The following is a 144,179-nucleotide window of genomic DNA, read 5'->3' on the forward strand; positions in this document are numbered from 1 at the left end:
GCATATGATGGAGACCTTCACTTACACTGGGCATGCGTGTATCGGTGGCAAACTTCACAAAGGGACTGTGGGGTGAAACACTGAGAGCCCCGTGTGCCTTTTCAAAAGTACCAGTGCACACAGGACTCTGATAGCGTGTTCAGAGCAATAAAAAAATGAAAAATTCTTTTAAGGAGCCACAGTGCATTGTCCCCATGTCGTGTTATTGCATAGATTAGAGTTGAATGTAATAATCTTAAGAACTGGTGGTGGTCGACTTGTCATGAATTGAAAACAAATCTTTTGCTTTATTTACATTCATGAGAGGATAAGTGGTCCAAAGCAACCGGAAGACATCTTGTAGCAAACAGCGTTTGTACAACTAACTAAAGAAGCATACATGCATACCTATCTATATTACTAAACGACAGTTTAATTTATGCACGGATGGCGGACGCACCGAAGCGCATGCGCACTGCGCCGCAGTGCCCCAGAGTCAAACCCAGCGGCTTCCCAGAGTCAGTAGGTGGCGCCCAAACAACACAACCTGTAAACTAAACTTCCTCTAATCCACTGTGCCAGCAGTTGGTGTCAGCAGAGGCAAAGGAGTCACGGCTCCAAACGGGAAGAGAGCTCAACTAACGGAAATACAAAACAAGCCCGTATGGAGAAACACAATGAACGAAGGCGCCCACAACGCGCTTCTGACACAGCAGAGGCAAAGGAGTCACGGCTCCAAATGGAAGGAGCTCAACGATTAGTAATACAAACACGAGCCCGTATGGCTACGACCTGTAAACGAGCCCGTATGGATAAAAACAATGAACGAAGGCGCCCACACAAAGAAACCGCTTTAGTACAAATATGTTTATTTAATTAAATGAAACCTTTACCATGGCTACGACCTGTGAACTAAACCTGAGGTAAAGAGTGCACGCCAGGTTGTAAAGCCACCCGAACGCGACCGCCCACACCACCGCATATACCAACTTCGTTTAGTAATGTAGCCCTCCATGCCCGGATCCGCCGCCATGGCCACTTCAGCACACGAATCCGCTGCCGTCAGCAAACGACTTCTCCCTGACGACACAGCCATAGAAAAACAAAAAAGAGACAGCATGGATAAAAACAATAAACGAAGGCGCCTACAAAGCGCTTCTGAAACACCAGAACCAGATGAGTCACAGCTCCAAAAAGAAACCACTTTAGTACAAATATGTTTATTTAATTAAATTACATTTCCCAGGACGCACCCACCCTCCATGATATTTCATCTCTCCAAATATCAGAGGGAACAGAAAGTGATTGCCATTCTTGGATTTGCGATTCTTTCGAGAATTGCAGGGTTGCTGGTAGTACATAAATGAGTGCATTGAGCTTTCATGCCTCTCTCTGTCCTGTAATATTGTGACCTTGGCTGCATTCTGCATCCTCCTACTGTGTTAAGCACTGTGTGATTAACTTTGAACATTAGAACATTAGGACAATCTAGACAAGAACAAGCCATTCAGCTCAACAAAGCTCGCTGTTCTTATGCACTTAATTCGAGTTTTGAGTGTCCCTAAAGTCCTACTGTCTACCACACCTCTTGGTAACTTATTGTGTCTACGGTTCTCTGTGTGAAGAAAAACTTTCTAAAGTTTGTGCAAAATCTAGCCTCGTTCATTTTAAAACAACAGTCTCAATCCACTGTACTAATTCCCTTCAGAATTTTGAACACTTCATTCATGATTCCTCTTAATTTCCTTTTGCTTAAAAAAACTTTGTTACTGAATGTGTTTCTCCTTACTGAACTGATTAAGTTTAAGTAATAAATGTTGATTAGGGGCTGTCAACTGAGTTATTTACAATCTGATTTGCACAGGGCACTTCATTTCTCAGTGCAACGGTAAAGCCACCGGCCACAGGAAACTGCAGCGATGGGTAAATATTTACTTTTTTTGCATATATACAGCATTGAAACTGCACAAAATGCAATTTAGATGCATACAAGTAGGCAGCACAAAAAGCTCCATGGAAAGCAACTCTTCTGTGTTGAAAAGAAACTTTTCTTGTCTAACATGTTGCTTTGGTATAGCAACATATACACTAACAACAATAACAATAATAATATATGCTATCCTTCCATGTTGGAAAGCAACTCTTCTATGCTGTAAAATGTTGATCTTCTGTGAAGTGTGACCAGGTAGGGGTTCAGCCAATGGAGGGAATCCAGTAAGGGAAGGGCCAAGAAACAAGCAACAACCAATCAGATCAATATTAGAGTTTAGTTTTCAGAAAACTCAGTTTTCATTCATCCACACCACAACACTGATGCTGTGTTTACAAAAGTACCTGGCCCTGGAGAATGTTTGAAAAACTAAGTCTTTATTTTCAGGGATCAAAAATGATGGGGTAGCATGGATGAAAGGCAAACACGTAAACAAACATATGGATTTTTTAAATGAGAACATCGTAGTGTGGATGGGGTATTACTTAAAAAAGCAAATTGGTCTCCAATCATTATTCGATATGATAGTACACATAACATGATGGGACAATATAAGGACAACTAACCAAACTGCTGCACAGAGGCAAGGTTTACAAGGCCAGTGCTGGCAGCCATGTGAACGAGAAGCTGAAGAGAAGATGCCTGCTGGCCATTCTTGCTGTGTTTTCTGACACTTTGGTTCAAAGCTGACAAGTTACTTTTTAGCATTTCCTGTGTTGACTTTCTATTTCTGTCTTAAACCTTGCAGCCTTCTTTCTTTTCCAGCAAGGGAGCGTGAGTCGTCTCTGAAGTGTGGCTAGCATGTGCTTCCGTTCACAGAAATAACCCATCGCAATTGCTTCAGGCTGTCTGTCTAAGATGTGGGAAAGCTTCAAGAAATCTAAATAAATCAATAAAATGTAGATACTCAAGGGGTTTTTAAGGATGGTGTTCAGCCCTCTAGCTGTGTCTCCCAGAACATAAGGAACATATTTTTTAAATATTTAGAGCACTTCTAAAGAGGAAGTCTTTTTTTTTTCTTTCTTTCAGAGAAATAGCTGACAATTCCCAACAAACCCTAACGTGCATACTAGTGGGGGATGCCTAATTGTAATTTCTTTAATAGAGGAATGCAGAAGACGGCTGTTGACCTTGACCTCGACACCAGCGTGAGAGAGAGGATGCCAGCTGCACGAGTCACTTGGGACCACACTACGAGTCTTCATTTACAGTCGCTACAGTAGACGGGAAAGATGGAAACACATTCAAAGAGTTTGCACCTTGTATATAAAGGTTCACAAAAATATCCTTCAATCCACACATTTTATGCAAAAACAGCAGATTGTCGTAGCCTGATTTTAAATACCAAATTTGAGGAAAGACACCATTTGCACCCAAACAATAACTAAGCCCTCCATCAGAAGGTCTTATACATGTTTAATGGGACTTTTTATAATATGAAACAGAGCATCAAGCACCACAACAAAAAAGCCAAAGCCATGATCTTGGTATGTTATAGTAAACGTTGCAGCTGTTTGTAAGATGGCACCCCTGCCCAACTTAACATGAATCGATGGGAGTTTATAATCACTATTAATTCAAAAATGTGAATACACTGTAAACCACAAAGTGATTGAATTGTACACACTGTGATATATGGCCGGCAGTTTATCCCGGCCAATACCCCCACGCTGCTAGATGGAGTCCTCCCTGCAACATGAAGGTGCCCCAAATTCCAGCAGTGCATCATGGACAATGGAGTTTTACTGCACATCCCTGCTGGATATCGTGGGAGCCACCAGGGTCCGCTGCAGGGAGGCACAATAGTTTTTATTATAGCCCGGAAGTACTCCCTAATCACGGAGACGGAAGGAATGAAGTACTTCTGGGCTGAAGAAAAGAAGAAGTTTTCATTTGACCCGGAAGTGCTATGAAATCACATGGACTGAGGGACAGAAGCACTTCCGGGTCAAGGAATATAAAAGGATTATGGGAAACCCCAGCAGACTGAGCCGAGTTGGGAGGGTGTGGAACGGAGCTGCTTGGAGTGGAGGATTAATATTATTGACTGTATTGTGATTATTGATTTATTATTGAGTATTGTGGGAGTGGAGGTGCTTTGTGCACATTATTATTATAATAAATTTAATATTGGGACTTTTACCTGGTGTCAGAATGTGTTGTCTGAGGGTTCAGGGGTCGACAGGGACCCATATTCCCACACCATCGACTCTTCAACGCAATGCCCACAGTAAGTACTGAAAAACCTGCTCACACTACCATACAACATAAGTATGTTGGGATTTTATGTTGTGAAATACAGAATAAAATAAATGAAGCCACTCATTTTTCATCGAATCATTTTCTGAGCCTGCTCAGTGTAAGGATGTCGGGAGCGGGAGTCTATCCCAGTATCATTATCATTAAACCAAGCTAGAGTCGACATTCAACCTAATCTACATGTCTTTGGCATGGGGAATATTCCTGATTCTGTTTTTTTTATATTGATACGGTCCTACACCAAAACTAGAATCTGTAGGTATCAGAGGTAACCTGCAAAACTTGAGCTCAAGATAGGTTAAGTGGCTGGAGACAAAGAGTACAGATAAGAGAAGAATGGAGTGAGGTGATCAATGGAGTCCCACAGGGGTCTGTTACTTTTTCTGATTTACCGTATATACTCACGTATAAGTCGTGTCTTAAAAACCAAAAAAGTCTATCATAAAATCAGACCCCGACTTATACGCCCATTCAAAAACAAAAAACATTTAATTTTTTTTTGTATTTTACATCTTCTTGCTTCCTCCAATCTCACACCAGTTTCTCAGACACATCGAATTTTGTTGCAGCAGCACAGCTACCAATTTCTTTCGCCACTTCAGCGACTTTTAATTTAAAACCAGCTTCATATTTTCTTCTGATTGAATGCTCCATCGTAGATAAGGGATGCTCTTACGATAAAGGTGTATGAGGGTGTAAGACCAGTGCACAAACCCAACACAAAACACAAACCAGTGCAAACGTCGCTTTGGAATAGTTTGGGTATTACCGTGTGGTCACGTAGGCACAATACATATAAAAAAAAAGGCAGTGTGCTCCGTGGTTACTCTCTCAGGTGGGCGTTAGCATATTATAATCTCTTGGACTAATAGCACAAGTTTTCCGCATTCGACTTATACAACCGACATTATAAAATACCAGAAATTATACGGTAAAATCATGTGAGCAAAAGGAATGTCAATTATAAACACAAGATGGGAGACACGGTCCAACAGGAAGCAGCCTCTGAAAAGGATTCAAGGGTTTATGTTGATGCAACATTTTCATCATCTAAGCAATTAAAAAGGCAAATATCATGTAAGTTTATATTATAAAAACAGTTCAATATAAATCGAGCGATATCATGCTCAGACTATATAATGTCTTGGTGAGAATGCAGCTGGAGTATTGTGTGCAATTCTGGTCACCACGGTATAAGAAAAACATAGCAGCACTTAGACGCTGTGCAGAGGAGAACATCCAGGCGCATCCCAGGCCTTAAGGACACATCATACTGTGACAGACTATTAAACCTGTTCAGTCTCGAGCAGAGGAGACTGTGTGGGGACCTAATCCAGGTCCTCAGAATTCTCAAAGATTTTGATAAAGTAGATCCAGCAACATTCTTTCAGCTTAAGGGTGAATCACATACTCGAGGAAATCGATGGAATGTAAGCAGAACATTTAAAACAGAAGCCAGGAAGCACTTCGATAGATAGATAGATAGATAGATAGATAGATAGATAGATAGATAGATAGATAGATAGATAGATAGATAGATAGATACTTTATTAATCCCAAGGGGGAATTCACATACTCCAGCAGCACCTTACTGATACAAAAAACAATATTAAAGATTGATAATAATGCAGGTAAAAACAGACAATAACTTTATATAATGTCACCGTTTACCCCCCCCGGGTGGAATTGAAGAGTCGCATAGTTTGGGGGAGGAACGATCTCCTCAGTCTGTCAGTGGAGCAGGACAGTGACAGCAGTCTGTCGCTGAAACTGCTCCTCTGTCTAGAGATGACACTGTTTAGTGGATGCAGTAGATTTTCCATAATTGATAGAAGCCTGCTGAGCGCCCGTCGCTCTGCCACAGATGTCAAACTGTCCAGCTCCATGCCAACAATAGAGCCTGCCTTCCTCACCAGTTTGTCCAGGCGTGAGGTGTCTTTCTTCTTAATGCTGCCTCCCCAGCACACCACCGCGTAAAAAAGGGCGCTCGCCACAACCGTCTGATAGAACATCTGCAGCATCTTATTGCAGATGTTGAAGGACGCCAGCCTTCTAAGGAAGTATAACCGGCTCTGTCCTTTCTTACACAGAGCATCAGTATTGGCAGTCCAGTCTAATTTATCATCCAGCTGCACTCCCAGGTATTTATAGGTCTGCACCATCTGCACACAGTCACCTCTGATGATCACCGGGTCCATGAGGGGTCTGGGCCTCCTAAAATCCACCACCAGCTCCTTGGTTTTGCTGGTGTTCAGGTGTAGGTGGTTTGAGTCGCACCATTTAACAAAGTCATTGATTAGGTCCCTATACTCCTCCTCCTGCCCACTCCTGATGCAGCCCACGATAGCAGTGTCATCAGCGAACTTTTGCATGTGGCAGGACTCCGAGTTTTGTTGGAAGTCCGATGTATATAGGCTGAACAGGATCGGAGAAAGTACAGTCCCTTGTGGCGCTCCTGACCACAATGTCAGACGTGCAGTTCCCAAGACGCACATACTGAGGTCTGTCTTTAAGATAGTCCACGATCCATGCCACCAGGTATGAATCTACTCCCATCTCTGTCAGCTTGTCCCTGAGGAGCAGAGGTTGGATTGTGTTGAAGGTGCTAGAGAAGTCTAGAAACAATTCTTACAGCACCACTGCCTCTGTCCAAGTGAGAGAGGGATCGATGTAGCATATAGATGATGATTTACACAAAGAGTCATGGACTCTGGAACAAACTACCGAGACATGGAGTTGAAGAAAAAACCTTAACAACCTTTAAGAAGAATCAGGATGAGATATTGGGACAGCTTAGCTATCAGCTAAACAAACAGGCTTGATAGACTGAATGGTCTCCTTTCGTTTGTCAAATTTCTTATGTTCTTTTGTTAATGTATAACAAATATGGTGTATATTTGTTTTGAATTTTAAATATAACATGGACAAAATGATTTGCATATAGTGTCTTTTGAAATATATGACTTTTCTGCTGGGTGGGAAGAGTGTTTTACAAGGTGCTGGCTACACACTTAACCGATGTTCCTGACTCCATGCTCTTTTTCAACATTAAATTTTGATTGGGGACCACTGTCTTCCCACTCTTTTATTCAGCCATACACATACACAGAATAACTTCTCCTCCTTCTGTAGGTCTTCATTGGATTCATTCTTCTGCTTTTGTACATGACATAAGAAGGACCTTCCGACGAGTTAACATCTACAAGGCATCCAGTCAGGAATTTCAAGGCATGTTTTAAAAACCTGTAACTGCCACTTTGAGGTTAGAAGTCAAAGATTAGAGATTCTTTATTTGCGTTCTGTACAGATGCACACATGAAATCTCACTTGATCTGTCAAGTCAGGTATATGAAACATAGTACAGGTCACTCATACACAATACGATAAAACAAGAGCAATACGTTACAAACACAGAACAGAATGTTTACATTACCAGGCAGCATGATCTTGGACGTTGAATGTTTGCTCTTATGAAGTTTGTTTTTTTCTAATTATGGTGTACATTATTAAGACGACAGACTGCAAAGAGACATTAACCGATCTTGAGCTATTAGCTTTAACACTAGCATACCAAGCTGACTTGCCATGGTATCTGATTGCTCTTCTCCAATAAAGCTGCTGTACTGATTTATCTTAAGTTGATCTTGGTTGTTTGCCTTCACACCGTCAATTCAATCTTTCTAACTTGCATGTCCTGGGGCAAGTTGTTGGGCAGCAATCATAGGGCACGTGACAGGAACAACACCTGATGAAACTCTCCAGATTAATGTACTATGACAAAAAGTCTCAAAAGGAAAAAGGACCGAGCTAAATACATTTGGAAATTTCAGCATACCAATGGCCAGAGTTCAGTCTGGAAAACAGACTGTGGCCAGGAAGAGAAGGGTCACACAGAATTGCATTGGTCCGATTTCTGAAATGTTTGGGGCATATGGACTCTATTGTGGGAACAGCAGAGCAAGTGATACTCTGTGCCTGCTTCACCACCTTTTTTAGCGATCCTTTTTCAAGGGACTTGGTGTTTCCGTACCACACTGTGGTTCCTCCTGTTAGGACACACTCAGTAGTGCCACAGTAGAAGTTCACCAGTGTTTTATTCTGCTTACCAACACTTCAAGTATTTGAGGAATAAAGGTCCTGGTGTGCTTTTTTAATAATGCCAGAGGTGTTTTGTGACCAGTTCAGTTTCTCTGAAAGACAGAGAGGTTGGAAATGGACCACTCTCTCCACCACTGCCCCATCAATGCAAACATATGAGAGGTTTGCCAGTCTCCTCTTGAAATCCAGAATAATTTCTTTAGCTTTTTTTTTATGTTCAAGGTGATGATGTTGAGGTGACACTAGTTAGCAGTCTCATCGCTGTTCACAATGACTGTGGTATCGTCAGTAAATTTAATTATATGATTAGTGTCAGATTTGTCTGTATAACAATAAATGAAAGGTGAGTACGGCTTTGGGTTCAGGCAGCAGCCTTTTGAAACTCTAGTGTTCACCATCAGTGAGGAGGATGTTTTGCTGCCTACCCAACTCCATGAATTCTACCTGTTATAACATAAAACATCCAGTTACAGATGGAATTGAGCAGGCACGGTTCTCTGAATTTTACAACCAGTTTGTAAGGGATAATGGCATTAAAAGCTGAGCTGTGGCCAATAAACAGAAGCCTAACATATGTGTTCTGACTATCCAGGTGGTGAAGAGCAGAGTGGAGGGTCTCTGACACAGCATCATCATCCATAGACCTGTTTGACTGGTAAGCAAACTGCAAAGGGTCCATGGAGGCAGGAAGAACACTCCTGATGTATGGCAGCACTAACTTTTCTAGACACGTCATGGCCATGAACCTCCGGGACTTTTAGAACATTAGAACAATCTAGATGAGAACAGGTCATTCAGCCCAACTAAGCTTGACAGTCCTATCTACTTATTTCTTCTAAAAAAACATCAAGTCGTGTTTTGAAAGTCTCTAAAGTCTTACTGTCTACCACACTACTTGGTAGCTTGGTTCTTTGTGTAAAGAAAAACGTCCTAATGTTTGTGCGAAGTTTACCCATAACAAGTTTCCAACTGTGTCCACATGTTCTTGATGAACTCATTTTAAAATAACAGTCTCGATCCACTGGACTAATCCCCTTCATAATTTAAACACTTCAGTCATGTCACCTCTTAATCTTCTTTTTCTTAAACTGAAAAGGCTCAGCCCTTTTAATCTTTCCTCATAATTCAGTCCTGGAATCAGTCGCTCTTCTCTGGACTGTTTCTAGTGCTGCTATGTCCTTTTTTTTTAGGCACAGGAACAATGCTGGTCTTGTGGAGAAATTGTAGGATGGTTGCCTGTTTTACAGATGAGTTGAAGATTTAAATGAAAATTCCAGACAGCTCAGAAGCACAGATATTTAGCACCCATGGCTGTACTACATCTGCCCCTGCAGCTTTGTGAGGGTTAATCCTCTGGAATGTTTCACAACCTTCTTGCTCAGTTACTTAGAGAGGGAATTCACCTGGCTGACGTGGAGACCTGGAAGATTATTCCATGTTTTGGCTTTCAAAGTGAGCACAGAAAATATTGAGGTTGTCAGTGAGTGGGGCATCGGCAATCAGAGTTTCTATCATGGAGCTTTAATAATTTGTTAAAGGCTGCAAACCTTGGCATATGTGCCTTGGATCAGCACAGGTGTACTGCTGCTCAAATTTTGACATTATGGATTCTTAGTTTGTCTAATAGTCTTTTCCAGCACATACCTTGATAATGTGTCAACAGAGATAAAGGCCATTCTCCACACTCAGTCTGTCATGCTGATCTCCGCTGAACTATGGCTTTCAGGTGGGGAAACCCCATTATTAGTTTAGTTGCCAGTTATTTGTGCACAACATGATATAGTCTGTCCCAGCACTTACTAATGTTTATAGCTGCTTCCTCAAGCAAGTCTCATGTTGTAGTTTGAAAGCAGTCCCTCAACTGCTCCTTTAGCGCAGCCGACCACTGCTGAGCATTTTTTTTTTGTTTTTTAAAAACAGTGACTGGCTATGCGCCTTTCATCTCTGCTGATAAACTGGCCACAGCAGAACAGAAACCTGGTCAGACTTGCCCTGTATGCCTTAGCGGTAGTTGTACAGAACTGATCTAGTGTATTATTTCCTCGTGCAGTAAATGGTACATGCTGATGATATTTTGGGAGAGATGACTTCAGACAATTAGATGACAGAATCTGGAATCTGTGGTCCCTGCCTACTTCTAAAGGACAACAATTGTGTGTCTAAGAAAACAAAGAAGGACTGTCGGATGGACTATAGACCAGCAGTGCTCACTCTGATGGTAATGAAGTGCGTTGAGAGGTTGGTGCTGGGACACATTTCACTAAATATTTCAGATGTTCATTGATTACCTGCATTTTGCATACTGCTAGACTTCTGAACTCGTTTCAGACCCTCCCCAGTGTGACAACACGCAGAAGCACAACTGCTGTGTCTGTTGAGGGTTGCTTGTCAGTCACCAAAGCAACCACAGATTCACAGCACCACAGAAACAACAACAAAAAAGCAAAGAGCTGGTCGCCCGATGGGTGATGCAGAGAATATCATAACTTGGCCACTGACTGGGCCCCAACCTTACTGGTTTGCTGTTCATAGATCCTGCTACAAAAAATAACATTGCTGATCCCATGTCGAGTTGAATAAAGCTGGTTTTGCTAAAGTACTGAGACTCAGCCTTGTCTTTGGGGAGCAAGACACCGACTCACGTGCCACATGGTACCAGGAGTGGGGTCTTGCACTAATGGAACCACAAGAGGCACGTAACATTCCGATACTGGCGGAGCAAGATGGGGATCCTGTGCTACCCAGGAATGTGCTGGTGAAGATGGCTCCCTCAGACAACCCAGAGTGCTTCCTATTCTGCTTCAAATGCACAGCAACACTGATGTGCTGGGACAGAGGAGTATGGACAACTATTGTGGTCCCGTTTTTAACCAGGGGGGTCTTACAGGTCATGCAAAACCTCCATCCTGAAAGGCTCAATGATTACAACTTCCTGAAGCAACAGGTCCTGCTCCGCATGGCTATCAGCCCAGTGGTCAAGGGACACCAGTTTCGTCTGTGGTACATTGACCCAGATCGCCCTATATGAGAACAGATCAAGGACTTAAAGGCCCTGATTCAAAGCTGCATCAGTGGGGACACTTTGGAGCACATTGTGGAGAAGCTCACTACTGATATAGTCCTGTTGGGGATAGACGAGGGCCTTTGTGATGAAATGCTCTGGAACAACATCCACTACCATTAGACCTGACCCGCAGACTGGATGGCGCCAAAGCCACCTGGGCTTGACCCAGACTTTGATCCAACCAGCACTGGCTCCTTGGGTCGCCACCACCACAAGTGGAAGATGCCACCGTAGGAACACCATAGTGCACACTGAACGCAGCTGCTTTTGCTGTGATCAACTGGGACAACTGGCTCAGTAGTGCCACCTCGCACCTGCGCAAACCATGGCCGTCGGTATGGCCCAGGTATGCAGCTTGCAATTCTCCCCCAAGATGTTAAGAGAGGACAATTTTAAGGTCTCTGTTATGTTGGCTGGGTGTGAATTCCCAACGCTGTTGAACTCTGGTAGCGACCTCTGCATAGTCCTCCGTGACTCGATGCCCTTTTCCCATGGGTCTTGGCCACCTGCAGAGCGACTCCCTCTGCAGTGGATAGAGAGGGGCTTGCTGTTGACAATGTCAGTCAAGGACCTGGGTTTAAAATTGAAGCAAAGTTTTCCAGTGAGGTTGGGGACGAATCCTCAAGTGAGGACCCGGGGCAGCTGGAGAACCTTATCACGCCATCACTTGCACTAACAACCTCCCCTTACTGGACACCCGCTACGAACCTCTACGAAATAGTAGCGGGCGGTGAGCACAATGCTACATCAAGCACAGAGGAAGCAGACACTGACATTCAGACAAGAGTTTGCTCACCTGCTACGAGCCAATAGCAGCTTGGATTTTGCATTCAGACAAGCCCACATCACAAATTACTTTTACTATCTGGAGAGAGATGACCCGAACATTTAAAACACCACATTTTTTAATTAAGGATGGTTTCCTGTATCGGGTGATTTCTGATTGCTTGGGTGATGGGAGGATCGAGCAGTTGGTGGTGCTAAGTGAGCACAGAGAGACAGTTTTAAAAATTGCTCACAGTCATGTTTTGTGGGGGCAATCTTGGTGTGAAAAAGACAAGGGCATGCATTTCAAAACGCTTTTATTGGGTGAATATGGGCCGGGATATGGAGCAATTCTGTAAGGCCTGTCCCAACTGTCAAATAGTTTCCACTCACAAACCCGCTAGGGCACCCCTTGTACTGATGCCTATTTTAGATGTCCCCTTTGAGAGGGTAGGATTAGATATTTTTGGTCTGCTTCTCAAGAATAAAAATGGGTTTCAATATATGCTTGTGTTAGTCGATTACACTAGAAGATACCCAGAAGTGGCCATGCTGTGGCGGGTGGACACCCAGACTATTGCAAAAGCACTCTCAGAAACGTTCACGTGTATTGGTATCCCTCGCGAGATTTTGACTGATTAGGGCACACCCTTTATCTTTCATATCATGAAGCAACTATGCAAAAGTTTTGCAATTAAGCAGTTACACTCCAAGGTTTATCATCCGCAAACAAATGGTCTGACTAAACGATTTAATAAAACCCTAAAACAGATGGTTTGGTGGGTGGCCCATGATGACCCGACTTCCTGGGATATAGTAGTGTCCTTCCTCCTGTTTGTTGTCTGCTAGACCCCCCAAGCTTCTACCGGGTTGAGTCCTTTTGAACTACTATTTGGTCACCGACTGCAAAGGGTGTTAGACATTTTTCTAGAAGAGTGGATGGGGACTCGCGAGGCACCTCGTGGGGGGAGATTTGTTGACCGACTCATTTTGCTGTAGGAACAGGTTTTCCTCTATTGCAGTGGAACATCTGCAGCCCAAAGAAGAGGTGCAAAAACGTGATTATGACAAGACGAGTAAACTCCATGAGCTTAAGAAGGGGGGGATCATGTACTGGTGTTGATCCTGTCGGATCCACATAAATTTTGGGCTGATTGGTTAGGTCTGGCAGTAATTGAAGAGAGTATGTCCCGGAGGAAATTTTAAAGTCAAAATTCCCAGTCGACGGAAACCTATATACATTTTGCATATTAATCTTTTAAAGGAGTGGCACGACCCCTAGCAGGGGTTAAGTTAAGTGATACACAGACGGCAGAATTGCTATCACTGATCGAGAGGAACTCAGACATCTTTTTGGCCACACCTGACGAAACAGAAATTGCGTAACACAAGATTGTGACTGCGCCCTGTGTTACTGTACATGTGGCCCTGTTTCGCCTTCCGGAAACAACGAGGCAACTGGTGCCTATTTCATTTTGGTCAGTTGATACATAATCCCTCTCCTACCTACAGTATCTGTGGACTACTCAGGACAGACTTCTGGTGCTCAGTGATTTCAGTCACAAGATGGTATCGTAAAGCAAACTATGTAAAAATAAACTGAATGATATTTTTAAGAAAACAAACAGAGAGCAAATAAACTTGTATGAAAGAGCTCTTTTTAGACCAAAAGGTAAAACTTCTTTCAGGTAGATACAGAAACAATTGATCTGTGTGATCAATGTATTTAATGTCAAAGTTTTTTACAAAAAATGTTTAAAAAAAAAAAAAAAAAAAGACTTGACAACAACTGGTACACCATAAACTGTCACAAAAATAAAAATTACAGTCACCGTTATTGAAAGCATTGTTATTTCTGTACTAAAAGATAAAAGTATGTCTAATACAGTCTGAATTCTAATGGCAACACTGGAATTTGTACACACAATGGTTACACTAAAACCTATGTACTTTATGACTAACTGACAGACCCTGCCCAAATTTCTGCACTTGACGACAGTATAGTATCAACTACCATGTTTCACAGATGTAAGTTTTATGAAAACTGCTTCCAGCCTTAAACACAATTTTGAAACTGTGTGTCAATACCAAAGAAATCCTTAAAATAATTTTACTTTTCAGATTAGGTCTTTGGGGGAAAAAAATAAACCTTGGGAATACTAGCCCCTTTCCTCTTTACCAGTTGTGGGGAACACTCTGAACACCACCAACCAATCTATTTTTCCTACTTTAGTCAGTGGTAGTCCTGCGGTACCAAAAACGTGCACGAAAATCATCACTGCAGGTCATGAAGCCAGGGTTGGTTGGTGAGTGAACAATGCAGCGTACTATGTTATTATGTCCCAGAGACAGAAGATTCTTCCTTTCTGCTGAACGGGAGTCCCAGCAACAAAGGCTGATGGTTCTCTCATCAGGCAGTAGAACATAGTCCTCTGTATGGTTGAAAACTGCTTGTGTGCGATGCATTTGTCGTCCACTCAGTCCAGCACCTAAAGCAGGAATGTGAAAAAGCAGTATGTAAATTGTATCAAAACTGTGAATATGCATTTTTCAAGAAAATTCCAATGTAGAAAAATATAATATTTAATAAATGCTAAGTTTAAAATGGCAGCTTATGACCAATGTTTAGTAACTTATGAAAAAAGAGTATTTTTCAAGTCAAAGTTATTTCTTCACAGTCATGAATTAATTTACCAAGTTAAATTATGCCCTGAAGAGAATCTTTTTTAAATAAATTTAAAAATACCTAGTTTGTTCATGCATTTTAAAATTGAGCTGAGAAGCAGGAGTCCAAACTTGAAAATAAAATCCTTAAAATGAATACGTCCACTGCAAAGTGGCAAACATTCAGATTTAAGACATGTTTTCTGTGCTTCCGAAGCATGCTTTTGACAACAAAGGTAAACTGGAAGTAATACATTTTATCTCAGATTTCTGGCATTATTTGTTTTTTTGACATGTAAGAATAAATTTACTCTTTGCTGATTTGTTCTAAATCTTGGCGTAGCTTTAGACTGCATATGTTCTTCCTTTCATCTGTCCAGTTCTGTTTCATCAATGGTTATGTTATGCCATGGCTTGTAACAAATGCCACACTGCACAAACGTGTCTCTGATATAGTGGCAGAGCAAACCATTGCGACTCCATGTGAATCAAAACATTTGCCAGCCATTTGGGACAACTCAAATCATATTTTATATACAGATCTGGTGCACGTACCGAATCACATATAAGACACAAGTGATTTAATGGCAGATCCACAGTCAGATCATATGATTACTTTTCCTAAATGGCACCTTATATTGAAAAGCACCTTCCAATCTTGCTGGAACAATCTCAGATGCATGTCAGTATCAAGCAAAGAAAACCAACTATTTATTTTCACAAGCTTATATATCATTGGGTCTGCCATGACCATGTCTCCTTCCAGCACTGTTTTTTTTCCCAGACTGAATGCAGTACCTTAAAGAGGTTAACCAAATTTCTTTACTTGATTCATACTCCATTCCTTCCATACCACTAAACTTAAAAATTTGCAGATGAAAACAAACTTCTAGCTTCCCTCTGTTGCCATATTGAAAATTCGCTTCAAATCACAAGAAATATACTGCAACAGAGATGCAAAGTCCCTTCAATATAGCTGCTGTAAAAATGTCTGAACTGCAGTTCTGATAACTATTTCTAACATACAAATTGCTATATTCAGAATGTCTCTTCTTTAGTGTTTCCAATGGAGTGGAGAATTTCTGTTGTCAAGTTTAAAAATAAGCATTAACAGGATGGTGCAATCTCACACCTAGTCGGCAACGTGGACCAATTCAGACCACATTTGAAAGTCCGGATCACATATTTCAGCTCTAATTGCAATGTGCTTGCTATTTTAGTATACGTTATTAAGTCCAGACCAATATATATATATATATATATATATATATATATATATACATATATATATATATATATATATATACACACACACATACACTGCATCCGGAAAGTATTCACAGCGCATCACTTTTTCCACATTTTGTTATGTTACAGCCTTATTCCAAAATGGATTAAATTCATTTTTTTCCTCAGAATTCTACACACAACACTCCATAATGACAACGTGAAAAAGTTTGAGGTTTTTGCAAATTTATTAAAAATAAAAAAATTGAGAAAGCACATGTACATAAGTATTCACAGCCTTTGCCATGAAGCTCAAAATTGAGCTCAGGTGCATCCTGTTTCCCCTGATCATCCTTGAGATGTCTCTGCAGCTTAACTGGAGTCCACCTATGGTAAATTCAGTTGATTGGACATGATTTGGAAAGGCACACACCTGTCTATATAAGGTCCCACAGTTGACAGTTCATGTCAGAGCACAAACCAAGCATAAAGTCAAAGGAATTGTCTGTAGACCCCTGAGACAGGATTGTCTTGAGGCACAAATCTGGAGAAGGTTACAGAAAAATTTCTGCTGCTTTGACACAGTGGCCTCCATCATCCGTAAGTGGAAGAAGTTTGAAACCACCAGGACTCTTCCTAGAGCTGGCCGGCCATCTAAACTGAGCGATCGGGGGGAAAAGGGCCATAGTCAGGGAAGTGACCAAGAACCCGATGGTCACTCTGTCAGAGCTCCAGAGGTCCTCTGTGGTGAGAGGAGAACCTTCCAGAAGGACAACCATCTCTGCAGCAATCCACCAATCAGGCCTGTATGGTAGAGTGGCCAGACGGAAGCCACTCCTTAGTAAAAGGCACATGGCAGCCCGCCTGGAGTTTGCCAAAAGGCACCTGAAGGACTCAGACCATGAGAAGGAAAATTCTCTGGTCTGATGAGACAAAGATTGAACTTTTTGGTGTGAATGCCAGGCATCATGTTTGGAGGAAACCAGGCACCGCTCATCACTGGGCCAATACCATCCCTACAGTGAAGCATGGTGATAGCAGCATCATGCTGTGGGGATGTTTTTCAGTGGCAGGAACTGGGAGACTAGTCAGGATAAAGGGAAAGATGACTGCAGCAATGTACAGAGACATCCTGGATGAAAACCTGCTCCAGAGCGCTCTTGACCTCAGACTGGGGCGACGGTTCATCTTTCAGCAGGACAACGACCCTAAGCACACAGCCAAGATATCAAAGGAGTGGCTTCAGGACAACTCTGGCACTGGATGCCTTGACTGTGAAGAAAGGTATCATGAAATCTGAAGACTACCAAAAGATATTGGGGCGCAATGTAGGGCCCAGTGTCAAATCAGAAAACTGGGTCAGCATCAGAGGTCATGGGTATTCCAGCAGGAAATGACCCCAAACATACCTCTAAAAGCACCCAGAAATGGTTGAAGACAAAGTGCTAGAGAGTTCTGAAGTGGCCAGCAATGAGTTCATATCCAAATCCGACTGAACACTTATGGAGAGATCTCAAAATTGCTGTTGGGAGAAGGCGCCCTTTAAATCTGAGAGACCTTGAGCAGTTTGCAAAAGAAGAGTGGTCGGAAATTCCAGTTGAGAGGTGTAACAAGTTTGTTGATGGTTATAGGAAGCGCTTCATTTCAGTTATTTTTCCAAAGGGTGTGCAACCAAATATTAAGTTGAGGGTGCCAATAATTTTGTCCAGACCAGTTTTTGAGTTTTGTGTGAAATGATGTCAGATTTGGCTTTTTTTCTCTGTTTTTTGTGTTGTTCCAATGCACATAAAGGAAATAAACGTGTATACCAAAACATTTGTAATTGCAACAATTTTCTGGGAAAATTCCAGGGGTGCCAATAATTCCGGTCATGACTGTATGTATGTGTGTGTATATATATATATATATATATATATATATATATATATATATACAGTATATATACACTAGTCATGTAGCCCGTTACAATAATGGGCGCTAGAACAGTAGTGCATAAACATTAGTAGGAACAGTCTATATTAAATGGCAAGGGACTTTGACCTCATTCTTTTTGTTGGTCATATTTTTCTTTGTCTTTCAGCCTTTCTTTTGTTGATGTTTAGTTGCTGTGCTGACCGTTCTTCGTGGGCTGCCACCGTGTATTATCTTTAATTTTCTGTGACGGTAATACTGTCTTGTACGCCCGTAATATACCTTTAATTTTTTCTGGCGGTAATACAGGCGTGCGCGTCGGTAATATGCCTTTAATCTCTTCTGACAGTTATACTGGCTTGTATGTGGCTCTAATATGCGTCACTGTATTGTGTACCTTTAATTTCCTCTCGCAGTAATACTGGTTTGTATTTCCGTAAAACGCCTATAACTTTCTCTGACAGTAATATCGCGCATCACACCGCACCCCGCGCATGTGCACTTCACCAGAAGACACACACACACGGACACCTGGACGCACAAAGGGATTTTACTTAAGAGGATATATACACACACACACAATACTGTGCAAAAGTTTTAGGCAGGTATGAAAAAATGCTGTAAACAAAGAATGCTTTCAAAAATGGAAGTGTTAATCATTTATTTTCATCAATCAACAAAATGCAGTGAATGAACAAAAGAGAAATCTAAATAGATAGATAGATAGATAGATAGATAGATACTTTATTAATCCCAAGGGGAAATTCACATACTCTAGCAGCAGCATACCGATACAAAAAAAAAATTAAACAGTAATAAAAATGTAGGTAAAAGAAAGTGATAGGAGTGATCACTAAAAAATAATAAAGAGAAAAATAAAAGGTAGAAAAATGAAGTCGTACACGGAGCTGCTGAAAAGGCTGCCATCTAAATCAAATCAATATTTGGTGTGACCACCCATTGCATTCAAAACAGCATCAATTCTTCTAGTTACACTTGCACACAGTTTTTGAAGGAACTCGGCTGGTAGGTTGTTCCAAACATCTTGGAGAACTAACGACTGATCTTCTGTGGATGTAGGCTTTCTCACATCCTTCTGTCTCTTCATGTAATCCTAGACACACTTGATGATGTTGACATCAGGGCTCTGTGGGGGCCATACCATCACTTCCAGGACTTCTTGTTCTTCTTTACGCTGAAGATAGTTCTTAATGACTTTGGCTGTATGTTTGGGGTCGTTGTCCTGCTGCAGAAAAAAATTGGGGCCAATCATACTTATCCATCATGCAGTACCATCAGGGAGGCGTATCTGCCTGTATTTCTCAGCATTGAGAACACCATTAATCCTGACCAAATATCCAACTCCATTTGCAGAAATGCAGCCCCAAACGTTGAAGGTACCTCCACCATGCTTCACTGTTGCCTGCAGACACTCATTTTTGTACCGCTCTCCAGCCCTTCGACGAACAAACTGCCTTCTGCTACAGCCAAATATTTCAAATTTTGACTCATCAGTCCAGAGCACCTGCGGCCATTTTTCTGCACCCCAGTTCCTATGTTTTCGTGCATACTTGAGTCACTTGGCCTTGTTTCCACATCGGAGGTATGGCTTTTTGGCTGCAACTCTTCCATGAAGACCACTTCTAGCCAGACTTCTCCGGACAGTAGATGGGTGTACCTGGGTCCCACTGGTTTCTGCCAGTTCTGAGCTGATGGCACTGCTGGACATGTTCCGATTTCGAAGGGTAATAAGCTTGATGTGTCTTCATCTGCTGCACTAAGTTTCTTTGGCCGACCACTGCGTTTACGATCCTCAACGTTGCCCGTTTCTTTGTGCTTCTTCAAAAGAGCTTGAACAGCACATCTTGAAACCCCAGTCTGCTTTGAAATCTTTGTCTGGGAGAGACTTTGCTGATGCAGTATAACTACCTTGTGTCTTGTTGCTGTGCTCAATCTTGCCATGACATGAAACTGTCTTCCACAACCTCACCTTGGTAGCAGAGTTTGGCTGTTGCCGGTTTGAAGGCAAAAGGTAGTAACACCAAATATTGATTTGATTTAGATTTTTCTTTTGTTCACTCACTTTGCATTTTGTAAATTGATAACAATAAACAATCATTATTTATATTTCTGAAAGCATTCTTTGTATACAGCATTTTTTCACACCTGCCTAAAACTTTTTTATATATATTGTCACAGGAAGCTGGGGGTCAGACACAGCCAGGACACTTGGAAGGACCAGGAGGTGGCTTATACATCCACCAGGCCACGAGGGGGCAACCGCCCAGGATGTTGAGGGGACCACGGGAAAGGAGCAAAGAGGCTCAAGCCCATTGGGGCCCGTGGCCACCGCCGGGGGCGCTCTGAGCGTCATGGAGCCTGGGAAACATGCACTTCCGCCACACCTGGGAAGGTGGAGGAAGATCCTTCCAGCAACGCCCAGAGTGCTTCCGGGTGCAAGATCAGCACTTCCGCCACACCAGGAAGTGCTGCCGGAAGGACGTCATCAAACACCTGGAGCACATCTGGGTGGAGATAAAAGGGGCCGCCTCCTTGCAATCAGGGAGCTAGAGTCGGGTGTGGGAGCAGGATGAAGCTCCCATGAGGAGAGGAAAGGCGGCCCACAGACATCAGAGAAGGGGGGAGTGTTAAGGCTCGTGTTGGGAACACTGTGTGTGCGTGTGTAATTTGGACTTGTTGGACCAATCCTAATAAACAAGTGTGTTTTATGACCAGTTGGTGTCTGGGCTGAACCTCTCACAATAAATTATATATATATATACAGTGGTGTGAAAAACTATTTGCCCCCTTCCTGATTTCTTATTCTTTTGCATGTTTGTCACACAAAATGTTTCTGATCATCAAACACATTTAACCATTAGTCAAATATAACACAAGTAAACACAAAATGCAGTTTGTAAATGGTGGTTTTTATTATTTAGGGAGAAAAAAAATCCAAACCTACATGGCCCTGTGTGAAAAAGTAATTGCCCCCTGAACCTAATAACTGGTTGGGCCACCCTTAGCAGCAATAACTGCAATCAAGCGTTTGCGATAACTTGCAATGAGTCTTTTACAGCGCTCTGGAGGAATTTTGGCCCACTCATCTTTGCAAAATTGTTGTAATTCAGCTTTATTTGCGGGTTTTCTAGCATGAACCGCCTTTTTAAGGTCATGCCATAGCATCTCAATTGGATTCAGGTCAGGACTTTGACTAGGCCACTCCAAAGTCTTCATTTTGTTTTTCTTCAGCCATTCAGAGGTGGATTTGCTGGTGTGTTTTGGGTCATTGTCCTGTTGCAGCACCCAAGATCGCTTCAGCTTGAGTTGACGAACAGATGGCCGGACATTCTCCTTCAGGATTTTTTGGTAGACAGTAGAATTCATGGTTCCATCTATCACAGCAAGCCTTCCAGGTCCTGAAGCAGCAAAACAACCCAGACCATCACACTACCACCACCATATTTTACTGTTGGTATGATGTTCTTTTTCTGAAATGCTGTGTTCCTTTTACGCCAAATGTAACGGGACATTTGCCTTCCAAAAAGTTCAACTTTCTTTTGACTCATCAGTCCACAAGGTATTTTCCCCAAAAGTCTTGGCAATCATTGAGATGTTTCTTAGCAAAATTGAGACGAGCCCTAATGTTCTTTTTGCTTAACAGTGGTTTGCGTCTTGGAAATCTGCCATGCAGGCCGTTTTTGCCCAGTCTCTTTCTTATGGTGGAGTCGTGAACACTGACCTTAATTGAGGCAAGTGAGGCCTGCAGTTCTTTAGACGTTGTCCTGGGGTCTTTTGTGACCTCTCGGATGAGTCGTCTCTGCGCTCTTGGGTTTCTTTTGGTCTGCCGGCCGCTCCTGGGAAGGTTCACCACTGTTCCATGTTTTTGCCATTTGTGGATAATGGCTCTCACTGTGGTTCACTGGAGTCCCAAAGCTTTAGAAATGGCTTTATAACCTTTACCAGACTGATAGATCTCAATTACTTCTGTTCTCATTTGTTCCTGAATTTCTTTGGATCTTGGCATGATGTCTAGCTTTTGAGGTGCTTTTGGTCTACTTCTCTGTGTCAGGCAGCTCCTATTTATGTGATTTCTTGATTGAAACAGGTGTGGCAGTAATCAGGCCTGGGGGTGGCTATGGAAATTGAACTCAGGGGTGATACACCACAGTTAGGTTATTTTTTAACAAGGGGGCAATTACTTTTTCACACAGGGCCATGTAGGTTTGGATTTTTTTTCTCCCTAAATAATAAACACCATCATTTAAAAACTGCATTTTGTGTTTACTTGTGTTATATTTAACTAATGGTTAAATGTGTTTGATGATCAGAAACATTTTGTGTGACAAACATCCATCCATCCATCCATTTTCCAACCCGCTGAATCCGAACACAGGGTCACGGGGGTCTGCTGGAGCCAATCCCAGCCAACACAGGGCACAAGGCAGGGAACCAATCCCAGGCAGGGTGCCAACCCACCGCAGGACACACATAAACACACCCACACACCAAGCACACACTAGGGCCAATTTAGAATCGCCAATCCACCTAACCTGCATGTCTTTGGACTGTGGGAGGAAACCGGAGCGCCCGGAGGAAACCCACGCAGACACGGGGAGAACATGCAAACTCCACGCAGGGAGGACCCGGGAAGTGAACCCGGGTCCCCAGATCTCCCAATCGCGAGGCAGCAGCGCTACCCACTGCGCCACCGTGCCGCCCGTGTGACAAACATGCAAAAGAATAAGAAATCAGGAAGGGGGCAAATAGTTTTTCACACCACTGTATATATATATATATATATATATATATATATATATATACACACACACACACACAGACACACACACACATAAACTATCACAATGTAAAAGACCATAAACTTGTTCCAAATCATCAAAGCATACATAAGATAAGGAGTACTGAACTCTCATGATCATTCAAGTATCTTTTCAAGTTCAAAAGAGCTGGCCCATTATTCCATAAACTAATTTGGATTTTCTACGGATGCACGGATCAGGTTTCTTAAGAGCCAATATAGATCACCAATATCATGTTACAGGATCGGCTGATTCTGATTTTTTTTTTCCTTTTACCTCTTTAAATACCTTTTATATTAAGCTCCTGCATAACCCGACATGTTCACATTAATGTGTTAACTTTGGAATTTTATAATTAAACTATAGACCACAAGTGTTACCTTTCCATTTTTATTAACATAATTACATTCCAAATTTAACTTTCCAGCAACACATTTCTTTCACTATCTTCAAATTAGAAACTTTGTTAAACAGAACCTGACCAATTTTCCTCATCTCCCACCTTCGTCTATGCTGGAAAAAATATTGCTCAGTTTCAAGGACTCAGACAGCATTTCTGCATTATATTAAATTATTTTACAGTCCCTCCCTTTCAAAGATCCAAGAGGACAATGGGAAAAGGATATCTCACTCAACATATCAGAAAAGGAGTGGAAGGGAGCAATGCAGAGAATTCACTCGAGCTCCATATGCGCAATGCATACAATTATTCAACTCAAAATTATATATCGAGCACATCTGTCTTGCTTAAAACTGTCCAAAATGTTTCCAGGGCAAGATCCAACCTGCGAACACTGCAATCAAGTTCCAGCCTCACTGGGTCACATGTTTTGGGCCTGCACCAAATGAACATCATTCTGGACAAAAAATTTTAAATGCCTATCAGACAGCCTTGGTGTCACAATCCCTCCTAACCCATTAACAGCTGTGTTTGGTGTACTTCTAGAGGGGCTTAAAGTGGAGAAGGACAAACAAACTGTGATTGCCTTTACTACACTATTGGCACACAGACTTATTTTGCTAAGATGGAAGAATCCTAACTCTCCTCTTTTAAGTCCGTCGGTAACTGATGTTTTATACTATTTGAAATTGGAAAAAATCAAATTCTCACTTAGAGGATCTGTGCAGAACTTTTTCAAAACATGGCAGGATCTAATCAATAACATTTTAGAATAAGCTCTTAAAGCACTGAGGAAGTGGATTCTCTTCCCATTTCTTTTTCTTCTCCATTTATCTATATCCGCCTATTAAACTTATCAATTTATTTAATTTTTACTAGCTTTTTAAGTTTTATTCCACTGTCCATGCTCTCTTTCTCAGGAGTGAGCGTTGATTTGTTTTCAATCCTATTTTTTGTAAAAATTGATCTATTTATATGGAATGATGACAATAAAATAAAAAAATAAAATAAAAATGTAATTCAGCAGGCAAATTATTTAGAGATCATAATACTAAAATAAATAAAATTCCCTTAAAATACATATTTTAACTAATAAAATATGTGAGTATTTAACCATAATACATATTGTATTAAATAAAAAAAATGCTTCTCAGCTGTCATTATATTTAATTTCTTCTGTAATATACATATGTGAAACAAACATAAATTAAAAAAAGTATTTTTCACAATTTGCCTAACCAAAAAATAACATTTATTCTCACACATTGATTAAAACTGATATTTTCAGTTAAACTGTTTAAATGTAAGTATATATGCAATTATGGATTATAATCATTTTTATTCCTTAATTACTCTAGAGCTTTTCTGATGTTAAAATATATATTCACTATATTTATACACAATTTTTCCAGTGTACCAGCTAGACATTCCTAATTTTAAGGTGTAATTTTAAATATTGATTACCATTTTAATTATACAGTACTTGTTTCTTACAAAAATGTACACTGTATGACACCTCAAAAAATAATAAACACAATACAAACCTTTCAAAAAGCAACACATCTATCAAATGTTCATAAGACGTTTATCAAGAAGACACAAGGCTAATAAGCTTATTAAGTTTACAAATTAAACAAATTTTGCTGTTAAGCTCATACGCCAATTTCAAATTCTCCTTAATCTCTTCTTCTTTTTCTAATTGAAAATGTAAGCTGCTGTACTCGACACAGGCTTGCTGACCAAACAAACTCAGACAAGCAGTGTCTGTTTTAATTACAGGACAAAATAAAAAGGTCTAAATTCATTAAAGTAGCTTTTCTTGTTGTTCATCTAACTGCACAGGACAACTCCTCTGATTTCTTTTTCTCAGTTTATTATTCAATTTTCTTTAATATAAAGAGTCATACTCCTATCTCCTCTCTCTTTGGTAAAGTCTGCTTTACTGCCCTAGCAAAAGATGTGTACTCGCTTACAGGAGCACTGCAGCTAGCATGCCATAAAGCTCAGAGAAAAAGATATGAAATAAATTTAATGATCAATGATCAAGTCTTTTGTAGTGAAAAATCAACAGTTTTAGATTGTCAGCCAATTAACTGGAGTATCACTAGTATGCACCTATTTAATGTTTTGCTACATGCATCAATATCAGTGGTGTAATTTTATGTTAAAAACTATATTTTAGAAAAAAACAACTGCGTTTCATTAAACAAATTTTACAGAAAAAAATATTTAAAAGTACCATAATACTTCAAGCAACACTGTACACTCTCATTAAACTACAGTAATCCCTCACCTATCGCGGGGGTAACGTTCCAGAGCTCCCCGCGATAGGTGAAAATCCGCGAAGTAGAGACCTATATTTATTTTATTATTTATACATATTTTAAGGCTTTATAAACCCTTCCCACGCTCTTATAAACCTTTCTCACTCTCTTGTTAACCTTTCCCACGCTCTTATAAACACTTCCTATGCTCTTAAACACTTTCTACATTCTTAAACACCTCAGACCAACACTGCACACTGCACGCAGCGATCAGACGTCAATGTGTCTGCACTCGCTTTGTGAAGGGGGGCAGCTGAACTCAAGCTGAGCAGAAATGGACTTTGTGCTGCTTCTGCCAAAATGCCTGCTTGTTGCTCTGTGCGTTCGGAAGGAGGAGGAGGAGGAGGAGTGTGTGTGTGTGTGTGTGAGAGCTGAATGCACCTTCGCTCAAACCCCCCCTCCCCGGAAGCGCAGTACGCTCCTGCCACTTCGCATTGTCAAGGGGGTGGGGACCTGAATGAACGCTAAGAAGTGGACTTTGTGCTGGCTTTGTGCTGCTTGTCGCTCTGCGTGTCAATAATTTAAAAGCCTGTACATCACCAATTTTCCTGTCTCACTGTCTTGTCTTGCGTGAAGTTAAAATGTTTTATAATAGTGAGATGTTACTCATATCCTTAGCCCGACATCCACATATCATATGTGTTAACAAAGTGTGTTTTATAAGTTTACATGTGTTTAAAGCATGTGGGATGGGTATTTTAAGGCATAAACTATAAAAATGTTTATTTATATGGTCTTTCTATATCGCGGATTTTCTCCTGTTGCTGATGGGTCTGGAACATAACTTCCGCGATAGGCGGGCAATCACTTGTATTTAAAAACCCGCGAAGTCGTGAATCCGCGAAAAGTGAACCGCGAAGTAGCGAGGGATTACTGTATTTTAACAGAAAGAGAAAAGTCAAGCAACATGTGATGTACTCTTCATTATTCCCCTACTTTCAGCCCTTGAAAAACACAGAAAAACATAAAATTCCTTACCTGTGTATTTCACTAGAGTGCGCCCGGTGGATATCTCCCAAAGTTTGGCCACTGAATCCTTACCACTAGACAATATGTATTTGGAGTTCTTGGAAAAAATTGCAGAGCAGACCTCTGCTCCATCATGTGCCTTCTCAAATGTGGCAACACATCGATTGGAGACTCCATCCCAGAGCTTGATGCTGCCATCTTTGCTACATGTAACATAACTGTTGGCAGTGGGGTTGTAACTGACGCCACTGATTGTGTCTGTGTGCTGATCACGGGGATTTGAGGAAACATAGCACTGGAAAGTATTCACATCATATAACCGCAGTGTTGGGTGCTGAGTGCCCACCAGTAAAAAGTCACCTGAAGGATGGAAGGAGATTGATCGCAGCATTTCAGCTTCCTAGTTGGAAAGGCAGAGAAAAAAGCAATAAACAACCTAAGAATGACCAGTTTTCTAGTTATAATATTTTAATAAACATTCTACAATTAAAATCTTAAACAACACAGTGTTAGGCATTTAAATATGATGCAATGCTAACATGTGCAGTGCATCATCGTTTGGAATCCAAATGCATTTTGTTATGCAAATACAAATAAAATGTCTACCAAGTACTAAAAGTAAAGTTTTTCTTTTAAACAAACAGTCCACACCTTAAATAGATGAATACTGCTACAAAATGAGTCATATAACATTATACAAAATGTTTAGAAGATAAGAGTAATTTTTTATAGCAATTTATAGTGCTATGTGTCACTTATGGGCATATCTGCATTGTTTTTCACAATCCTTATCCTATGGAGGCACAGCATGCACTTTTTACTTTTCAAAGAAAGTTGCCATTTAATCTAATCGTTAAAAAAAAAAAAGCTAACTTAAATGAGTCACATAAAATAAAAACTAAGGTAAGTCACTAATAATAGGAAATAAATAGAAATGGTCAAAACTTCATGAAACTGAACTGAAAATGAACTGGAAAACAAAAATAGAACAGAAATAATAAAACAAAATGGAGCTATAATAACACTGGCTATTGGGACAGTTACTGTTTTGACTCTGCATGCTGCCCCTAGGAAATGGCTTCTAGTTAAGACTTTAAAATCATCCCTAAGCTTATTTCCTATGCAGGCTTAAACTCTACTTACTTATCTGATCTTATCAATACACACATTCTACAGCACATTATAATCTCAAAATTCCTATCTAATAAAGATTTCATTATTAATAAAATAACACTGTGGAATGGTCTGCCTGCTTCTGTAACAGATGCCATATTTGTCTCAGCAAATAAATTGAGGCTGAAGACTCACTCACTGTCCTTACTCAAGTATGTCATCCTTGGATTACAGCTAAAGGTGCGTTTAAACTAATTTGTGTGTCTGTGTATGTAAATGATATACAGTACTGTGCAAAAGTTTTAGGCAGGTGTGAAAAAATGCTGTAAACAAAGAATGCTTTCAAAAATGTAAGTGTTAATCATTTATTTTTATCAATCAACAAAATGCAGTGAATGAACAAAAGAGAAATCTAAATCAAATCAATATTTGGTGTGACCACCCTTTGCCTTCAAAACAACATCAATTCTTCTAGGTACACTTGCACACAGTTTTTGAAGGAACTCGGCTGGTACGTTGTTCCAAACATCTTAGAGAACTAACCACAGATCTTCTGTGGATGTAAGCTTCCTAACATCCTTCTGTCTCTTAATGTACAGTAATCCCTCCTCCATCGCGGGGGTTGCGTTCCAGAGGCACCCGCGAAATAAGAAAATCCGCGAAGTAGAAACCATATGTTTATATGGTTATTTTTATATTGTCATGCTTGGGTCACAGATTTGCGCAGAAACACAGGAGGTTGTAGAGAGACAGGAACGTTATTCAAACACTGCAAACAAACATTTGTCTCTTTTTCAAAAGTTTAAACTGTGCTCCATGACAAGACAGAGATGACAGTTCGGTGGCGCAGTGGTAGTGCTGCTGCTTTGCAGTAAGGAGACTGTGGAAGATTGTGGGTTCGCTTCCCGGTTCCTCCCTGTGTGGATAGCGCTTTGAGTACTGAGAAAAGCGCTATATAAATGGTAATGAATTATTATTATTACTATTATTATTAAAAGAATGCAAACATATCTTCCTCTTCAAAGGAGCAAACAAATCAATAGGGCTGTTTGCTTTTAAGTATGCGAAGCACCGCGGCACAAAGCTGTTGAAGGCGGCAGCTCACACCCCCTCCGTCATGAGCAGAGAGAGAGAGAGATAGAGAGTGAGAGATAGAGAGAGACAGATAAAAAAATCAATACGTGCCCTTCGTGCTTTTAAGTATGCGAAGCACTGTGCAGCATGTCCTTTCAGGAAGCAGCTGCACAAAAGATAGCAACGTGAAGATAATCTTTCAGCATTTTTAGACGAGCATCCGTATCGTCTAGGTGTGCGAACAGCCCCCCTGCTCAATCCTCCTACGTCAGGATCAGAGAAAGTCAGCGCAAGAGACAGAGAAAAGTAAGCTGGGTAGCTTCTCAGCCATCTGCCAATAGCGTCCCTTGTATGAAATCAACTGGGCAAACCAACTGAGGAAGCATGTACCAGAAATTAAAAGACCCATTGTCCGCAGAAACCCGCGAAGCAGCGAAAAATCCGCGATATATATTTAAATATGCCTACATATAAAATCCGCGATGGAGTGAAGCCGCGAAAGGCGAAGCGCGATATAGCGAGGGATTACTGTAATCCCAGACACACTCGATGATGTTGACATCAGGGCTCTGTGGGGGCCATACCATCACTTCCAGGACTTCTTGTTCTTCTTTACGCTGAAGATAGTTCTTAATGACTTTGGCTGTATGTTTGGGGTCGTTGTCCTGCTGCAGAATAAATTTGGGGCCAATCATACGCCTCCCTGATGGTATTGCATGATAGATAAGTATCTGCCTGTATTTCTCAGCATTGAGAACACCATTAATCCTGACCAAATCTCCAACTCCATTTGCAGAAATGCAGCCCCAAATGTTCAAGGAACCTCCACCATGCTTCACTGTTGCCTGCAGACACTTATTATTGTACCACTATCCAGCCCTTCGACGAACAAACTGCCTTCTGTTACAGCCAAATATTTCAAATTTTGACTCATCAGTTCAGAGCACCTGCTGCCATTTTTCTGCACCCCAGTTCCTATGTTTCCGTGCATACTTGAGTTACTTGGCCTTGTTTCCACGTCGGAGGTATGGCTTTTTGGCTGCAACTCTTCCATGAGGACCACTTCTGGCCAGACGTCTCCGGACAGTAGATGGGTGTACCTGGGTCCCACTGGTTTCTGCCAGTTCTGAGCTGATGGCACTGCTGGACATCTTCCGATTTCGAAGGGTAATAAGCTTGATGTGTCTTTCATCTGCTGCACTAAGTTTCTTTGGCCGACCACTGCGTTTACGATCCTCAACGTTGCCCATTTCTTTGTGCTTCTTCAAAAGAGCTTGAACAGCACATCTTGAAACCCCAGTCTGCTTTGAAATCTTTGTCTGGGAGAGACCTTCCTGATGCAGTATAACTACCTTGTGTCTTGTTGCTGTGCTCACTCTTGCCATGACATGAAACTGTCTTCCATAACCTCACCTTGGTAGCAGAGTTTGGCTGTTCCTCACCCAGTTTTAAACCTCCTACACAGCTGTTTCTGTTTCAGTTAATGACCTATGTGTGACATTGATGATCATTAGCACCTGTTTCGTATAATTGGTTGATCATACACCTGACTATAATCCTACAAAATCCCTGACTTTGTGCAAGTGTACCTGTAAGAATTGATGCTGGTTTGAAGGCAAAAGGTAGTAACACCAAATATTGATTTGATTTAGATTTTCTTTTGTTCACTCACTTTGCATTTTGTAAATTGATAACAATAAACAATTATTATTTATATTTCTGAAAGCATTCTTTGTTTACAGCATTTTTTCACACCTGCCTAAAACTTCTGCACAGTACTGTATATGGTTTAATATTTTCGGTCATTGCATTAGAGCTAGATTCTTGTGCAATCTTTATTCAGTAAAAAGTGCTACATATAAATAAAATGAACCCACTCTGTTGGATGCCTATCCATGAACACAATTGGAACTCACATAGGTATTTCCTGTAAAACAAGCAGCCAGGTGTTGTCAGGCATTGTTATACAAACAGAAGGGTCAACCAGCAATCATAAATGATATTGACCACATAATTACCCCGTCTACTGAAGTTCTTATGTTATGTGATTTGAGAATACAGTCTTGATCACTCTGTAGATCACATTACCTCTATCCTTAAATCCATGAAATGATCAACAGAAAGCAAAGTAAAAGTCTAGGCTGCTTGAACTAGACTTCAGTTCAGAAGCATTCAGAGATGGCAATTGTCAATGAAAGACATCTTTTAAAATATTTTGAATGATGTCCTGGACGTGTGAATTGTTGGCACAAAGTTTTAGGCATTGCTTATGATGAATGGAAAGCACAACATCTTAGCAAATGATAGAAAAGGATGACTCAGGCGGTTGTGATGCGCTGTCATTTGACATACCAGCCTTCACAAACCTACCTGATGGCCCAAGAGCATTTTTTTATAATTACCGTTGCCAGCACCTTTTAAATCTATGTCAATATCTCTGACAAATGACCTGACCTGAAACACACCACTGATCAAACAATCTCCTTTTCACTTGTACATATGACTGAAGAATTAGTCATCAAGAAATGTGTGGAGGGGATGCCGCCATTGTTGAAATTATCATATTCCAACCCAGTCTAGTTATTTATTTTGCCAAGGAGATGCTTGGCCTTCCTGTAGCAGTAGTGATGAAACAGATATGCAAAATTCACTACCTGTATATGCATATTTGGTCATGATGACCTCTTATTAGGGTTGGGAATCACTAGACATCTCATGATTCAATGAGATTAAAATTCAGGAAGCCATGATGTGATTATAAAGCGATTCATAGGGCATCTCAAGTTTTTTTAGATATATGATTTTTTTTTCTTACTGTATAACCTATTTTTGCTATTAAAACAAATATTAATCATCATGAAAAATGATTGGTTATTGTATTGTTTTAATAAAAAAAATTAAATCAAAGAAAGTGCTAACTGGCATTTTGCACCAAGTATAGGCACATTTTTCAGGATTGAATAGAGTCAACAAGACAAAGAAAGGTGTGACTACATTGTAGCACTGAATTTTTACATTAATGTGAAAAAGGCACCCCATTACTTTTGCATTTTACTGCATCTTCTTTACTGATTTTAAGTACTTGGGAAACATGGTTAATACAAACAATTAGATAGCGATACTTTGGCCCGGGATTATATCTGGGTATTAAATTAGTTGGGATACATAAACACAATAAACACACCTCCATTGTATGCATTGTGTCCGAAGAAATATCGTATCAAGAGGATGCCTTTACAGTGCTCTTGCACTGTAAAAGTAGTGTATTTGATCATTGGTAACAGGGCAGTGCAACTCATTTATCAGTTTCTCACCAACTCTGCATGTGGTTTTATCTTTTTTTTTCTTTTTTAATATGGTTAACTGCTATCTGATCACGAGAGAAAGAGAAGTTCTGAGCATGAGTTTGGTGCTAGGCTCAGAATGACTTTCTTATGCATGCTGTATTACTTGAAATGTGCTACATTTGTAAGTTTGAAAGGTACTTTGAATGTTGTGTTATTTCTGGCTACCTTTTTTTTTTTTTTTGATGTTTTCACCCCCCCGCCCCCCAAAATAAAAACAAAAATGATACATTTAATTTTTTTGTCTGTTGTTTTGTGGTCTGTCGCTCTGATTAATAGTTTGTTCACATCATATCTTTTATATCTGAAATGTTTTGAACTATGTATATCTAACAATTCATGCATGAGTCCATATAAATTTTGATCATGACATTTTTTTCCATTGACATGGAGTCTGTGAAAAGAGAATTGCTTTGCATTTAAGAAAATTTTCTGTCTCACCCCTACCTCTCATGCTAGTTTTCATATACAATGAACTACTGATCTTACTGTACTATAGACCACAATTTACATTGCCAAGTATCCACTTATGTTGTATTTAAAACTCTCTAAATCAGTGCTTCCCAAACTCGGTCCTGGGGGCCCACTGTGGCTACAGGTTTTTTGTTCCAACCAGATTCATAATCAGTGACAACACCTGATAATTAATTAGCTGGTATTTTTTTTCTCTTATTCTACATTCAGAAAAGCACAGCAGCATGATTTTTACATGTATAAGACATTTAGAAATATTTCTGCTTTTGCTATAGACTTAAATGCTTAACTCTCTTTTGTTGATTTCACTATATTTTTCCCTTTTTCTGTGCAGTTTTTCCCCTTCGTTGTATCTTATTAATGACAATTAAAAATGAGCAGAGCAGACACCTAGGCAAACAACACTGAATAATCAAAGGTTGCAACTACTTTAGCATTAGACCCACTAAATAGTAAATAATGGATTAATTAATCAATTAGAACACCTGGAAAGTAAAATGAAAATCAAGATGAAAACAATATTGTTAAAAAGAAAAAAAATACATTATTCCCATATAACTGCTTGGTACATTTTGATTTTTTTTTTAACCAAACTTAGTTTTCTAATTTCTAGATTGTTCCCAACACAGAATTTGGGAAATAACACATCACTTAATTAGCCCAGGAGTCCAATTAAAAACAGAAGCAGGTTGGAACAAAAACCTGCAGCTATGGTGGGTACCCAGGGCCGAGTTTGGGAAGCACTGCTCTAAACTGTCCCTCTATTAATAACTAATACAACCTTTTTAAAAAAAAATCTGTCTATTCTATAAGTATGTATAAGCAGAAGACTAGTGTTGTACCTGTATGTACTTAAAAGCTCTCTTTGCAGAAGGTTTGGAGTAGTCAAAGAGCTTGAGAGTGTAGTCACGAGAACCTGATGCCAGAATCTGCTCAGTGGGATGAAAAGCTAAGCAGGTCACCTCGTCCACGTGGTCATAAAGTGTGCGGATAACAGGGTGATTTTCCATGTTCTGTTGGGCTGTCTCATTCATCATTACCTGGAATAGTGAAATTAAAAAGTCAGAATAATTAAAAATATCAGAAATCAAAATAGCTGCTATTACTCATAAAACCATGTAACCAGTACCACTGTATTTAATAGTACAAGGCAGAAAACATAAAAAAGCACAATATGTAAGAAAACAAAATCCATAAAGAAAGCCAAAGTTCAAGAAGCATGGACAATTAAGATAGGCAAGATATATGGGACAAAATACTGAAAAAGAATCGAGATAGACAGACCATTCTTAACCAACTGCAAACAATGCCTTTATTACAAAGTTTGTACATTACAAATATTTAAAACTAGTGTTCCTCGCTGTTAGTGACTGCAGCTACATATTTCATCTATGTCAAAGCAGTTTGCATCTTTCAGAAGTTTAAAAAAAAAAATGTTACTGGATTAATAAGCCAAAAAAGGTGTATAGATCAGGGGTGCCCAATACGTCGATCGTGATCGACCGGTAGATCGGAAAGGTAGTGCAGGCAGATCATGTTGCATTAAAAAAAATTTTTTTTAAACGTTAGTCTATATATCCTCCCTATGGCAATTGCCACTTGATTGACATACAGGGCGGTCAGTGTGAGATCTCTTTTCTTCTAACACACTGGTCATCCACCACACACGATCAAATGCACGAACTACTGCAAAACTCCGGCTGTGATCTAGTTAGCCTTCCAATTTATATCAACTAAAGAAGGGATTTAAAAAAAAAAAAAATTGTTTGGGGAGGGTATGGGCTGGATGTGGAATTGGAAGAGGATTTTTTTTTACTCACAATGTCACAATCGAAGTGCGTTTGTCTGATCTGTCAATCTATCATTGCTATTCCAAAGAAGGAAAATGTGGAAAGACACTTTCGAACTGTTCATAAAAACTATGAAACTGACTTCCTTCCGAAATGCGATCTGAGAAATAGAAAGGAGAGGGAACTGAAATCGCAGTTAATCGGACAGCTGTCATTTTTCATTCGGCTGAATTCAAAAGCAAAGGCAGACACACCGAAGCATCGTTCTGGGTGAGTCACTCGATCATTAAGCATAAGAAGTCCTTCCAAGATGGAGAGATGATAAAAGAGGCCTTGGTTGAGATAGATGGCTAGGGAGAAATTCCTGCTGAGATTTCAAGACCCCTGGCCGGAGAAAAAGGAGTTTCTCCTTGCCATTAAACATGCAGAATACAGGCAACTTAATAACGATCAATGGCCGCTAGACTTGGCTTTTTTTTCCCGATCTGACCAACATGTTGAATGAGCTTAATTTACAGCTGCAAGGAAAAAAGAACTCCATGGTCAATATGATTAGCTCAGTTAATGCTTTCAAACGAAAAATGCAACATCTGTCCCCAAAGCTGCAGCGCCTTGATTTAGGGAAGATCGAAAACCTCGCATCAGAGCTGGAGACGCAATGGAAGGCGAGTGTGCAACTTGACAGCATACGCTACACAGAGCAGATTGAAAATTGTCAGACTTTGACAGACGGTTTCAAGACTCAGCTTTACTTGAGCCAATCGCTACATTTAAGTGCTATCCATTTAGGTGCTATCCATTTAGGGAAGATGTTGAGGGTGATTCACCCGCATCAAAAATTGTAACACTGTTTTACTTAAAATTCCTCTACAGTGGAGGATTGGGGCTCTTGAACAGTTTTGTAACTTACTCACAGAGGAAAAGTACCCAAACATGAGGAAGTGTGCTACCTCCTTGACTGCATTATTTGGCTCTACTTATTTATGCGAGTCAGCCTTTCCCACATGAAGATTATTAAATCCAAATACTGTAGTGACCATAAATGTATTGAATTGTTATTGTGTCATAAATGTTATTCAATTATGCAAGGTACGACAATATATTTTATGTATAAAATTATATATTATATACAATAATCCCTCCTCCATCGCGGGGGTTGCGTTCCAGAGCCACCCGCGAAATAGGAAAATCCGCGAAGTAGAAACCATATGTTTATATGGTTATTTTTAGAATGTCATGCTTGGGTCACAGATTTGTGCAGAAACACAGGAGGTTGTAGAGAGACAGGAACGTTATTCAAACACTGCAAACAAACATTTGTCTCTTTTTCAAAAGTTTAAACTGTGCTCCATGACAAGACAGAGATGACAGTTCTGTCTCACAATTAACAGAATGCAAACATACCGTATCTTCCTTTTCAAAGGAGTGCAAAGCAAGCAGTCAAAAAAAAAATCAATAAGGCTTTTTGGCTTTTAAGTATGCGAAGCACCGCCGCCGGTACAAAGCTGTTGAAGGCGGCAGCTCACACCCCCTCTGTCAGGAGCAGGAAGAGAGATAGAGAGAGATAGAGAGAGACAGATAAAAAAAATCAATACGTGCCCTTTGAGCTTTTAAGTATGCGAAGCTCCGTGCAGCATGTCCTTCAGGAAGCAGCTGCACACAGCCCCCCTGCTCACACCCCCCTACGTCAGCGCAAGAGAGAGAGAGAGAGAGAGAGAGAGAAAGTAAGCTGGATAGCTTCTCAGCCATCTGCCAATAGCGTCCCTTGTATGAAATCAACTGGGCAAACCAACTGAGGAAGCATGTACCAGAAATTAAAAGACCTATTGTCCGCAGAAACCCGCGAAGCAGCGAAAAATCCGCGATATATATTTAAATATGCTTACATATAAAATCCGCGATGGAGTGAAGCCGCGAAAGGCGAAGCGTGATATAGCGAGGGATCACTGTACACACACAGTGGAACCTCGGTTTGCGAGCATAATTCGTTCCGGAAATGTGCTCGTAGTCCAAAGCACTCGTATATTAAAGTGAATTTCCCCATAAGAAATAATGCAAACTCAGATTTGTTCCACAACCCAAAACTATTCATATAAAAATGATTAATACAAAATATAAAGTAAAAATACATAAAACTTTAAAATTAACCTGCACTTTATCTTTGAAAAGAATCATGGCTGGTGGGAGTGAGTTTCTAAACTCTTGTGGGATTGCACCCAATGGGACGACACACGGAAGAGCGTCCCAAAGCAATCGCAGTCTCCCAGCGCTGTAGCAGTTCGCCGTAAAAGCGAATCTGAAAAGATCGCGGACATGCTATAAGCGCCTGCCGTCGATGGGTGATACAAGGAACAAGGAACATTATAAATGCGCAGGGCCCAGCCTGACTGCTGTGTCTGTGTATAGGAGAGTGGTAGATCCCGCTACAATAAATAACCGCGCTGTTGCTGTTTCAAGCTGAATAAAGCTGGTGTTGCTAAAGTACTGAGACTCAGCTTCGTGTTTTAGATAGATAGATAGATAGATAGATACTTTATTAATCCCGATGGGAAATTCACATTCTTCAGCAGATACACGGAGCTGCTGAAAAGGCTGCCACTCACGGCGGCGCCGGATGTTCTAGTAGGGTGCAAGACGGGGACTCGCACGTCACAGCACACACACATACACACGCGAGCACGCACACACACACACAGTCACAATGCTAATGCTGCAGTAAACAGTATATACTCGTACGGATGTTGACTATATGAGTGAGGCACGCCGACTCAGACAGAGAGAGAGAGAGAAGAACCATCAGCTCAGTTGTGATCACATGACGCTCAGCAGACAAAGCGTATACATACTCGCTCGTTTATCAAGTCAAAATTTATTAAAAATTTTTGCTCGTCTTGCAAAACACTCGTAAACCAAGTTACTCACAAACCGACGTTCCACTGTGTATATATATATATATATATATATATATATACATAGTGGGTACGGAAAGTATTCAGACCCCCTTCAATTTTTCACTCTTTGTCATATTGCAGCCATTTGCTAAAATCATTTAAATTACTTTTTTCCCTCATTAATGTACACACAGCACCCCATATTGACAGACAAAAAAAAGAATTTTTGAAATTGTTATAGATTTATTAAAAAAGAAAAACTGAAATATCACATGGTCCTAAGTATTCAGACCCTTTGCTGTGACACTCATATATTTAACTCAGGTGCTTTCCATTTCTTCTGATCATCCTTAAGATCACCTTCATTTGAGTCCAGCTGTGTTTGATTATACTGATTGGACTTGATTAGGAAAGCCACACACCTGTCTATATAAGACCTTACAGCTCACAATGCATGTCAGAGTAAATGAGAATCATGAGGTCAAAGGAACTGCCTGAAGAGCTCAGAGACAGAATTGTGGCAAGGCACAGATCTGGCCAAGGTTACAAAAAAAATTCTGCTGCACTTAAGTTTCCCAAGAGCATAGTGGCCTCCACAATCCTTAAATGGAAGACGTTTGGGACGACCAGAACCCTTCCTAGAGCTGGCCGTCCGGCCAAGCTGAGCTACCGGGGGAGTAGAGCCTTGGTGAGAGAGGTAAAGAAGAACCCAAAGATCACTTTGGCTAAGCTCCAGAGATGCAGTCAGGAGATGGGAGAAAGTTGTAGAAAGTCAACCATCACTGCAGCCCTCCACCAGTCAGGCCTTTATGGCAGAGTGGCCTGTCGGAAGCCTCTCCTCAGTGCAAGACACATGACAGCCCGCATGGAGTTTGCTAAAAAAAGACACCTGAAGGACTCTGAGATGGTGAGAAATAAGATTCTCTGGTCTGATGAGACCAAGATAGAACTTTTTGGCCTTAATTCTAAGCGGCATGTGTGGAGACAACCAGGCACTGCTCATCACTTGTCCAATACAGTCCCCACAGTGAAGCATGGCGGTGGCAGCATCATGCTGTGGGGGTGTTTTTCAGCTGCAGGGACAGGACGACTGGTTGCAATTGAGGGAAAGATGAATGCGGCCAAGTACAGGGATATCCTGGACAAAAACCTTCTCCAGAGTGCTAAGGACCTCAGATTGGGCCGAAGGTTTACCTTCCAACAAGAGAATGACCCTAAGCACACAGCTAAAATAACGAAGGAGTGGCTTCACAACAACTCTGTGACTGTTCTTGAATGGCCCAGCCAGAGCCCTGACTTAAACCCAATTGAGCATCTCTGGAGAGACCTAAAAATGGCTGTCCACCAACGTTTACCATCCAACCTGACAGAACTGGAGAGGATCTGCAAGGAGGAATGGCAGAGGATCCCCAAATCCAGGTGTAAAAAACTTGTTGCATCTTTCCCAAGAAGACTCATGGCTGTATTAGCTCAAAAGGGTGCTTCTACTAAATACTGAGCAAAGGGTCTGAATACTTAGGACCATGTGATATTTCAGTTTTTCTTTTTTTAATAAATCTGCAACAATTTCAAAAAATCTTTTTTTTGTCTGTCAATACGGGGTGCTGTGTGTACATTAATGAGGGAAAAAATTAATTTAAATGATTTTAGCAAATGGCTGCAATATGACAAAGAGTGAAAAATTGAAGGGGGTCTAAATACTTTTCGTCCCCCCTCGTGTGTGTGTGTGTGTGTGTGTATGTATATATATATATATATATATATATATATATATACACACACACAGTTGTGCTTCAAAGTTTGTGAACCCTTTAGAATTTTTTATATTTCTGCATAAATATGACCTAAAACATCATCAGATTTTCACTCAAGTCCTAAAAGTTGATAAAGAGAAACCAGTTAAACAAATGAGACAAAAATATTATACTTGGTCATTTATTTATTAAGGAAAATGATCGTGAGTAGCAAAAGTATGTGAACCTTTGCTTTCAGTATCTGGTGTGACCCCCCTTTGCAGCAATATATTGCAACTATATTGTTAATAATTAAAGGACACGGTGTCGCTACACTAGCAAGGATCTGGCACTCGTTCCTGCCTTGCACTGTATGCTTCACTGGGACTGGCGTGAAGGATAGAATAATTAAACATGTACTACAAAGATATTTCTGTGTTCCTTAAAAGTTTTGAAGAATCGGCATTCTAAGCTTACAGATGGCTTAACGTCTACTACAGAGGTGATTGTGTGGCGATTGGGTATTTGGAGAAAGAAAGGTAAGGACAGGAATTGGGGGTTAGTACGTTTGAAAGAGACAGCACTGCTGCAATAAATTCATCGAAGGTCGCGCACAATCACTGCGCCACCGTGTTCCCATGTTTAATAACATGATTTAACTCCTATCATCATGAAAATTATATCAAATATACATCTCAGTATTTTACTTATTCAGAGAGCTGTAATATTAAGAATGTAATGGATTCTGTGTCCGGTAGGAGGAAGATAAAACCCGGAAGCACGTAGTGATTCACACACATAGAGAACATAGAAGATCAAATACAAAACAAAGCATTTAACGTGCTACTTTAGTTACGATGGGATTTGAGAAACTAGTAAATTAAACGATTTTAAGATTAAGTTTATGATGTTCTACTTTAATGACAAAATAAACTACGTGATTAAAGTGGAAATTTAGATTGAAGTTAACATTTTGTGCTTTTTTCCCCCAACTGTGTGCCTGTTTTTTTTTTCTGTACCCTAATAAGCTTTCATATGACACTCAAACGGTAGGCTACGACTCGGCTTTTCACGGCGACTTTGATATGTGACATCTTTTTTATTTCGGGCACTGTGCAACTTTGTGAACTTGAGCTTTCAAGTTTCTCCAACACTCTGTCACTCGATCAACTTCCTTTTCTTGTTTATACCACTGTTTAAACCAACAAATAGTACGTTTTTCCTTGCCTCCACTTGGTATTCGCTGAAATTCTAATATTTTCCCCCATGCTTTTTCCATTGTCTTTTCACAAAAGGCTGAGCTTAAGGGCTATTTATATTGATTTGCATATTCAAAGAGGCGTAATTCTGGGAGGAGTTGGGGCGGGACAGCAGGTGCGTACACGTGCGTTACTTTTTACGCTGATCTGGATTTATGTAGCGGAAGAATGTGGAAGTTTGCGTACGTACAGATTCCTGCATCTGGATTTTTCTGTGGGTACGCACATTCCCCCCTTTTGTGCTTACGCCATGTTATAGTGTGAGTTCTACGCATGGCGTTATACATGAGGCCCCAGGTCATTTTAAAAGTAGCTCGCAAGCCTAAAAAGTGTGGGCACCCCTGGTATAAATTCTAGCAGTTTTGTTGTGTCCCAAACTAACCTGTGCTCTATGAATGATAGAGCCTTCAGCTCTACCGCATTAAAAACTTTGGAATGACCACCCTAAATTGATATGATAAGCTTATCAATTCATTCTTTTAAAGAACAACTTAAAACCCATTTGTTCAGGAAGGCACTTAACATACCCTGACATTTGGTTCCTTCTATCAGTTTACCCTCTTTGTGCAGCTGGTCAGGATGATGTGTGTTTGGATCAGAAATTATTTGTTCATGGTTTTCTTGTAATATTGGTTCTTTGTACTTTATTCCATTTCAATGCTTTGCATGTCATGTATTTATTTTTATTTAGTGTTTTATGTGGATATTATTTGTACCCAATATTGTATATGCCCTGCTGTTCTTTCTGATTTTCTTTTAAGCACTTTGAGGTTTGAGGAAAGGTGCTATATAAATAAAATATATTATTATAAAAACTTGAGGCTGCCATAATCCTATATTTATGGTTTATGACTGTTTTTACATTAATCTCCATGGTGGTTTGAATACATATTTAAAGTTGCATACAAATTATGGTCTGCATTACTGTGCTTAAAAGACTCTTGGAGTCTTGTGTGAAAGAACTGTAAACGTTGTGACCATAACTCTTAATTTTTGTCTATCAATGCAAAATGTGACACTTTCAGGAAATGAGCAAACAAATCACAACTATTTTAGGACAAAATAAGGATGTTTATTTATCACCAAGAAATAGTACAAAGGGAAGCTTTGTGGTCTCTGGATATTCATTCGTAAAATTGCTACAATACTTTAGCTAACTGACTACATTTTCAAACCAGTTATAAAAATTAGATATGAACAGCCCAAACAATTCAGAAAAATAATATTATTACTAATTATTACTGTCATTTCATAAGTATAAAAAAGGTTGGATAACCTTGCTATTTCACATCTGCGACAATTTGTATTGTAACATTTCCATAACTCAAATGACAACCTAAAACAAGTCCCAGTAAATAAATTTTTTTTAAATCATGGAACCATATTTCCATTAATTTATTTCCATGCAAGGATTTGGTCTGATTTGTATTAGTGCATGCTGCAGGTATAACACAATCAAAGCCGTGCTTTTTAAGAGGAGGCAGATTCTGCTGCATTAATCTATACTTCTGCTGTGATATTCTTCGCCCCTTATGACAATTTTTCAGTATACAGGGTCATTACTGTCACATGCGTAGAGTAAATTCTTACTTTCATGCACCAATCAATGTGCAACATATCACCACTTTCTGGCACTACAATTAGTGAGTAGATAAATTCATTGCCACAAATTTAATCAAATTTATAAAAAAAATAAAAATATAAAAAAGAACAGATAAACCTTAGATGACCAACAACTTTCTCTCCTTCAGCATAAGTGAAATGCTGCTTTTTTTAACTTAGCTAATGAAAGACACATTAAATGAGTTTGACTACTTTGCTCATTAAGACAGTCAATAGCATTAAGACAATCAAAACAAACCATATAATCAGGTCATCTTGTCAACAAGTACATGACCAGTAAACAAAACCATAAGCATTTCCTTAATTTGTATGAGATATTTTATGAGAAAAAACACATTCTGTGAACACAATCTCAGAGGACAAGAGGGAAGCTTACATCACAAGATAAATAGCAGAACACAGTATCTAAAAAAAACATTGAAAATCATTCAATCAGAAACTCACTTACTGTTCAGTGAATCAGTTCCTTTTTTTTCGAATCATGCCTTGCAACAGCTTTGTGTTGGAAAATAATATGCACATATGGGTATATGTAAGAAAAGCAGGCTCTGTGGTGCTGAAAGCATTTAAGACTGAACTTTGTTTACTTGTTTCAGCTTTACTCTTCATCTCAACTTCAAACAGAACTCTAAACAGTATGAATCCTTCTTGAGCTAGCATGGAAAATATATATCTGGGGAGATGAGCTCTCTTCTTGTGCATAGAAAAGACTCATTTTATGAAGAAGAGTACCTGTTAAGAGTTTTATTTCTCAAATAAAACTGGGAAGGTTCAATAGTGGAAATGTCTTTTTATTCTAGTCATTTCATTTATCACAGTTACTATGTACTCCAGTTTAATATTAGTGTTAGTAAGTAGGTTATATTAGCTGGACCTGCATTGCTTGGACAGCTAGGGTGAACTGATGATAATGTGCTGCGCACTATTCAGTCTCTTCAAAATATTAAGGTGTGTAATCAATATTTTGCATACAATATGCATTTAAACTATTTTATACAAGATTTTGACAGCCTGCACTCCAACATCAAATTTTAACATTAACATTGTTGAACCTACTTAATTCAATTCAGGGTCACCAAAGCTTATGCTGGCAGAACTAAACACAAGGATGGAGCAGACATACTGTAACTACTAACTCTATGTTACCTTTATTTAACCTAATATGCCGAAAAAACCAGACAGGGAAAAAACAACACAACAGGCATGGGAAGAAAGTGCAGACTTTACACAGACAAGAACTTCACATAGGACTTAGGCCAAGGGTACTGGATTAATAAGGCAGAAACACTAACCACTATTATCAGGCAACACTCAGTTTGAAAATTTTTGGTTTTATAATTGTTAACATCTCTATCAATACTTCTCTAGTTGGGAAGCAAAACTCTTCTTTTAACAGCATTACTCATATTTAAAAGTGTCTATAAATGTGCAAAGACACTGTAAGGCAGTTGACTCTTACATAGAGAAGTACTAGTAGGACTACAAACTACACCTCTTTGGTTAATTTACATCCGGCGCCGCCGAGAGTGGCAGCCTTTTCAGCAGCTCCGTGTATGACTGTATATGTATGTGTATTTTTCTACTTTCATTTTTCTATTTTTATTTATTGATCACTCCTACCACTTTATTTTATGTGGATTCGTTCCCTGGACACACTTACTTTTACAACATGGGCATGGATTTTTACACGCCGAGACTCGCCTATTCAAGTACTCAACTTCGGGCGCTGAGAACAAATGCCAGTGCCGGTGTGGTTCCATATTTACCCGACGAGGTAAGAAGGCGGTATCGTGGCAGCAGAGCCGGCACTAAGCTAAAAATGAAGCAGCTTGTGAGAAAGTGGCGTTTTTAAGTCTTCGGTGCCTTCTGTTATTCTGGGGAATGTGAACTCAATCTCAAATAAGATCGACGAACTGGCTGCGCTGGTGAAAAATGTCAGAACCTACAGAGAATGCAGTTTGTTGTGTTTCTGCGAAACGTAGCTAAATAACACCATCCCAGATGCTAATGTGGAGCTACCCGGGTTTAGCACCGTTAGAGCGGACAGAGACGCAAGTACCTGTGGGAAGCACAAAGGAGGAGGACTCGCTCTCTAAGTTAATACACGGTGGTGTAACTCTGGACATGTTAAAGTCAAAATCTCCACTTGCTGCAGGGACATCGAACTGTTGGCCATAAGTCTGCGTCCCTATTACTTGCCCAGAGAGTTTGGACACGTCATTGTTGTCATCGTGTACATACCTCCTCGGGCGGACGTGGAGATAGCGAGTGACATCATCCATTCTGCTGTTGCTAAGTTACAAACGCAGCACCCCGAGGCACTTGTGCTAATCGCTGGAGACTTTAACCATGTGACGCTGGACAAAACATTACCTGCATTCTCCCAGTATGTGGACTGTAACACCCGGGGAAATAAGACTATTGATTTACTGTATGCAAACGTTAAAGACGCATACAGTGCCACCCCGCTGCCTGCGCTTGGGAAAGGAGATCATAACCTGGTTCTGCTTCAGCCTCACTACAAACCAAAAGTGAGAGTCCTACCTGTAACCAAACGATCATTCAGGAAGTGGACCCCGGAGGCTGAGAATACTCTGAGACAATGTTTTGGAACTACAGACTGGGATATCCTGCAGGGATCACATAGTGAGAACATTGAGGAGGTTGTTGACTGCACTACTGACTACATCAACTTCTGTATGGACACTTTAATTCCAGTAAGAACAGTACGCTGCTATGCTAACAACAAGCCATGGATTACAAGTGACATCAAGGGCCTTTTGAACCAGAAGAAAAAGGCCTTTAAAGACGGTGATCAGCATGAGCTCAAGCGCGTGCAGAAGGAACTCCGAGTCCAGCTCAGGGCGGCGAAGGAGCAGTACAGGAGAAAGCTGGAGTAGAAGTTGCAGAACAACAGCATGAAGGAAGTGTGGGATGGGATGAAGATCATCACTGGCTGCAGCTCGAAGCAGGGTGCCACCATCGAGTGAGACGTGAAGAGAGCAAACCAAATGAACATCTTCTTTAACAGGTTTGACCACCCTAACCCACTCTCACCTCGGATTACTGCACTCTCTACACATACTTCTGCTGATACCAACATAGGAGAGACATCCCCACCCACAATTACAGCAGCGCAAGTGAGCAGAGAGCTGAGGAAACTTCGTGCCAGCAAAGCAGCAGGTCCAGATGGAGTATCACTACGACTGCTGAAGGTCTGTGCATCAGAGCTGGGGGGTCCTCTACAGCGCATCTTCAACCTGAGCCTGTAACAGGGGAAAGTCCCGAGGCTTTGGAAAACATCTTGCATCACCCCAGTCCCAAAGGTATCACATCCTGGTGAGCTGAATGACTTCCGGCCTGTCGCTCTAACATTACATGTGATGAAGACCATGGAGCGGCTGCTGCTTCACCACCTGAGGCCACAGGTCCAACACGCCCTCGACCCTCTGCAGTTCGCATACCAGGAGAAGGTGGGAGCGGAAGATGCCATCATCTATATGCTACATCGATCCCTCTCCCACTTGGACAGAGGCAGTGGTGCTGTAAGAATTATGTTTCTAGACTTCTCTAGCGCCTTCAACACCATCCAACCTCTGCTCCTTAGGGACAAGCTGACAAGAGATGGGAGTAGATTCATACCTGGTGGCATGGATCGTGGACTATCTTACAAACAGACCTCAGTATGTGCGTCTCGGGAATTGCAGATCTGACATTGTGGTCAGCAACACAGGAGCGCCGCAGGGGACTGTACTTTCTCCGGTCCTATTCAGCCTATATACATCGGACTTCCAATATAACTTGGAGTCCTGCCACGTGCAAAAGTTTGCTGACGACACTGCTATCGTAGGCTGCATCAGGAGTGGGCAGGAGGAGGAGTATAGAAACCTCATCAAGGACTTTGTTAAATGGTGCGACTTAAACCACCTACAACTGAACACCAGCAAAACCAAGGAACTGGTGGTGGATTTTAGGAGACCCAGGCCCCTCATGGACCCCGTGATCATCAGAGGTGACTGTGTGCAGAGGGTGCAGACCTACAAATACCTGGGAGTGCAGCTGGATGATAAATTAGACTGGACTGCCAATACTGATTCTCTGTGCAAGAAAGGACAGAGCCGCCTGTACTTCCTTAGAAGACTGGCATCCTTCAACATCTGCAGTAAGATGCTGCAGATGTTCTATCAGATGGTTGTGGCGAGTGCCCTCTTCTACGCAGTGGTGTGCTGGGGAGGCAGCATGAAGAAGAAGGATGCCTCACGCCTGGACAAACTGGTGAGGAAGGCAGGCTCTATTGTTGGCATAGAGCTGGACGGTCTGACATCCGTAGCAGAGCAACGGGCACTCAGCAGGCTCCTATCAATTATGGAGAATCCACTACATCCATTAAACAGTGTCATCTCCAGACAGAGGAGCAGTTTCAGTGACAGACTGCTGTCACTGTCCTGCTCCATTGACAGACTGAGAAGATCATTCCTCCCCCAAACTATGCGACTCTTCAATTCCACCAGAGGGGGTAAACGTTGAACATTATTCAAGTTATTGTCTGTTTTTTTATCTGCATTTTTTATTACTCTTTAATTTAATATTTTTGCTGCTGGAATATGTGAATTTCCCCCTGGGATTAATAAAGTATCTATCTATCTATCTATCTATCTATCTATCTATCTATCTATCTATCTATCTATCTATCTATCTATCTATCTAATTTCACTTTGAGAATTAAGATGCACCTAGTAGAAACACATTTGTTTTCAAAAGGTCTTTAAATTATCACAAATTTATGACAAGTTATAGTTATGTTATGCATTTATATCCAAAGTTACCATAAAGTAATTAAATACAAAATAAAAATTCGCTAGCAATTTAAAGAAGTGAAACTAAAGAGGTTTCAAGCTGGGGATCTATGGATAAACAGTGCCCCACAGTGGAGAACAGTATTTTCTTTTCCTATGGAAAAAGGTTTCTTGCTTACCAGTTTATTTAATACCAAATGTCCGCACTTTGAGATACTCTTTTGTATGAAAATGTGCTACATAAATAAATGTTGTTGTTGCTTAGGGCCTCACACTGATTTTGATTGTTCTGGCAATGTCCAGTATTATTAGCTTTTTTATGTCATACATATCCTGCCAGTATCCCTCTGAACAGAAATTTGTACAACCTGGCAAACATATTTCAAGATTGACCGAGTATTTCTCTGGATTCCAGTCTTTTTTGTTTTTGTCACCACATTCTTCCTCGCCATCTGTAACCCCTCAATGCATGTTATGGAACTCTCTAGCCACTGCTTCTTACATGACTCACACTATTCACAAATGAAGAGAAACCATAAATTCATGAAAATAAATGGGTAACTGTACAGTGCAATTTATTGCACACAATTATGTGCAATGCCTAGCAACAAGTCTAAAAGCAGCTCTCATCCACTAACTGTTTCAGGAGGCAGTTAACCTGGATATATTTTGATTGGACGCCTCTAGTGCTAGAGGAAAAGTTCCCACAAGCTCTTCAAAAGCAGGTGTATGTCATTAAAAGGCACAGGATAACAAAAGCTAACAACATTTTAATGTGAGGAGGAACATTTACTTCATTTTTGCAATTATCCAGTAAGTTCCTGCACTCTTCCTCACAGTAACAGTAACTACCTAAGATAAAAAGAGCAACCCATTAGCTACACAAATGCTGTGTGTTTTTTCCTGCACACTTTTGTTGGCACACCATCAACTAATAATGATTAAGCTTTGGATATGTTTGCATTCAGCCATCACTTCACTAAAATAAGCTTATCCGAACTTCATAGAATGATTACTCAATTAAAACAGTCCACTTGTGAATTAGACCCCATTCCTACAAGTTTCTTCAAAAAAGTTCTGATCTATTTATCAACAACATTCTTGACATAGTAAACTGTTCATTAGATTCTTTCAAAACTGCTGTAATTAAACCTCTGTTCAAGAAAAATAATTTAGACAATTAATTATAGGTCAATCCCCAATTTTCCATTTCTCATAAAATTCTATAAAAAGTATAAGTGATTATTTGAATAAAAATTTTATTCTTGATAAGCATCAGTCAGGTTTTAGATCAAATCATAGTACTGAAACAGTTCTAGTGAAATGCAAATAAAATATCTGTACTTGAGCGCAGCATTTGATACTATAGATCATGATATTTTTATAAACTGGCTTAACCAGCGTGTAGGTCTTTCGGGTACTGCTTTAGGCTGATTTAAATCATATATAACTGGAAGGAAATTCCTTGACAGTTATGGGGATTGTGCATCAAAAATACATGATATTCTATATGGTGTACTGCAGTGATCAATTTTGACACCATTATTATTTTCACTCTGAATGCTTCCTTTAGGCCAGATAATTTCAAAATAAAATGTAAATTACCATAGTTATGCTGATGACACACAGCTCTATTGATTCATTGTGCCTGATGACCCAGAGACTCTAAACTCTTACTAATAACAGAATGGATGAATATGAATTTCCTTAAACTAAACAAGGAAAAAACAGAGTGTTTAGTTATTGACAGCAATAAACAAAGTGAGAATCTTAGAAACAGAATTAAGCTTGTCCAGTATGCAGCAACAAGAACTTTAAACAAAAGGATAAAAAAAAAAATGAGCATATATCCCCAATATCTTTACATTGGCTGAGTGTCCTTTAGAATCGATTTTAAAATAGTTCTACTTGTATACAAGGATTTTAGTAATCTTGCCCCTCAGAATGCTTGCTTCCTTAAGCACCAAATCACAATCTTAGATCTGCAAATTCTGGTTTGCTTGTTATTCCTAGATCTAAGCATAAAAGAACTGGGACCTCATGTATAACACCGTGCATAGAATTCACAATAAAACAAGGCACATGGAAAAAAACAGAAATGTACGTATGCACATAAAAATCCAGATGCATAAATCTGTGCATACGCCAACTTCCATGTTCTCCCACTACATAAATCCTGGTCAGCGTGAAATGTAATGCATGTGCACACTCCTGCAACCCAACCCCGTCTCCTCCTCCCAGAATGGTGCCTCTTTAAATATGCAAATCAATATAAACAGACCCTTAAGTTTAGTGTTGTGTGAAAAGACAACGGCAAAAGCATGGGGAAAATAAAAGAATTTCAGCGAATACCAAGTGGAGGCAAGGAAAAACACACTATTTGTTGGTTTAAGCAGTGGTATAAACAACAAAAGAAAGTTGATTGAGTGACACAGAGTGGAACAGAAACTTGAAAGTTCAAGTTCAGAAAGTTGCACACTGCCCTAAATTAAAGAAAGTCGCACACCGCCCTAAATTAAAAAAAGAAGTGGTCAGATATCAAAGTTGCCGTGAAAAGAAGAGTTGTAGCCCACCGTCTGAGTGTCATATAGAACCATATTAGGGTACAGAGAAAAGGAAAAAAAGGGACACAGTGGGGGGAAAAAATGTCACCATGTCAACTTTAATCTCGAAATTTCCACTTTAAGCATGTAGTTTGTCATTAATGTAGAACGTTATAAACTTCATCTTCCATCCATCCATTGTCTCCCGCTTATCCGAGGTCGGGTCGCGGGGGAAGCAGCTTGAGCAGAGATGCCCAGACTTCCCTCTCCCCGGCCACTTCTTCTAGCTCTTCCGGGAGAATCCCAAGGCGTTCCCAGGCCAGTCGAGAGACATAGTCCCTCCAGCGTGTCCTGGGTCTTCCCCGGGGCCTCCTCCCGGTTGGACGTGCCCGGAACACCTCACCAGGGAGGCGTCCAGGAGGCATCCTGATCAGATGCCCGAGCCACCTCATCTGACTCCTCTCGATGCGGAGGAGCAGCGGCTCTACTCTGAGCCCCTCCCGGATGACTGAGCTTCTCACCCTATCTTTAAGGGAAAGCCCAGACACCCTGCGGAGGAAACTCATTTCAGCCGCTTGTATTCGCGATCTCGTTCTTTCGGTCACTATCCATAGCTCATGACCATAGGTGAGGGTAGGAACATAGATCGACTGGTAAATTGAGAGCTTCGCCTTGCGGCTCAGCTCCTTTTTCACCACGACAGACCGATGCAACGCCCGCATTACTGCGGATGCCGCACCGATCCGCCTGTCGATCTCACGCTCCATTCTTCCCTCACTCGTGAACAAGACCCCGAGATACTTGAACTCCTCCACTTGGGGCAGGATCTCGCTACCAACCCTGAGAGGGCACTCCACCCTTTTCCGGTTGAGGACCATGGTCTCGGATTTGGAGGTGCTGATTCTCATCCCAGCCGCTTCACACTCGGCTGCGAACCGATCCAGAGAGAGCTGAAGATCACGGCCTGATGAAGCAAACAGGACAACATCATCTGCAAAAAGCAGTGACTCAATCCTGAGCCCACCAAACCGGACCCCCTCAACACCCTGGCTGCGCCTAGAAATTCTGTCCATAAAAGTTATGAACAGAATCGGTGACAAAGGGCAGCCCTGGCGGAGTCCAACTCTCACTGGAAACGGGTTCGACTTACTGCCGGCAATGCGGACCAAGCTCTGGCACTGATCGTACAGGGACTGAACAGCCCTTATCAGGGGGGCCGGTACCCCATACTCTCGGAGTACCCCCCACAGGATTCCCCGAGGGACACGGTCGAATGCCTTTTCTAAGTCCACAAAACACATGTAGACTGGTTGGGCAAACTCCCATGCACCCTCCAGGACCCTGCTAAGGGTATAGAGCTGGTCCACTGTTCCGCGACCAGGACGAAAACCACACTGTTCCTCCTGAATCCGAGGCTCGACTATCCGACGGATAAACTTCATCTTAAAATTGTTTAATTTACTAGTTTCTCAAATCCCATTGTAACTAAAGTAGCACATTAAATGCTTCATATTCAAATAGTTTTCCTATGTACTCTGTGAATAACTACGTACTTCTTAAACAGGCTTTCTCTTTCACCGACAGGACACAGACTACATTACATTCATGATATTACAGCTCTCTGAACAATTGAAATACCAAGATTTATCCTTATATATAATTTGATAGTATCCGTATGTATGGTGTTTGCGTCAATACCCCGACTCAATACAAGTTAGAAGCATGAGTAATGATGGCTGGGTATTAACAACGATCATTGTTTAAATTTTAGCCGATCTCAGATCTACAATGAGTGACGATCGCAATGCAGCCACAACAGCAGCGGCCGCGGAAAGGATGCGTAGGAAACAAAGTCACACGATTGACGAGGAACGTAGACTTGTTAATGTGACCAGACGTACACAACGTGCACACCAAACGGATGAGCAGTGTGCGGCTACAAATGCTACTAATGCTGAAAGAAATTGTGCAAATCGGACACAAAGGACAGATGAAGAATGTGCGCTACAGAATGCTACTAACGCTGAAAGAAATCGTGGCAGCCGTGCACAAGTGACTGAAGAAGCTCGAGCAGCCGCAAATGCAGCACGGGTTGAAAGACATCGAGCAGCCCATGCCTTGCAGCGTGAAAATGCTCAGCGGCACAGCATTGCCATGTGCAATCACACAGATATTATTGAAGACGAAGTTCCGGAGCACCACTCTGACGCATTTGACAACCTGTGCAAACATTGCAACTCATTCAACTTCTCCTGTGAGAACAAGCAAGGTGGAGAATACAATTGCTGCCATAAAGGTTGAGTTCGAATTAACCCTTACAGGTATCCTGACATGTTTAAGAACCTGTTGACATATTTAGACCCAAACTCCAAGCACTTCTTGGAAAATATCAGAAAGTACAACAGTGCATTAGCCTGTGTATCCCTGCCTCCAGGCCATGGTCCATATTGTTACAGAATACATGGCCAAATATACCATCAATCTGTACCCTTGCACCCCGAAGAGGGTGAAACATCAAAATTTGCTCAAATCTATATATTAGAACAAAATTATTTCAGGGACTTAAAAAAACAATTCTTTGCAGAGAAAGTAATAATAATAATTCTTTGCATTTATATAGCGCTTTTCTCACTACTCAAAGCGCTCAGGAATTGCAAGTTAAAGGCCTTGCTCAAGGGCCCAACAGAGCAGAGTCCCTTTTGGCATTTACGGGATTCGAACCGGCAACCTTCTGATTGCCAGTGCAGATCCCTAGCCTCAGAGACACCACAAATGTAGAATTTGTAGCCCGATTCGATCGGGCTCCCAGTCACTAGTACTTGATATAATTTTCATGATGATAGGAATTAAAGCATGTATTAAACAAGGGGGCACGGTGGTGCAGTGGTAATGACGTGCTGGCGCCCCATCCAAATTGTTCCTGCCTCCCGCAAGATGCTTGCTGCGCCGTGTGTGACCCGCAATGAAATAATTCATTACAGCAATACTGTCTCTTTCAAACATACTAACCACCAATTCCTGTCCTTCCTTTTCCTTCTCTAAGTAACCAATCACCACACAATAAGTTCTTTAATAAATGAAAAATCATCTTTAAATACTGTACTGAACATAGATTCTTCAAAACTTTTAAGGAACATTGAAATGTCTTCATAATACATATTTAATTATTCCATCCATCTAACCATCCAGGGTCGCACCAGTTCCAGCAAGCATACAGCGTGAGGCAGAAACAATCCCTGAACAGAGCGCCAGCTCATCGCTACCGCTGCACCACCGTGCCCACATGTTTAATATACATTACTTAAATGAAGTTAAAAATTTAACTGTATAATAGTAATATACATACTTTACTGTATTTCATCTTAAAAATGATAACAAGAGCTCTAAGAAGATAGGAAAACTTAATCGATTTAGAAGCTAGTCGTCATCATATCTTCTACTGAACTGAACTGAATTCCTTTATGGTTATTGTATGGTACAATGAGATTCAATTTGCAAATCCTCCATAAACTTCCTTTTCCTATAAAATAATAACAGTAATAATAATAAGAAGATAAAAAACACTGAAAAATATACAATATGAAAGCGTAAGTATAATATACATATACTTATAGTGCAGATAGTGAAATGGTTCATAAAGTGGCTCAGGTTGTGCAATATTAAAACTGTAATGCAAGTTTAAAGTGAGGTAATTGTACGTATAAGTACAAACAGTTCTACCAGGAGTACTTGATGGAATGATTGAGTACGTTTAGAGTACTTGGGATGAGAATGTGCGTGGCTTTATGCCAAGTTTAGTTTTTATACATCGCGATGCGAGTGTGGAAATGGGTGTGTGCAACACTTTTGTGCATACTGTGGAAGAATAAGGAAATGGGTGTGTGCAACACTTTTGTGCATACTGTGGAAGAATAATTTTATGCTAACATGGCATTATCTTAAAGAAATAGCATAAAGACTTAATATGTCAAAGACCTGTTTAGGCACACCAGTAAACTAGTTGAAGGTCAAGGGAACAAAAAAATGTACACTGAAATATAAGAATTGGTTTATGAAAAATACTGAGATGGTCAAGTAAATAATGTACGAGAAGAAAGGTTGGTGTAATACACAAAATGTACGGAAGGATGACTAAGAAATCAGCTGATGTCCTATAAACGAGAATGGACAGTTGTTATATGCATAGAAATTTCAAGGGTGGTGGTGGCGCAACTCAGCGGTATAATAACAACCAGAAAAAAACAGACTTATTTTATATAAATCATTTGGGTGTAAACTAATGAACCAACCAGAGTAAAATGCATGCACTGATTGACAATGTATGTAAATTCAACAGTTTATAAAACGACCTAAATTTTGGGATAATTTACCAATTGAAATATGCCAGGCTAAATCTATGGAACATTTAAAAAAAACTTAAGAACACTGTTTTTTAATCTGGCTTTCCAATAATTATATCATACTATAGTAATATGATAAGAAGTTTAGCTCTTTGAAGTGTTAATAAGTACCCAGCATTAATCCACTGCTTTTTTTTTAATGTTTTTTGTCTCTCATCCTGGTGGACTTAGATGCCTTTTTTATCAACTGTGCTAACTGTATCAACTGTGCCCAGTTAAGGGTGGGCAACCAACTGGCCTAGGTCATTCTGACTTTCATCATTCTGAAATTGATTACCATCAGACCTAACTATTTGATTTGCTTGCTCCTGTCTTCCAACTGTGGCCTTCCAGAGGTTTATTTTTCTCCTATGGCCCATCATATGAGTTTTTTTGTTTTCCTCTCCTCCATGTCAGTTGGTCAACTAATCATATCTAGGAATCAACTTGTGGAAAGCACAGTGACATGCAAGTAAATGTATGATAAGGTGCTATACAGATAAAGTTATCATCATCATCTTCCTATAGTCCACTGTGCTCAAACTATTCATACAACATGAAACATGAGAAGCTGCACTCAACAGACCAAAATTCATCAAGAAAGAAACTCTATTAAGTGAAAGGTTAATTTCTCTTGGATAAAACAAAACATCAATTAGAAACACCTACAAAAGACAGTTATATGTAGACAGCAATAATCTCCTAGTATCCAGTTAAAAGTCAAAATGTTCCAACAAATAGACATTTTTGCAAGCTTTAGTATTTAGGTTTGTCCAACCAAACTATAATAATAATAATAATGATACCTTTTACAATTTAACCCAGCCTTCAAAGATTCCTTCTTTATTACTTTCACATGTTATGACCAGGGCTGTGGAGTCAGAGTCGGAGACAATTTTGGGTACCTGAAGTCGGGGTCAGAGTCAGCAAAAATGTACAGACTCGGACTCCTAATTTAAATTGTAATGAGAAAAAAAAAAATACAGCAAGTTCAAATGTCCCATTTCACAACCAAGAGTCATAATTAAGTACTTCTCTGATGTAAGAATAGAGCCCAGTGCATAGTTGTGTTACTACTAGTGTGAAGTTCAGATGAGCTATTATACAACCAGACATTAACATATTGTAGTCTGGATTATGGTGCATTACAAAAAGTGTTTTCATGTTTATTTCAGATATAATGTGTTTAACAAGTTCATTTGAGTGTAAACAAATGATGTAGGTGGAGGTGTGTGCTATGGCCTGATGTGTGTTCAGGGGTTCTGTCTGCACTATCCACATATGCTCCCACCCAGAGGTGAACTTTAGCATAACTTTGCACCCCACCTGTTCTAGAAGATTTTGAAATTAAAAAGGAACAGATTCTATGTATTGTGACAGATAATGCTTCTAAATATGTTAAGCACAACTGAGAAAAATGAATAAAGTAGATGAAGAAAGTGACAAACAGATATTAGAGGAAGACAGTTCGTTAAGTATTGGAGAAAGTGAAACCGAAGAGAATAGTGAAATTTTGGATAACATTGCTGAAGAAGCATTTAAGCTTACTACTATTCAACATATGCACTGTGCTGTCCATACTCTGCAACTTGCAATAAGAGAGGGATTGAAAGATCGTCACGCAGCTACTCTAATTGGCAAATTGAGGCAAGTAACTGTTGCAGCCAGGGCACCTAAAACAGATGCCATTTTGAAAAGACGTGAAGGAAAAGGAGCCATTTTGGATCAAACAACACGCTGGGGAAGCACTTATTTAATGGTAAAGCATTTGCTTGAACTAAAAGACCTTCTTGAAGAACTGGACAAGGAAAATGTTTTATTAACTGAAAGCCAGTGGGCACAAGTAAAAGAACTGGAAAGTCTACTTTCTTACCCATTTACTGTCACCAAGAGGTTGCAATATGAAGGTTTAACACATGGTAAATTTTTCTTGGAATGGAAGAGCTTGATATATTGCCTGAACAAAAGTGGAGGGTTCGTAGCTGATAGCATTGTATCTTCAATGAAGAAAAGAGAGACTCTCTTACTGGATAATCAAATCTTGTTAACTGCTATTTATGTTGATCCAATGAGCCGAATTTTGTTGAGCAGTGACCAGATTGCTAATGGAAAAAAGACACTATAATGTAGCAGTTCACATGAAGGGATTACTACTACCTGAAACACCACCACTGGATGAAGCTATAAGAACTGGTAACTCAGGATCTTCGTCTTCAAATGAAGAATTAGACTTTGGTTCCTACTTGAACAAAATGGAAGTTTCAAAAGCAAACCAACGTCATCTATGCGTGAAAGATATACGACCAGTAAATGTCCAAGTAAAGAGATTCCAACCGGAGTTTTTTAAAGAATTAAAAGCAATGCCACCCACCCAAGTCAGTGTTGAAAGACTATTTTCAGCTCTAAAAATAATCCAGTCAGATTTAACAGCTTCAATGAAAGAAATTAGCATATTAAATACAGAGGAGTCGGAGTCAGAAGTACCGGAAACTAAGGAGTCAGAGTCGAAAAATGTATCTACCGACTCCATAGCCTTGGTTATGACAAACATTAAAGTTTTAATAAACTTGATTTGTGCTTGTCTCCCTATTAAGTACTCTTCTACAACAGGTATTTGTTTTAGAAATATATAATTATGTCATTTTCATTGCCTGTGATACAGCTGTTATGCTAAAGAAGATAAAAGTTATAATCTAACAAATTTCCTGTAAAATTAATGTACTGGTCCAATTATGGCATAAGTGGCATAATAAATGCATCAATTTATCCATGTCCATCATTCTTACTGGAAAAACCTAATGACCTGTTAAAACCAGGACACCAAAGACATACTGGGTCTCAGTCAATATAACATCTTGTTTCAATAGCAATTTACTAACAGACAACATGGTGTCTATCAACTCATATTTTCTGTTTTAGAAGTTGTTCAGCCACCAACAAGGTGTGGCCATTTTGTTGCTGGTTTTCTATAGAGGAAGGCCAAGTGGATATTTCTCTGCCAAACGGGATTACTGAACAATGTGATTAGTCCCATATTTATAAACTTCAAGAACCAAGCAGAGTTATTCAACAAATTTTTTATTCACCTTTTAGAAAATGCCTTGTTAGGCAAATTGTTTCTTTTGGTTTTACACAACTCTTTATTTATGGATGTTAACTTTTATATAATAGTTGGTAATTTTTCATTTTCTCTTATATTCTACACATTTAAATTTTGAGTCCTGATATGTATCACTACAGCACTGGCATTTGTGCTATTCTTGACTGGATCACACACACACCAACTTTTCTAGTTGGACGTTTTCTCTATTTTTGATCACCTACTCAAGTTATTCCAAAAGAGACTATCCCTGAAAAAGAATGTGTTAGACTTTTTGTTTTCTTAATGTTTTGCTTATTAGTAATGCATAGTGGTTTACTGTGCTATAATTCTGAACTGTCCTTTCCTAATAAATTTCACATCTGATATTGTACAAATGCATCCACCATCAAAATGTTACTATTGCTTATATACACGATGTAGCTTGGTAAATGTCTCATCCTTCTAGTACTCTTCATATAAAAACAGTGACTACTGCACATAAAAAATTTAGCAGCTGGCTGTGCTTAATGGTTTTCGAAATTCATACTATGAAAATTGTGCATGGAGAAAGCTACTTTTTAATTTAACAACATTTACTTATATAGCACATTTTCATACAAACAATGCAACTAAAAAAACGATATTAAAGAGAAAGATTCATGAAAAAAAAATTAATTTTAGGCAATAATACTAAAGAATAAGTGACAAAGGAAAAAGGTCAGATGTACAGGAGGACAGAAAAAAACGAAAAAGAAAAAATTATTTTTTAGGGATTTTGTGTAGCCATACTTAAAAACGTAACACTCACTGTCTACTTTGGCTGTTTTAGTGGTCCATATAAGATCAATTTAAGAGCATATACTATTTAAACAAATCTATTGTCTATATATTGTGCTGTGTATTGTATGATTACATAGCCAACACATTTGATAACCAGATTTCCTCACAATTCTCCTATACTGATAAACTGGTCATACATTATTGTGCAAATCCTAACCCTCAATTAAATTGATTCAATAGGATAAATATAAATATCATAAATTTCTTTTAGAAAATGAGGGAATGTTCAAGTCTCCATACACAACCTTCATACCACATTTCACCATATTTTCCAAACCATTTTTAGCCATAATAGGGCAGTCCAATAACAACATGTACTGCATATACCCTCACTAACAGTAGTCAATATATATATATATTATATATATATATTTTTTACTTGACTTACTATATTGACTTGATGCAGGAATTTAAATTACACCATAGCCTGCTGTTCTGACAGTGACACAACCAAATGTTTGTTGTGGTATGGATTTATTTGCACATTGTTCAGAAACTATGACTATATGACATGCAACCCTTTGATTTAAAATATACTGTGTGTTTTTAAAACAGGACTCTGTTGCAAATTATTTAATTGTTACATTGCTCCCACAACACCCTTTAAAACAATAGGGATGAACTTATTGTACATGTGTTAATAACACAAAAGAGGAAAAGACTCTGCTCACCTGCAAAGAATGAACGAATGTCTTTTGACTATGCAGCTACATTTATCTCTTTTACTCAGTTTTTGTGCATCATTGCAGCTAAAACTTATGTATTCAAAGAAACTAACTGAAAATTCCTTTTTGCATTTATTTATTATTTTCTAACTTTATGTAATTGTTATTACTGTTATTAAAATTGGTAAATTTATTTTTTTTTAATTATCCAGACTAGCACTATACAAAATAATAATCATCACAACCATTAAGTAATTGATTTAAAATATACATGAATTATCCACATAAAATTAATCATAAACACCAAAATGGAAACCATGATCAAGACAGTGACATTTTTCACTCCCAAAAAGGGGTGACCTCACTCCTGTAGGATGCAGAACGCTGACAATATTTGATTTAAGTTCTGTGACACTTACATTATTCATATTTGACTTTCTCTATGTAAATTTTGCAAAATGTAAAAAAAAAGGAACCATGTCACTAAATTTGAAAAATATTAGGGTTTTTAGTAGTATTGAATAACTAAATATAAAAACATGATTTCCATATCAAACTTTACCTCAATAGGCATAGCACTTTTTGCTAGCATACGTTCTGTATCCAAGATTTTGATGGAAGCATCTGCTGAACCAGTGGCAATAAGCTGGCCATCACGACTGTAGGTAGCAACTCGACAAGGACCCTTGTGTGAAGTTACATAGCAGGTCTCATATTCTGATGCCTCTGGAGACATAGTCTGCACATCAGCATCAAATTCCAGATCAATTCCAGTGCCAGGGGCCACTGTATCTGACCTTCCAATAGCATACTGCACAGCACTGTCATCGTTCTCCATACCTGAAAATGCAGGTTGAATAAGTGAACAATCTGAAATACAACAAAATTTTTAAGTATTCTGAGGAGCAGTGAATAACATGGAAAAACAAATGATCAAACAGAGATCTTGGAAAATGAATGTAAATGTACTGAAACACAAAAAGGTGTCTCTAAAATCATTTAGAGGTGAAGACTACATTCAACATTCTGTAACAATAACAGGCATAAACGGCAATGAGGGAAGCACTGCACATTTCTAAGGACACTGTGCTGGCACTCTATCACACTAATCATCAACCTTCAACAATATGGTGACTGCAAATGCAATTCATTTTAAATAATACATCAATTCAGAATTGAAAGACAGTGGCACGAACTGATCATTTCAAACTTTTCCTGGTATGCGCGCACGCACACACATACTGTACACAACTATGTCTGACAAAACATGAGGACTATCACCTGTGAGTTCAAATGACAATGTTAGTTTGTATACATAAAAACAGAAACATCTTTGTGACTTTTTTTTTTTTAACTTCAGCTGTCAAGAGCAACTTTCAGTGAAGCAGCCAATTTTATTATTTACGTATGTTTCAAGACAAACTTAAGCCAAAGTCATATTACACTGCTTCTATTTGTGGGTTATGTCAGATTTGTCGACTGCAGTTGCTAAACTTGTCACTGGGATCACGTCAATGAAAACGACTGAAAATCTCTAACCACATCACTGTGAATTTCCCATTGGGATAATAAAGTATCTATCTATCTGCTCACTGAGTGCCGACCTTGCCCCTTTTTCTGACAGTGAAACGAGTGCTGCATGACAGAGCTGGTGCTGTATGCCCTTTTTTCCATTCTATCATGTTACATAAAACATATCACATCAGAGGTTTGTGAGGTTCAAAACACCTACATTCCATGCATTATATGTCTGGATGAACATTTTTACTTGTCAGCTGTCAAGCATGCACAGCCCACCCCTAAACCTAAAGATAAATATCAAACAAGTTTGATTTTATCCGAGCGTTGTTGGGTATGTCAGAGTAGGCAAATAGCTTCACGGGAGTGTGCCACCAACTCACTAACATTATGTAAGGGAAGGGTGTGACTGAAAATCACTGCAAAAGTTGAATAATGTGACATATAATTTAGGATCACTTCAGACAGTCTATGGCCATTTTCAAAATGCGTTCCTTGACCACCTACAGGCTGTCTACTTAATAATAATAATCAAATGGTAATATAACTTTATTTGCATTTAAATCAAAATGTAACAATTTAAATGGGCACTATGTGATTTAACACATTTAATTAATGAAGTTGTTAATAGATATCTTGAAATATATCTAAAAATATTTACAGATATTTATAAAAAGTTAAGAGTTATGTTTCAGTGCATTATAAAAATTTTATTCCATGGTGAACTAAAAGCTACATTTAAATCATTGAGATATCCTAAAAAGTGCAGAACATATAAGTTAGATATATTTAGAAATTTCTTTTAAGATTTATTGATCTTTAAATATCTCAACACATCTTTAAACCATTAAGGAACATCTCTAAATCATAACTTAGCTTGTCATAGGAGAAAACTTAACTGAAACAAATAAAGATCAAATGAAACCAAAACAAGTTCACACCACTAACTGTTAAGAAAGTTAAGGTGGAAATTCCACCGAACCATCCTCATCTTACCAAGTTTAGCAAGTTGTAGCAGCTGTTCTGAAGGAGACACCACCGACTGGGGCTTCACCTCTCCAATAAGACAGTTGGCAATGCTTGTATATCCATCATAGAGCAGCTGACTAATAATGAGCTTGTAAAGATGCTGCCGATCTCTCAATGTGGCTTTTGGTCTGTACATTTTACTGCAGAGGTTATCTAGAAAATAACAGACAAAAACATTGATAAGGTTTTCAACAGCTCATACTACTGGATCTTCAATTAAGGTAGAGAATAACTGATTAGTGATTTCTATACTCCAAGCACATTCAGTATAAAATGTCCAAAACTTTTTTCCACAAATCAATATGTGAATGGAGGATGTAACAATTATTCAAAAGAATTTGTGTTGGATATTTTGGACACATGGAATAGAACAGGGGTCTCCTGCTCTGGTCCTGGAACACCACTGTGACTGCAGGCTTTCATTCTAACTTTTTTCTTAATTAGTGACCACTTTTTGTTGCTAATTAACTTGTATTTCCTTAATTTTAATTCTTTTGTTTTTTTAATACTCAGTACTCTGAATTGCTTAATATTCTCTTTAAACGGCATCCAAATAGAAATGAGATGTGAAGTGAGCCAACAGATGACTACCTAAGTTGGGGCAATAAACTCTTACCTATTTCACTCCAACCAGTTTCATAATTAGAAGCCAGTATTTGTTGCTAATTAAACCCATTATTTAATTACAGAACTTGTTTTTACTTTCATTAGCCACAGCAGAAATTTCCAAAATTGTTGGTTTTCTTTTTTCTAAGAACACTGTCAAAATGTTTTCGTGACCTGAGTAGATCAACACTCCTGAGACCTTCACCTTTCTTTATTTTCAAATATTGTATGATGGACACAGACTAGCAGGTCATATGGCTCATTTATCTCATTATTGTTTAGCTACTAATTTAGCCAAAAATAAATAAGGAGTCTGATTCTGAAATAGTAAGTTAATCAAAATTACAGCAAAACAGTTAATTAGCTGCAAACATTTGTCACTTATAAAGAAAAGGATTAGAATGAAAACCTGCACTCAGAGTGGCACTCCAGGACCGGGGAGTTGGAATAAAACATGTGGAGGCTTCATCTTAAATATAAAAAGATAAAGAGCATGTACCACATGTGTGTTTAGCCCAAGGTACTTCAACTTGGTATAGATACTTACTCCAAAACATTTACTGCTGATCATTATCTTAACAAAAACAGCTACTCAAAAATAACACATATTTCATACTGTACTGTATGTTGAACCTAAGGTAAGAGCTCATATTGTACGGATAGCATAGATAAAAAAATATATATTCATTTGGTATAAGCTAACAATAATGACTACCTTACATTTTTTTAGTGTTGAGACAGTATATACTGAAGAAAACATTGTTTTTTTTCCCCCCCATTTACTTCACACTACTGCATGAGAAACAATCAAAATGGTTTTGTCACAAAGTTTCAGACTGTTTATTCAAATTCTGTCACTAACAATGAGCACTTGAATATTATTTGTGCCTTTGATCATACACTGTGCACATAGTCAACATAAGACGATAAATAGAAACCTTGAGACATTATAATTTAGGTTATAATTGAGCTGCAACTTCACCATTGCATTATTTTAATAGCAAATGGTGGTAAAAGTGACTTGTAAATACCTGATGCTGTTTCCAACTTCAAATATCGGTGTCATTATGAAAAAATATATTTAAAATGTGTTATTACAAATTGAAAATCTCAATACATAACCCCAAAAAAGGAGAAAGGAAAAGCACATTACACATGCAAAGTAGTGTTCAATATTAGGCTACCAATGATAATTGATGACAATTCCACCAATATTGAAAAACAAATTGGACCCCATGATACCTGTTCTAGAAATACTTAAATCGAGATTTTGTTATAGTTGGGGGTAAAAAAAAGCAGGAAAATGCTAATATAGGTTTCATAGGGTCAATAGTGGCACATGCACAGATCATCACATATCTATTAGTTCAAATAATGTTGCGTAATCCTAAATTATTGCCAATTATTACAAACCATAAAGTCAATTAATAAGTACAGTACATTATACTCAAGTTTATGAGTGTTCTCCCAGGCTTGAAGGACTAAAGATATTTAATTGGCTTGGTTACTGTTCTGCGGTGGGTTGGCACCCTGCCCAGGATTGGTTCCTGCCTTGTGCCCTGTGTTGGCTGGGATTGGCTCCAGCAGACCCCCGTGACCCTGTGTTCGGATTCAGCGGGTTGGAAAATGGATGGATGTTTACTGTTGTAAATAATCATTTTTAATTAGCAACTCAAATACCAAACATGTTTTTGATTTAGATCTGCTTGGAATTATTATGAACTCTCTTATTAATCTTACTTAGGGTGAGATCACACAAAAAACACTATAATTTTCAGACTGACGTGCAGTAGTTGATTTTAAAGTCATGCGATTTCTAATTGGGAAATCTAAACGGTCGGTTTTTTTTTTTTTCTTCTTCTTAAATACAAGGGTGGGCAAAAGTAGGTGTACAGTTGTGAGTACTTGAGGCCGGTCTTATGAGCACTTACATGATTGTGCACTGTGCCATTGGGAGGTTCTTTTGAGTTAATACAGCTATTGTAATAATCACAACCTGTATTTTTCCGTACGAACAACTGTAAACCTAATTTTGCCCACAATATTTGTCACATGATCACAGAGAACCACAAACAAACACACAAACACGTATATAATATTCAAAGATTTTTTATTTACACAAAGTCTTCTTACTCTGCTGCTGCTGAACAATTACTACAAGACACAACCATAAACGATTATCGCACGATTCAGTAACAGTGGAATAATGCTAAGCACCCTGTTTAACCCGTGTGTCCCTGTAATGTAATGCTGGTAGAAACCGTAGTGACCTCGAGGAAGAAAAGAACGAAAACAAGGCGTTAAATGCATAAAGTTAATAACCGAGCCGGAGTCGAACGCAAGTCTCTGAAACTGTGCGGCAGCATCGTTCATCTCTGCGCCTACCGGTTTACAGTATATCTTATATAAAACGGGCTATGCGATTAATGTGTATTGCCATTTACTGATCATATATCATATACAGGAGAATGCTCAGTTTATGTATGGTGATTTTCAACCAACATTTGAAAGCCCTTACGTTTAACAGTTAAGAATCCAAATTACTTCTGAAACTTCATAACTTGCTACAACGATGATCTTCGGATAAAAAAGAGAAAGCTAAAAAGATATTCACGGCTTCTTCTTAGTTAAAATAATTTCACGAGATTTGCAGTTCGAGACCACCGCAGCTGCCCGAAGTTACAACAATACGTACAATACGTGGCTAGTGCCACTTTGGTGGAATTCAGTGTGCAAACCCCAAAACTATACGCACCAATGAAAGAACGACAAAATGTGCGACTAACCGCCACTCTATTGCATCCAAGTACAGAGTAAAGCTAGTGCCTTTTAGATGAACCAAACGTAACTCTCTCTCTCTCTCTCTCTAACCGGAAGTACTTTGTGTTTCAACACCATCGATGGCAAGACGCATGTGTATATACCACTGCCACATTCAGTATGTTTTATTGCTAAAATCAAGAAACAAAGAATTAACTAAGAAACTATAAAAAAAAACAAAACACAAAGTTCGAAGAGTGAAAAACTTCCTACCTTACGTTCCAGTTCCGTCGCTTATGATGACGTAGGAAACATGCGCCTCTTGTGTTTTCTGCGCATGCTCATCTTTAACAGACTACACTTTCCAGATGCCGTTGTTAAAACTAGAAGTTTGTGAGTGCTTCACTTTCAAACTCATGCGTTCGTTATATATGGCTAGCCCAGTAACATTCACGTATACGATTAATTCAGATAAAACACAGATCAGCCTTTCAGATATCTGAAATTTAAAACATAACCGAGTGTAGCGCCCTGCGAGGAAAGAAAACATGGCAACATTTTTTCGATGCAGGCAAAAAGTACTGGCTTTATTATTGAACGTGCTTAAACTATATACATAACTGTTGACTCTCCACTCATCACCCCGCCTCCTTCCACATTGCAGTGCGTGTGAATTTTGTCTTTACAGAGGAGCAGCGTTTCCAGCCGCTACGCGAGCCTCCTCCGTATTTCACAGTAGGCACGGTGTTCTTTTCTTTGAAACCTTATTTTTTTCATCTGTGGACATAGAGCTGATGTAAATTACCACATGAACATTCCCCGAGAAACATTGTGGCTTGTCAAGATGCATTTTAGCAAATTCTAATGTGTTTTTTATGTTTTTCATTCAAATGTGGAGTCCTGCGTCTTCTTCCATTCAAAAAGCGCCCAATGTGATCAGACACCTTAACCTTGGAGCTCAGGTTGTTTGGGAACTCGCTTTGGGAGTTGAACCTTTGCTTTTTGCCTGCCATTCTCCCTAAACTTCTGTCCATTTTTGGGTCAATTTTCCTCTTGCAGTCATGTCCAGGGAGATGGGCTACAGTCCCATCGACCCTAAACTTCTTAATATTTGCAACTGTTCTCACAGGCACATTAAGCTGCTTGGAGATGGGCTTCTAGCTTTTGCCTTTAACATGCTTGTCTATAATTTTCTTTCTGATCTCCTCAGACAACTCTTTCCTTTGCTTTTTTCTGGTCCATGTTCAGTGTGGTGGGACACATGATGATACCAGATTGATAACTTTTCACCATTTAAATAGGTTGAAAGACTAATTGCACCATTGACTCCATGTGTGATACTAATGAAAGAAAACAGTTAGTTTGAACAATAACTCTAATCCAGTTATTTATGATCTTTTCAACAAATGTGTTCGTGATAGTTTACAAGATCTTTGTAGAAGAATCAATACTTGATCTCTTTTCACACTTGCTTTGCATTACTCAATGACATCAAAGGCATGCAGGTGTACATGGGACGATTGCTTTTCATTTCATAACTTTTCAGGTGCCGTAAAGCACTACTTCATTGAACTGTAAGGGTATCAACACATTTATCCATATCTGTATATGAGTTTGCTGGATATCTTGTTCAAAAAATGTAACCCCAACAGCACCCTCTTTAACATGGGGTTCCCCCGTCCCCCATTGTGGCTAGAACACCCTCCACTCTTCTGGGAAAGCTTCTCTTAAGCTTTTGGAGTGTGTTTGTACGAATTTGTACTCCTTCCACCAAAAGAGTACTTGTGAGGCCAAGTACTGATTTTGGATGAGAAGACTTGGCTTGCAATTGGTGTTCCAATTCATTCCAAAGATGTTCATTGTGGTTGAGGTCAGGGCTCTGACCTGGCTTTTTGCACAGTCATGATGGAACAGAAAAGGGTCTTCCTTAAGCTGTTAGGCTTGTGTGCAGCTGCTCAGCCATTAAAACTAATTCCATGAAGGTCCCAAGGCACAGTTCTTGTGCTGATGTTGTTTCCTGAGAAAGTTTGGAACACTGTTGTGTGTGATGTAACTGAGGACAGATGATGTTTAGGCTGTATGCACTTCAGTACTAAGTGGCCCCACTCTGTGAGTTTACGTGGTCTACAGTTTTGTGGCTAAGCTGTTGTTGCTTCTAGGTTCATTCACCTCATAACAATAGCACTTACATTTGACCAGGGCAGATCTAGAAGAGCAGAAATTTCACATACTGACTTGTGGCATCCTAAAACACTGCCACATTTAAAGTCACTGAGCTCTTCAGTATGACCTATTCTGCCAGTATTTGCCAATGTGCTTATTAACAGTGGGTGCAGCTGAAACATTTGAGCTTGATCATTTGGAGATGCGTCCACATTCTTTCGGCCATGTAATGTATAACAGTGGTTCTACAGTGTGACTGCTGTGCCAGAAACCTTTCAATCTACCACACATGTCAGCAGAATTATTAGACTTCTTTTAAATGTCAAAATATCTTTAATTTAGTTCCAAAACAACTTTGTTGATGAGTAAATCTTGTTTCTCTGGACATTTTCAAATTCTTAACCCACCTATTGATTTTCAAATCTGTGTAATCTAGTTCGGGGTCATGGCAGTTAGGTTATCCCAAGAGCACTGGATACAGAGCAGGATCCAACACTAGACAAGGTGTCCACACCCACCCTCCATCACAGAAGTCAGGTTTCAGTTCATTGTAATTTCCTTATAAAGTCCTTTAGCCCTTTCTTCAATGAAAGCTACTATAACTGTTGGAAGTGTAAAAGATCTTTAGAAGAATTAGAGAAGGATTTTTCCTTTTTTACTCCAGGACTTTTATGTGATTTCCTTGCTTCTAGAAAATTACCTTCAAATCTTGGCATTATTTGTTGTGCACCATTGCAGCTTTGTATTTGTTAAATAGTATAATGGATTTATCAAATGTTAGAATTTAGGGTGCATTGTGACCCATGAAACAATCATTGTAACAACTATGAAACTTTTACTCATTTCCTAACATTAGCTCATGATATACAAAGAAAAAATCCTTCGTGAATATTTTATTTTCATGGTTTGTTGCACAAATTGTAGTAGTTAAGATTTGATGGCTCAGAGCATGTCACCGCACTTCTTACCACTACACTACCATCTTGATCTTCATTCCAACATGTCAGTCTTGTAGCAATATTCGAAAGTAATATGCACTGTTACCCCTGTTTCATGTTTTTGTAAACAATATCTTTCTATCCTTCAAGGTCACTTGAGTTATTCATCTGAATATCTCATCTGCACCTTTGCTAAAAGCAAGCAATATCTTTGCTTTAAGAGTCCCTCAATAATCAAATGTGTTTTGAAAAGGTAAAATCTGAAATGTCTTATGTGAATTTGATTTTGTTCACGAGACTCTGTTGGGGTGACAATAATTGTTAACACGTTTGACCAAAAAAAAAATCCATGCAATAATTTTATCTCAATGAAAGATGGCATTTCTCTCATAATCTGAGCGTAAGCTCAAACTAATAAGCAACAACAGACATTTCCTCTCGCTGTATAAATGGTGCCTGTAAATCTGGAAGGCACTCTAAATTTTTTCATGATCAGTCCAGTTAGTCAAGTGCAATTCTCATTACCTTTCAAGTGGTGAATATTGAAATATAATACATACTTAAAATAAAACAAAGCATCATGGTACACATATTACTTCACAAATTATATCCATCCAGAGGTGGAAGCCTTCAGCTTGAATTGCTGTGACAGTGTTGGACCGGAATTGTGTAACTAGGATACACTATTAACATTGTTGTGTTAATGTATTACCGTTCTTGTTTATTATGCTTGCCCTGTAAAACACTTTATGTCTGTTTAAGTGTCTTATCTAAAGTGCAGTAAATTTTTTTTTTTTTTTTTATAAAGGAAATATACATGGGGCCCCTGGTGCCCGTATTTGTAACACCATGCGTACAACTCACACTATAACATGGCGTAAGCACAAAAGCGGGAATGTGCGTACACACAGAAAAATCCACATGCAGGAATCTGTACATACGCAAACTTCCATGTTCTTCCGCTACATAAATCCTGATCAGCATGAAAAGTAACGCACGTGCATGCGCCAGCTGTCCTGCCCCAACTCCTCCCAGAATTATGCCTCTTTGAATATGCAAATTTATATAAATAGCCCTTAAACTCAGCGTTCTGTGAAAAGACAAAAAATAGAATTTCAGCGAATACCAAGTGGATTGAAAAAGTACTATTTGTTGGTTTAAACAGTGGTATAATCAACAAAAGGAAGTTGATCGAGTGACAGAGCATCGGAGAAACTCGAAAGCTCAAGTTCTCAAAGTCGCACAGTGCCCGAAATAAAAAAGATGTCACATATCAAAGTCGCCGTGAAAAGGCGAGTCGTAGCCCAACGTCTGAGTGTCATATGAAAGCTTATTAGGGTACAGACAAAAAAAATAGGCACACAGTGGGAAAAAAGCACGAAATGTCAACTTTAATCTCGAAATTTCCACTTTAATCACGTAGTTTATTTTGCCATTAAAGTAGAACATCATAAACTTCATCTTAAAATCATTTAATTTACTAGTTTCTCAAATCCCATCGTAACTAAAGTAGCACGTTAAATGCTGTGTTCTGTATTTGATCTTCTATGTGCTCTGTGTGTGAATCACTACCTGCTTCTTAAACAAGCTTTCTCTTTCTCCGACAGGACACAGAATCCATTACATTCGTGATAGTACAGCTCTCTGAATAATTAAAATAATGAGATGTATACAGGATACCTTTTTCATGATGATAGGAATGAAAGCATGTTATTAAACATGAGAACACGGTGGTGCAGTGCTTGTTCATGTCTCACGCAAGATGCTTGCTGCGCCATGCGTGACCTTCAATGAAATAATTTATCACAGCAGTACTGTCTCTTTCAAACACACTAACCTCCAATTCTTGTCCTTACTTTTCTTTCTCCAAATACCCAATCGCCACACAATCAGCTCTGTAATAGACGTTAAGCCATCTGTAAGCTTAGAACGACGATTCTTCAAAACATTTAAGGAACATTGAAATATCTTTGTAGTATGTGTTTAATTATTCTATCTATCCTAAAAGTGTCGCACCAGCCCAGCAAGAATAAAGCACGAGGTATAGAATAATCCGTGAACTAGCTAGCGCTGTGGCACCGTGTCCTCACGTTTGATTATTAACAATACAGATTATTTAAATTAAGTTAAAGTTTTACCTGTATAATGAACATATTTTGCTGCATTTCATCTTAAAAATAATACCGTCATCATATGTAAATACGTGCTTTATAAAGTGGCATACGTTGTGCAGTATTATAACTGTAGTGCAAGTTTACAGTGAGGTAACTGTATTTATAAGTACAAACAGTTCTACAAGGAGCACTTGATGGACTGATTGAGTGCATTTAAAGTTCTTGGGATGAAACTGTTTCTGAACCGCGAGGTCTGTACAGGAAAGGCTCTGAAGCGTTTTGCCATGGCTGAGGCAGCGTGTGCTTGATGCTGTATCCCGATAATTCTCTTTCCGATCAGCTGCTGCTGTGATTCCAAACTCAGATACAATGATATAAATACTCCGAGTGGTGCAGTGAGAGTAATATGGAAAAAGATGATCTGCTGTGGCAACCCTTAACGGGAGCAGCTGAAAGAAGAAAAAGAAGGTGCAGTGAGAGTAACGCTAAAGCAGTTATGGTATTTGGAGTACTATGGCTATTCCCTGGATCATTATATTGTTACAGGAATCAGATGCATTACACTAATAAACAATATGCAGTTAGTTTCAGTGTATTTATAAAGCCGCATCAGGAATGTGGATCTAAGAAAGAAAGGGTAACCACACAGGAACAGTAGCACTGCTTTGATGCTGGGTGCCGCCAGTCTGCAGAACCGAGCGGAGAACTTGCGTACGCCAGGGTATGAGGTACCGTGGAAATGTGCATGGCTTTACGCCAAGTTTAGGTTTTATACATCGCGATTTGAGCGTGGAAACGTTGTTATGCAACATTTCTGTGCATACGCACCGTTTATACATGAGGCCCCAGTTCTGTTTCTTGCTCTGTCCTTAACACTCCATTCATCACATTGCTCAAAGTAAATAATTGTCTTTCCCTGGGGTTTAATGATTTGTTTTCCTTTTTTTCATACTTACAGATGTTTTCTGGGCTGCAGTTGTACAGTACAGTATATGTCTACATACTTTTATACACATGTCATTCATTTAGTGAAAAGTAATCAAACACATCTGCTGAAGTATGTAAAGTTTAAGTGTACCATAAGTTAGTTTTCACATATTTCTGATTAAAACACTGATGAAAGTAATTTTACAATGACTGAAAAATCCACTGGATTTAAAACCATGATGGTTAAGCTAAATTAAGAAGAATCTTGCAGAGCTAGTTTAAGTATGACTGAAGAACAAACCATGCTAGATTGCACTAAAAATTCAATTTGCTTGGCTACTCAGTGGTAAAACCACTTTATGAAGACATCACAAAAAATCATCTATCAGAAAAATGTATCACCCTTTTTAAGGAGGTGACAATAGTGAGAAAAGGAAATTTGCGGTTTCCTCTTATATTTGATTTGATTGTGTTGACCTCATTTGTCAGTTGCTATAGTTAAAAGTCTGCTAACTGAAAAATTGTAAATGTTTTCTTGGCCACCTTGGTATGAGTAACTAGATGAGGTTTTGGTGATTAAAATGAGCAAAGAGACCAAATATTTTAACATTTTCCTGACATGTTGGTTTTAGATGGCCAAGAACATATCATCCGAGCAACAACGTATAATGTAAAAAAACACATCAATGTAAATAATACAAAGAAAATGTGTAATGACTCAAGAGCAAATGTCAATCCAATCAACACAAATTAAGAGACACACCGCATGCATTACATACCTAGAAGATGTATTTAACAGTCTAGCAGGTTTAAAAGATGATGTCCTGTAGATGTTAAAAATCAATCAAAGCTTTTATCATATTAAGAACAATGTTGAAATCAAATCGTCTTGAAAACTAACATTTCTTTTTATCACAAATGCCAAATCAATGTTATTGTATGGGTATGACACCTCAAACGTGACAGAAGGTTCTAGAAGACATGTTACAGCAAATTACCAGCTTGTGTAGTTAAATAGTGGTCTCTGGCTTCCAGTTTTACTGGATTACACAGTAAATATGATGCAGCACATGGGACAAATCCCTGTAGTCATCCGTCAGCACAGATAAAATGAGTGAATACAGAAATGACATGAGACAAAGGTGGTTGTCCTTCATAAATCAGGCTGTAGTTATAAAAAACAGCCATATGCCTGAAAATCTCCAATTCCATACTGAAATGTCTAAATTATTACTCTGACAATTATAGCTGTGATGAACCTGTTTGGAAGAGGACATAAACAATACAACTCATTTTGTACAGTATAGTGCTACACAGTGTGGAGGATGGTTTGAGAAGTAATAAAACACCAGAAATGGGTCTGGAGTAAAATTTAGTAAAGTCATGCAAGAAACAACCTAGTCTCCATTGTGGAACAGGCAGGTGGACCTATGATGTTGAGGGATGTTTTTCTCCAAATGCCCTGGGAATCCTGTTAGGATACAAAATCCAGCTGCCTCTGCCAGGAGGTTAAAACTGAGTCAGTGATTAACTGCATATATCATGAAATCCACACAAAAATGGTTCCTTAACCACAGAATTAAACTTTTAGAGTGGCCATCCCAGTCCACCAAACCCCATTTAAAACGTACAGAGTGAGCTGAAGAGCAGAGTCTATAAGAGAAGTCCAAGGGTTCTGAAGGATCTGGGGAATGCACAAATGGTCTCTGATTACTTTATATGCGTTCTGTCAACTCATCCATCCTTATAAGAAAACAACTGGTCATCATGGCAAAGGGAGGGTGCATTAAATAGGAAATGCAACAGTGCCAATAACTGAAACACATGTTTTGAGAAAAATGTTTAATTTTTTGTGAGGATTTTTTTCTTTGATTCATTTTGCCTCACTGAAAGGTTAGATTTCTCTCATAACAGTGAAAGATCAAGCTAATAAACATCAGAGACATTTTTCATAGCCTTTTTACTTATCTTTACCAAGGGTGTCAAGTACAGAACTGTACTTTGCCCTTGTTAAGTATACCAAAATGAAACATCAAATTTTTAAGAATAGATATTGAAAAAAAAGTATCAAGGAATGCACTACAGGTATAGAACAGACTTTATCTTTTACTATTTTAGCAAAAATAACTTTTTACAATGAAACTGGAAATTCTTCATTATCATTATTTCACTGTGTTCACTTGGGATAGTTAATGAAAAGTAAACAAATTACATTAAAACAAGGAAAAGAAAAATATTTTAAAGAAAATAAAAACGACAACATTAAGAAAGTTTTAAAATTATTCAGAGAAATTCAAGCAATTTACAATATTGAAGAACACCTAAAAAGAAAACACATTATGAAAATTAACAATAAAAACACAGAAATATATAATATTTTTACATACAGTGTTCAGATTTGTAAGTTTCAAATCAAAGTAAGGTTAAACAGGGATGTAGTGTCAAATACTTCACCCCCAAAACCACATACGCTATCCATTGTAATAAAGCAATCCTATTTTTGAAACACAAAGTGAGCCATTAAAGAGGACTGATCAGCCACAAATAAGGTTTTTATAACTTATTTAGAAATAAAATATACTGAGAATACAAAATAGTATTTAATGTTTAAAAATGTCATTTTAAAAATATTTAAAACTAAAAACATTAACACATTGGTTTAATTAGTGGCTTACTTGAATTCCTATTATTTAAGAAGTGGTAACATCATTGATGAATAAACTGTCCATTCAATTGAGAAGTACGTTAGTGCTTTTTCTTTTTCCGGACTCCTGCAATGTAAACAGAAAGACTATTAAAAACTTGTAAGCATGAAATTGTATTTCAAAGGAATTGTTCAGCATAGTAAAGAGAAGCCAATCCATTATTACACGTCATTTTTTCCTTGCTAAAATCCCTACTGAATATTGCATGAGATAAACTGGAATTGATGATAACCTCAACAGCCAAGCAAATAACTCATACATCTGTCATCACCACACATCAAATTAAGAGTTTTTAGGATTGTCTGCTCAGAGTGTTATCACCCATTAAAAGAACTTCTTCTCTTTTTAGAATTTAAACACAAATGATGTTTATTGAAATTAACTGAAAGGTCATTCAAGGTGTAATTGTTGGGAGACAAAGTCAGAGAGGTGAGATTGCATTGGTTTGGACATGTGCAGAGGAGAGATGCTGAGTATATTGGGAGAAGGATGCTAAGGATAGAGCTGCCAGGCAAGAGAAAAAGAGGAAGGTCTAAGAGAAGGTTTATGGATGTGGTGAGAGAGGACATGCAGGTGATAGGTGTAACAGAACAAGATGCAGAGGACAGAAAGATATGGAAGAAGATGATCCGCTGTGGCGACCCCTAACGGGAGCAGTCGAAAGAAAAAGAAGAAGAGGGAGGGCACCACTAGGAATGTGGCTGACCAGTAACATAACCCATAGTGATATGTGCCTATAGTCTATTTTGAAGTGATCCCTTCCAAGCCTTCATATGGCATTCAGTGCCACTAAATACAGAGTCACCTAAATCCATTAGGCATTCTTGTTTCAACTGATTCTGCCATAGAAGTCTGTACTTGAAAAAGGTTTAACGTTTCTATGACAATTTTGTTCTTCTGAGATCCTATTTCCAAATTTAGTGTCTGTTCTTTCTAGCTGAAAACAGGCTGAACAAAATACTAAGAGTTCCAGGAGATGGACAAGAGAAAATCCAAGTCAAAAACACTAGTAAGGGTTGTTATTAAAGTCAAACAGTTCCAAATTAACCAAGCCAAATGCAGTAACCAGAATTCACAATAATGAGACATGCAAGAGATTCTTAAACGTAAATATGGACCACATACACATACAGACAGATTATGTTGTCTGTTATCCAGAATCTGACAAAACTGATTTTAAAAATGTGTTTTACAAAAGCAGCTTTAAAGTGTTTGTGTAAATAACAAATATCTTGAATAACTTTGGCATTTACCATTCATGTGGTTCTGTTATAATAAAGTTTGAATTTTTATTTTTAACATTGATTTTAAGTGGTAATAGGGGGCTCTGCCCCCTGCTTGCTTCGCTCGCCAACCCCCAAGTGGACCTAACGCACTATTCATTTCCCAGATCTGCTGCTTGCAAAGAATCGTGCAGTACTTTTAGATAAACATGAATATCAACTCTGTCTTTGAGATATCTGTCTTTCGAAACTATTATCGCTGACAATTCGGCACATGTTGGTTTATTATATATGCAGGCGTGCTCTTTTGGATTCATATAGAAATCCAAGAAAACTTCTTTCTGTGTGTTTTTCAGATAGTTTCTCATTACATGGGTAAAAATCAATAAGGGTTGTGGGAACCCTATAATGTCTGTGTCTTGCACATTTCCAGTATTTATCTTTTTGGACGTTTTATGATGGTTATGTATCTTTAATAAAAATGCTTTAAGAATGGAAGATACCAACTGAAATTGTCATAAAGACTTTTCCGATATTATTCTTCAGGTTAAACAAGGTCAACCTACATTGTACTTTTACTATTTCCAAATGAGGAATTAATATTTCCAAATGTATTATTTTCTACACTGCTCATGGTGTATTTATTCTTCTGTTATAGATTTCTATAATATGCGTTGCTTTTAGAATTTAAAATTTTAGCTTCTGTTGCAAACATTGGCATACGCCCTACTTCAGTTTGCCATACAATAAGCTCTCATATGAGAAAATTACATGAATAATATGAAAACACTAGGGGGCTTCGCCCCCTGATCACTTTGCTCACCAAAATTCTCATGGATACACCTCTTCATTGGGAAGAAACACTACTTTTTTTATTCCCTGATGGCAACACAAATTAGACGATCTACAAGTCTCTGAACCGAACAATATATTCAATCTATTTTCACTGTTCCATTATTTCACCGAGTAATAATTTTCGTTTGTTTGCGCCAATGCAATCTTTACTATCCTTTTTTTGAGACTTTCGAATTTTCGTACTTCCATTATCTCTAATCTGCTCTGCATGTGTACCGCGCCAACGTTTTTAAATTCTTTATGATGTTCTACTTTGTCATCTACTCTGTCTTTGGTTTCCGGCCCTGGACGTGGTTAAATCTCTTAGCACAAAGTCAAGTCTCGCGGGACATGAAAGTGCCTCTCTGAGAAAATCACGTTTCGTCTCCTTCCAAGATTTTTTTTTATAATAGAGAGAAATATTTGTTAAAAGAGACTCGACATTTCAGCATGATTGTTGCATAAAGTAATCTACTTACCCCACAGACATGTATTAAGGTATTCTCCTAAAAGGTAGAGGGGTGCTAAACCAAGAGCTGCAACCACTAAAAAAAGAACCAGTCCTACAGGGCTAAGGTGAGACAAGATAGGGTACACCCAGATTCCAGAGGCATAGCGGACCCAAAAAATCCTGCAGGCAAAGAAGTATGGAAATTTAGCAAATGATTTCAGTATAATCTGTGAAGTAAGAAACAGAGACAAATATATTCTTCCTCTCATACTTTCTCTATTCCAACAGTCTCACCAAGGAACCTGTGTCATAACACCTTGTACAGGCCCTAACACACCTAGTATACACTGTGTACTGTGTGAGATTTAAAGCTGCCAAAGTGATGTTGTGAACTACTATTATATTATATATATATATATATATATATATATATATATATATATATATATATATATTGTGATGGAAGGCTGGGGCCCTTGCCCGGTCGGGATGCCCTGCGGATGGAGGGACTGGGAGAGAAAAACATCTTCATAGAAATACTTCCCCTGAAACATGAGAAGGCAGCCCCCCCAGATCAGGACCACGGGCTTGGAGCTTGGAAGCTCAACCCTACTGGGGCCCGAAGTCACTGCCAGGGGGCACCTGTACAGTCCCGGAGCCCTGGACTGCTGCACTTCTGCCACACCCAGAAGTGCTGCCAGAAAAGGATCCGGTACACCTGGGTTATATATATATATATATATATATATATATATATATATATATATATATATATATATATATATATATATATATATATATTACACACACATATACATACATAATAGCTATGTTATTACTTTTATGTATGTCATCTCTTTCAAGAGGAGGTAACAATAAACTTATGAATTCTAGTTGTGACAAATTTGATATTTTATGATGCATTTTAACAGGAGAACAGTGTAAGGAAGAGGAGGAGGGATCAGAATCAAGCCTACATAAAGGATGCAAAGCTCATGCATCTCCTCTTCCATTCAGATGTCTTACTGAAAAGTCATCTAGAAAGAGTAATTCAGAATAAACAATTGTCTTGTTTTGGACTGCAGGCAGAGGTTGTCACTTAACAAAACACTTTTTTTTTTCCTTTTCAAAATTGCCTAAAAGGATGAAGAAAATAATAGAAAAAAGCCTGAAGGGTTTGCTTTATAAAAGAAATATTTTGTGCCTTTGAAATAAAGGGTGCCAAGGTCTTTGAGAGATATTTTTTCTATGTACTTTGCAAACTGCTAACTAGAGAAGTCCTGAGGAAAAAAAAAACACTAACATAAAGAATATCGATTTCATTTTTCAAAATATGTGCAAAAATCTCAGGATACTGTTGACAATGCTAGCACTTGACTGAAGTCAAAAGTGATACTGTTCTTTGTCTTGGTTTAGGATTTTAGCAATGATAGACTCTTTGCTCAAATGTGTTAAGTGTAACTAAATGGCAAGCACTGCATGTCCACCTACTTAATATAGGACACAGTGAGCTTTTTAAATGTTCAATCACTTTCTGTCAAATATTACTTCATGTGAAAATTCACGTGGCCAGTCAAAAGTTGACATAACACAGACATTACTTTGAAAATAAGTAACATTTGACATTTGGACAAAGCAATTGTCCTGCCAGGATAAAGTGGCCACAAAATGTTAAACCAGGATATGACAGGAAACAAAGTGAAAATGAGGCATTGTCCATACCAAAAAAGAAAAAGAGAAATCAAATGCACAATATCTAAAGTCAAAAACTCTAACCAGAAATGATACTTTAAAAATCTCAAAGTACCAAACCCCAGAAAGGATATACTTTTTAAAGCACAGCACACAAAGGCATGGAGAAATGGCTTCTGGGATATTCTATTTGGTCAGTGTAGCAATGTTACGCAATGTGCTTTCAGGAATAACATTACAACAATAACGTAAATGAGAAAGACTGCTTCATATATACAGTATCCTCGAAGATCTGCATTTCTACATTAATATTCAAAGCAAATCTAAACCTTCTAGGAACTAAGTAAAGCTTTTCAATAAATAATTTGGTTGCTATCTAAAAATCTGATGGTATCTCATCAATCAACAATTTTAATTATTTTCATGAATTAGACTTGATAACTCTTTCTCACTGGAGAATGCTTGTATTTCATAAGACAGATATTCTTTATTTTCATCATTATTCTGCATCATGAGGACATTAAACTCAGAGAAATGCACTCAAATACCAAATCAAGTAGACACAACAGAAGCAAATCAGTCCCAGGATACCCTTCTTCCTGCTAGGATACCGATGATGTGTAGTGAAGAGTTCAATAAGGAGCAGTGGAAGAATCACAGTGTGCTATAGAGAAAAGGACAAAGTTTAAGTTGGTATTTCTTGCCTAAAAATCTGTAAAAATGTGTTTCTAGGAAGTTTTATATGTTTCATTTATATATAAGTTAACATTTCAGCATGGATAGAAAGAACAGCAGTACATTACAAAACTATTACTATTATTAGGATTGTGCAATGTCCCCTTTAAAATATCAAATAAAATCTTAAACATACTTAACAAATAAAAGAGGATTTCTAACAATAAATTCAAGAACAAATCAATTTAAAACTGACAATTTTGAAGGAAAACTAAAACACCCTTATCTTGATACAGACACTTCAAGACCAGGTGTGTAGATAAGCTGTTTTAAAGTGTGGGAAAAACGCAGTGCATGACAACTAGGGGTTGGAATTATCAAGGCTAAGCAAAATGTTCACAACCATCATATACACCTTTATAAGATATTAAGTAGGTTATACAGGCTTGATCGTAGGGGACTATATACTGTTGCTTATGAATTATAACAAATGTGCTGTAAACATAGAGCATAAATCCACATTTGACTAATATTGCTTCATGGTTAAAATTACAAGGAGGAAGAGGAAAATTTTATTGGAATGGAAGTTATGGGAACAACTGAACTCCACATAACAAATCTGTGAACTCTCTTCCTAACCCATTTAGAGATTTCAATTTTAATAATGGATCATTTTATTTGGTGCTTGAATAAGCTACAACAATTAGCTACACCTAGCATTTTTAAGAACAGAGTTTGGTGATACAAAGAAAACCAGGAGGAGAAAAGTTTTTTCTTTATTGTTTTCAATGAACCTGGGCTTGTGCATGCTAATCAGACAGAGGAGAGCCCAAGCTATTAGGAAAGTGTCAGTCTTCATTTTTGTATTGGCCATTTCATTTTTAAAATATGTTATAAATGAATTTTATGATATTAAACAAATCAGTGCTACAGAAGTATTCAAGAAAATGGCAGTACCCACCATGGCATGATTGAGCCATTGTGGAATGATGCTGTCTAAGTAGATGGGATAAACCAGTTCTCGATCAAAGGCATAAATCGACCAGAATGACAGGACGACAAACTGCAAAAGAAAAACATTATGTAGGCAAGAACAAGTAACTGCTGATAGATTCGCGTTTTGGCACAGGAAACAACTGGATGTATATACAAAGCAAAGGGTTTTTATAATGCTGGACACATGCATTATAGTGCTCTCTGTAGTATAATGTGACTTTACATAACAGTAGACACATAATACCTGTCTGGGGGACATCCTCTCCAACCACTAATAAAGAAATAGAGCATTAAATTAGATGTGCTCTCTTACAATTTGCTGGTGCAAAAACCCATACTAAAGTCTTTTTTTAACCCCTGTCATCACAAAATACAAAATTATTATTTCAAACCTGACAATATATCTGGATTCTACCATCTACAGGTCAAACACAATTTTAAGTAAGTTCTGATACTCACTGCACCCACAGGAAAGGCGAGCAAAGCAAAGATGTTGTCTCTAACTTTGACTAGAGACTCTTTGTGCCTAAACACAGAAGACCACAACTGTGTAACGTCAGCCAATATACATATTCCAAAGTACACTGTCTGGAGGATCTAAAATGGAAAATTGCAACATGAAAGAAAGAAAATACTAAATGGTTTACAGAACATTCTCAGCTTTGTAAAAATTTTCGTGTGATTTTATTAACTATTATTATAATAATATAAAAAAATACTGTTTAGCTTAGTACCTTAACTGTTCAATATTTTATAGCTGTCTTTTATCTTAGATTGTTTATCGCACCGTTATGTTATTAGGAGACCGGAATTCTTTAGTCATGAATAAACAAGACTCTTAATACTATTATAGCTTATACATACATTTCTCAACAACAGTAAAACAAAAACTATTACACAAAGCTATCAAAAATGTCACTCAGCAGCCCCTCACATTTACTCGGATGTTACCGTGGGACAAAGTCCACTAGCAAAGCATGCACTGGTGTGGGGCAGCTTAGCCCTCAGCGGTCGTCCAGGGAGCTTATACTGTATATAACCCGCCAACCCTGCCGACACACAAATTCTACAGAAGTTGCGCAAGACCGTAAGTGTCTATTAAAATCTTTCATCATTCTTATCATATGGTTTTAACTTTCTGGTGCGCTTGCATTACACAAGAATTCAGTGATGAAATATTTTCGTTCAACTTCACTTTTTACCTGCCTTAGTTAATATATCAAAATTACAACTTGAACTTGTTCCCTTTTTTAATACTTTCTGTCATTCGCAAATCCTTTAAATGGACAAATTACTTCCGCAAACATGTTACTTTTACCAGTACATACTTACCAGATTGATAAATGTGAGGTATTTCCAGCGTCCCCCATAAGTCTTTACGCCCGGGTGCTTAGCAGTGATTGTAATTGAACAGTTCCTCCATACAGTGAACACGTACCAACAGAAAAGGACAATATGAATAACAACGACTAGCGGCCCATTGATCCTGCCCGTAGACGCAGCCATCTTAGAAATGATGGCGAAGTGCAACCATCCAGCTGAATTGTTTAAGAAATAACCTGCCTAGACCAACACAACAGGACGTCTTCCACTGCAACAAAAATAGTACAAGGTCTTACACATTTGAAAACCGCGGCGTGGATTCACGACAAAAGTTACAATTCCTCTAGAGCGCCTCTCTGCTCAGTCACGCAAACACCACGCGTTCCCGTAAAGAAACACCAAGCAGTTCTGCGCAGCTCTCCGAATTGATTGGTTAACGTAAAATAGACTTTATCCAATCACCATTTCCATCTGTAGACACGACCAATAAGTGGAGCTGCTATAGTCATAAACGGAATCAATCGAATTGTACGATACCGTGAACACAACAGACGTGCTGTCATTACCCATTTATTCTAGTGGGAAGGAACTACAAAGTCCAAATATTTTGTAGATCGACTTTGACTGCGTTGTTAAGGCTGGGCTAAAAATGAGATGAAATGAATACCACAGTTGGTTTCATTTTAATTAGGGATTATCAATTAATACTACCTTCGAGTAAGTTTAGACATTTGAAAAGACTGAAAACAGAGAATGTGCATGGATAGTCAGTTAGTGGAAACTCAAAAATGAGCTTGACTATCTCTGTATTGTGGAGTGTTGTCTTGTCCATTAATGTGGTATGTGTCATCTTGAAAATACTATAGTGCCTTACACGGACAGTCCAGTGTACAGGTATTAGGCACACCTGGCATTCCTGTGTAACTGAGTACTTATTCCGTCACCACATCATATGTTCAGACAGTGCTGTGTTAGGCAGATAAACGTGCATATACATCTCATTTTAAGGAATGGAAGTGACTAAAGATTTAAGTGAGTTGTAAATGTAGTAAGCTCATTGGAATCAATCAAACAGGAACCCTGCTGGAATATTCACACTACAGTGTCATGAGTTTATTGGGCCACCATGCAAAAAATTTACATCCCATGCCGTTTCAGTAGTTGAAAGCAGACTATCGATAAAATGGGCAAACAGAATATATCATATTAGATGGCTTATACTCAGTTAACTAACAGTTGTGCTAAGTCATATCAAAGCAACTAGTACATTTAAATTGACAAATATGGCAAATAATGACCTAACTGAGCTTAACACGTGTTAGTGAAAAAAATTGTGGTTGCAGTAGTGTAGGAAATCCAAAAAGTGGACTTTGGACAATTGGAAAAACACCACCAAGTCTGACAAAACCAGATTCAAGCCTAAAAATGCTAATGGAATGATCATGATATGTCAAAACCTCCAGAAACTAAGAATTTATCTTGCTAGGAGTCAACAAGGCATGGTGTTAGTTGGTGTGGAGTGTGCATTCTTGGCAAACATATGGGAGTTTTGATTGAAGAAGAGCACTGTTTCATTCTAACAGGATATCTGAACATTATTACTGATCAGGTGAAATTCATCTTAGCTGTAGTGCAACCATCTGTCCTTCATCAGAAAGATAATGCTCCATGTCACGTGACTGGAAAATGCATGGAATAATCCATAGAACATGGCAGTGAATTCAACTTAATACTGCTGCCTCCTTAGTCATTAGATGTTGGTCAAAATAAGCATCTATAGGATGGAATGGAATGTGTTATTTGATGTCTAATGCCAGAGTGTGCATGAGTAGCGTTGTGTAAACAATGTCTAGAATGGAAGCAATATCAGGCAAAGCGAATGTACAAAGCAAAATACTCTGTGTGTATTATTTATTTATTGTGTATTATTGCTGAATCAGACTCTGACGTATTGAACTCTGATTTTGATGTAAGTGATCTGGAGATTGAAAATGAAAATCAGGTGCCTGCATCCATTGATTGGTCCCTAGTTGATCGTGCAGCTGATGTGACTATAGCAACATTTACAGTATATGGGAGGACTACACAGACATTGAGCATTGGGAGACAAGCTAGCTACTGGACTTCACCAAACGACACAGCATGTTAGTGGACACTCCAGATTACCAGCCACTCAACTACTTCTGGCTTTTTTTTTTCCAGAAAGTGCTTTTCAGCTTATGAGTGATGAGAAAGCATGTATGCAATAGGAATGTAATAAGTATGTGAATTTAAATTCTGTAGAGGCTCATAGAACATAAAAAAGAGTGACATTTGTCATAAATAAGTATTTTATGTTGATTTATGTGTGAAACCACTACTTTGAGTGCTTTTTAGAAAACTGAGTTTTTAGGAAAATATTCAGCCCTAGGACAAAAGGGAAAAAAATAATTAGCCCTAAAAGAGTTAAAGTTGTGGGTGCCAGGCAGGGAACAGCCCTGGACATGCCACCAATCCACTGAGGAGATCAGTCATGCACATACCCACACTTGATGTCATACTGGTGCCAGTTAACCTAAGAAGTATGTCTTGGGGAATCTGGGATACCTGGAGGAAAACCTAGACAGACATACAAAGAACATGCAAACTCCACACAGTGACTGTGGGATTTGAACCCAAGAAGCAGCCACTGTGTGCTATTGGATGCTGCCCAGCAGGAAACAGCACTTTGCCTAAACACAGTAGTTAATACAGTTTGGTAAATAACTCTATATGTGCTACATTCATAACATAAAGGTCATTATTTGTTTAGTATGCGAATAACAAAATGTGTGGAAGGGAAAGGACATTTTTGCTTTGCACTAATTCTAAATTTGAGTGTTGATTTCACTCTAGTGTTATCTGAATCTGTTATGACACTCTTCACACGAGGTGCTGTGCAATATGCTGTATCTGTGTGGCAAAAGGTGGGTTCTGCTGTGATTCTATTGGTAGTTTCCCTTCTGGTCTGGTGTCTTAACAGTGTGCAGTGGCCATCTGAAAATTCTGAAATAGTGTAGAGGTTATTGTCAAGGAAACGCTGTTGCACATGGATCCATAAGGGGCTGAAGAGTTTGTTACAAACCCACAATTCCAAATGGTGAATTTATTTGCAGTTAGGGACCACGTGGTAGATCCTATAGTTGTAGAGTTTGTTATAAATGGGAATCCTCTGGGAGCATTCATGAGACATAAAAGTGATAAGCAGCGAAGTCCCAAATAATGACTCAAAATGAGCACTGGGGTGGAATTACTGTAAAACCCTGGCTATTTACATAAAAAGGGCAAAGAAGAATCTTTATAAATAAAAGGTATATTTTAACAAAAATGACAAGTGGCCCAGCACGGTGGCGCAGTGGGTAGCGCTGCTGCCTCGCAGTTGGGAGACCTGGGGACCTGGGTTCGCATCCCACAAGGGACTGTGGGTTGTCACCGAATTTAAAGAGCTGAGGGCAGTCCCTTGACAGCAATAGGCAGGTGGTCCCTCCTCTAGGGGAACCACATACAAAACACATGGCACATATCAAAAGAAGCTTAGACATAAACAAACTAAATACTCAACAATGTCGCATTAAAAAATAAAATAGATACAAAGAGACATTTGAACCCTAGTCAGGGGAGGGACTCTCAAGTTCAAGTTCAAGTTCAAGTAGGCTTTATTGTCACTTCAACCATATACAGTTAGTACACAGTGAAACGAAACAACGTTCCTCCAGGACCAAGGTGCTACATGCAACATAAATTTACAACATAAATTAACAGAAAAACTAAACTAGCTAACTAAGAGGCCTAGTTAGCTGGCTAGCAGAGACAAGACAGATTGACCTAACATAAATTACCTAACATGAATTACCTAACATGAATTACAACATAAATCAACAAAAAACTAACTAACTATCTAAGGAAGACTTTTTTAACCAGACAGCAGACAACAAAGTGCACGTGCAATGTGCAAACAAAAGCAACAAATGACAGTGCAACGAAAACACAAACGTAACATAATAATATGGTGTTGTGGTGATGAGTTGAGGTAGTGGAGAAACAGTAAACATTCCTTAGTTTAGCAGCAAAAAAAATTAGGAAGTAAAGAAGTTAGTGCAAAAAGTAGACCAGTAATGGATATTGTGCAAAAAAAGAAAGCATTTACAGGTTGGTGTGTACGATAGTTTGGTAGTGTAGGTCAGTGTGTTTGCGCTTGTGTTGATTAGTCAGTCCAATCTCAATGTTTTGAGACTCTGAATGAAATATAACAGCATTTATAAAGTAATGCAGCATGTTGTCATTCTATATAGTAAAATGCAATGACATCACAAGCCACATTAGTACAATGTCACTCACCACACCCACATTACCTGTACCAGACATCAATGTAATACACAACATGGCTAGGGCCATAGGAAAAACTCCAGAAAAGGAAGAAAAACCATCAAAAAATTATATTACAATAATGCTATCTTTGTAATGATAAAATGAGCAAGCATCGAAACAAAAAATGTTCAAGAATCCAAAAAACGAAATAAACTGGATATGAAAAAATGAGATTTCATTACATGAAAATTCAAATGCAAAATAAACAAACCCCCAATTAAAAACAGGAAATTTGAAAATGAAATGCTCATAAAACTAAATAACAGTCAAATACCATATCAAAGAAGTAGAACACCAACCAAAATTAATGCTACTATACTTAAGGCAGTGGCCATAAGACCCTTAAATAGCCCTGCAGTAATACTAATTATTGCACCTGTAATCTAATTAGGGGTCTTGCTTCCACCTCCATTAGATAGAATAGGATAGTTAATAGGAAGCCGAGGGAACACAGTTAACCAACTGAAGGAACATAAAGGAGTTGATTAAAAGAATTAAATAAAGCAAAACTAAAACAGAAAACTACAAGTAAGACAGAAAAAAAAACACAAAATAATCAAAAAACAAAGCCCCAGGGCAATATTCAGAACATAATAGCAGAACATAACAGTGCCTTTGGAGTCATTTGGGTACGCCAGCCACTCCTGAGAATATTCACTACCGGAATCTCCAATTATGACTGTTTTTGTGTTTGATACATGTAGCCCATACAACACTGACAGATAATGTCCCTGACAAGAAATAATTCAGTGGTCATGTCTCTCTCTGTTTCATGTGCTCATCTGGAAAGACTGGCTGTAAACTCCGAGCCTTAGAGTCAGAAAACACCATCTTACTCAACTGGGCAATAAAAGAACTACTATTGTTCAAATGAACAAGTGAGCTCCTGACTTCTAAGTGCAATAGTGTAGGTGCCATCTTACGCAGCAGTCTGTCTCTACAAATAAAGAGATACAGTCTACTTCTACTGATATCTGCTGCAGATGTCAATACTTTTTTTCTTGTGTTTTGAAAGCATGATCCATAATGATAAAGGTCAAAATATTTATATTGACCAGGGCTTGCTGCAGACAAACCTGGCAGTGTTCAATCAGGTGAATCTAATTAGCCCTTTGTCTAATATTCAAAAAATACTTTTTCATAGTGGGGCAGCACGGTGGCGCTGCTGCCTTGCAGCAAGGGGACCTGGGTTCGCTTCCCGGGTCCTCCCTGTGTGGAGCTTGCATGTTCTCTCCGTGTCTGCGTGGGTTTCCTCCCACAGTCCAAAGACATACAGGTTAGGTGCATTGGTGATCCTAAATTGTCCCTGGTGTATGCTTGGTGTGTGTATGTGCCCTGTGGTGGGTTGGCGCCCTGCTTGGGATTTGTTCCTGCCTTGCGCCCTGTGTTAGGAAATAGCGGGTTGGACACTGACTGACTAACTGAATTTTTCATAGCACATTTATATATATATAGTGTTCATATACTGTATGTATATATATATATATATATATATATATATATATATATATATAGCTAGACAGCTACAGTATATAGAGTCATTGCTAGATATACCCATATAGCTAGACAAAAGTTCTTTAGTGCTACTTATTCATTCACTCACTTGATACTTGAGTCACCCACTCACTCATTTACTGAAATGAGTAATGCTGCAGATATACTGCATATCTAGACAGACAGGCATAAGTACCATTCTGACTCACTCATGCATTCACTCATATATATACATATTCATATATAATATACAACCATCCATCCATTAATTTTCCAAACTTCTCTATTCTTTGGCAGGGTTGAGGGGAAGCTGGAGCCTATGACAGCAAGTATCAGGGCACAAGGCAGGAACAAACCCTGGACAGGCCACCAATCCATCACAGGATGAAAACATTCACACATAAAAACACGCTAGGGCCTGTTTAGCAATACCTATACTGCACATCTTTGGACTGGATATATACATATGGTATACACAGATCTGCCACAGTATTAAAACCACTAACAGGTAAAGTGAATAACATTAATGATCTTGTTACAATGGCAACTGTCAAGGGCTGGAATATATTAGGCAGCAAGTGAGCATTCAGTTCTTGAAAGTGATGTGTTGGAAGCAGGAAAAATGGGACAGCATAAGCATATGAGCGACTTTGACAAGAGTCAAATTGTGATGGCAGGACAAATGGATCAGAGCATATCCAAAATCACAGGTCTTGTGGGGTTTTCCTGGTGTGTAGTGCTTAGTGACTACCAAAAGGGGTCCATGGAAGGAGAACCAGTGAACTGGTGATAGGGCCATGGATGCCCAAGGCTCATTGATGCGCATGGGGAATGAAGGCTAGCTCGTCTCATCAAATCACAACCTTGAGCTACAGTGCATCATAGCTTGCTGAATATGGGGCTGCGTAGTCACAGACCACTCCGAGTGCCCATACTGACCCATGTCCATCACTGAAAGTGCCTACAATGGGTACGTGAGCATCAGAACTGGACCGTGGAGAAAAGGAAGAAGATGACCTGGGGGCTCATGTATAAACGGTGCGTACGCACAGAAATGTTGTGTACGAACGTTTCCACGCTCAAATCGTGATGTATAAAACCTAAACTTGGCGTAAAGCCATGCACATTTCCATGGTACCTCATACCCTGGCGTATGCAAGTTCTCCGCTCGGTTTTGCAGACTGGCGGCACCTAGCGTCAAAGCAGTGCTACTGTTCCTGTTTGGTTACCCTTTCTTTTTCAGATCCACATCCCTGATGCGGCTTTATAAATACACTGAAATTAACTGCATATTGTTTATTAGTTTAATGCATCTGATTGTAATTAACCAGTAATAATATAATGGTCCACAGTATGGTCAAACTATTCTAAATACAATAGCTGCTTTAGCGTTGTTACTCTCACTGCACCTTCTTCTTCTTCTTTCAGCTGCTCCTGTTAGGGGTTGCCACAGCAGATCATCTTTTTCCATATTACTCTCACTACACCACTCAGAGTATTTATATCACTGTATCTGAGTGGGGAATCAATGTACAGACCTCGCGGTTCAGAAACAGTTTCATCCCAAGAACTATAAAAGTACTCATTCAGTCCATCAGATGCTCCTTGTAGAACTGTTTGTACTTACAAAATGGTGAAAATGAGTGAGAAGGCCTGAAAGTATCAACAGTAAGAGCAAGACCCCACTAGTCTGACCCCAAAAAAGGCTTCACCCATGGCAGTTAGAATCCAAAATTCAAAAGGCAGGCTTCAAGGCCTGCACAGGCCCAACATGTGGTTCAAGCTTTTAAAATTGAAAAACACTTTTAAATGTTCCAAATGCATAAAAATGCCCTTCAAGAGAAGAGAGGAGATTACTGTAAACCTTGCGATTAGGCAAAGGCGAACAAGGTTTCTTTCATAGTTTCTTTATAATTCTCATTCAGACGATCTGTTCAAAACTTTTTAAAAATATGGCAGGATCTAATCAATATAGTTTTAGTTATATCAGGGAAAAGGATATGCTTTAATCCTTCCTTGCTGCTCCAAAGAATTGCTTTGTTGGCCGGCTCTCCTTTCTTTCTTTTGGATAGGGGCTGAATTTTGTTTTTGTTAAGTTTGATTTGATTGCATGGATTGTTGTTTGCTTTTAATTAAAATTAATAAAATAAAAATAAAGAATTTATTTCAATAAACAAAATGAGAACAAAAATGGGGAAAAGGTCAAAGAAAGACAAAACAATCTTAGGCAAAAAGCCCAATTCTTTATTACAGTAAACAGTTGCCAAAAACAGAAGCAAAAAATTCACTAAACCAGAAGAAATCCCATTGAATATCACGTCTTGGTTTTCCTTCCACAGAACACAATACACAATACATAAAAATATTAACAAAAACTATATAAAGTCAAACAAAAACAAACACACATGAAAATAATAGTAATAAAAAAACAAAATAGTCAAAAAGGGAAACAGCATAAGCAATGGAACAAATCCTAGTTAAGATTTCACATTAAGCAGCAGCTCTAAGCATGCAGAGGGGCTCTGCCTTTTTGCTCATGGTTCAGCCCTTTTTCATCCAATCACATCACATGTTCATAGCCTGTTTTTGTCGGATTGTTTTCAGTTAATTCCACTTATTCAACAAAACAGCAGGGGTGGGCACATTCACCTTGGTGACAAAACAACTTGATGATGTGTGGATCTGGCAACATAGACCCAACTTTGTACCTGTTGAAAAAAATTTGGAGTGTGTCACACTGTGTCTGTTACGGTCATCATGAGAGTTTTATGGTACAATTTTCAAATGCATAAAATAATACATTCATTTTAAAAGAACCACACACAATATGTCATTCTTACATTCTTACAGCTCAAAATGGGACCCTTTCTAAGAAATTATTGAATTAACCATTAACCATTAATCGTCTTTATTTCATTTTCCAACATTAATTGCATCAAAGACTTAGGCCTAATTTTTCATATATTAATCCTGTAGAGCCATGATGGTCAAAGCATATCCAAGAAGCTCATGGGAAGCTCAATGCCCAAGCTATGCACTACCCTGAGATGGTGCACCAGGCCTCAGTCACTAGTTGACCTACTCTGAACATCTTTGGAATGTGGAGAAAAAAAACTGGCATGTGAAAAACACACAGACCCCATACAGACCGGTCCAGGCCAGAATTTTGACTTGAGGACTTTACAGCTGTGAAGCCAACCTCATCATTCTTCATCTAGTGCTCTTTAGTTGCAGAGTTCAAAGTAGCTTACAACTTTCCTTCTTTATCTGTTTCTTTTTTACAGATCCAACTATGATGCTGACATCCACTTGCACATTTCAAAACTCTCAGGCTTATGGCAAATGGAAAAGATTCCTCCACCCACCTATTCAGCCATCCATCCATCCATCCATCCATTTTCTAACCCATTTATTCAACTAAGACACATCGGAGGCAGATGCCTATTCCAGCTGCATTGGGTGTAAAGCAGGAAGCAGCCATGGAAAGGGTATTCGTCTACCACAGGGCACACTCACACCCAAACCCCCACCATAACTTACTCACACAGGGCCAGTTTAGATCTGCCAGGTGACCTAACATGAATAAAATGCTTCTGGCAAGCATTTGCAAATTGAGTACAATGTGCATCACGGTTGTATGTATGTAATTCATGTTTCCCCTTCCAGTTTTGGAAATATATTCAGTTTTGCATGTCTACCTGAAGAAAATAATAACGTGTGACTAGTCACTATAAATAATTGTCTGTAAGGGATGATCTCACTTTTAATGAGTAAAAGAGCTACCTACCCTGTAGCTTTCTGTCCATGATGAAGGCAAGAAAGAATTCTGAGGTTAGGCCACCTCTCAGAAAAACATAATTGTCTTTGCTGTGAGAAAAACTCAAGTCAATTCACAAAATAAAACATTAATTACAGGAATACTTTGAAACCCTACTAGTAGTTTTAAGAAAGAAGATGCTCTGAAAAATTCCACTTAGGTGAAGACTAGTAGAATTGGATTAGCAGGATCATCACCTCTGCTGAGAAACTGATTAAAAGTTACGACTTTAATTCATGTTGTCCACCTGCCATCCTTTTAGTTCAAGAAAACTTACTAAAGAGCAAAAACCAAAGACGCGTGAGAGATGGACTTGTGGGTTTCTATAGCAACACACACTCCAAAGATATTTAAATAGGTGAAGGGAAAAATGTCCTCTGTCTGTGTGTGTGTGTGTGTGTTTCATGTTTCTTGTTGCTGTGGTGACAGTGCCACACTGCAATTCTGCAAAACAATAATATGTCTGCTTTATCAAAGCAACACTATAATTTTGTTTAACAAAAAGCCTCAGTAAAAATGTGTTGTGTTTCAGCACAAACTGTATGTAAGTAATGTTTACACAGTACACATCGGGCATTCCTATACTTTGGTTTTTGATATATTTCAAGGATATGTAGTGACAAATTGTAGTATTTAAGGCTTTCCATGACTCACACAATTTGGGCTAAATTAGAGTGACTGTGCAAAAAAAACATGCTGTTTAATGATCAGTAGGAATAAGAGGGGCTTTGTGATTTGTGTCTTTGCAAGTTCATTCATTTGTATAATAAGGAGGGCACTTGTTGGCTCATTGAGAGTTCTCCCTATATTGCAATATCTTATTTTATATCTTTATCTAATATCTGTATCTCAGATAGAGCTTTTGTGTAGTGGACTCCTTCCCATGATGCTTTACAAGTGTTTCAATTTCAATGTGCACTTTCAAACTTTTACTGTTACACTTTGTGATGCCTTGACCCCCCTCACCATTACTGTCATATTTTTAAAATTAACTGGGGTTGCCATGGATACTGGTGAATCTTTTTTTTTTTTTTACCTATTCCTTATCAGTAAATAAAAAGTCACATGGTGGCCATCAGTTTCTTGCTTGTATTATTTTTACACTCCTGAGGGGTTCAAAGAAGCTCTTATTTCCTTTAGTAACATAACAACACATACACAAACACACATACAAACAGTACGTACATTCATTGTTAAGCCCAAATAACCCTCTTTCTGTTTACTTGTTACATTTTATAATATAAATGTCTGTGTGAAAGGTGATGTGAGCAGGAGTGCCCAGGACCAAGTGGGTAACCACAAATAGGCCATTTATCTTTTTTAAATCAAATTATTGAACAGAAGAAATTAGTAGGGATGGCCTTCCAGGAGGAAATCCCCGTTTACTGAAGAGATAGTGGGTAGGTATGCAAATGCACCCTGCCATCAGTGACTGAGCACACACTCTACGTTTGAAATAATGCAGATGTACCGTGTGCCATTCCTAATAAGCTCTTGAGACAACTAGACTTCCAGCCAGTCAAGCCCTGGTGTGTGAACTCAAGTTGAAGTCAGAAGTCTTTTTTGAAGCCAATGTCTTCCAGATTATGGAGAAAACAGACAGCCATGTCACTGTTCTTGTTGCAGACACAGTCCTTTCCTGTGTTCCTTTTAAACTGAATGATCATATTCCTAACACCATTGTTTCTAGTGAAAGGTCAAATGTCTATCTCAGAAGGGTTTGGTACAAAGCAGGAACCAGCCCCAGGTGGGATAAGGGTCAGTTGCAGGATACCCATGTTCATACCCCCATAACCATAGTCACTCAAAGCAGGCCAATATAAATTCACAATACACCCTGCAGCATGCATGTAGTCTTCATTGCAAGGAGAATATTCAGATTTCACAACAAAAGCAGTCCATTCAGCATTTGACCAGCAGAAAGAGAGGGTGACTTTCATGTGAAGAGTTCTTCTCTTAGGATTTCTAGCCTGTGGTTACACCTACCACTATATAAGTTAACTGAGATGCATGGCCGTCAAATGTAAGTTCTTCAGGACATTGTTCTGTTAGTCACTGGGGGAATTAAGCTATTGAACTGCAGTAGGCAAAGATGAAATGTGTTCAAGCTGCTTTCCGGATGATTTTTTCAGTTGCCTGAAGAAACTTTTGATACCTAAAGACACATGTCTGCACAGTTCTGTCACAAGTGAGAAAGGCAAATAAATATTTTTGAATAGACCAAAGGATGGAAAAGACAAAAAGTGTTGCCAAAATGTCTGATCCAGACATTACTTCTATCACACCTGTGCAACCAAACTGTAGCAGATGATTCAAAACACAGTAGCGCATATGGTGTTCAATCAGCCGAGACTGGTACATGTCATTCTTCTTTTCAGGTCACCACTCTGGCTTCATGTAGCAACACATATTATGTTCATATCCTTGATGGCTGCCTATAGAGTATTCAGTTGGTCAGCTCCTACATATATGGAGACACTCCTGAAGTCGTAGGTCCTTTGTGCCTGGTCTGACAGTGAACACCATCTGGTGATACCACCTCTGAGTGGCATTAAATCTCAATCCAGACTCTTTTCATTGGTAGCTGTTAGCTAGTGGAACAAGCTGTCCACCTCCATTCAAGCTGCTGATTTCTTCATTTTGTATTAGAAGTATTTGGAGACTCATTTTCTGTCTAATTGATAATGGCTTTGGTAGGTTCTTGTAATCAAAGACAGATTAACTATTCTTGTGTTGATCTATTTGGTTTGAAGTTCTTGTGATGATCGATTTTGTAAACTTGTCCTATAACACTTGTTTCTGAACAGTCCTCAGACTGATGGTTACTCCATTTTGTTGATCTCTTTTGTAAGTCGCTTTAGGGAAAAATGTCTGCTAAGTAAAAAAATGTAAATGTAAAACAAAACCAAATGTGAACAATCCTAATACATTAATCAAAGATGAAGACAAAACATACACAAGCATTCTAAACCCAAAAGTCATTTTAAGCTCACGCCTAACATGGTGAAAGTTTTGTTTTAGAAATCCAGGATCTACAGGACACAAGCTAAAGCATTGTGTCAAAAAGGGTTGTATTGTTAACATTTAGTGATGCACTTATATTAATAACTCTAACATCATAACAATGAGCTCTCAAAATGGCATTGTGGAAATTCAAAACATGACTAGAGAATAAAATAACATGTCCAAAAGTAGTGTGAAGGTAAAACTAAACTGTAATTTATAAACCCCTATAAAAATATCAATCCCACAAAAAATGTGCCAATTCCAGAAAGAAATTCATAAAGTGTTGACATTCATAACATGTAGTGCTGCAATTAGTGACAATATATTTTAATTCCAATGGTAGTGACAAGGCACTAATATCTTTTGAGTTTCACTCCCTAGGTCTCCAGTCATTAAGCACACAGATCCTTTTGACTCCTTGCACAAGATATTGATTTGTTCTCCAACTTTAACACCTAAGGACACAGATCTAGCCACCTCAGGATTGTGACAATTCACTCCTGTACCATACAGATACCGTATTCTACACAGGAATGGCTTCTTCCAGCCAGCTACTGTATGTGATATTCATATCATTTGATTACCATTACACACTTAATATCTTCAAGATTTCTGAATAAGACATCTCCAATAAGACATCTCACGGTAGTAAAGCAGTTTCAAGCAGTTGTAAATACTATTGAATAGTTAATGCTACTCAGTTGAAGTAACTTGTGGTAAAAAAACATTCATTTTAAAATTTTTGTTTGCGAATATGCACGAAACATGTCAGTACTGTTAGCCCCAGGATTTAAATGGATGTATGTTTCCTCATGTGCTTTTGTGACTACAATCAGATATCATTAAAGCTTTTAACAAATTAATCTGGAAAGGGTTGTGACCACTAAGCAATAGAATATCCCTTGAGAATGAAGTCAGAGAGAGACAGAACCTGTAACTCAGGAGATGGCACTAGATAAGAATGGCATAAACCTTTAAACTCAGTAGTGGGTTACAGTTAAGTAAAACAGTTAAATTCTACCAGATGATGCTTTAATGGAAAGTTTTCTTGTATATTAGACAGATTTATTTTTTGGAATTCTGCATATATGAACTGAAAATGATTAAGTTATAATTTTATTGTTCCTTATTTAATTTGTTGATCTGTATTTAAAAGGAAAGAAATGAAAGGTTAATTGTATGCTGGGAGCATTTGAAGTGTTACAGATCTACAAACTCCAGAAGCCTTGAATAATCACAGTTGTATCGACTCTGCTGAATGGCAGAAGAGTTTAAAAAAGAACCAAGAGAAGGGTCGTAGTTTTATAAAAAGGCATAAGTCGATACCTGGGAGACAATAATTTAGTAAACACGCCTAGGACATGAAACCAAAATTGTAATTTAAGGAATGTAAAGGAGGAGTCAAAAACCAAAATAATTTCATGTAACCAAAGCCAAAATGTAGGCTGAAAAACATAATCAGTTTAAAAAAAAATATGTTGCCAAAAATCAGATCAATAAACACTAATGAGAACTCTAAATCTTTTTCTTTGTTGTATCCACAAACTTGGACAACTAGAAAGTGCATAACGCCGATCTGTATACCTTCAGCCTGATTATATTACAGACTGCACTCTTCCTGTTGACCTTACCTAGTAACAACACAGCCAGGTGAACAGTAACATACCAAAATTTCAGGGCCCATAAAATAAACAACATGGAGCTACGACATTAATTAAAAATGAATTGAAACAAAAATTGTAGGATTCCTTGGCATTCAAAACCCTTGTCACACATGGGTGCTTGAGGATCACTTTCAGACCAAGCAGGCAATACCACTCTGGGACATGAGGGGGAGCTGTCGCTAACTGTTCTGTCTCGTCCTTTCTCAGTTCCCGAGAAGACACCTGGTAAAGGCATGTGAGTACACAAAGAAGGCCCCAGCCCCTTCTGCTCCCTGCCGTTTAAAAGGAAAGAGGCATAATTTCTTGGGCCCAAGCCCACAAGGACGGAGCTCCTAAATATTTGACCCGCTCTTAACAGGAGGTGTACTGTAAAAAATTGTCTTAAGAGGTGTAGAAATTAAACCAAAAATAATTTTTTGTTCACATTTTATACAGTTCCATCGCACACTTATTCAAGTTCGCAAATTAAATGGCATTAAACTATTCCCTGGGACATTGTCAAGCTACTTAGGTGATTATACCCTTTAAACAATGTTTAAAATATTTTAAACACCAAGGAATAGTTGCAAAAAAGGAAAACAAAAGATAGATCCTGACACTGGTAACTGTGACCCTTTTTGATGTAAAATGCTTAATGAGGACTGCCTACAGCTTCCCCCACCATCACTACCACAATTTCATATCTGCTGTGATGTAGCCATGTTAGGCGGTTAACCCCAAAATTATTTGTTTCATAAGTAGATCTGTAAGCAATTTACTGAAACATTCTTGGTCTTCATTAAATTAAAGGTCCTGCTGCTTGTTTTTTAATTTAATGTGACTGGAACTGTGTGTGAAATCAGTTGTTTATTTTTATCATTTTTTATCAGTGGGTACAACACTCTGTGCAAAACATCCATCCATCCATTGATTTAGTAAAACTGCTTCATCTTTACTTAAGGGCTAGAGGATCCAATCCTGGCAGCACTAGGCAAAGACATAAAGTCACTTTAGGTGAAGTGCCAATCCATTGCATTACATACTGATGCACTTCTTCAGCTTTACACACATGAGGCCAGTTTGAGGCTGCAGTCAACCTGACCAGCATATCTGGGGGATTTGAGAGGTAAAACCAGTGTACTTAAAGGAAAGACCCTTGGACATGGGGTAAACATGCTATCTCCACGCAAATTGGGTTCAAATCAAGGACTCTCTAATCACTGTATTACTCTATGTGTATCATATCTATCTGGTAATTTTCTTACTTGCTTAATTAATCATTGTGTGGAAAATACCAAGAAAAAGGAACTCACCTTGTGATGGCCTGTTGAAAACACTCACACCTGGGCAATTCCAGGGTGCCAGATGAGTTGATAGTATGTCTTTGACTTTAGGGAGAAAACCAAAGTCCAACAAAATACACCATTTTGGAAATAAGAGATAGCATTACAAACATTTGGAAGTTTCCCAGCCCAGAATTAAATTTGGAACTCAAGCACTGTCAGATGCCACTCGCCATGCCATTGAGTGTTACTCATAGCTTATACAGGCACCATTACAGTATATCCCTCCATTCATTATCTTAACCTGATTTGTACATTAACTTTGTACAGGAAACTGATCCGTATAACATTCATTGGAAGGTAGAAGGTAGTCCTTAATGGTATGCTGGTTCATCACAGGGCACACACACAATTGCCATGATCTATCTTATAGGCGGAAGTTAAGACATCATTCATATCTTTGGGATTATGCAGGAATTTGGAACTCTTAGAAACCAGTAAACCCCCGATTCTCTAAAGAATCGCAAATCCAAGAATGGCAATTACTTTCTGTTCTCTCCAATCTTTGTAGGGATGAAAAATCATGGAGAGTGGGAGCGTCCTGGGAAAGTCTTCATTTAATGAAATAAATATATTTGTACTAAAGCTGTTTCTTTTTGGAGCTGTGACTCTTTTGGTTCTGGTGTTTCAGAAGCGCGTTGTAGGCACCTTCGGTCATTGTTTTTATCTATGCAGTCTTGTTTTTGTTTTTCTATGGGTTTGTTGTTAGCTAGAAGTTGTTTGCTGTTAGGAATCATAATTGAACTTACTTTTAATACTGAATTACCTTAATGTGATTCAAATAAGCCACACTGACAGCTGTCACACTTAGTGGTGGCACAGTGGATTAGAGCACACTGACTGGTGGCACTGTGTAGTGGAGTAACTGCTGGTAGTGTGGAGTGCAGAACACTGACCGCTGGCACTGTGGAGTAGCTGACTGCTGGCACTGTCAGTAGTCACCACTACCTCAAGTTTAAATACATAGACATATATATATAGACGGCGCATTCACTGTGTTTCCCAGTAGACACGATACGTCAGCGCGTCAGCCTTATTCCGAGTGGCAAAAGTGCCATTTAAACTAATACAGGTAGACATGGAAACCGGGTTTTCTGATGAAAAAACAATAACGTTTAAAACAGTATCGTTTACATACAATAGATTTTGGCGAATCGTTTAAATGCAATTATTTATATCCATTTATACACTAATAATGGCAATTATTAAATAATAATAATTATTATTATTAATTATTCCTCCCTTATAAGTAACATTTCGGGGACTGCCTTCTTCTATCTTCGAAACATTTCCAGACTTTGTCCTGTTCTTACGCAACACAGTACTGAAGTATTGGTTAATGCTCGAGTCACCTTACGTATAGATTACTGTAATGCTATTCTATCTGGCATCCCACAAAAACGTATCCATTGCTTACAACTTCTTCAAAATTCTGCTGCCAGGACAATATCCTGCTGTTGTAAATCCACTGAACATATTACACCTATTCTCTCTCAACTTCACTGGCTCCCTGTTAATTACAGAATACAATACTAAATACGGTGGCACGGTGGAGCAGTGGGTAGCGCTGCTGCCTCGCAGTTGAGAGACCTGGTGACCTGGGTTTGCTCCTCCCTGCGTGGAGTTTGCATGTTCTCCCCGTGTCTGCGTGGGTTTCCTCCGGGCGCTCCGGTTTCCTCCCACAGTCCAAAGACATGCAGGTTAGGTGGATTGGTGATTCTAAATTGGCCCTAGTGTGTGCTTGGTGTGTGGGTGTGTTTGTGTGTGTCCTGCGGATGGTTGGCACCCTGCCCGGGATTGGTTCCTGCCTTGTGCCCTGTGTTGGCTGGGATTGGCTCCGGCAGACCCCCGTGACCCTGTGTTCAGATTCAGCGGGTTGGAAAATGGATGGATGGATGGAATACTAAATACTGCTCTTAACATTTAAAGCTCTCCACAACCTCACTGATCTCCTCCAGACTTACACTCCTCTTGCTCACTCAGATCCTGTAATTTGAGAGTATTCAGTCTGGCAATATGGTGCAGCCTTAGTTTGTGGAAGACAGACACAACTAAAGACATGAGCATAAAATGATGGTTGTCAATTTCAAACTGTGTTTCCTCAATGTGCTCCTTGAGAAAAAAACATCATCAAGTTTGAGAAATGTTAACAGCTAACAACAATCTACATAGTTAGTGACTAAATACGTTTAGCCAAAACGTTGTTTGGAGGCTCACTTGAGCACATAAATGCATAGCTTTGCTAGCTTAGCCTGGCTTAGCTAAAGTAAAGATTATAAAACGGGATTTTCTAATGGCCAAATATAACCAAAACAATTGTTGAGCCTTACCTATGAAATGTAATCCCCCAGGATCTGGTTAGGAGCGTACAGCGGTTTGTACAATCCCAAGCAGCACATTATTCATTACTTCACTCCACAGCAGTGCCACTCACAATATGGCGGCGATGTTGACGTACGATTCTGCTAGTCATGAGGCGTCTAGTTATTCTATGTCTATGTTTAAATATGTCACCATGGCAACTTGTTGGCGTGCATGCTTTACCTCAAGTTTAGTTTACAGGTTGTGTTGTGTTGTTTGGGCACCACTTACTGACTCTAGGAAGCCGCTGGGTTTGACTCTGGGGTGCTGTGCGAGTGCAAGTGCACGTGCGCTTTTGGCACGGGTTGCGTCTGGCATCCATGCATATACAACCTTCGTAAACATTACTAAACGAAGGTTTTATATCGGTGGTGTGCACGTTCGGGCGGCGGTTGTAAAGTGTCCTGAAGTTTAGTTTACAGGTTGTGTTGTGTTGTTTGGGCGCTACCTACTGAGTCTGGGAAGCCGCTGGGTTTGACTCTGGGGCGTTGAGTCGCAGTGCGCTTCAGTGCGTCTGGCGTCTGGCATCCGTGCATATATACAACCTTCGTTTAGTAATATAGATAGCTCATATGCAAACTTCACTACAGAAAGTGTTCAGGCTGGACCTGGAAGCTTTGGGGCAGCACTAATCATTGCACCAATGTGCCACTGTTCTAACCAAGGTAAGTAAAATAACAGAAAAAAACTGAGATATATTAAATATTGTAGGTGTAGATTTTTCAACATTTGCCTTTATTTTTAGCAAAGGGCTCCTTCTGTGCACACATCTTTTCCTCCTATGATATTTGCTCAAATAGATTTGAAGGGTGTTTGTTTCTCAGTTATACATAAATTTCAGAATAATGGAAACCTAAAAGATTAACATGGTGTTGCGGCAGATACTATTGCCACATGATATTTCTTGAATCCCAATATGATTCCCAAAGGGTTCCTTTGTGTGTGGAGTCTGCATGTTTCCTCTGTGTTTTTTTTTTTTGTCCTGTACTTCACACTAGGAAGCAAGAGAGATTGTACCAAAGATGAACTGCTAGTTTCATCCGTGTTCATTTGCTGCTGGGATAACTTCAGACTTCCTACAAGCTGAAGAAGGACAAAGGGGAATCAGAAAAAGAAGAATGAGTTAATTCTTGTGGTTCTGCAACTGTCAGAAAGCTTTATGACAGTTTATTAAAAAGATCCATTTTCCAAACCTGCTTTTTCTATAAAAGGGGTGGTGTAAGGCATGAAGTAGCTTCAGACAGGATGGCAGTACAGCAGTACATACTCAGTCACACAGGTTCAATGTCAACTCACTAACTTACAGAATATGAGATGTGGAATGAAATCACAGAACTTGGTGTAAACCCAGCCCTGCAAGCAGGTCCTCCAAGGGAAAACTTGGGGATTGGTGGTAGGACTGGCACTCCAGCCACTTTAAGAACCTCACACTGTTCCAGGGTGGTGCTGAGGTGTCACCCATTGCACTCGGGTCCCAATCCAGGTGGTGTGGTGGATGCGGCCATGTGCTGTCAGTGCATGCTCCCAATCTCTTTCTTCATGAACATATACAGTATATATACTCCACACTGATAGGGAAAGGAATTGAACCTGGGACCCTGTAGGTGTGGGGTACCAGTGATCATCTCTATTGCCATTTCCACTGGGATTTTAGTGACTGAAATGAGAGTTATGCCTTCTGATACAAACTGTCTTGTCCAGTATGGGTGTAGGATCAGGCTGTCCTTCTGTTGCAAGAGCTTGATAAAATAAACTCATGACCTGTCATTCAAATTCAGGCCTTTCAAATCAGTCTATGCTGCTATGTGTCAAGAGCAGCAGTGACTTTTTTTCTCACTATTTCTCTGCTTTGCTTTGATTTATACTGGATTTACATCACACAAGATGGCCAGGTGGACTCTAGCATGCCCAGTTTTATTATATTAGTCACCATTATGCAGTGTAGTGCCCTTATTTCTCCTCTCAAAGGTAGGCTAACATAGCCTCTTTTTTATCTATGTTTATTTATTTATTTTATATATATATGTGAGTGCCCAGGACTCATTGTACAGTTCTCAGTGCATAACTTCTGAACGCCTACACACAGTAGCAGTCATCAAGGCAAGATAGAAAACTAAATAAAAAAAATGCAGAATTTGATCTTTATTTTTTTTTTGTATCCTGACAACAGTCACTAAATCTCTCCTCTCTTCCTACTGCTCCAGGCTGCTGCCACCCCCTCTCTGCCCACACTTCTCTTCAAAAAACTGGACTTACATGCTCAAGCATTACATGTGTGTGAATGTTTCGAGTCACAGAATGACTTAAAGTCCCAATATAGGGCCTGGGTGAGGTAGTGTAACTGTGTGGGGTATTGAGGGCAGGGGCCGCTTTCATCTCCTGAGCATCCTGTCCTCAATCCCCTCACCTCCCCCTCCATCATTACTAGTTGGCTGGCAGGCTGACCAAGGTTAAAGGTTGGCACATTGTCCAATCCATTCCTCCTCTTACTTATCCACTTTGAGCACTGAGAAGCTGAACATTTAAGTTATGTACACAAAATACACACACAAAAAAGGTCCTGTAACATGTGCCAGCCCACCCACTAGCACGCACACCCACGCACGTACAGTACACATGCACCCCATGCGCTAGAGCAAGGAGCCAAGCACTGACTCAGAGAGTAGCAGCTCCGGGTGTGTGTCTCACTGCCTGCCTCTGCTGCCTTCCTGCCTGCCTGCTCTTTCTGCTCCACTCTGCTCTCTTTTTTTTCTTTCCTCCTCAATCCCCCTTCTCTCTCTCTCTCTCTCTCTCTCTCTGTCCGTCTGTTTCAGAACAACTTGCCCAAATCCATTTGCTTCAATGTAGAGATGACACATTATTTCCTTTTCTTTCTCCCTCTCATTCTCTGTCTCTCTTTAGTCTGTTCCTCCCACCCATTTCTCTTTCTCTCGCTCTCTCTCCCTCTCTAACTATCGTTCTTGCTTCTCCTGATTTGCATAGAGGATATGAGCACTTTTGTACTTAGAACTGCAACAGTTCCTCTTCAAACCAAAAAAGAGAGAGCAACAAGAGAAAAAAGAAAAAAAAGCAGCACTGAACAACTGGCTAGCAGCACTCGCTGCAATCATCTCAGGACACGTACAGGTGCAGACATCGCTTTACCTTACACCCTCCAGGCCTGCACACCCTGGGCTGGGATGTTGGGGTCTTAGCATTGAAGCACAGCGAATGCTGTACAGGATGATGGTAAGTGATGCTTTCTTCTACAAGAAGGGAAAACACCTGGGCACCCCTCATTCCAGCAGCTGAGGTTCAGGCCCATCTTTCTGACTTTTTTTAACAGGAGAGCTAGCAGAACTAGAACAACTGGATTGAATTCTGAACTTACTCCCTACTTAGAGCAGCAGTCTACATACTGAATCCTCCTGTGAGTATTTTACTTCATCTGAATTGTGGCTGTATCATTGAATCTCAGCATGGCTTGCTTGGCTTATCTAAAATATGTACAGAATCCTGGGTTTTAGACTCATCCTGATCATTGTCGGCAAGGAATTTGCTTTTTTTCCCCTTGACAAGGTATGCAAGTTTCTCTGCACATCAGATACTATGGTCACTCTAAATTGATCACTATTGGGAGTGTGTCTGTGTATGTGTATGTGTTTGTGTATGATTCGGTGTCCTGTGATGGACTGGCATACCATACAGGCAAAGCTGGTCAATCCATTAGGTGACACAGGCAGCAGCCTAGGGTGCTATCACCTGAGGTGTGGCATTTACGAAAGTTATGGGGCACATACTTTCCAGACACAGAGGGGGACCCCCCCTGAAGCCAACCCACCTCCGGATCGTCAAATTCTGATGGTACTGAGTGGGTGATGTTACTCGCACCATTCCATTTATGAAGTAAAAGTAAGCACGCTCCATATACCAAGGGGTGCACACCCCTTATACTCAGTAGTTTACACACAAAGGGGCACTGTTTTGTGCTGCTGAATTGGCTCATGCTCTAGAAAGCTATGGGGCCAAACCCCAAATGGCTCCAAATGGGGCTCGACTTGAATACAGTGCTGCCAGGACTGGCTCCAGCCCCTGTGACACTGAACTTCATTGCACAGACAGGAGAAAATGGAAAATACAAATGAAATTATCTAAAATGTTTGCTCTTAACTGGGCTGTATCTTGTGCTATCAGAAGTCCTTAGTGTCCCACAAGAAAGATGTGGCTAGTGTGAAATTAACTTGAGCTTGCATTACTTCTTCTAGTTAATTGGCCACGTTTTACTGCTCTTCCTTCATCTAGACCTTGGTGATTGTGGAGTACATTACAGGCACTATATTGTCCCTCTAATAAGTTTCAGATATGTAATATTCAATTTCCCACCCATCTATCCACCATTTGGAATGAACTTCATCTATTACAGGGCTGAATATTACTAGGAAGTGACCCAACAAGTCCTGGACAGGGTGCCAGTCCATCTGAGGGCATGCACACATTCGATCATACTGTACCAATTTAGAGTCAGCAGTCAGTCTCATAGGTGTGTCTTTGGGACTTGGACAAAAGCCCACAGATCCCTGGGGAGAACATACAAACTCCACATAGGCAGAGATTGAAACCCAGTTCCCAGGAGCTCCCCTCTTAAATGTTTATCAATTGAAAATGCAGTAGGAATGTTCTGGCTATGATTTTATTATTTCTTTTACTTTTTTTAACCAGATACATCAGAAATAAAATACACAGTTTATCCAGTTCAGGGTCACAGGGGATGGAGTTTATCCTGGTTACATTGGGTGCAAAGCAGGGAATCAACCCTAAGCAGTGCTCCAATCCATAGCAAAACCCACATCTAGATGAGGCCAGTTTAGAGCTGTCATCCAAACTCACATGCAGGTCTTTGGGAGCTAGGAGAAAAAACAGAGTGCAGAGGAAAAAAAACAATGCAGACATGAGAAGAGCATTTGAACCAAACACATACAGTGTCCTGGCTAGGATTTGAATCCAGGACTGTCCACTGCACCGCTGTGCCAAGGCTCAGTATAATGCAATTAAAATTAGAAGCACACATATTGCTTACTAATACCACCATGTTAGAAAGTGTGAAGTTCAGTACGTTCAAATCACAGACTGATAAGTTCAGTTATAAACGTTTTCTTATTTCAATGCAAAATAAAATAAAGTGCAGTGGACTTTCCAGGGGAAGTGTGCTTTATAAAAATAAATAGAACTGATGTGAATGAATGGAATTCATTAAAAGAGAAGGCTTAGGTGGAATCTGAAATTTGTTCCAGTTATTATTTGGAGTGAACTGAAAGGATGAAAAACCAGTATGAGATTTAGGGAAGTTAGATGTGAAAAAAAACTTTCCTGAACATAGGCTTAAAATGTCTGGACTGGACTGGAATGTACTGGAAATGATTAGGAGTTTTTACACAAGCCAAGGGGTGGTTATGTCCTGTTTTGTTTCAAGCCATCACAGACTCTGAAAAGGTTGCCTTCATTTCTATCAGCTAAACCAACACTTTCATTTTTGATAAGACAGCAAAGGGGAATGTTTGATGACATTGTTACTCATTAGCATATTGAGTGTCTCTGTTAGAACTATACAGAAAATGGCAACATCTTGTAAACCACAGAAGATTCTATCAGTTTGCTTTAACCTGCTTATCTAGTTCAAGGTCTTGGGGAAATTACAGCAATAAGGCAGAAATCCACCATGGGTGAGATAATGGCACACACTCACACCATTTGGATTTGAGATGACAGTCAAATTGTATTTGAACTGAGGGGCAAAACTGGAGAATATCTTTAAATTCAAAGGCAAAATGCAAGCACCTGTCCTCAGATGTTTTTGTGTTGTATGGTACTCCTTTTCTCGTATGGGACTCCTACATGCTCATCTTGTTTAGCAATCGTTTTACATGGTGTGAAACATAAAGGGTGTTTTATTACAGACCTTGTAAAAACAAGCGCAAAACCAGTTGTCTCTTCTCTTTCTCTTTCATCTCCTCTCCTCTCTCTACCACTCTGCTCTCCTTCAGTCAAGTGTTGCCTTCCTTCTTCCTTGGTCCAACTCACCTGGACAAGGCAACACGGTCCCTTTTATTGAGGACCCGGGAGTACTTCTGGTGCCAGGGCTTTTGCTCATTTGAAGTGCTTCCTGGTCATATGGAAGTTCCCAATGACAGGGAGTGTAAATCCCTGCAGCGTCCTCTTGAGGCACCCATGAACCCCAGCACTGGAATACATTTCCCAGCATGTCCTACTGGTTTCCAACCAGGCACAGATATCCTGGGCTGCTGACATCTAGCATCCTGGGGGAATAAACAGTCCTCAGTGACAGTCCTTCCCAATCCTTTTATCCCAGTCAGGGATAGTACTCCAAATATATCCAGCCGGGATACCTGTCCATCTACCTGAGGCTTCCTGTCCGGGTAAGGAATCTTCCTCTGCTCTTTCTGGTATATCCTCCCATCCACCTGGAGAGTCTCGTTTGGGTATGGCACCTTTCTCTATCTCGTCTGTGTGGCCTGTCTGTCCACTTGGGACATCTCCTCCGGGTAAGGAACCTTCCCCTCTCCTCATCCCATGTAGTACTTACAATAGAAAGTGGGCAAGGAGGGAACAAGATGGAAGAAGCAGGTGAGTCAACCTGATTTTTTTCATCTGCACCTTATATCATTTGCTCTACTTAACAAGGTCTTCATTATTTGTTGTAGCAGACAAGGCAACATTCTTTCATGTCTGCTCTCCAGAATCATGCTATCATTATTTTTATGCTCACACTGTCATGAATATTATGATGTCTGGATACAGGTGCACTTCCCTAATGGCAGTGTTCAGTCAGTGTTGTTAAAGCATCAGGATAGTGCTCTACTGGAATGAAAGAGTGTTTCTTTCATTCTGCACTTGTGGTTTGCATTGGTGGATAGAAAAATGTGAATGTGATTGTGAGATAACAGGTACACAGAAGATAGCCAAGCAAAGAATTGAACCACAGCCTAGAAGCTCTGAATGTGACTTTAATTTTAAACCAATCGGTGTCAAAGTTGGTAAACTGCTTCTACGGCAGGCCCATGCTGCTAAAAATATCACACTGTAAACCTCAGGCCATCCTGACACCATTCTCTGTCACCCCACATGGGAGAGCTGCTGAAATATGCACCAATTTAGCATTCACAACAACTATGGCTCCATTAATTTTTAGAGATTAAAAAAGGGAGCTTTCCATCCTTGCTGTTATCTATGCTGTTTATCTGCCCTTGAATTTTCCATTGTTATGTTCTTTGGTTAGAAGAGTGCAACGTGATGGTGCATCAAAGCACTAAGAGACTGGGTTCAAATCATGGTCTGCTGGAATTGGTAAATTTCTCCATCTATCTGTTTTTTTTTCCAGATGCTTTGACTTTTTTCCCCAGATTCCCAAAACATACATTGGTGATTTTTTATTTCCTGTCTTGAGCCTGATGTTGCCATGAGATACTTTCACCTACTCAAGATCCTGAATTGGAATAAGTGGGATTAGAACTGTATTTATAGATAGAAAATAATTCACGAACTCGTTGAGTGTGGTCTGTTTGTAATTAACATTTAATTATGATCTGTATAAATTCCCTATATTTTGTATTTATAGGTAATCAGTAACACAAACTCATTTTTGAGATGCTCTTCTTTAAGACTGAATTGGGCTTGTTTTGGTGGACAGTTGAGTAAGAGAAACAGCCATCAACTTAAGACAACATCATCTTTTACATTTTTCCGATCTTAAAACTGATTGGCTCTGGAACTGCCTGTTTGTCACAATCTTTTAGAAATCTTGTAATTCTGGAGTTCAAAGTGTTATATAGCTCCCACCACTATAACAAGGCAACATGAAACAACATAACATAACATAAACAAGACAAGACAAGGCAAGATGACATGAGACAAGACAAGACAAGATAAAAATAAAATAAATTGTATATGTTAATTACTGTGCCAGTTTAGACAACCCATATTGCATGAACAATAATGTAGGTAAGAATAATAAAGAGAGCAAAAATACAAACAAATATACTTTATGGCAGCTATATAATGGCAGCTGAAAATAACTAGAAACTGCATGATTTTGCATTGAAGTTGTTTTGATTTCTTCTAATCACTATTTTGTGCACCCATACAGTGTTGCAGGAAGTAGTACTTGGCTCTGCTGAAAGTGAGTTGTTGCTCGCTTTTCATTAGTTCACATGTGTTTTCCCTCAGGAGGATGTTTTAGTTATTTAATCCAAACACCTGCTATGAGGTCTGACCAAGGAAGGTTGCTTCTGAAGTAAGATCCTGTTGGACGTGATTAAGACCAGAATAAGATGAATTCCAAAATGCATTGATTATGCTTTATTCTTACTTCTTGTGTGGCACACTGGTTAGTGCTTCTGCCTCATGCATCTGTAGCCCTATGTCAAGTTTATATATTCTTCTGTGTCTGCATTGCTTTTTTTCAAGGCAGTTGGGTTTTCCTTCCATATACCCAAAATATTAATGACAGCCCAACTGCTAATTCTAAAGTGACCCAGGGTGAGTGATGGTGGGCATGTAAATGATCTGTGATAAACTGGCACCTTGTCTAGAGTTAGTTCTTGCCTTGTGTTTAATGCTTTTGAGTCCACACAACTCTGAATTGGACTAAATGGGTTAAAAAATGTTATGCTACTTTAAGATTGACTGACTTAGATATAGTTCTTTACAATAAAGTGCTACTTTCCATTTTATTTTTTTTAAATTCTAAACAAGTCACAAAAATACTATTTAATTTATTAACAACCCAGAAGTTAGTTGCATTACATGGCTTTGTATAATGTAACATATCAGATTCAAATATTTCAAATTAATTAAATATCCAAATTAATTTGGCTGAAAATTTTCAGAATTTTAAAATGACTATAACAATAGAAACTTACTCTGAATAATAAATCTAAAGTGGCAGCTTTTGTATATTGGCTGTACTAGGATAAAGTTTGTTTTTAATAATATGTCCTTTATTAGTCATGCTACAACAGGCCACATTAAAAGTGAGCAAATGTCTTCAGAAGAGGCATACTGGGATCTGATCTGATGGCAGGTCTGGTATTATGTGTGCCAGGAAGTGGTTTGTGGCCAGATGGCACGCGTAGTTGAAAGGCACTTAGGCAAAAGAAGTTTATGTGGAGCTTCTATTGGCCCATCAGAGAACAAGTATGTAGCAAAGATTTCACCAGATTAGATCTTGGCAACATAAATACTAAGAGTCATTTCAGTGACATGAAAAGAACTGGAGATCATGACAGATTAAAAAGCACCAGAAGGACATGTTGATGCTCACAAGCCCTTTACTGGTTCTGTGGATTTAGAGTTTGAACCATTTGACCAAATAGTTATCTCAATGCAACTTCAAGTGGTAGAGGGTATAAAAATAATTCTTATTTGTATGTATGTGGAAGTATTTACCCTTTACTGGAAATGTTACGTCTGGTCCTTAAATGGGACAAAGCTACTGACTCTGTGGTGCTATTGTCTTCATTGCTTATATTGTTGGACAACTGGAAGGGCCTGATTGTGAAGAGTGGCCTGCATGTCTGAACCAGACTGCAAATCTCCCATGAGAGATGTTGCCATGGGAATGCCTAATGGATATCTCTATTTGTGAGGAGTTCACTCTCACTTCCAGAGACAGAAACCTTCAATTTCAGATGAATTTAGGAACATGGTGTTTGAATATGACCTCATTTAAGATCTCAGTAAGTGGAGGTGGTTGCAAGGTGGGACGTCTGAAATGGGTTCCATCATAGCAATATCCTGTTAGTGGGTACAAAAAGCTATTAAGTTAAAGAAAAAGCTCCTCCATCCAAAGTTAGCAGAAGGGCTTCCATAGTTGACTTAAAGGTATTGGCAGGCCCAGAAAACTGTGTCTACAGTACTGGCTGAAATGATGGGCCATGTTTGGGACAAGCTTGTAGACACCACAAACCCATCTGACAACTTAGAATATGTAGAAAGAATGTCATGCACAGCAAGAGCTGGCAAAATTGTGAAATCAACAGGGAAGAAAGTCAGAAAGTGGAAGGAACACTTTAAAGGACTTTTATACCTGGTGACAAAAACCTCTTGTCTGGCTGTATGTAGCATTTAACTATCTACCAGTCATTATCCTCACCCCTCACTCACAGTCATGAAGTATAGGTAACCACTGAAAAATGACATCACAGGGATAAGAGCCTCAAAGTTTACTCCTTTGTAAAGTTGCAAGGCTCATTTCTCCAACAGACTGAGGATTTTGATAGTCTGGTAAAATTTGAGCCAGTTGAAATTGTATGGATTTAGGAACGGTTGAAGCTAGTTGATATGGTTGGCCATTTTGTAAGTCTGCATCTTGGGTGTGGCTCAATGGGTTACTAGGTTCAGCCTGGATATTTTGGAGAGGTTATATCTTTCAACTGTCCATAGAGCACTAGACAGCTCCCCAGGCAGAACAGCAAACTATGATTACGGAAACCTCTGTGACTTAACCAGTAGATAGAAAGTTAGGTAAGACTGGGGCAACACAAAATAGTCAACATTACAATGTTCAAAGTGTGACAGCCTCTTTAGCTGATCTCTGCAGTGTGCACACGTTTTGTTTTAAGCATTTGGTCACAATTAAGGTGTTGAATGAGCTCAAGAATTTTCCTGAAATGGAAGATTGTGTCTTTGAGCAGAGTGAAGAACACATGCTACGTATTCTTGGATTACAACTTGGCTGGTGACTGAGATGGGGTAATTGCATGTACTGATCTTTGGAGCATAGTTCATGAGATTTTCCTTCTCCAGGTTGATGCCATGGGCATCCATCTGATATAATGAATAGCAAGCAAACATTTTTTTCACTTCTGGTAAAAATACAGTATCTGTGTTTGTTGTCATAGGGTGATCATGCACCAGTTGCATATAAAGTGACTAGTTGATTTTTCATAACATGTTCACAGTCTTCCTGATGAAGGCTTAATATCTCTATAGTATAAAAAAAAATCCTGGAAAGCAAAAGCAAGGCTACGATACGTGATCTTCTCTGAAGTTCTTGGAAGACATTTAAAAGACCCACGAGACAAAAGAGACTTGCCACGGAGCTCTCACGGGGACCATAAACATGAGACTTGGTGCCAAGAGATTGTCCCAGGGCCGTCTCGCAGGGACGTGGAACATGAGATTCTTGCAAGACACGCCCTACTTACAAAGGATATCATATAAGAGCTCACCCATCAAAAAACACTCAGTCGTGTAGTACACACATATCATGTGAACTCAGCATATATAAAGCATATAAGGACAATACGAAGAATAGAGACCCAAAGGCGTTGGAGAGAAAAAAAGGCAGATAAGAGATTATGAAAGCAGTGGAATTCGATAGGCTCAAACAAACGATGGCGCGATACACATGCAGAGAAAGGTACAGAATATGAAAGCAGTAAAATTCGAAAGTATTGTAGCCAGGTTGAGGGCTTTTTGGTTTTAAGTGACTGTTAGGTCCGATTGAGGGAGGGCGGAGTACAGAACAGAAGACTGATAGCAGGGTATTGATTGATGCGGTAAAGGGGGGCGTTGGAGATGGTGCTAGAAAGTTGTGTTTGGGGTTAGGAAGTCTGCGATTGTTCAAGTAAAACTTTTGTGACACTTTACCATGTCATTCGCTACAGTATCAAAGAAAAGATAGAAAAGATCACATTACCACAAACAAAAGGTGATTAATCATCAGAACCAGGTGTTATTGAAAAAATAGCAGAACAAATCGAGGTCAGAAATAAAAGGCAAAGAGTAAACAACAAAGTCTTTTCGCATTCGCGTTATTCAATGCACAAAACGTGGATTTACACAATAATGGACCATACGCTATGAGAATCTGTGGTCCCGGAACAGTTAAAGCAACAACAAGTTAAATCTCAAAGAATGCACAATTTGGTCAGGTGTATATTGATGATCACGGAGAAGCGATGCAAATTTTAACAGGCAAAAAGAAAGGTAATATATATATTCCGCGAATAACATTACACACCAAAGGAGATCGTGATATGCCATTCATATTAAAATGTTTACAGTTTACCGTGAGAATAGCGTTTGCTATGACAATCAGTAAATCACAGAGACAAACATTAGAAAAAGTTGGATTATTTATTAGAGAAACAGAAACAATATTCACTCACGGGCAGTTATACGTTGCATTGTCACAATGTGTCTCCAAAAAATATTGTTTTTAATGAAGCTTTAAAGTAAAAGTGCAAATAATGAAGTTGAAACAATTTCAAAGAAAAAAAAATTTAAATTGTATTTCCGATTAACCAAACACAGGGGTTGGCGAGCGAAGCCCCCTAGTTTATAATAATAACAAACGCAAACATTCATTATTAAAAGTGCAATACTGTGTAACGTTCAATTCAGAGCTGAATAATACTGACGTACTGATAAAATCTTCACTTTGTATTGCAGCTAATGTTTATACAAAGATGATGCACTACATGCAAAGGGGAAGAGAGAAAAAGCCGATTAGATTTTCACATCTTATTGTCTGTACACACAGACAAAATAGCATCCTGGAGTAAATGCCTTCATAGGCTGACTTTAGATAAAAGTGTTTAATGCCTATGAAAAGCAAAAGTGAAGTTTTTTTCTCATTCTTTTGAATCCAAAGCATATCAAGAGAGATGAAACATACTGTATGTGTATTACTGACAACTCTGATTTGACCCATTGTGAGTAAATGTGCCCTGAGATTTGTCATTGCTCCGGGTATGCCAGATCAGCACCCTGCATCCAAGGATTAGATTAAGTAATTTTAAGAATGCTGCATTACAGTATATAATTATTTAACAGCTGCTGCAGTTAGTGACTTGTCGTGTCGGCCATTTGCACTTACTAATTCATAATGTGCCCCTCTTCCATTAACTTTAGTCAGGTGAGGGGACACTGTTTCTTGAATTTGATGTATCATGATGTCCTTATTGACCTGTCTCAGTGTTCTGCAACACAGTGGTCACAACGATTCTAGCTTTTTAGCTATTGTGTCACATTGACTTTTGCAGGAGAGATGAGACTAATGATATTTTGCCAACTTTGAAAATTCAGTTCAGTTTCTTCTTGAGATGTATGTACTTCCACTAATACCTCCAACACACTGTATAATACTGAAAATACAGAAGTATTAAACTAAATGTATATAAAAATACACACAAATATCAAACTTGAAAACACCATTCAATGTTGACACAGAAATATAAATATTGCACGAAATAACAAGACTACTGTGCAAGAAAATGAACGTCCCTGCCCATCTTCCTTCCTGTTTATAAAGTCTGTCATTCTCTGTTCTTGGGTCCTTTTGTGCTGAATGCTGATGAGCAGTGTGCTTGCACAGGAACTGATGAATGTGACATGTTGGCTGAAGAACCTGATAAAAAAATGAACAGACAAAAGAATACGAAAAATAATTTCTTGCAGAGTCCATTATTTAACCAAGATAACCCAAGGTGCCATCTCACGTGCACAAAAAACATCCTTTTTATTTTTTCAGTGTTCAGTGTTGACGGACAGTTTGACCTTATCTTGTGTTTAGTGCACTCATATCACGCTGACATTATTTAGAATCTTCCATCATACACATATCACATACAGCACAACTTTCAGATGTGAGTGTAAACCAGCAAACCCAATGAAAACCTACATGAATGTAGGGAGAACCTGGAAAGGCACTTTAACTTGGCGCCAGGAGCTGTGAGCCAGCGGCACTAACCACAATTAATGCCTCATTTATTAAATGGAACTTTGATTTAATAGAAAAGAAATGCCACACCTTTTCACAACAACATCAACCAGGTGCTTTCCTGTGTAGTAGTTCCTAACTAATCTGTTATTTATAATTTGAGAAACTTTTGTTAATTCGTTCTTAAAATGCTTCTTCAATTGCTTCATATTTCCCAGTTGTCATTCACGAAGAGCCATTTTTTTGGGTTGAGGTGTTGACTTTGAACCAAGATTTCTTCCATTTGTCACATTCTTCAGTAGATTTCTTACAATGTCTAGGATCATTGTGAATATCTGAAATGACACTGGATTCATATTTATTTCCATAATTGTGATTTATCCAGATCTGTGGGCAGAAAAGCAGCCATTTTCAGCACCGTACTTGAGAGTAAGCGCAAGAATATTAGTGGCAGTTAACCTTCTGAATAACAAGACTTTTTCGTATTGTGGCCTAAAAAGATCTATTTCAGACCTATATTTTCAGAGGGTGATATTCTAGAAATCTAAAGGATCCCCCAAACAAGCTCTAAGCAGAACTTTTCTTTTTAGAGATCAATCATGTTTTCCTAGTTACTCTCCCTTGTCACCAATTGTGACATTATGTCCTGGTTATCAGATGAGCCAGAATAAGTTTGGAGACTCTTTGATGCAGTTCTTATAAAGATTGAACAGGTGTTCTGCCCCTTGTCCTTTCTTCTACCTTGTGTGCCCTTGGCCACACCCATCTCTGTCTGTTGCTTAGCAACACATATTGTGCAGCAGTCACATGGTGAGTGGGATGGAGAAATAAGTAGAGGAGCTTTACACAGTGGCACTGCTCAAGCATTTTTATATTAGCCTTTGTAACAGCCATCATCTAGAACTTCCCCTTTGCTGGAGTGTATTTCAGAATTTTTTCTTTTTCTTTTTGCTGTTTGATTTTATTTTGTCTTTGGGATTCACAGATATAAACGGATTCTGATGTTCAGTGTTTTGTCCACTTGCAGGTTTTTGAGCCTGGTTAGTGGATTCACCATTTTGGATTTTTTTTCCACTGTATTCATCTGTGTTATCATTTTTGGATAACAGATTTACTGTATATAATGTAGCATTTATTTTTACCTTTGTTCACAGCTGTTTTCATGTTAGCCCATGCTACGCTTCACTCCAATTTGGGTTTGTATTGCTAGTTACTCTTTAAATGGAAACATACAGTATTACAGTCAGCAGTTAGTTTTTCTTGGAGGAAGTTGGTGTTGAGTGGCTGTACTGTGCACCCTTCAGATTCTGTTGGCATGTCTGGTTGGTGTGTGTCTGACTGTTACTCTGTGATATTCATATCTATATAGTCACCTGTCAGATGCCTTTAGCTTCTTCTGTCTTGTTCAGATTTCCCCTTACTCCTCCATTTTCTATTCTTTAGCTTAGTGTAAAACTTCCATGATGGAAGAGGCAGGGGAAATAAAAGAGGAAAACAGACTAGAACTCTTTGAACTAATATTGTGAGCTATAGTCTATATTATGTCTCAGGTGCCCACACTTCTAGTGTTTTTAGTTGTTAAAGTTTTGTCTGCCTTTTAATTTTGCATTTTCCTAGTGTTTTAATTCCTTTGCCTGGTTTTATTAACCTGGCACTATCTGGATTTCATACTTACACTATATGGCTAAACGTATGTGAGCACCCCTCCAAGTTATTAAATTCAAGTGTTTCATCTGTACCTATTGTTAATCAGTGCACAAAATCAAGCACATAGCCATGCAATCTCCTTTATCAAACATTGCCAATAGAATGTGTCATACTGAAGAGCAGTCACAAGTTAGTATGTGAAATTTCTCCTCGGCTAGATCTTTCGTGCTTGACTGAAAGTTCTGTTGTGAAGTGAAGCACAACAGCAGCTCAGCCACAAAGTGGCAGATCACGCAGACTAACAGAGTGCAGCTACCAAGTGCTAAACTTTGCATTGGGAACTTCAGGAAATAACAAGCTGCAAGCTTAAAATTACTATGCGAAACATTAAGCATCTGGAGCGGAGTAAAGTACACCACCATTGGACTCTGGAACAGTGCAAAAGTATTATCTGGAATGATGAATCACACCTTACTATCAGTCAGATGGATGAATATGGGTTTTGTGAATCCCAAGAGAAAGCTGTCTTCTTGTCTGTGTAATGTCTACTGTAAAGCTGGGTTGAGAAGAAACGATGGTCTAGGGCTTTTCTTCATGGTTTTGGGTAGGCCTGTTGTATCTAGAGAAAGGCACTATTATGGACACAGCAGACAAAGAAATTTTTCACAAATTTGTGCACTTCCAACTTTGTGGTAACAGTTTAGGGAAAGCCCTTGAATGATCCATTATGACTGTGCTGCTGTACGCAAAGCCAGCCTTTGTGCTGGATGTTTTGTCCTTTCAAGAAACAGGTTGTCGAATGAACACTGACTTCTAGTCTTCAAGTTGTTTATACCTTGGGGGCACTGGAAGGATCTATCTATCTATCTATCTATCTATCTATCTATCTATCTATCTATCTATCTATCTATCTATCTATCTATCTATCTATCTATCTATCTATCTATCTATCTATCTATCTATCTATCTATCTATCTATCTATCTATCTATCTATCTATCTATCTATCTATCTATCTATCTATCTATCTGTTTTCCTGAGTAATTTTCTAACTGCAGACTGCTGGTTTACTTAATTTGAACCTCGAAATGGAGTCACTTGACTGAGGTTTTAATTTTAATTGGTTTATTTTACATCCTTAGGTATAGCAATAGCTGTACATGGCATGGGGCCAGCAGAGGTTCAGCTAGGACAGAAATCCAAGAGCTCAATGTCCATGGGTACTTTTAAAGATAAGATGGACATTTTCTTAAGTAGGCTGTTGAAAGAGAGAGAGAGAAAAATCAACTTGGGTTTCCCTTTGTTGGTCACAAGAGCATAAAACTAAAGTTGTCACATAGAGCATAATTAATAATAATTCCTGTAGTGACAAAGTTGATTTGGATTTTGTTTATTCTTTGATATTAGTTCCTGACCCTGAAATGAATTTATAAGGTTTACTGATTGATCCCAATGTGAGAAAGGTGCTATATAGTGCCTGACCCGGCACTGACTGACGCAGACGCAAGTGTAAAATCCAGATAAGACTTTTATTTTCTTCAGCTGGAGGGCACGTCTTCCCCGTGAACCCCCCAGCCACAACACAGTCCCAAAAGCACTTAACCCACAACACACAATCCTCCACCTTGGCACCACCACTCCTCCCAGGCAACCTCGTCCTCTTCCTCCCAATTCTGGCTCTGAGTGGTGGTTGCCAGCCCTTTTATAGCCCACCTGGAAGTGCTCCAGGTGCTTGATCACCTGCTTCTGATTGCACTTCCTGGCAGGGCTGTAGAGTTGTCCAGGCCGGCTCAGGGACTCATGCAGCACTCCCTGGCGGCCACCCCAGATCCCAACAGGGCTGTGGAGAACTCCATCTCCCATGGAACCCTGCGGGAAACTGAGGCACCATCCTCAGCCAGGGAGGCTGCCACCAAGCATCCCGGGGGAGGTATTGAGCAGTCCATGATTGCTCCCCCGGAACATGTGTAGAAGGGGCGTCCCGGCCGGACATGGGACCCGGCCGCCCGCCACACCGAATAAAATGAACAATTAAAAGAATAATAGAGTACATGCAGGATGGATACAACAGCTATATCACAGTTCCAGGGCATCAAAACTAACCACCACACATCTGTACTGCCCCTAGACTATCACAAGTTTTTATTTGGGTTTAATCAGTAAATCTCACTCAGAGTACTGTCTCTGAGATTTTTGCACATTCTGGGTGTACATTCAGGTTTTCCTCCAACAACCCAATGACGAGAGTGTGAAGTTCATTGGGTCAGGTGTGAGTGAGTGTATGGGTGTGTGGATGTGGGTGGTCATCTAAAGTTGGCTCCTGGCCTCTTTCCAATGCAGCAAGATTTGATTTGGGCCCCTATGAGCCTGAATTGGATAAACCAGGTTTTATAATGAATGGCTTGATTGATGACAATTGCCTTAAAAAATAAGTTCATAGATCATTCATTAAATCAGAATCAGAATCACTTTTATTCCCAGTACTTAATGTACAGGAATTTAACTTGGTATCTTTGGAGATGCTTATAACATAGCATAACATCACATACAAATAACATAAGTTAAATAACATACATTATAAACAACTGCAAAATAGTGCAATTATAAAGGAAATGTGCAAAATGTAAAAACTTAAAACTTAGAAAAAAGTAGAAGACAGTCCAATGAAAAAGGTTGACCATAGTAAATAAAGGAGGAACTCTTTTTCAGGTTTATCTTGATTCCTTATGTAAGATTAGAAATTCTGCAGTGTCAGATAAATAACTGGCTTAAGAGTCACATTCTGTAAGTAAGTACCTGAAATCAATGAAATTCCCTTGTCACCAGTTCTGGCTTTCATTAATGCACTGAATGCAGACAAACGCTGCACTGTGACAGCTGCACATCACTTCCTTCTTGACACGGAGCCCGTGTGTCTAACCACAGAAAGAAACACCATCTTTACTACTCGATTGTCATGCAGTTTGGGTATGGTTTAAATTTTAGTATACATTTTATATAAAATTTCAAGCCTCCCAACAAGACCGTGAAGGCAATTGTCGAATGTACACAAATTTGTAATCTTTAAAGAATAAGCATTAATTAAAATGCATGGTTATATTCAAGGCACATTTTTTACAGGGCACAACAAATCACAATCAAAATATATCAGAAAAGCATTAATAAATGCTGTCATTTTTCCTTCAGGAGAAACCTGAAACTCAAAGAAGGGAAAACCCAATTGTGAATTTAGGAATGAATATTTTGTTTTATTTATTTTTACTTTTTAGGATTAGCCATTTTTTTACCACTTTGTATTGTTTTTTTATTTTTTTATTTTTAAGATAAGCACTTGATCAAGCAAAGACAAACATTTAGAACAGGCATCCTATTTGAACCTCCTCTGCCACAGCTGTACCTGCCTTCATGCATCAGCCTTTGCCCTCCCAGAGCATTGAAAATAAAAAGTTGACTCATGCAACGGCAAACAGCAAAGAGATGCATGCTAGAAATCTAGATTTTGGAAAGGATGTTTAGGAGAGCATTTGTCACCCAACATCAGAGGCAGCACAAAAGAAAAGAAAGGAGGAGGTAGAAACACAACATAACAGAAAATGGTGCAAAAAATGAGTCAGAAGAACTGTGGGAGAGTTAGATTCAGGCTAGATGAAACAATTCAAGGAGTTCTGAATCTTCAAAACCAACGCTATAAACCCCCATTAGCAATATAAGAGTTCAAAGGGATTTCATTTTCCTCCTGGGTCTGTAGGTTTAGCTCTTTCTTAAAATTAACTTTATCATGATGTACTGAACTTATCTTTAACTCAAATGCATAAAAACGTATCAGGTACATGTGTTTCACAATCTTCTGCTGCTTAGCAATGTTCTGCATGTTTTGGGATTCATTTCTGGTGTTTTTTTTCCCAGTTCACCACACTTCATTTCACTGCAGTGTTTAAAGCACTCTTCTAAATTGGTCGAAAAATTTCTTGCTCAGGAAACTGAACATTTTCATTTCTAAGGATGAAGTGATCATATTGATTTGGATCATAAACACAATTATCACCCACAATGTGGCAAATTGCTTAAAACATCCTCCCAACTCATCCTAAATGAATGATATGTTGGCATGATGCAAAGTATTATTTATGTAAATATGATAAAAGTATTGTGCATGTACGACACACAGTAGGTGCTCCTATAGGTGTAAAAGTCAAAAGAACTTCTCCCTTCCCATTTGGGTCTTACAACACAGTTTCCACAGAACAAAATATTTTGTTTTGTTAATCCTTGCTGAAATAAAAATAAAGGCCTTTACATTTACAAACTAAGAAATTTTTAATTCTAGAGTATCAAAGTCTGAAGAAGTGTTTTAAATCATATTGAAAAAATAATGGAAGGGAAGGGGACTTAAAACTAAACTCAGTTTCAGGACTGAATCATGAAACCCAAAGACACTGCAGAGGCATTTGTGAGACAGTATATCAGCTTCACTACAGGTACAAATTCTTTATTGATTTGGGGTGAAAATCAGGAAAGTATCACCTTCAAACTTATTTATTATTTAGAGACAGAAGAAGTAAACTTTTAAAATATAGAAATAATTTTCTTTACTCTTGTTTTCATTTACTATTCTTGGATCACTTTCTCATCTCAAACTATCACGTCTGTAGGTCTTAAAAAGTTACTCTGTTGTGACTAATACATTGTTTTCAAAGACATTATATTAAATGCTTTCATTTCCGGTAGTCATGGACAGAGCTCTGATATTTATTAGAGTTAAACTTGTTGTCACAAAAAAGTGACATATTTAGAGTGGGTACAGAAAATATTCAGACCCCCTTCACTTTCTACACAATTTATTGTTTTGTCAGTTTGGCCATCAATCCACTCTCAGTATTCCTTAATGACAAGGTGAAAACATGTTTTCTGGGGGGTTTGCAAATTTATGAAAAATCAAGCAATGAAATCTCATTCATATAAGTATTCCAACTCTCTGCAGTGGAAAGTGCTCAGGTGCATCCTGTTTGCTTTAATTCTTGTGCCCAGACCTTTATTGGAATCCACCTGTGGCAAACCGAGCTGAGTGGACATTGTTTATAAAGGCACACACCTGGGGATATGAGGTCCACAAATCACGCTGCATGTCAGGACAAAAAACCAAGCCATGAAATCCAAGGAACTCTTTGTAACCTTTGTGATAAAACTACAGTGAGGCATAGATCAGGGAAAGGGGATAATTCCATTTCCAAAGATCCTAGAAGCTCTTTGACCTCGATTATGGTGAAATGGAAGATGTTTGGAACCACTAGGACTCTTCCTAGTGTTCCCAGACAGACTGAGTAACTAGGAAATAAAAAACTTGGTCAAGGAAGTGACCAAGAACACAATGGTCATTCTAATAGAGATTCAGAAGTCCCCTGTTGAGATGGCAGCACTCTGTTATTTATGCCTTTAAAGTAAACGCCATCCTTGAGTAAAGGGCATACAGTATAAAGAACACTGAGAGCATGAGGAAAAAGATTCTCTGTTCTGATGAGACAAAATTTGAACACTTTGAGCAAAACTGAAAGAACTATGTTTGATGAAGGATGGGCACTGCTCATCACCTGCCTATTACCATCCCTACAGTGAAGTGTGGTGGTGGCAGCATCACATTGTGTGGGTGTTTCTCAATGGCAGGGACAAGGAGACTGGTCAGAACTGAGGGAAAGATGAATGCAGTCAAATACAGAGCGGTCCTTAAAGAAAACCTGCTCCAGAGTGCATGCGGCCACAGACTGAGGCAACTGTTCACCTTTCAGCATAACAATGACCCAAACTTTACAGCCAAAACAACACTGGAGTGGCTTAAGGACAAGTCTCTGACTGTCCTTGAGTGGCCCTGCCAAAGCCCAGACTTAAAGCCCATAGATCTGTGGAGAGACCTGAAGATGGCAGGTTACAGAGACATGTCATCCAATCTAATGGAGTTTAAGATGATCTGCTAGGAAGAATGGGATAAACTATCCATATCCAGGTGTGCAGAGCTTGTAGATGGTTACCCAATAAAGCTCAAAGCTGGAATTGATGCCAAAGGGGCTTCTACAAAGTACTGAATTAATGGTGTGAATACTTACATGAATGAGAGGTTTCAGTTTTTGATTTTTAACATTTTCAAACCTTTCTGAAAGCATGTTTTCACTCTGTCATTATGGGTTATTGAGTGTAAACTGATGGCAAAAATGATGAATGTATCCAATACAAATTAAATCTACAACACAATAAAGTGTGCAGAAAGTGAAGGGGTCAATACTTCCTGAATGGACTGTAAATTTGCAGACAAAGGAGACACTTGAGAGACCCAATTTGAAACATTTTATTAAAGTGTATCATTTTCAAAATTATGACCAGGCAGCCTCTTTGCATCCCACTTATAGAACACTGAAACAGATACATTTGCAATTGTGTTCTTCAGAACCCTTCATTTAAGAAATGCTGAGAAACAGTAACAGAAGGAAATTCAAAGCACACAAAATGACAAATACTTTTTTCTCTCTATGAGCCAACCTGAACAGGTGGCCAGTCTTATGACTGTAGGAGGGGGCAACTGGTCTGCCATTGATTTAGACTCCCACCATTGTCTCACCACTCATTTTTTATGTATCTCCTTGTCACTCTGCCAAAAAGCTATTCTCTCTGGTTGCTAACTTTAAAACAATTTGCTCCTGGCTTGAGGTAAAACTCTATAGCAGAACCTGGGTGCTACTCCCAATGTAACCCTCAATGAAGAGGCCACTTCACTGCCAGATCATTGTGATCCTCGAATAATGTGCATTGCTGATCTCTAGCAACCCCAATTGCTCCTAGGGTCTTTTTAGAATAAGAATAAAACTCAGGAAAACTACAGACTGTGGTCTCTTCAAAGGGTTCCTGAATAAGGATCTCTGTATAGTAAATTATGAAGATTTCCTCTTCCCTAAATGAAGGCCCTACACATTTATGGGCTCCCCATTATACCAGACCAACAATGAAATTTGATGTTATGACTTGGCTACACATTAGTTTCCTGTTGGGTTTAACACCAGTCAAAGAGATGGGAGGAGCCCCATGGTGTTTAGCAGGATTTAAAATCAGGGTGTGGACAACAGCGTGGTTTATTAAAATAAAGAACAATATATTGGGGTCCCTAGTAATCATGGGCCTGGGGACTTTAATCTCCATTTCCCCTCCTGCCAATCCTGCATGAAGGAGGTTGATTTTGATTTGACCTGTAAATTTAGCTGTTAAAGCTTATTTCCCAATTTATCACCATGATGATTTCAGCCACAGCAACGAGCACAGCTCAGGTTCTTCTGGAACTACATTTTATAAGAATTTGGTTTCACATGATAAATCAAGTCCAAGATCAAGCTTGTAATTGATTAATCAAATGATGGATGAAATTCTTTCATGGTGAAATACGTGGGAAAGCCTGGACTTGATACTATTGTAAGCTGGGGACAGATGGTGTCTTAATCCACCTCCTGTTTTTAGGAAGGAAGGACACCTTTATTGTCATTGTACCAGTACAATGAAATTGTAAAAGCTACTACTGTAAATGGTGCAAGTACATCAAACAATGATGAATAAATAATATAAAAAGCACACATCCTTTGACAAATAAATACAGTATATAAATAAATGGACAGGAAATTATTATTCACTAAATAATCATCATATGTACTGGAAAGGAAAAAAAAGTGACAGTTCTATGAGTTCTTGTCTTTTTGTGTTACTTTTAATGCTCTTGTAATGCCTGTCAGAGGGCAGTAGTGTGAACAGTGAGTGGCCAGGATAGGAAGGGACTTTAATAATTTTTCTGGCCCTGCCAAAGCATTGGGCACTGCATGTATCTTTCAGTTAAGGCAGGGAGCAGTCAATGATTTTCTCTGCCATGGATATTACCCTCTGCAGAGCTTTCCTGTCTGCTGCTGTTCAGCCAGCATACCATGTTTGAGCATTAGAAAGTCAACAGCAGCTTCTCCTTCATTTCCACTTTCCGGAGATGTCTCAGGAAAGCAGTCACTTCTGGGATGTTTTGACCACCACCAGAGTGTTTGCTGTCCAGGACAGGAACTCAAAAATGTAAGTTCCAAGGTGACCATCTCTACCAGATTCCTGTTGATGTATAGATGGTCTGGCTCTGCTCTGTGCCTCCTGAAGTCAATGACCATCTCTTTAGTTTTGTGGATATTGAGTAAGAGATTGTTCCTGGAGCACCACACACTGACAGCTACTGCACCTTGCTTCTGTATGCTGACTCATCATTACCAGTTATGAGATCTATCATGTTGGAGTTATCAGCGAACTTGATAATAGTGTTGCTGGAGTAATTAGATGAACAGTTATAAGTGTACAGGGCATAGAGAAGTGGGCTCAGTACACAGCCCTGAAGGGAGCCAGTATTAAGTGTGAGGGTGGAGGAGCTGTGGGGGTTAATTCTATCAGTTTATGGATAGCCAGTGAGGAAATCCTTTATCCAAGTACGGGGTGGGTTCAGGTTATACAACTTATCAATTAGTATGCTAGGGATGATTGTATTAAACGCTGAGCTATAATCGACAAATAGCATTTTTACATAGGTCCCTGAGTGTTCCAGATGGCTCATCACTTTATGGAGGGCTGTACTGATGGTGTCTTCCCTGCATCTATTTGACCTATAAGCAAACTGGTATGGATCGAAGGTGGAAGGGAGGCTGGCTTTACTGTGCTGAGCTATAAGTCTTTCAAAACATTTCATGACGGATGACATTAATGCAGTTAGTCTGTAGTCATTAAGGTTATTGATGACTGACTTTTTCAGGATAGGAATGATCATAGCCAACTTAAGATATGGGGGAGAATGGTGGCCTGCGTCAGTGACAGATTAAATAACTTAGTAAGGCTCCTGCCAACTGGTCCGCACAAGCCTTAAGTACCATGTCAAGTATGCTGTCTGGCCCAGCAGCTTTCCTCAGGTTCACTGTCTTGAGCACCTGTCTCACCTGAAGTTCCTGAAAAGTGAGAATGTTGCAGCTGGGAGTCAGTGGAGGCAGAGTATCAGTGTGAGACCGCTTTGTCTCAAAGTGGGCAAAGAAAAGATTTAGTTCCTCTGCCAAAGATGCATCAACACATATGTATTGCTTCTGTAGCTGGTGATTTGTTGTATTCCTTACCATACCTGCTGTGGTTTATTGTCTGTCAGGTGGGACTCTACCTTGCTCATAGACCATCTTGGCAGTTTTGATGCATCACCTCAGATTTGCTTCTGCTGTACTGTACTGGGCCCTACCCCATGACCTGAAGGCAATATCTCAGGTTCTCAACAGAGACTGAACCTCATTGGTCATCCACGGTTTTTGGTTAGGGTAGACCTATGGCAAGCCGAATTAAAATTTAGAGATATCTCAAAATGAATTTCAGATATCTTAAAATGTAATTTACTTTTTAAGATATCTGAAACTCGCTTTGAGATATCTTTAAATAATTTCCTTCACATTTTAAGATATCTGCAATACATTTTGAGATATCTCAAAAGCTTTTCAAGATATCTCAAATACATTTTCAAATATCTCAAAATAATTGTGTCTGCATTTCAAGATATCTCAAATGAATTTTCAGATATCTTAAATTGACCTTTCATGCATTTTAAAATATCTTAAATACATTATAAGATATCTCGAAATCATTTCCTATAAAACTGCCTATTATTTCAATGGAACTTCTTGTTTATTATAAGGTATCTTAAAATGTATTTGAGATGTCTTGAAATGAGCAGGAAGTGATGTTGAGATATCTGAAAATGTATTTGAGATATCTGAAAATGGACAGGAAGCTGTTTTGAGATATCTGGAAATGTATTTCAGATATCTTAAATTGTATTGTAGATATCTGAAAATGCTATTGAGATATCTTGAAATAATTGAGTGTCCTTTTAAAGATATCTTAAAATACATTTTAGATATCTTGAAATACAATTTGAAATATCTTGAAATACATTGTTAGATATCTGAAATGAAGCAGAGACCCATTTTAAGATATCATGAAATTAATTTTAGATATCTGAAAATGTATTTTAGATATCTCAAGCAACAGAGAATTTTAAGTTATCTTAAATGCTTTTTGAGATATCTTAATTATATTTCAAGATATCCTAAAATACCTTTGTGCACATTTTAAGATATCTCAAATAGATTTTCAGATATCTGAAAAAAACTTCCTGTGCATTTCAAGATATCTCAAATGCATTTTGAGATATCATACAATAGACAGGAAGTCCCATTGAAAGACTAGGAAATTTTACATGAAGTTGTTTTGAGATGTCTCAAAATGTACTTGAGATATCTTGAAATGCACAGGAAGTTATTTTAAGATATCTCAAAATGTATTTGAGATATCTCAAAATGCACAGGAACCTATTTCAAGATATCTCGAATTACATTTAAGATATCTTAAAATGCATTTCAGATATTTCAAAATGTACAGCACATTTCATTTCATTTCATTTCATTTCAAGATATCTTGAAATCTATTTTTTGATATCATAAAATGCTTTTTAGATATCTTAATATAGATGCATTTTTAGATATCCATTTCCAACCCGCTGAATCCGAACACAGGGTCATGGGGGTCTGCTGGAGCCAATCCCAGCCAACACAGGGCACAAGGCAGGAACCAATCCTGGGCAGGGTGCCAATCCACCGCAGATTTTTAGATATCTGTAATTCAATTTAAAATGCATTTCCAGATATCTTAAAATTAATTTTGAGATTCAGTTAGCGGTTGTTAAGCATCTGCATGTAACTTTATATCTTGAAAGAGGCATAATGTGGACAAATAATGTTTCATTTTAAAGACTGATTTTGATGTTTCTGATTTATTTTATTAGTCAGTCATGCCACCATAAGAATAGTTCAGTTTCTTGTCTTCAGTGCTTATTTCCCTTCTGATACTATTGTCTACTTTTGGTTACCCTTGCTAGACAGCTATTGGCTCATTCTGTGTTAAATCTGCCATTTACAAAGGTTTAGCACTACACATGTGCATGGTCAGTGAATGAAAAAATGCTCCATGGTGTGGAAAATACACATAGTTGTTACCAGAATTAGTTTGTTTTAGACAGATCCACAACATTCTCCACTTTGCTCTGTCTATGGTTTCTTTTGCTTGTCTCATATCTTGTTTAATCTGGTCCATCCATCTTGTTTTTGGTCATCCACATGACTGATGTCCTTCTAAGGATTTACACAGAACCATTTTTGCTGCTGAATGATCATCACCACGGAGCACATAAACATACCAATGAAGACGAGCTTCACATATCTGCCTGCAATTGGAGTGACTACCATAATTTTCTGAATGTATTTGTTTATTATGTGGATGAGACAAGTCAGGCCAAGTGACCACTATAGCATCCTCATCACCGTCAAGTCAAGCACTCTCTTGTGTTTACTAGATACTGGCCGACATTCCACACTATATAGGGTATGACCAGGCACACCACAGTTTTATAGACCTTTACTCTGATATGGATTGGCATCCTTCAGTTGCAAAGAGCTGTATTTTAGCCATGTGGCATTAGCACATGCTCAGGTCTTGAAGGGGTATGGCCATCTCCACAGACAAGTGAGACAAGGTATTTGAATTGTGTAGTTTTGATTAGGTTCTTGTTCATCAATACTTTTGGCACATTCCATTCATAGGCCTGCATTACACATGCTCTGTCTTCTAAATGTTGAGTCTCATCACGTTTTCTTCAAGCCAGGATTTCTACTCTGAGGTTCAAGATCTTGGCACATTTTTTTGTGGGAAAGACGTCATTGACATTAAGAAGAATACATGGATGTGGTGCTTAGATGTCAATGGTTACCTGGCCAAAATAGCAGAGTTTATATCCTTGATCAATCTCCCTCTTCTTTTGATATATCCACTTTGTTTCTTGCAAACAAGGGATATCAATAAATTCTCTTTAAAATGCCAAATAGTTTACAGCTACGTCCTATGGGCGTGCCAACATTGAAGATAGCTGTTGTCGTCATTATTGTTGTTATTGCTGTTAGATTAGTTTCTCAGCCTGCCCATTATATGTGTCGGTAGCCCTTGTATGCTATCCACATTGTTCAGGCAACAATGAACCTGTTGGGGTACACCCTAGCGTAGCAAACTGAATTTTGAATCGATGTTGTCATTTTTGATGCAACATAATAGGTACTCCAAACAACGTGTCACTCTGCCTGATGTTGTACACCCCCCCAATCCCTAACCCCCCCCCCCCCCCACCTCCCAAGGTTCCAGGGGTCCGTGTGTCCAGAAGACACCAAAAGGAGGTGGTGGTAGAATTTTTCCAGCTTGCTCACAGAAATAGCTAATATGCACAAAATACAATGCTATCAATAAGGGTATTGGTAACACTGATCTATTAGAATTCATTCAGTTAAACAGTGAATCACATATTCAAGCAAACTAGTGGGAATTAAGTGAAAGTGCATTCAAGATGTAAGCCAGGTTGCACTTCTTGTAGTTTAGAACTGGGAGCATCGCTGAACAAGTTTCTTGGCAACAGTAGCAAGGGATATGTCAGGTAAGCTGATTTGTGTTATTTGTTAAATAATATGATGTGTTTTAATACATTCAGATTACATTTGACTCTTGTCCTTTAAGATAGGTTGATTACATAAATTTACAGATATTTACTTATATACACACCATATATTTAAAAAAAAGAAGACTATGGCCATATTGCTCTCTACATGTTTTGTATGTACACATTTATAAATTAATATGGCAAATACTTATAATGCACTTGAGACCAAAAAGAAAGAAATCCTGAGAAGGCTGTATTAAGCTTTGCTAACAAAATGATGTCTCCTCTACAGGTAATTAGTGCCCTTGTGATCAACAACACAAGAAACTGGTTTCTATGGATACAGCCAAGCAGAAGCATTTAACAGCTCTTGGTTCTAAAGATCCCCGGGTGCAGGAGAGTCTGCCTGAGCACAGCAGTAACCTAATAGACCCGTCTGAACAGCCGGGTCTGTCCACAGTTTATGTAAATGCACTTGGAGTTCCCTTGTACCATCAGCAGCCTCCAATATGCAGAAAGATACCATCAGTACAGCTTTCTTTCCCTCACTTGGCCACTAGTGTAGGCCAGGGCAGTTTCCCTCCTCAGCTGCCAACCTTGGCATTAAGTATTGTCAATGGGCTGCCTGTTCTTCTCAATCAGAAGCTGGTCAACATGCCACCGGCAAGGGCCAAGAATTCGGGAAAGCATGTGTGTGTACATTGTGGCCGGGACTGCCTCAAACCTAGTGTACTAGAGAAACATCTTAGATGTCACACTGGAGAGAGACCATACCCTTGTGCTACTTGTGGAATTGCATTTAAAACACAGAGCAATCTCTACAAACATAAGCGCACCCAAGCTCATGCCCGTATGTCCTGTGATGCAAACTCTACTGGCAGCAGGGAAGAATCTCTCAGGACAAGTGAGTCAACCTCAGAAATCCATTCTACTGAAGAATTTAATGTAATGATCCCTGGAAAGAAGGAGGTAGCTCCCCTCAAAGTAGAAATGGGCTTGACCAAAGAGCTGACTGAGAGGTGCAGAGATAGGTTAAATACAGGGAGGGCTCTTCGACATGCTGCTTTAGTTGGACTCATATTGGCTCCCGGTACTAGAGAGGAGGATGACCCATCATCTGATCATCAACAAGGTGTCCCAACAAATGAGGTTTCAGATCTACAACTTCCCACAATAGGACCACCACCGAGAAAGGGAAGAATGAACCAGCTAACACATCTGCCAAGTCGGCACACTCCACTTCAAAGGCAGGAAGCAACATATTTTTCCAAGCAGTGGAACAGCAGGTCCACAAGTGGGAAATCCCTGAGCCATGACAGCATAGATTCTGGGTATCTCTCCCACTCTGAAAGTGGAGAACAACAGTCATGGGTGTGCAGCCCAAACGGTAGTCTTCTGGAGCAGAGTGTAGAATCCATTACAGATATTTCTTTGGCAGAACAACCTGAAGGAAAAGCTTTGGCAGTAATGAAAAGTTGTTCTGAGAAGGAGACTAGTGAAGCCATGAAGACAGCGCCACCATATGAGAAAAATCAGTTGGAAGCCCGTATCTTAAAGCTGATTTCTGATAATGATGCACTAGTTGAGGACAAGTGCCTGGAAAATGTACGTCCTAGAAAGACGCTGCTCTCCAAGCAAGGAAGTATTGATCTTCCCATGCCCTACACCTACAAGGATTCATTCCACTTTGACATGAAGGCCAGTAAAAAGACTTCTGTGAGATGGAGCTACAGCCCTGGCATGTCTAAGCAAGGACTATTCAACTCCGGTCAATGCTCGACACCTCAGGATCACTTCCCTCTTACAAGAAGTAGCTCCTTGCCATTTGTTGGGACCAATTCAGATTGGAATCAGATGCCTTCCGATAGTTCAAATTATCAAGATGGAGTTTTAAGACGGAGGGTTAACTCGGGCCTGAGTCACACTGGTGGTGCTATCAGACAGTCAGGAGATCTGCAGTCCTCCCACCCACGATCTCTAGTGAGACAAGGTGCTGTAGATTGCTGTCAGGTTGTCGAAAGCCTTCATAAGTCATTTGCTCCTGAAGATGGCAGCCAAGGAAGTCTGGGTTCAGATGGGCCTGAGCCATGTGATGTTTCCTGTGAATCAAGCTGTGGGAAATCTCGTCGAAAGAAAACACAAAAGTTTTCTTATAATAAGTGGTACATGTATGGGGATGGAATTTTCAAAAAGTTATATCAAACAAAGAAAGAAGACAATCATAATGTTAAAGTTGTTGATGGAGGTGACAAAATCATGAAATGTTCAGGTAAAAGTTCCTTTGATGCCACAGTCAGTAAATCTTTTATGTTACATGGGCATGATAAGTTAGGGTCAACCAGTGATAGGCCAGCTTCTGAAACACCTGGGCATTTACTCAATGGTCCAAGTCAAGAGGTCACCCTATCACCACAAATAAATAGATTAGAATCAAAAAATGTTACAGTCAGTCATAATGTGACAGACTTTAAAGTGTCCTTCACCAGCCCAGCGGAAACAATGGTTACTCACAAGGAAATCAGGTCTCTGGATCCAGCACTTGCTGCTATGGGCCATAAATTTTCAAGCAGTCTAACGAATAAATGTCATTCAAATAAATATTTTCAGAAATCTGAAGAAAACTGCCTTGAAATCTCACATATCCAAGATGAAGAACAGTGTAGCAGTTTCTTGCCTTCTGCCATAACCAATATCAGACATGCATGGTCTTCAGACACGTGTCTCCCTGAAGACTTGGCCCAGAACGACAAAGCTGCATCTTTGAGGCACCTTCCCTCAGAAAGTAAGAAGCAGAAAACAGACTTTACAGGTGTCACTAGTTCTAATTTAGCAGAATGGGACATCAGGGCTGACAGGATACCTGAAGAGTCTGCTTGGGCACACTTAAGAGAAACTACAATTACATCATCTTTAAATACACAAAGTGAGGGAAGAACAGAGTTAACAACAATTAAGGCAACAGTAGGTCAATATGCTGAGAACCCCATAAAAAGAAATAGTCTCAGTCTGGGTGTCACAGACCAAAGTGTCTTAAGGAAACCCCAAGAACCTATGCTTCCATATGCACCAGCTCAGGAAATATTGACTTCTTCATGTCATAAAGTCAAATTTCATAATGAGACCAAGATAAACTTCCTTCCAGTATATCAACTAGAGCTTCCACCTATTACTAAACAAGTAAGGAACTCAGATAGCTTGTCGTCAGCATTCCCAGAAGGCACCTCTTCTTTGAATTCCTCTGCTGCCTTGCTATCAAATCCATCTTTGGTTTCTTCTGCACAAGATGAAAGCGGTGAAAATCAAGCCTCGACCAATGATATCAGCCTTTCTGAAAAGATGGAAAGCCAGACTCAAGACATTCCCTGTGTGCAGGAACTCCTTAGGCACAGTCAGGTGACTCCTCAATGTGAAACTACCCAGCCTGTCAAAACTATGGAAGAGCATTCCACTCCGAACAAATCTTTTGAATCTTTCACAGAAGATCTTTCTTCTGTAAGAAATGACATGAGCAATAAATGTCTACAGCCACATGAACCTATTCAGACTGTATGTGAGTTGACCTTAAAGCAGAAAGAGAGCAGTGCATGGGGTCAAAGCAATTCAGCTGAACTCATTTCTGTGCAGCAATCTTGTAGTCAGCACACAGCATCTCAGCATCAGGGACTTCCAGCACAGAAGGGCAATGAACAACACATTTCAATGTTTAACCCCAATACCTGCTTGCCTGAGCAGTGGCGCACACAGCCATCATCTTCAGCACCGGAAAATAGTCATGCTGGACACAAACAAAAGGCTTCTATTTGTAACCAGACTGTCCCATTTTACACTGACTATACTGACTTTCACATTTTCAGAGGAAGCAACATTTTACAGCAAAACTGCAAACAAACATGCCAGGCAAACTTGTGTAGAAAAATGTCAGGCCAAATGTCATCTCTACAGCTTTCAGCCAGAAGCCAACACACATGTATGGAGGAGGCTGACTCACCAAGCAGTCCATCTGTCAATAAAACAGTTCTTCAAGTTCAAACATTTACATCTGCCACTGGTGTCTCTCAACAAACACTTAAGGAGTCAGAGAAAATGTCTTGTCAAAAGCTGGCCTCTTTAGAAGTGGAGTCACAATCACCATTACGTGAATTTTCGGACAAGTCACACAACCATCTCCCATCCCGGGGAGAACCAGAAAAACTCAGAGAATGTTGTTACAGGCAGCAGAGTCCATATAATATTCAGGGATGTGCTGATCCAATGAAATACAGTCTGATGAGGCAAACATCTAATAAGAATTCAGAAGTCCCCTCAAACTTTTCATTTGTCCACACTAACTGCAATGCCGGTGAAAGTAACTTGTCCAAAAATAAACAGATTTTAATAGGTCCTAATAATACACATCAAGTCCAAGAATATTCTCCACAGAAGGGTTGCGAACAAACCATCTCATGCCAATCCTTACCGTCTTGTATTTCATCATGCCCTTTTTTGCCTCAGAAGATCATAGATGCCCCAAATCAATATGCAGTCCCAATTCCTGAAATGTCAAGGAGTGGACAAGAGATTCTTTCATCCAAAACAGGCACAAGGGAACAGCTTTCTATAGTACTGGGGACATATACATCTCCAATAACCAACAGGAGTAGACATACAGAACAAAATTTTTTATTCCATGCAGCATCAGGATCAATCCCCCAAAACACATATGATCGTATAAATGAGAAGGATCCAGCAAAATCTTACATCTGCAAAGTATTGTCAAGAACTACACAACATTCCAAGGTTAGTCTGCAACAGAGTACCATAAGTGCAAATTCTGGAAAGCACCCACTGGCCACCATAAACAGCTCAGCATGCCTGAAACATTTAACTAATATTTCTGATGAAAGCAAAATCAGCTTGGAAGACTTGAACCAGCACTTCTCTGTTGTTCCTGGGTCTATTTTAATTCAGCCCAGGACTGATTCAGAAAGAGAGCAACTCAGGCACATTAATCCTGTTTCCAGTTTCAGTGAAATGCCTTCAGAAAGCAATGTACTTGACTCAAAAGGTTGCCACTGTCACTTGACTCCAAGCAGTCCAGCTCTGCAGTTCGAGAAAAATGAGTCCAAACAAAGAAGTCAGGTGACCATCCTAAAAGATGATGCTAGCCAACCTAAATCTCCTAGTCAAGAAGAAAATCAAGTGACCACAACTGAGCCCTTCTCCTCTGGAAGTTCTTTGATGGAAACTGAGATACCCAAAGAACAACATAAAGAATGCCAGCCTTTTATTTATTCTTTCAAGAAGCTAGAATGGAAAACCAGAACAGAAAGAGTATTTCCTCCACATATGTTACAGGAAACTAAGCAGGAATCCACACTCAGTGAAGAAGGCCTGGTAAGGCCTACCCAACAAGTTCAAGCTACAACACTAGGAATAGGCTCTGCTCAGGTAACGACTGAAAGACTAGAGCAGTTCCAGAATCTGAAGGAAGGTGAAGCTTGTGTTTCAAAAGTGAGTAGCAACCTCCTACATAAATCTGATCCATGCAGTCCACTGTGGGATGCTAGCATAACAACCATTAGACAGAAGGCTCTAAACATCGCAACTGTCACAAAGTATGCTACCCCACCAGCACTGCTACATGAATACACGGACATAACTGAATATCCTCCAATGGGCACCCATGAGGAGGAACACAGATACCTGCACAAAGGACCTTCAGGTAGGCATTCAGCAAGTTTCCAATATGACCGCAGAACTCTAAAGTCAGGGTACGGCTCACAGATGATCTGTGTAGTTGTACACTTATTTTCAGTAGTTTTATGTAAATTTTATGATTTATATATAAGTTATACACATTGACTGTTGTACGCTGATGGTGTCTTAGTTATATGACATGCAGTGTCATCTGCACATACACAACTTGAAAATGACTTCAGGGTAGTAATCTTATGGACCCCAAGTAATTCAATGTGATTTTCTGTTTCCTGGCTTTTGTTTCAAAATTCGGACCTTGCATTTTATTTATGTCTTTGGGTTTAATGATAGATAAGATTTATGCGTTACCTAGGACATTTGACCAAATTATTTTAAAAGAACTTGCTTTCCATCTCTGCACTGCAATATTAAGTATTTTGGAGATATGAAATTTACAGCTCTTTCAGGGCCATCGTTCCAGTTAATGATACTCGGAGGCAATGGACCATTTAGTTGATGATTCAAGTGATAATGGATATAAGAACACAGCTGCATTGGGACATTGTAGCTATTAGTTAGACAAATGAGCCTGATGGATTCCTCTCACTTGTCAAATTTCTTGTGTTCTTATGTACAGTAAAAAAAAAGAAATCTGGCGTACAGACAGGAGTCTTTTGACCATCAGTTTAGAGCACATTTCCTTAAAATGTGAAGGGTTGTTGTACTGTCTGATGCTTTTCATTGCTACTTATTGTCTGATAAGCTTCTTATTTCTGGGGAACAGGAATAAGATACAATATGTCATATTTGGCAAAGATAGCTTTTTTTTTGTTGGGCCATTTTGTCCACGCTTAACAGGTGTCACATTTCTATTGATTCTGGTTTATTTGATTGTTTATTTCAAATGGTCTGTGGTGTCTCTGCGTTAAGGGTGGATGGGATGCCATCATCCCGATCTCTCTGCAGATGGCAACTAAATTGCCATAAACATGTTTTTCTAATTTTCTATGACATGATCAATGCAAATTCACATCTACGAAAAGTATGTCTTTTTGGAGTGTGTCCAATTTTCTTTATACTTGTTTCTGGGTTACTTGGGCAGTTCCTTGGCCTCTGCTATGTTCTTAGTATATCTTTGCTCATGTGTGCGTATTTGCAGGATGAACTACTTAGTTCCACCCTGGGTTTTGAAAGCTACAGTTCACAGGCTGATTTATGACACAATTTAAAGGGTGCATGAACTTGTGCATGTCATCATTATTATCATGAATCCAATTACTTAAATGTAATTTATTACTTTTCCCACTGGGCAGGAATTGGAAATTGGTCTATATTCATTTCAGTTTCTGCTTTTGGTGTTGTATATCTGATGTGTTGATACTGAGATATCTTTTAATTCTGTCATTTCGTGGTGGTATTCAAGGACAACATCATATGTTGATAGATCTGTTTTGGGTGATTTGTATGGCATTATTTTATCACTGGTGCTGCTGTCTTCATCACTCCTTCAAGTAAAGTGTGCTAAGGAGTCTCCTTCCCTGGCCACCCTTCAATGTCACTGTCTTGATCTTTCTGGACTCCACATTCTCTTGGCTGTCTTGTCCACTGCCCACAAGTTCACACCACCAGCTCTTCCTCATGTCATAAACTTCAGAGTTCCTAAGTACAAAGTCCCAAAATACTGTAGTAAAAAGCCCCACAGGTGGAACTACCTGTCAACCTTTGGCTTGGAGCAAATAAAGGGGCAAATAAATAATCTTTAGAAATAAAAATGTTTATTTTCCAAAAATGCTCTGTAACAATCATATCTCTGAGAAGCATGAAAAGGCTCAGAAGGAGTTCCCTGAAATAAGCAATCCAGTAGCAAACAATTCCCAAAAAATTAAATTCAAAGAGAAATTATAATCCAGTAAATCCATAATAAACAATCAATAATCTCACCAGCACAAGTGCATACTATGTACTGTAAGGGACTGTATATTTCTTCAGCCTATATAGGATTGAGGATGGTCTCTTGACGGAGATGAACAAGTGGCCCCACCTTTCAGAGAACCACACACAAAATACAAGGTACATAACAGAACAAGCAGAGACACAAAGAAATTAAATTATACACAAAACCAATAAAAAACAGAGAATAATGCAAATAAATTACAAAAGTAACAATATTAACATAGACAAAAGAATTAAAAATTAATATAAGTGACATAAAACAGGAATCTGAGCCCCAGCTAGGAGAGGAACACTGGTTGAAATATAACAACTCCCTCCACTCACCTGGGGTCAGAGGCAACACCATCTTTTACGCATTCCCCAACTCCATCAGCTGATCCAAGCCAAGATCTTACCTGAGACTTGCTAGCAGCCACATACCCATGTCAATGGATCTACATAGTGGAAGGAGTCTTGTAAGTGCTACTCGATAGGCACTTGATCATCTGTCCCTCTATTTTCCTCACAGACAGGTCGGCTCTGTCCCTTCTGACGACATTTCTCCCCTGACAAAATTTTCATTCCAAATACGCCGCTGCTAATGGTTTTTAAATGTGATCATTATATTCTTGATGTCATCATGACACAATTTCATTTATATTTGGTTTTCTACTCTTTGTCACCATTTTAATGGTTGCAGCCATATTGTTTACTGTTAATATGCCTGTTGCCAGTTACACGTGACATATGTTGGCCAAAGCCAGCTTACATAAGATGGATGAAACTCACAAAGGCAAGAATTTTTGTTTAGTTAGGGAAATGAAATATCTTTGAATTGTTACTTTACATTGCTCCTGGTTTATAATTTTGGGGATGAGTTTTATTTTTGACATCTTGCCATTCTCACCATATCTTGTTCAGAAATGACTCTTTCTGCTCCCATATACAGTATTTCATTTCAACTCCTGTTGTTCCTTATTCAAAGTTTTTCAGTCCTTGTCTCTCTTTTTCATTACTGTAAGATTTTAAAAGTCAGTTAGTCAGTCAGTCATTTTCCAACCCGTTATATCAGGGGAGGTGATCTCCAGGCCTGGAGTGCCTCAGTGGCTACAGGTTTTCATTCTAACCCTTTCCCTAATCAGTGACCAGTTTTCACTGCTAATTAACTTTTTCCCCATCACTTTAATAGCCCTGTTAGAAGAGTTCAGCCCTCTGAATTGATTCCTTTCTTCATTAAATGACAGTCAAGCAGAAATGAGATGTGAAACGCGCTAACAGATGACCAGCTAAGCTGGGCCTTCAAACTCCAACCAATTTCACTCCAATCACTTTCTTAATGAGAAGCCAATTCTTCCTGTTAACTGAATTCCATGTTATGTTATTTAATTCCATGGCTTGTTGCTGCTCTCATTCTGCCACAGCACACATTTTGAAAACTGTTGTTTATCTGTTCTTTCTATGAGCACCGTCAAAATGTTTTGGTGACCTGAGAGATCAACCTTACCAAGACCATCACCTCTCTTTAATCTCAGATATTGTGTAATGAGTGCAGGGGAGCTGGTCATGTGGTGGCTTGTTTTGTGTCTCATTATTGTTTGGCTGCTAATTAAAGAAAAAGAAACAACTATGGGGTCTGAGTCAAGTTAATTAAAAGAAGTAATAAGCAGCAAAAACTGGTCATTAATTAAGAAGATGGTAAGAATGAAAACCTGCAGCCACTGTGGCACTCGAGGCCTGGAGTTCGCCACCCCTGCACTATATCCTAACACATGGTCATGGGGGTCTGCTGGAGCCAATCCCAGCCAGCACAGGGCGCAAGGCTGGAACAAATCCCTGGCAGGGCGCCAGTCCACCACAGGACACACACACAGGACAATTTAGGATCGTCAATGCACCTAACCTGCATGTCTTTGGACTGTGGGAGGAAACCGGAGCACCCGGAGGAAACCCACGCAAACACGGGGAGAACATGCAAACTCCACGCAGGGAGGACTCGGGAAGCGAACCCAGGTGTCCTTACTGTGAGGCAGCAGCGCTACCACTGTGCCACTGTGCTGCCCGATTTTAAAAGTTTTGTTGTTATTTTTTTAAATGCTTTTAAAGGTTTTGCAAACTGTACTAAACATGCTTACTTGCGAATACCAAAGTGCAGAACACGGTGTTATTCAAGTCTATCTGCCAGATTACATTTTAAAAGCTGCTGTTGTAACCAGCAGTTGTTATGACCTGAAAATGATTTACAAAAAACACACGTTGGGGTCTCTTTTGGGGTCCAAAAGCCGTTCTGTCCCACTGGGCCTGTTTTCACAGTTTTTCGTTCAGTTTGAGGGGTATGTCCCTTTTTTTTATTTATTCTTTTTTTTTTGGTTTTCATTATTCTGACCAGTATCCTATTCCTCGTTTCAACTTTTGATTCAATTTACCACTCGCAAGGAGTTTTAAACTGCACTCTGGATTAATTTTCCTGGAAATCTCCATAGCAGTTTTCAGGGTCAGGACAATCCTATAAATTGCCCCAGTGGCTAGTCTGTAGATGGATTCAGTGGCACCTGGACAAACTACATCTCTGAGCCCATCTTTGTTTAAACGAACAGGTGAGCATATTGGCTTTTGGACTGCCTGCCCTCTGGTGTTAACAGAAAGTTTGCTTGTTGTCCTTTAGCAACCTGGGAGAATCTTGTTCAGTTGCCACCTTCTGCTATGCGATTAACACATGTAAGAATTTCACTGTACTATCTGCATATGATAGTAATGACCTTATGAACCTTGTAAACCATGTAAGTTTTGTTATGCATGGATGTAAGCTTTTGGGCAACCTCAACAAAGCACCATCTGATGGCACAAGATGTATCTGTACCCATTCTAGTCTTCACTCACAGTAGTGTAATGGTTGCACTGCTGCCTCACAACATGGAGACCAGGCTTCACCTCCAGAATGCTCCCTGTGAGGAGTTTGCATATTGCTGGTTTCCTATGGGTGCTCTGGTTTCCTCCCACAGTCCAAAACCATGCAAGTTAGGTGGATTGGCATTGCTAAATTGGCCCTAATGATGCTGGATGATATTTAAGGTGCTATCTGATTCACTGTTCTTTTTCCTTCTCCTTTTTGGTCTTATCAGTTAGGGGTCCCCTTTTACTGCACGTAGAAAGAAAAAGATTTTTAACAATAAAACCACTTAGGTTTACTAAATGTCTCTGACAAGAAACATGCATACTAAATTCATTTTATATAAACCTTAGAAGTGCAGAAACAGGCAAAACAGATGAATAATTTCACAAGGTTTTCAATTAAAAGTGGTAAATCACAGAAAGAGAATCTATGGGTGATATTTTAGCCTTGTCTTTTAAAACCAGTTGTGATTTTTTCACATCTTGCATTTCTTGATCTCAGTAGACATTTGATCATAAAAATGTGGTAAATGATTAGTTGTCCTGGACTGCATACTCCAGATACAGACATGTCAGTTGTTCCATCACAAGTCAGTAAAAGAAGCTGGCATGCTGGATCTGACTACACATATCCACTAGAGGGCAGTGTGGGATCGCAGCTTGGTCCTTCTAGACAGGGCCATGAAAACAACACACAAAGACCTGTGAATCTGGACTACAGTACAGGGAAAATTAACTTTGATGAGTTTACCTGCATGAACAATAAACATGCATAGGCTTGCTAGTATATTATAAACTATTTATTATTGTTAAATAGTATTTAGTACAAATTACAAGAAAGGCTGAGGTTTTTGTTGAGTAACTAACTGCATATGTAGCTATCTCTTCAGTGTGTGTTAGCTTCACATTATTGGGCCTGCAGTTGCCCATACAACAGGCACATAATCAGGAATGTAATCAGGCATAACTAATGTTCTTTCATTATAAAGGAGGAGCACATGAGCTGGAGAACAGGAAATGATCAGGAAGAAGGAGAAACTGAAGGAACAGTACTGTGTGGTTTTTAATTTAGTCTCCTAAAAATCACAAGGGGAAAGGGTTTCTAAAGAGGATTAAAGTAAAGTGTGCAGAGTAGACAGACTGATGCTATAATGGCTAAAGCACTGGATGTCACAATACAAGGTTGCTGGCTTATTTCCTGCCTTTGTCGACCTTGGAAATTTCTTAAGACAGTGGTGATACACCTGTCCTTGGACTTTAAATTTGTGTGAACTTGCCTTATATTCTTCTTATCTGCACCAAATGATGTCCATTGAAACACACTGTTACATTTTCTTATAGTACTGAGAAAATGTTCTGAGTTCATGATAAATCCACATGCTAAAGTTTTAATAGGCTCTGGTAAGTCGTCAAAAGTGAGAATTTGATTTTTCCACTTTTGCAGCATAATCCAAGTGGTTCATCAGTCCATTTCAATACACAACAATGTGGACAATTAAAATTCATTGACACTATAAGAACGTTTTTTATTAAATTAATAATCAATGTGCAAATTATAATTGAACTCGTCATTGCAATTTTTGTACCAAGGCAAATATCTTTGTTGATTTGCATGTTGAACAGATATTTCTCTATCACATAAATATGTCATGAGGTACATTTAGTAACAACAGCTCTGTGAATTTTTGGGTGCTTATGCCTGAGCTTAGAAACGTCAACTCTGTTCACTTTAGGATTTTTTTGTGTAAGCTTAGCTGCCTAGTGTTAGCTGTATTTTTTCTATAACATCACCATTTTTTTGAGATCTTGGGATATTTAATTTTTGTGTTCTAAATATTGATGTAACAAAATGTTCTTTCTTAGTGAATACTTACTGCCCTAGATGTAATTCCTACCAAGTGTTAGCGTTTTGTTGAGAGTAAGTGAGTCAGTCAGCCAACTTTGTATTTTATATATATATATATATATATATATATATATATATATATATATATATATATATATATATATATATACTGTATATATATATATTCACGGCATTCGTAGTCTGAATCACAATCTGATTGTATGGGTGGTTACCTACCAGGTAACGCTTGTGGTTGGTCAGCAAGTCGGCTAACATCCGCCACGTGCCCTCTTTCAGTTGCGAGAAGCAGATCATAGAATGGTTGAAATAGTTTACTGTCAAATAATGCAAAGAGTACGCGACACGTGTGGAAGATTTTGCTGTGAACAGACAACATGCGGTCAAAGGAGCTCTCCATGCAGGTGAAAGAAGCCATCCTTAAGCTGCGAAAACAGAAAAAACCCATCCGAGAAATTGCTACAATATTACGAGTGGCAAAATTTACATCCTGGGAAAGAAAGCAAGCACTGGTGAACTCAGCAACGCAAAAAGACCTGGACGTCCACGGAAAACAACAGTGGTGGATGATCGCAGAATCATTTCCATGGTGAAGAGAAACCCCTTCATAACAGCCAACCAAGTGAACAACACTCTCCAGGGGGTAGGCGTATCGATATCCAAGTCTACCATAAAGAGAAGACTGCATGAAAGTAAATACAGAGGGTGCACTGCAAGGTGCAAGCCACTCATAAGCCTCAAGAATAGAAAGGCTAGATTGGACTTTACTAAAGAACATCTAAAAAAGCCAGCACAGTTCTGGAAAAACATTCTTTGGACAGATGAAACCAAGATCAACCTGTACCAGAATGATGGCAAGAAAAAAAGTATGGAGGAGGCGTGGAACAGCTCATTATCCAAAGCATACCACTTCATCTGTAAAACACGGTGGAGGCAGTGTGATGGCTTGGGCGTGCATGGCTGCCAGTGGCACTGGGACACTAGTGTTTATTGATGATGTGACACAGGACAGAAGCAGCCGAATGAATTCTGAGGTGTTCAGAGACATACTGTCTGCTCAAATCCAGCTAAATGCAGTCAAATTGATTCATGATACAGATGGACAATGACCCAAAACATACAGCCAACTTTTGAGCCCCTGAAATGAAGGGATTGTGTTAAAAAAATGCCTTAGTTGCCTCACATTTTTATGCAATCGTTTTGTTCACCTCACTGAATTAAAGCTGAAAGTCTGCACTTCAACTGCATCTGAGTTGTTTCATTTAAAATTCATTGTGGTAATGTACAGAGCCAAAATTAGAAAAAAGTTGTCGCTGTCCAAATATTTATGGACCTAACTGTATATGATCTGGCAGCCTAATCACAATACTTCTGCTACTTTCTTTTCAAGGCTTTTCTCTATCAACTACTGTATATTAAAGACAAGTATTATATGGGCATGGCATGTGCACTAGATAGTCCTGGCCATGTCTCAATCTCTTCTTTGTCAGTAGGTTATAAATATGCCACTGGCTGAAGACATAGTGTCATTGAAAATTCAGAAACAATAATGTCATTTTGATCTTTTAGAAAATAAATTCCATACGCCTCACAGTCCTTACAGAAAATAACTATTCAGCCCTCAAGTAAGCTAATGATCCAATCCATCCCTGGGCATTCTAAAAAATTGTCTTGTAAAAGACAAATGTAATGAAAAGATAAAGATTTGAGGCACCAGTCAGTGAACCCCAAAAGAAAAAAAGCAAGCAAATAGTGACAAGCAAAAATAAGATGTATTTCCTGACTCAAGACCATTAGCAAGACTGTTTAACCATTGTGAAGTTAGCTTTTAAATATGGTGAGATCAGAAGTGATGAAACCTTTCCCAGATGTGGACATTATATTATGGATCTTTCTCTCTTGGATCCTCTGGTCTGTGGACAAAAAATGAGAAGATGTGAATAACAGCACCCCATCTCTGTTTGGTTTGGAATTACAAAAGTTATTCAAGCTCTGAGAATGCTATTCATTCATGCATGTGTGACACAGTACACACAGCAAACACCCAAGGCAGTCTGCACTGACATTAATTCTCATACATTCTCAATTCTCACATTACTTAGACAAAGGCTGAAGTTGCCCTCAAGAGACCAAGAACACAACAAAACCAAGAAATGTGTAAGCAAGTTTCACTGCAGGCTGTGTAGTCAATGACGTTAGTATTATACTGTCAGGGAAATACTCCGTAAGTAAAGAATAGTCGAGATCACCATTACTAACGTCTCCAAAGAAGCCTGACAGAGCCTGCCATGCGCATCAGTCAGTTCAGCTTAACAAGACCCTAGAATATAACAAAGCAACAATCTTAAGGTGGGAGCTTTTGCATAACAAAGTCAAGAAAGAAATCATTTTACACTAGCCATCATAAACATCCATCCATCCATTTTCCAACCCGCTGAATCCGAACACAGGGTCACGGGGGTCTGCTGGAGCCAATCCCAGCCAACACAGGGCACAAGGCAGGAAACAATCCTGGGCAGGGTGCCAACCCACCGCAGGACACACACAAACACACCCACACACCAAGCACACACTAGGGCCAATTTAGAAACACCAATCCACCTAACCTGCATGTCTTTGGACTGTGGGAGGAAACCGGAGCGCCCGGAGGAAACCCACGCAGGCACGGGGAGAACATGCAAACTCCACGCAGGGAGGACCCGGGAATCGAACCCAGGTCCCCAGATCTCCCAACTGCGAGGCAGCAGCGCTACCCACTGCGCCACCGTGCCGCCGCCATCATAAACATCAATGGAATAATCTTTAGTATACCTCATTCTTTCATATATTTAAAAGTCCCAAAATAATTAAATACATTAAATGTCTTCGGCAAATATCTATAGCCAAATAGAACTTAAAAGTTACAATGTCATATGGTCGCATCTCCGTTAGTAGTGTGCTGGGTACATATGGACCAAATGTCTTAGTTAAACCGGCAGGCACAGAGGCACATTACAAATTCATATGGAAAGCCTTTTCTTCAAATATTGTAGTAGCCAGCATTGTCACCCTAGGGACGGGTGGGGGCCGTACAGGTGAATGATGGCAGGGTGTTAACAGGTGTGCTGAGCTCTGCATTCCAGTAACCCCTGGAACTTTCTCATCACACCTTTCAAATCAAAGAAGTCTCGAGAATGCAGATGGAGAATCCCGGGGCATTATAAACAGCTTTGCAGATGATAATGGGGAGAAAGGAAAAGGGACACAGCATGAGATACTGGACAGTGATTGTGAATGCTGCGAGAGTGGAATAGCCTGCTTAAAGAAGTGACTGTTATTTTTATGGGATGTCTTACATGGCTTTAATAGCACAATTTGATGCTGCTAGCAGACTGTTGTAAATTATTTGTTGTGGAATAAACATGCCCGTTATTGGGCTTAACTCCTATTCACTGCGTGTCTCGGTCTTTCCATCTTGGTGCTTGTTACAATATATTTAATTGGAACACTTCCAAAAAGGAATTATACTTTTTATACTCAATATTATCTCATCCCAGATGTTCCTATTGTCTAGTAAAAGCAAGCAGACAAATGAAACTGAAAAATTTGCTGTTTACTGCTTCTGTGGTGATGTTAAATGTTTTTATGCTGCAATGTTTTCAGATATAGACAATCAAGAGGGTCCATATTTGTAAAGTGTGTAATTATATAGTGGTTTAAAATTTACTTCACATGCTATTGTATGTTACACACAGGTAAAAGTAGCCTAAGAGCAAATCACATAGAAATTTAATCACCAGCATTATACAACATTAACCTAAGATCACCACACTGATGAACAGGTTTTTTAAGTAAGGCGATATGTATAGATTCAGCTCTTTTCATTTTTAATTAATTAATTTAGTTTTGTTTTAAATTTAACAGAAAATTCCTGCAAAGTCTTAAATATCTTGTAGTTCTTAATATCTTTGGCAGAATACTGGTATTGTGAATTATTTATGGCATTTAAGGCAGGGCCATCTTAACAACAACATAGGCCACCTGGCAATGAAGTGCGCTGGGGACCCTGTTTTGATAGCAAAGCAGAGACATACTTAGCCTTCAAGACCATTATGGGCCTTTATGCTCCTGGTGCCCCTGGCTAGTGCTTATTGTGCCCACATGTTAAGACAGCCCTAATTTAAGGAGTTAAATGTCTTAACATTCACACAATTAAACAATTTTTGACAATTTCAAGTTAGACATAAAATATAACTTCATATAAAATATTGGTACATTTGGAGAGGTTTCTCAGAGGAAATTGATGTATCCAGGATGGATGACTGAAACTGATTGCCAGTGAGAGGAATGACAATGGTAAGAGTCTTAGAGCAACCTTAACTTTATTGAAGGTTACCACCATTATAGCCTCACCTGCTAAGAAATACCATAGGGAGGTGATGTTTGTGTTTTTGCAGCACTTTTTTTGTTTTTGAGATGACCTTTCTGTTGGTAATAATATTTTAAGCAAGATGTCTAGTTAATTTGTTCATTGTCTACCAGTGTTTCTGCTTTGATAGCATATTGGTGTAATAGCTGATTGTACCTCCATTAATTTAATGTTACTGTGACTATAATTAAGCTGTCTTTGTGCTAGAACATATCTAAGATTGTGGGTTCATCCAATCTTGCGCTTGTTTCTTGTTGTTTATTGAAGGTCTGGTTAGGGATCTTCTACTTTGTTTCCTTTCTGAGAATTTTGGCTTAGCATTTTGTTTTTCTGTCTCCCTGTTTACAAATCTTCAACTTATTTTTGACTAAGTGTCATCTACTGGTCTCTTACAATAAATTCGCTGTCACCTTCACAGGTGTTGTGATATGGAGACATGAACAAAGAGGTGCAAAACCTCCAAAAAGAGCCACAAAGCATCCATCCACCAACCTGTCCAGAGATGACATCAACCAGTCCCCAAGTGCAACCAGCAGGCTGTGACCTACACAGGCCTAAAATGGGGAGTTGGCTTTAAAAAATCAAAAGAAATTATTTTACAATAGCTGACGAAGGACAAAAATGGAGAACACAGAAACTAAAAAGCAAAAATAAGACAAACTGGCAGTCTGGTGTAGTGATTAGCAAACCCTGAGGCTGCAGGTTCAAATGACACTGTGTGAACATAAGTAAGCCACTTGACCTGCCTGTGCCCCAATTAGAAAACCAAAAGAAATGTAACCAGAGGATCATATATGTTGCAAGTCACCTTGGATAAAGGTGTCAGCCAAATAAGTAAATGAAAATGCAAAATTCAGAAGCAGAATCATAAGCAAATAAATCACAAAACAGAGAAGATCACAAGGCTCCTTGCAAACTCTCTGTGACTCATTACAGAGCTAGAGGAATGTCCCAGCAGCAGTGATGTCAGGGCGGCCCTGCCTCTTAGGATTCCGCTCACAGAACTCAGAGAATGGACACAAATGTAAGGACTCAGTACATAAATATTAAATCATAAACAAACAGCAGAAATTGCATAAAAAATAAGAAAAATAACAATTCAAAATAAAACAGTGAATAAATACAAGTCAGGAAAAAAATTCTGGTTGTAACCCAACAGGTGGCAGAACACACAATAAACTTCACATCACATCAACTGTGCCATTTCTTAAAATAGTAATGTCTAGTTACATGTTACAACAGTATACATTGAAGCATTCCCATTTTAATTTATTTATAATTATCTAAAATGTTTGAGAATGACATGTGGGTGCAATTAAATAGTATTTCATTGCATGTTTTCAGCATTGCATTATAAGGTTAATTCCCAAACAGGAATCCTAAAAACAAAAAAACTCAAAAC

General features: G+C 39.1%; 3 protein-coding genes across 5 annotated transcripts in view; 1 reads left to right on the forward strand and 2 right to left on the reverse strand.

Moving 5' to 3' along the window:
- Window positions 1-13,848: 13,848 nt before the first annotated feature.
- On the reverse strand, window positions 13,849-64,350 carry cstf1 (cleavage stimulation factor, 3' pre-RNA, subunit 1). Of its 3 annotated transcripts, none has more exons than XM_028811823.2 (6): window positions 64,263-64,350; window positions 60,591-60,776; window positions 58,639-58,916; window positions 33,318-33,515; window positions 26,480-26,870; window positions 13,849-14,644 (listed from the first exon to the last, which is right to left on the reverse strand). In XM_028811823.2, exons 2-6 carry the CDS (start codon window positions 60,757-60,759, stop codon window positions 14,385-14,387), a joined length of 1,296 nt encoding a protein of 431 aa, XP_028667656.1. In that variant the 5' UTR covers window positions 60,760-60,776; window positions 64,263-64,350; the 3' UTR covers window positions 13,849-14,384. The 3 variants fall into 3 exon arrangements, with proteins under 3 accessions (XP_028667656.1, XP_028667657.1, XP_028667655.1); XM_028811824.2 differs by lacking the exon at window positions 64,263-64,350 and adding an exon at window positions 63,985-64,087; XM_028811822.2 differs by lacking the exon at window positions 64,263-64,350 and adding an exon at window positions 64,016-64,076.
- A 7,869-nt stretch (window positions 64,351-72,219) lies between these two features.
- On the reverse strand, window positions 72,220-80,441 carry adtrp1 (androgen dependent TFPI regulating protein 1). The gene is made up of 6 exons (XM_028811827.2): window positions 80,040-80,441; window positions 79,167-79,304; window positions 78,673-78,774; window positions 77,585-77,700; window positions 75,373-75,524; window positions 72,220-72,902 (listed from the first exon to the last, which is right to left on the reverse strand). The coding sequence occupies exons 1-6, from the start codon at window positions 80,211-80,213 to the stop codon at window positions 72,877-72,879; spliced, it is 708 nt and encodes a 235-aa protein (XP_028667660.2). The 5' UTR covers window positions 80,214-80,441; the 3' UTR covers window positions 72,220-72,876.
- A 20,278-nt stretch (window positions 80,442-100,719) lies between these two features.
- znf831 (zinc finger protein 831) overlaps window positions 100,720-144,179 on the forward strand; it is a 57,999-nt gene continuing 14,539 nt past the window's right edge. Inside the window, exons 1-3 of the mRNA XM_028811826.2 lie at window positions 100,720-101,308; window positions 101,406-101,489; window positions 126,301-131,709. Of these exons, the coding sequence (XP_028667659.1) occupies window positions 126,345-131,709 (5,365 nt within the window). The 5' untranslated portion in view covers window positions 100,720-101,308; window positions 101,406-101,489; window positions 126,301-126,344. The remainder of the gene's footprint in view (window positions 101,309-101,405; window positions 101,490-126,300; window positions 131,710-144,179) is intronic.

The sequence above is a fragment of the Erpetoichthys calabaricus genome, chromosome 10, assembly GCF_900747795.2.
Source record: "Erpetoichthys calabaricus chromosome 10, fErpCal1.3, whole genome shotgun sequence".
Lineage (NCBI taxonomy): Eukaryota > Metazoa > Chordata > Cladistia > Polypteriformes > Polypteridae > Erpetoichthys > Erpetoichthys calabaricus.

Coding starts and splice junctions, on each gene's coding strand:
- adtrp1 (XM_028811827.2), bottom strand. CDS start 80,213: ATGGCTGCGTCTACGGGCAGGATCAATGGGCCGCTAGTCGTTGTTATT. Junction 78,775..79,166: donor TCGCCTTTCCTGTGGGTGCA/GTGAGTATCAGA, acceptor TTTCTTTTGCAG/TTTGTCGTCCTGTCATTCTG. Junction 77,701..78,672: donor AATGGCTCAATCATGCCATG/GTGGGTACTGCC, acceptor TTTTCTCTATAG/CACACTGTGATTCTTCCACT.
- cstf1 (XM_028811823.2), bottom strand. CDS start 60,759: ATGTACAGACCAAAAGCCACATTGAGAGATCGGCAGCATCTTTACAAG. Junction 58,917..60,590: donor GCTACAACTTGCTAAACTTG/GTAAGATGAGGA, acceptor CTGCATTTTCAG/GTATGGAGAACGATGACAGT. Junction 26,871..33,317: donor GAGCTTTTAAGTACATACAG/GTACAACACTAG, acceptor CTTTCCAACTAG/GAAGCTGAAATGCTGCGATC.